This window comes from Hyperolius riggenbachi, chromosome 8 (assembly GCF_040937935.1).
Source record: "Hyperolius riggenbachi isolate aHypRig1 chromosome 8, aHypRig1.pri, whole genome shotgun sequence".
NCBI lineage: Eukaryota > Metazoa > Chordata > Amphibia > Anura > Hyperoliidae > Hyperolius > Hyperolius riggenbachi.
The window spans coordinates 227,791,866-227,936,044 of NC_090653.1; the positions used below are offsets into that span (position 1 = coordinate 227,791,866).

The 144,179-nt window shown below is 44.3% G+C and overlaps 3 protein-coding genes across 7 annotated transcripts in view; 1 reads left to right on the forward strand and 2 right to left on the reverse strand.

Annotated features, from left to right (window-relative positions):
- Positions 1-3,008: 3,008 nt before the first annotated feature.
- TMEM187 (transmembrane protein 187) lies at positions 3,009-41,441 on the reverse strand. Of its 4 annotated transcripts, XM_068248245.1 has the most exons (3): positions 41,348-41,421; positions 27,775-27,980; positions 3,009-5,117 (listed from the first exon to the last, which is right to left on the reverse strand). In XM_068248245.1, exon 3 carries the CDS (start codon positions 4,696-4,698, stop codon positions 3,901-3,903), a length of 798 nt encoding a protein of 265 aa, XP_068104346.1. In that variant the 5' UTR covers positions 4,699-5,117; positions 27,775-27,980; positions 41,348-41,421; the 3' UTR covers positions 3,009-3,900. The 4 variants fall into 4 exon arrangements, with proteins under 4 accessions (XP_068104346.1, XP_068104349.1, XP_068104348.1 ...); XM_068248248.1 differs by lacking the exon at positions 27,775-27,980 and having other exon boundaries at positions 41,348-41,441; XM_068248247.1 differs by lacking the exon at positions 27,775-27,980 and having other exon boundaries at positions 3,009-5,120; positions 41,348-41,419.
- Positions 41,442-46,859: 5,418 nt separating this feature from the next.
- Positions 46,860-111,986, forward strand: HCFC1 (host cell factor C1). Its single transcript, XM_068248250.1, has 26 exons — positions 46,860-48,004; positions 74,326-74,474; positions 75,235-75,395; positions 75,506-75,714; positions 78,809-78,893; positions 79,125-79,231; positions 79,341-79,520; positions 81,961-82,314; positions 82,404-82,561; positions 84,294-84,491; positions 85,174-85,398; positions 85,480-85,584; positions 85,714-85,933; positions 87,260-87,402; positions 87,540-87,678; positions 88,259-88,476; positions 88,818-90,579; positions 93,147-93,370; positions 94,255-94,693; positions 99,268-99,651; positions 99,746-99,855; positions 101,619-101,753; positions 105,680-105,865; positions 109,808-110,105; positions 110,568-110,631; positions 111,283-111,986. Exons 1-26 carry the CDS (start codon positions 47,818-47,820, stop codon positions 111,320-111,322), a joined length of 6,480 nt encoding a protein of 2,159 aa, XP_068104351.1. The 5' UTR covers positions 46,860-47,817; the 3' UTR covers positions 111,323-111,986.
- A 21,049-nt stretch (positions 111,987-133,035) lies between these two features.
- LOC137528473 (ras-related protein Rab-7a-like) overlaps positions 133,036-144,179 on the reverse strand; it is a 56,519-nt gene continuing 45,375 nt past the window's right edge. For both annotated transcript variants that reach the window (XM_068249762.1, XM_068249763.1), the window contains exon 6: positions 133,036-133,421. In XM_068249762.1, the coding sequence (XP_068105863.1) occupies positions 133,332-133,421 (90 nt within the window). In that variant the 3' untranslated portion in view covers positions 133,036-133,331. The remainder of the gene's footprint in view (positions 133,422-144,179) is intronic.

Here is a 144,179-nt window from a genome sequence, read left to right on the forward strand (position 1 = left end):
GGCAGTCTAAAAAAAAAAATGCACATGTAAAGGGAAGTTAGGGCTGCCTCTTTTATTGTAATGCTGTCTCTGCAGGAGAAAATGTATCAACTCAGGCAGCTTCTCATGTTACTGCCAGCCTAATTCGGGAAATCCCCGAACTTCTATCGCAACTGTAAACTTTTTTATGAATTAGCACACAGAAGTCTAAAATACCGAATGTGGTATTTTCCCTCCAAGATTTTTTTCCCCGCATAGCCTTTTATGAATAGAGCCCATTGTCTGCATTTCCTCATACAATCACTGGCTACTGTAAAAAAAAAAAAAAAAAATGCACATATCAGCGGCAAACGCTTTCAGGGAATCGTCTGATTCCCGCAGACACAAGTGTGATCCCTCCCTAGACCCCGAACAAGCATGCAAATCAGGTGCTGTGACTGAAGTCTGACAAGATTAGCTGCATGCTGGATTCAGATACTGCTGCAGCCAAACAAATCAACAGGACTGCCAGGCAACGGGTACTGAGTGGGATATGGAGGTGGCCATATTTATTTCCTTTTAAACAATACCAGTTGCCTGGCAGTCATCCTGATCTCTTTGGTTGCACAAGTGTCTGAATCCCACAACTTCCTTTAAATAAGTCACAGTTTTACTTTAATCCTGGTACACACAACCCACTTTGATTGGCCAATTGTACCACCTACATGTATTGTAGTAGGAGAGCTTACCTACACAATGGGCATAATTCACAGAGCTTTTTCACCTGTTTTCCTTGTTTTTCACCTTATCTATTTTACATTTTTAAGCTTACAAAGAGCAAAAATATAATATAAATAAGGTAGGAAAAGTAATAATAAAATTAAGTTACCGGTAATCAGGAACAACTTACTTGATTGATTATATTGCTTGTAAATGTGCTGAATGGTTATTTTTTTTTATCAATTAGGTGATAAATAAGACATTTATGAGAAGTTTTGTGAATAGAGCCCGTGAAAAAACATTACCCATTCCTGTCATTGGGGCAGGTATAAATATATAAGGAAGGCACTGACTGGCTGCAAGAAGAAGAGATGAAAACCCAGCTGAAGATATGATGACGGTAATAACATGGGGAGCACTGCATGTTAGTAAACACATTGCTTCAATTTTCATTCCTCTTTCCCTTTATAGCATCTTGTGGCTGCATAGGTTGCTATGATAAGTCTGACCGAAGTGCTGGTAGTCCACAGTAATAACAATCTGCTGCCTTCCTTGCTGAGGTAACATGAAACTGTTCTGGGAATCCATGTTTCCACACCAGGCTTTGTTTTGGGGTCAAAGCGATGAACCCATACGGTAATTTGGGAACAGACATTCTTTGGGGCTTTCTGAAAGGTAGTCAAATCTGTTTCCAACAACCCCTCCCCTTTACTTTTCTCTACACATTCTTGGGACCCATCAAATTCTGACTTTCCTTCTCTTTAAGAATCGGCCAGAAATGAGTCAATGCTGCTGCAGGGGCGTAGCAATAGGGGTTGCAGCGGTAGCGACCGCATCGGGGCCCTTGGGCCAGAGGGGCCCCAAAGGGCCCTCCCTCAAATGCAGTATTAGCTCTCTATTGGTCCTGTGCTGGTAATAATCACTTCTATAGACACTTTGAATAGTGGTAATCATTAACAAGCTGTTCCCCATCCCCTTCTTGCACCTCTGACACTGTAGTTGTCCTTGGCAGGTTTTGGTGCGCCGTATCAATTGTTATGTATAGAGTGCTTGGGGGGCCCCAATGTAAAACTTGCATCGGGGCCCACAGCTCCAAAGCTACGCCACTGCTGCTGATGTGTAAAGATTCCACATTACAGTGTGCCGTAACTGGTTTGTCCTTCAGGACTATTGAGTGGACACAGTTGACAATTTTCTCTGTGATGGAAGTATGCTCAGAAAATTCTCCATCTTTACAGCACACTCGGCTATAATGAAACTCCCTGTACCCCCTCACTGCAGTGGAAAAAACTGTGGAGTCATAACCCAATGTCTGCATCATAAGAATGAATCCCCTTAAGGCACAGGTGACAAACACCAGGTCTGTGGGCCGCATGTGGTCCTCCTTGCCATTTTATGTGGCCCTCAATAGCTTCAAATGTGCATGATTGTAATCAGTAAAAGAACACCACACTGCCTTCCCATTCAGAGGCGCAACAAAATTACTATGGGGCCCTCTCTTGTGAACAAACGCCCTCGTGTGGTTCGTAACCCCTCCCCCTTCCTCAGCTTAAAGGGACACTGTAGGGGAGTCGGGGAAAATGAGTTGAACTTACCCGGTGCTTCTAATGGTCCCCCACAGACATCCTGTGCCCATGCAGCCACTCACCGATACTCTGGCCCTGCCTCCGGTTCCCTTCTGGAATTTAAGACTTTAAAGTCTGAAAACTACTGCACCTGCGTTGCCGTGTCCTCGATCCAATTGATGACAGCAGGCACATACTGCGCAGGCCCAGTATAGTCTGTGTCTGCGCAGTACGCTCCTGGTGACATCAGCAGGATTGAGGACATGGCAACGCAGGCGCAGTGGTTTTCAGACTTTAGAGTCTGAAATTTCAGAAGTGTACCAGAGGCGGGGCCGGAGCATCAGTGAGTGGCTGTGCAAGTACAGGATGTCTGCGGGGGACCGTTAGAAGCCCTGGGTAAGTTCAACTCATTTTCCCCTGACCCCCCCTACAGTATCCCTTTAAGAAAGACTATAGGGAAGTGAGGGCTAGCATCTTGCCTTGGGCCACATTTCATCTCAATCTTTTTCTACCAAAGCAGCACTGATGCAGGTAAATATGAAAGTGTACCCGAGGTGACATGAGATAAACGTGTATGTACAGTGCAAACCTATTAATAACCAGCCTGTTTTACTTGTTTTATTTTGGTGCCTCAAAGAGTTAATTTTGGTACCTTGGGACTATAGCAATCATCACTGATAAGCTAATTACAGCCAGAAAAGTTTTCCTGATAAAAGTTTTTGACCTGATAACATAACCAAAATGGCTTGATGTACAAAAAGTACATGCTGTTGTTGTTTTTATTACATACAGTATTTTTGTTAAATGTTTCAGTATTGTATAAACTGTTATAAGTAGTTTAAAACACTTTAAAAACACATTGAAAACAACCAAAAAAACAATTTAAAGTATATGTCCAAATCCAGAGTTTTCCAAAAGTAAATGATCTATCCATGTTTCACCATGTATAACCATTTCCCAACCGCCCATGAATGGATGAGCTAACACATGGCAGTGAGGATCTGTACACTGGCACAAATGTCCAGGCCCACAGGCTCAGGGCTGGGAAGTGGTTGCCCAAGGAGAAGCAGCTGGACATGGAAGAGGGGGCTGCAATGAGGAGCAATGCATGGAAGAGGGGAGAGTCTACCCAAAGGAGCTGTACATGGAGGCTACACAGCAGGGCAGCCACATGAAAACTGGCCTAGAAAAATTACAAATCCAGCCTTGCAAGTGTCACATGTAATGTTCAGGTAGACTCCCCACCACACACAATCTGCCATCAGGGCCCTGTATAGATGTGTCTAGTGAAGGAGAAATCAGGAAAAATGAACATCTGCAGAAACCAGAAACATGGAACATAAACTAAAGAAATCATAAGAATAAATCATTTTCAAACTCTTCTAGAAATTGTTGAACTGTATTTGCTATTTTTTGTCTTTCATTATGCACTATATGGACCCAACTTTAAACGGCCAATTGGTCATAGAATTAGTACAAACAAAAGACTGCACTTTAACACCAAAAATATAGTGTGGGATATGAACAAAACAGAGCTTAACCTGCAAAATAAGGTCTTGTAGTCTAAGGATTTAAAGAAACCAAGTTTAACACCAAAAATAAGGCCTCGTAATCTGGGAATTTAAAGAAACAGAGCTTAGAAAGTCTTTTGATTGATTTATCCTTTCCTTTTGAATCTTCGATGGCGGTCTAGGTGAACTAAAAAGCAGAAGGCATAGTGAAACTGAAGGATGTCGCACACTTTGGACCAGAAATGACCAGTGAGTCTCTGAAACAGGAACCACCTGGCCAACCAGTGATCGAGGAGCTTCAATCCAACAAACCCAAGGCAGAAGATGAGAGCAAGGATTAAGTTCTTCTTTGAGGAAGGATCTCCGTACCGGCTCTGTAATACCACTCCTGAAACAACAGCCCCTAGGATATGAATGGCCAGGGCCAGTTCAAACCCTTGTGGGTGGAATATGCTCAGGAAATAACTGCTTATGGAGAGGCACTCGATCAACAGGAAGAGCTGCTTGTTCCAGTTTCTTAGTATGGCGTTGCACCAGGTGAATGCCCATGCAAATATCGGTAGTGTAAACCACTGATCAAGAACGGCTGACCAGTGTGTCTGAGTACATATCCGCATCCATTGAACTGGGCCGTACATTATTGCCATCCAGGAAAATACATTCTTCAGATAACATCCAGTCCTGTCATGTTTTCCAATAGTCCTCTCATCTTGCATGAGCCAGTATATACCCAGAAATACGTAGCCAAGGTTAATGAGGGAGTTGAAAGGCATAGACAGAATATGCGGAAGTGCAGAAACTGGCTTCTCAGCATAGTGACTATGTCCTAGTTCTGTAGTGACAGCGTCCAACACACCTGTACTCACAATCAGCACGCACACTGTAACACTTCCTGCCACATGCCAGAAGGAGCTGTCTCGCTCTAGAATATGTGCTACTTTCATGTCTTGATATGATAATTCTTGTTTCACATTGACAGTGAGAATAAAATTGCTGAACAATGCAGGTCCTGCTCATAAGCTGCAAGCAGGCTAGGATTCCTTTAACATGCTAACCTCCACCCCCATTTGCTTTTCAGCAGCTTAAGCACTTCCTGAATGTGGCTAGGCAGAGAGGCGTCCCAGGGCTGCTAACGTCTGGATTGGCTGCTACTCTCATGCGTTCCCTTGCACTTTGTACAGCCCCCAGGCAAACAAGCTGAAGTTGAACACTCTCTGCCAGCAAACTTGGAAAGGGCATCTTCTGCTCTGAGATTCGGTTTTGAATGAGCTGTCCAGCTGCTCTTCAAATACGCTGCATTATATGTTATAAGCATGTCATCACTGGGCAGAAAAGCATACTGATTTAAAGTGGGTCTCCATTTCTGCTGAGAACAAAAATAACACTCATTAGGTCAGATTTATACATTACACGAGAATTTTAGCAAATATTTCAAGTGTTTTCTGTTTCTTGAGCATATATTAAAGGACAACTGAAGTGAGAGATATGTGGAGGCTGCCATATTTATTTCCTTTTAAAGTGACACTGACACGAAAAAGTATACAGATAATTTATTACATAGCTCAATTTTACATTACATTACAACAGCTCAAAGCAGCTCTTTTGCATAGATAACAACTGAAGTTCCTTAACTCTTCCTGTACTGGAAACAATATGAGACTCAGAGGCGCTGAGCTTTGCACCAGACTTTTGTGTTCTATGCTCCGTTTCTATTGCCTGATGAAGTGGGATATGCCCGCGAAACGCCTTGCACTTTCTGGAGTATATAAATACATTTTTGTTGTTTTGAATATACACAACACTCGTGTGTGTCTGCTTGGAGGAAGTAAGTCCACCTCAGCCTCCTCATTTTAAAATATTTTATCCTTTTGGCACCTCTGTCTGCTTATACATTATATCATAGGTTTATTTTTACGTCAGATTTCCTTTAAGTGATAGCAGTTGCCTGGCTAGCCTGCAGCAGATCAGGTGTTTCTGACATTGTCAGATCTAATAAAGTTAGCTGCATTCTTGTTCCTGGTGTTATTCAGGCACTACTGCAGCCAAATAGATCAGCAGGGTTGCCAGGCAACTGGTATTGCTTAAAAGGAAATAAATATTGCAGCCTCTGTATACTTCTCACTTCAACTGCAATGCCTCCGATTTGAATTACAACATGGACAAATCAGTCTGCATAAGGTGCTGAGGAGCTCATTGTGTGTATGGGTGAAATTGGGCATCTATTTAAACCAGGGGTCTCAAACTCGCGGCCCGCGGGCCATTTGCGGCCCTTGGTACAATATTTTGTGGCCCGCGCCGGCAAAAGCAAAATAGACACTGAAGCGAACTATTTTTGCCTATTTTACCTTATATGTCGCTTCAGTGCTCCCAAGTAATCTGCCGCATCCCCGCCGCTAAACGAGGGATGCAGAGCCCCCAAATCCCCCGGGCAAACATCCACGACCAACTTGGTCGTGGATTTTGCTGCACTGAGGGGCAGAGCTTCCAGCTGTAGCTCTGCCCCTCTTGACGTCAATCGCCGCCTCTCCCCGCCCCTCTCTGTGAAGGAAGAATGAGAGGGGCGGGGAGAGGCGGCGATCCGCCGCGATTGACATCAGGAGGGGCAGAGCTGAAGCTGAAAGCTCTGCCCCTTCCCGGAAATGCCGGCGGATTGCCCCCCGGGGGATTTGGGGCTCTGTAGCCCTCGTTTTGCGGCGGGGACACGGCGGATTACTTGTAAAGGGAGCACTGAAGCGAACTGTAAGGTAAAATAGGAAATCCCTTATGCGGACCAGCCTCATCCTGACTTTGCCTCCTGCGGCCCCCAGGTAAATTGAGTTTGAGACCCCTGATTTAAACTCTTTCATGAGCTCTCCAAGTTTCTCATGGGATGCTTAAATACATTTTCTGGTTAGAGGTGTGCATAGGGATGTGGAGAAGATGGAACAATTTAGTGCTTTTTACTATGGTAGAGGCCAAGTATGTAGATGCCTTGCAAGGTAGTCCTATTACTTGCTTCTGTGAGTGAGACAGCTAATTTCGGTGCAATGCTGTGCCGATTTGAGTGCCACCATAGGCTGTAATGTGAATAACTGCCGTAGCAGCGCTCAGTAACTAATTTGGGTGCTGGAGCTCAAATTAGAAAAAAAGAGAGGCAATTCAGCTAGAAATGACAGGGAATAATACAATGATGTGGTATTGTTGAAGAGTTGAAGTATTGTTTGAGGCTGACTAAAGTATTTATGGCTGGTTCACAATGGGCTAAAACCACTCCTATTCAGTGGGATGGAAGTGAATGTGTAAATGAATACTGTGGTAAGCATGGCATCCATTTACTCTTGCCACTTAAAGAACGTAATGTAGTGAGAGAGGAACATACTTGCCCAACCAGCATGAATTTTCCTGAGACTGAAGATACTGCCAATTAGGCCTGAAAGATAAATCAAATTTAAATCGAAATCGCGATCACCAACATCACAATTTCGGGATCATCAAAGCGGCAATTATCGCGATCCCGTCATTTCCACATGGGGGAAGTTTGAAGAAGTGGCTTCAAACTTCCCCAAAGTCCCAGCACGTGCGGACCGCAGCATTGGATATACTTTCCGCAGAAGTCCAGTGCTGTCCGTCGTCTATAGCTGGACATCGCTGGACTCGTGCTTGAAGCTATGTCCAGAACTGATGCAGCTTGGGGAACAGAGGAGGCACAGAGAGAAAAAGCGGGCACAGAGAGAGACACAAAGTGGGCAAGAGAGAGACCCAGAGGAGGCATACAGAGGCAAAAGGGGCACAAAGAGAGACAGGGGGACAGAGGGGGAACAAACAGGCAAAGAGGGGGAACAAAGCTTGATTTGAAGGAAATCGTGAATCAAATCGAAATCGCAATTTCAGACAGAAATCGCTCAATTCAATTTTTTTCTAAAATCGTTCAGGCCTACTGCCAATGCTCACTGAATCCATGCAAGCCTGTGAGAATGGACAGCGGCCATCCTAACTAGGCTTTTTCACCCTCTACTCACCTGTCTTCTGTGTCTGCAGTCATCTAGGGTTTTCCACTGCTGCTGCCACTGCACTGCAGGGACAAGAGCCGGTTCATAGGTTGCAGCCCCGTCAGAAGCATCAGGCTCCCATTGAATTGCAATAGACCAATGGTAATTCTCCCTAGCACCAGAGAGGATTCTCATTGGTTCACTGAATGGTAGACCAGGGAGGTTTCCTATTGGCGCTTATCCCGCCCATGGCAGTAAAGGACCTGAATGGTGGCAACTACCACTACTTCAGCAGAGGACTGCATACATGCCGGTGGTGAGTGTGACTATATAGCCGGACATGGCGATGGGGCACAGCGTATCTGCTCAAGATTTGCTGTGGACGCACTGTTGTGCATCCAGCGTAGTAGTGTGGACCTAGCTTTACAGTATTAGGCCTATATGCAATTCACTTTTTCTTCTGAGCTTTCTCCTAGGTGATATTTTCATATTTTGTCACACAATACCCTTTTCACCACTAGCAAGCAAGAAAATTCTCAAAATAATTTTGATAGTACTTTTTCACTAACATTTAGGTACTTTTTCAATTGTAAGATGCTGAAAAGTTATGTTAAACAGACGATGAAAATTATATCCTAGGAGATAACTCAGGTGAAAAGGTTAATTGCATATGGACCTTAGTTTTCACATTATAAGGCCTAGAATAAACTACAAGTCTTAAAAAGCGGGCATAAAATATATGCTTGTTTGCAACTAAAGTTGTATTTTTTCCAGTAAACTTTTACTGAACAAGCTGAACAATTTTTTTGCGAAAATCTGAATGCTTTTGGGTTGGCTCTATGTATTGCAATGATTATTAGTAAACATGATTTCAACAAATACTTTGTTTTTACATGCCCATAAAACTGTCATTCTGTAACAGTGTCAAAGTTTGCTGCCAGTCAATGGATTAGTCTGGGCGTTAAAATGAATAACAAAGACTCCTGCCTTGTGCAGCTAATTAGACCTGCTGCAAAGTGGGAGACTCTGGGCCTTCTCATGGCAACAGTATTCAAAACAGTGTACTTGGCGTACTCCTGCCAAGGTTGCAATGAACAGCATACTGATCGTGCTGTCAGTTTAGGAATTTCCTAGCTGGCTGCAGATCAAGACTTGAGCAGCACCAGCCTATGTTTATTTTCATTTTATAATGGCTATGACATGTTCCTTTTAAAAAAATGGCATAACTAATGCAAGACAAAAAAAGAAGACAGATTAAGACTTTGACTGCCACTGGGTCTTCTGCTCATGGCAGTTTAAAGGGACCTGAGCACCACATATTACCGGTAACTAAAATAAACCTCTCCCAAGGGGAGGTTTGTAAATCCTATGGGCTTAGGGTTGGGCAGCGTGCATTTACTTACCTATGGGGTCCGTAGCTCCCCCCTTCTATATGATGGCCTCCATCTTGCTGCTTCCCGTGTCCTACAAGCATTTATGAACCTCTTTTAATGGAGGGGTGTTTTATATATTTATTTAACTTAGGAGAACCCAAGTGCTCAAATTCCTTTAAGGGCTGAAAATAAGCATCTGACAGTGCTGGCAGATAAAACCTGGTTTTCATTTTGTTCTGCCAGCTTTTCTCTGTAAAAATTATTGTGGTTGCTGCAAAACCACCTAACCATGTTTAGAACATGACTGTCCATCCCCCACCATCATCGTACATTTCCTCTTTTGCACCCCATTACTGCTGGATTGTTGGACTTCTAGCGAACGGCCCCTTGCATCCTACCTCTTCTGTCCCTGCAGCCATCGCTTCTGCTTCACATCAGACATATAAATGATAACTTGGGTTTCTTCTGGTACCAGTGTCCCTATCTGCCACAAGATGCTGCAGGGAAAGCAATATCAGAAAGCAACATCAGAAATCCCATCATGCTTTGCACAGCATCAGGGAAAAATGCCCCAGGCATTTTTCTTTGATGGGGCGGAGCTTGGCTTCTGTGCTGCTAAAAAGGAGGCTTTTGTAAGAAAAACAAAGTTCTGATGCTGTGAAACTGTTAAAGAAACACCAAGCCTTTTCAGTGCTGCTAAGTAGATTTTTAGTCTGGAGGTTCACTTTCAGGTCTCACCTATTTAATTTAATGACATTTTTTTAGGATTATGCTGTATTTATACTGTATGTTTATTGAAACCAATATCTGTGCAGGTATGGTACAACATTAGTGGTGTTTTTGTTTTTTCTTAAATTGTAGGTCAGAGAACAGGCAGATAAAGTTTGGGTAGGATGCTAAACATATTCTAAAATGTGTTACTATGCAGCTGAGAATCAAAGTAGGACCATGGGCTCGATTCACAAAGCGGTGCTAACCCAGTTAGAGACTTTAGGCGTGATAACCATTGCACCACGCTGGTGAAAAGCCAGTTTAGGCGTGATAAGTTTAGGTGTGATAAGTTTAGGCATGCTAAGTTTAGATAAGTGTAGAAAGCGTGCAAAGTCCCGCACGCAAAGCAGCGCCATTAAACTCTATGCAAAGTGCACCAGACTTTGCTAGCGCAAAACTTTTGATCAGCTGTGCACTGCGGTGCTAACGCAGTTGGTGCTTAAACTTATCATGCCTAAACTTATCACATCTAAACTTATCACACCTAAACTTATCACACCTAAACTGAGTTTAGGCGTGATAAAGGGCTTTTCACCAGCGTGCTAACTATTAGCACCGCTTTGTGAATCAGGCCCCATATGTTAAAAATACTCTCAAACCTATAATAATGTTAACCGCCTACTCTAAGTGTAGCAACATAGAGAAAAAGTACAGTAGTGTATATTCTATTTCAATCTGAGTGAAATGTACTTTAGTCATGATCGTAATCGGTTACGCAAAATTTTGTGTACTTTTTTGCAATTAAGCAAACACGTAATTGCGATTTGGACATTTAATAGATTTTGCGTAATCCATTTGTAATTGCATGTGTGGGTTCCGGGATAGGCATACCCAGTGCATATGTGCTTTTTAATGGCATCAGGCGCTTCTGGTAAATGGTTCCCAGTCAGAAGTCTGAAGGCTGGGAGAACAAGCGACACTGTAGCCTGGAGACTGCTAACAAATGTTCATATCCACATAAAAACCATAGGTCAGGCTTAATATTACATTTTCTATTCTTTATTCCCCATACTTATCCAATTTGTTGTCCGTAAGTCATGTCATCTGTGAAAACAAATCACAAGCCCCCCCCCCCCCCCCCCCCCCCCCCACTCCCAGAAAATCCCTGGTCTGTTTTGTTTAACCTTATCAACTACAATTTGAGTTTAAAACTCTACTTCTACTGCACTAGGTATAAAACTGATAAACTGCAATAACACAGTGAAACCCATTCAATTAACTTTTTTTCTGCTGAATTTTCTTCTAGGTGATATGTTCACACCTTGGGCTTGATTCAGAAAGCGGTGCTAACTGTTAGCACGCTTGTGAAAAGCCACTTATCATGCCTAAAATTCCTTTGCGCATGCTAATTAGCAAAGTACTGCGCGCAAAACTTTGTGCGCGCAAAGGCCGGTGCGTGCGAAACGTTGCATCGGGTGCGACGAAAGCAGCGCATCGATGCGCCTATAAAGACGCATCCAATGCGTCGTTATAGGCGCATCGGGTGCACAGTTTTTGTTGCACCCGATGCGACGTTTCGCGCGCACCGGCCTTTGCGCACGGTACTTTGCGCGCAATCTGATTTACTTTGGTGTGTGCTAAGTACTTAGCACCCTAGTTAGCACGCCCAAAGTCTTTAGGCATGCTAACTACGTTAACAGCGCTTTATGAATCAGGCCCCTTGTCAATAAAATGCCTTCCAAGCCCCCAGCAAGTAAAAAAAATACTAAATAATTTTGACAGTACTTTTTCACCTACTTTTTGATACTTTTTCAATTGCAAAGTGTTAACTTATTTTAATGAGAAGTTTAAAAATTATCTCCTAGGAGAAACGCTTTACAAAACAGACAGGGAACATAGGTACAACCAAAAAATATACAGCAGAGTCTCAATCGGCACAGATATTGCAACAAAAACAGTAAACATTAGGAAGATGACCCTGCCCTTGCAAGCTTACAATCTAAAGGGTAGTGGGAGACACACTAGGTAAGGAGACGTGTCGGGGAATGGATGAGGCAGTGAGCCTTTGCCTCTGATTACACTGTGAACAGATAAGTAAACGGGCTAAAAAATGTTATAAGATTGTCTGAAAAGATGTGTTTTAAGAGTGCGTTTGAAAATGACCAGGTTTGGAGCATGACGTACAGGCTGTGGAAGAGCATTCCAAATGAGGGGTGATGCTCGTGTAAAGTCCTGCATGTGAGCATGAGAGGAGTTGATCAGCTTAGAGGCCAGGAGAATTTCCTGGGAGGAGCGAAGGTTGCAGGAGGGACAATATCTAGAGATTAGTGAGGAGATGTATGGAGGGGACAACTAGTGAAGGGCTTTGTATGTTAGAGTCAGGAGTTTGAACTGGATCCTCTGGGTAATGGGTAGCCAGTGGAGGGAACGGCACAGTGGGGCTGCATCAGAGGAGCGTGTGGAAAGGTGAATGAGGTGGGCAGCTGAATTTAGAAGGGATTGGAGAGGTGCTAGCCTGTTTGGTAGACCACAGATCAGGGTGTTGCAGTAGTCTAGACGGGAGATGATTAAGGCGTGTACAAGCATTTTGGTGGCTTCTTGTGTGAGGAAGGGACGGATACGCGGATACGGTATATATTTTTGAACTGGAAATAGCAGGCGGTGGTTAATGAGGCAATGTGAGGTTTAAAGGAGAGCTCTGAGTCAAGTATAACCCCCAAGCAGCAGGCCCTAGAGGTCGAGGTTATTGGGGTGTTGTCTACAGTTATGGTTGCAATTGATGGGGGTGTAGATTGTGATGGTGGAAAAATTACAATTTCTGCTTTACTCATGTTGAGTTTGAGGAAGCGGGAGGACATGAATGCAGAAACGGCACGTAGACAGTCTGGGACTCTGGATAGTAGTGAGGAAAGGTCAGGGACTGAGAGATAGATTTGGGTATCATCCGCATAGAGGTGATACTGGAAACCAAGAGTGAATTAGTTGTCCCAGGCCACAAGTGTAGATTGAGAAAAAAGTGGCCCAAGAACCGAGCCTTAAGGTACACCAATAGACTGTGGGCGTGGGGAGGAGTTAGTGTTAGAGAAAGAGACAGTGTAAGAGCGTCCAGTGAGATGAGAGGAAATCCAGGAATGTGCTTGGCCCTTGATTCCTAAAGATTACAGCGTCTGGAGAAGCAGAGCATGATCAACCGTGTCAAAGGCACAGGAAAGGTCAAGGAGTATTAGAATGGAGAGCTGGCCTTTGGATCTAGCTACCAGTAGGTCATTAGCAACTTTAGTGAGGACAGTTTCAGTGGAGTGGTGTGTGCGGAATCCAGATTGAAAGGGGTCAAGTAAGTAGTTGGTAGAGACAAAAGCAGACAATTCTGAATTGATGTGACGTTCCAGCAGTTTAGAAGCAGAGGGGAGGAGCGAGACAGGACGGTAATTAGATAGAGAAGTTGGATCAAGAGAGGGTTTTTTTGATGTGGTGTGATGATGGCTTGTTTGAATGAGGAAGGGAAAGTGCCAGTGGAGATAGAAAGGTTGAATAGAGTTGTTAGAGCGAGATTAAAGGAGTAGGAAAGCTGGGGGATTAGATGAGAGGGAATGGGGTCCAGGCCACAGGTAGTGAGATGTGTTTTGGAGATTAGCGAGGAAAGACGCTGTTCAGTGAGTGTGGTGAAAGATGTTAGAGTGGTAGAGTGGTCTTGTGGAGTGGGGGATAGGCAATTAGAAGTGAGTGAGGGTGCAGGCGAACAGAAGGAATTTACAGGTGATAGTTAAACTGGTAAAGAGGGCTGTGTGTTGAAACCATTACATATTGCATCAATCTTGCTTGTGAAGTATGATGCAAGTCGTCGGCTGACAGACATGTGGTAGGGGGAGGAGGTGGAGGACAAAGTAGGGAATTAAAGGTGTTGAACTCTAAAGAAAAAGTTATTAGAATAAGGGCCTGATCCAAGCTGTAGCCATAGACCCTGAACAAGCATGCAGAACAGGTGCTCTGACTGGATTAGTTGCATGCTAGTTTCAGGTGTGTAATTCAGATACTACTGATGCATTAAAGATCAGCAGGACTGGCAGGCAATCTGGCAAGAAAATATGCCTCTCAGTTCAGGGATATTTTAAGTGCTATGTCATATCAGAAACTTAGTACCTGTAAAGAGATTTATATTTAACTACAATTTAAATCACTGCAAGTCTGTCACCTAGTAAAATGAATGGCAACTACAGCTCAAGATTTAGCCACTGCAAGTCTCCAATACACACTGCCCAATGGACAGAATAGTCCTCAATCATCTGCAAGCTTGGAACTGCCTGGTTTATGACAGTACGTGTAGTTTGTGTTTTGTCATGGAAATGTATCAGACAAAACATAGGCGTGGTAAAGTTTATTTTGGGATTAAAATAAACTCATGAACTGTTTACAGAGTGCAGTACATTAATATCGCCAGTGCTCAGCTGCATGGTCTAAGAATGGATTGGCACCAGACTGGAGATTCAGAACTACCGGTGTACAAATGTTTCATTATGATATTCATTCTTTCACCGTAACAGAAAGCATGAATAATAAATATATGTCTATGAGTAATCATATTTAAAGTGGGAACCTAAGATATGTGTAGGACAGTTACATAAAGTACGTTTTTAGTCAGTGCACTGCTGACAGTCTCTTGCAGACTTCATTAGTTGCCATTAAACTAAAAGCATAGCAGCCAAAGAGACTGGGCAGATTGCAAATAATTACTCCTGGCGTCCTCGCAACAGTCAGATCTGGTAACCAGATGACCTACAAGTATGTGTTCCACCAAATGTAAACTGTCATTATGCTCCTAACAAAACCTTGCTTCCCTCTAACTTAGGCATGTCCAAAGTCTGGCCCTGGGGCCAAATGCGACCCGTTGAGTCATTTCTGGTGGCACACTTTACAGTTGTTAATTCCATGCAGCCCACAAGCTATAACTGCGGTCCTGTATGCCGGGGGAAGCAGCAGTAACAGACACAGATTAGCAGCTGCCACTGTGCTAACTGCACACGGTACATGGGTTATTTCCCATGGAAATGTCTAATTAACAACATGTCACAGGCAAAGTGTACCTAATGGCAATCATCAAAAACTGTTTTCTACATTTCTGTACATAGCTTATGTCGATGGTTCCTGTGATAGTAACAACCCCAGGTTTATCTAAAAGACAAAAGGAGACCAGGAGCCCAATGGTGCAGGATCGTGTTTGATTCAGAAAAGCAGATGGCTAAGGATGTATGTCACGGAAGAGCCGTGAGAAAAGAGAATGCAATCGGTTTGCTACACCGATTCCCGTTGACGTGCCAGATCAGAATCTGATGTTTAAGGCTTAGCAAGCAGCCAAGCCTGAGGGTCTCGGTTTTCTTCATAGCCGTTAGCAGAACTTTCTTTTCATGAGACAAGTTGACTCTCTGATAAGACCGGTTTGTGTATTTAACTCGTTCAAAAGGAGTTCCTTCACTTGACCAGGGACACCTAGGTGTGAAGGCTTCCCAGCAGTAAGCCCCAAATGGCAAAGTGTTGATATTTTCCTGTAAGGGCAGGACAGGATACACTCAGCAGGAGATCAGACTGCTCAACTCCGTTGGAAGCAGAGAGAAAATAAATGCTGTATATGATTTTTAGCCTGTTTAAGGAATACCATGCCCAGGACGGTTATGGGAGTTATATCATTGGATTTGCTGTGTTTTGATGGACATTTTGATACCAGTCTTGGGGGGTCAGGGATAAGCCAAGACAAAGTATTAAACATCTCAGGAATTACACATAATATGGTAATCAAAGTTGATGTCATATGTACTGTCATATTCTGAGGAATATGAATCTGTGATTGTGATGGGTGTGCGGGAAGCGTAAGCTGAGTTATGAAATATGTCATATTTGGTGGATGGGAAATGTCCCACCCAGGAGGGTAACTGCCTCTGTCCAGCTCCTGGGCTGAACTAGAGACCCCACCCAAAAATGTGGGTCATTCAAAAGAACTTGCCAGGGACTCCTCCCTTAGTCCTCCCTTGTGTACCATCACCTGATCAAGCCAGCCAGCCAGCCAGGAGACCATGTGGCTGGCGGCCATTTCCTGAACTGAAACAAAGGACATTTTCCATGTGCTCAGATTTCCCAGAAAGGACATATTTTCACCTGACCTTAACCCATTCAGGTTCCGTCGTTTTCACGTGAGAAATGTTCACCTCCCATTCATTAGCCTATAACTTTATCACTACTTATCACAATGAACTGATCTGATTGTTTTTTCCGCCACCAATTAGGCTTTCTTTGGGGGGTACATTTTGCTAAGAGCCATTTTACTGTAAATGCGTTTTAACAGGAAGAATAAGAAAAAAATGGAAAAATTCATTATTTCTCAGTTTTCAGCCATTATAGTTTTAAAATACATGCCGCCATAATTAAAACTCACGTATTGTATTTGCCCATATGTTCCGGTTATTACACCGTTAAAATTATGTCCCTATCACAATGTATGGCGACAATATTTTATTTGGAAATAAAGGTACATTTTTTCCGTTTTGCATCTATCACTATTTACAAGTTTAAAATAAAAAAAAAGAAATATTTCATCTTTACATTGATATTTAAAAAGTTTAGACCCTTAGGTAAATAAATATTTACATTTTTTTTTATTGTAATGTTTTTTTGTTTTTTTTTATAGTAAACATTTTATTTGGGTAGTTTTGGGAGGGTGGGAGGTAAACAATAGGTTTGTAATGTAAATGTGTGTTGATTTTCATTTTTTTTTATTTTCAGTTGTAGTATTACTTTTTGGGCACAAGATGGCGGCCATGAGTTTGTTTACATGACGTCACTCTAAGCGTAACACACGCTTAGAGTGATGCATCGGGGAGGGAACAGCCAGAAAAGGCACAGCTTCCGAGAGAAGCTGTCGCTTTTTCAGCGGGGGAGAGGAATCAGTGATCGGGCACCGTAGCCTGATTCACTGATTGCCTGGCTAACGAACCGCGGGCCGGGAGCGCGCGGTAGCGCGCATGGTTCCTGGACGTAGTTTCTACGTCCAGGAACCAAAATAGGTTAAGTATACATATTTTCTTCCCTTTTAATTTTTATACTGCGCTATTATTGCCTCTATAATTGTTAATTTTAATGATTTTCTGTATATATTATTTTATTGCATTTATAATAAAAGACTTCTAAAAGTCGTTTATTTATTCAGCTACCCCTTCTATTGAGCCTCACAAACGAATCCTAGCTTCTGAAGTCATTACTACTGTTGATAGCTAGATAAAAGTGTGTTTAACCGTTTTATTTGCAGGTATTCGTATCAGTGCAGTTAGGTCTACCCTTCTGTAGGAGTGGTGGCAGTTATACCCTGAAATAGTGTGTAATGTGTGTTACTGTCACAAGCTCCCTTCTAGCCTGTCTGCTGCCAAAATTCCAGTGGTTTCTGCGCACCGATTGCAACCACAGATTGCATGGTCTGTGTGCTGAAACCGATTGGAAGGCATTGTGCGGTCTGGCCACCAGGGGGTGAGTGACAATGTATATACTCACAAAGGTGGGTTGCAAATCCTTGTAACCACCGTCAGAATAGGCGGGAAATTAACTGTCCCTACTCGGTTTTCCAGGTCTGTGACAGGAACTGGGTGGTTGCACTCTGGAAGTTCTTTAGGACAACTAAAAATCTATCACCTCTAAAAGAGGTATGACTAGACACTTAAAACAAGGGTGGAGGCACCCAATGCATAAAAAATAGGCTAATAAGCTGTTAACCTTATAAACAGAGAGGTAATCTTAACTGTCTTGAAGAATTTGGAGCAGTTCATTGAAAAAGGTTTTTATACGAGCGCATAAAATTAACACGTTTCGCGGGCGCTTGCCTGCTTCCTCAGATCAGTAAAAAAAAAAAAAATGTGCCTTAACTGCTATGGCTGTGTAGCAAGCATGAGCGCCTCATGCTTGCTACACAGCCATAGCAGTTAAAGCACCTGGTTTTTCACTGACCTGAGGAAGCGAGCAAGCACCCGCGAAACGTGTTAATTTTATGTGCTCGAATAAACCTCTCTGTTTATAAGGTTAACCGCTTATTCGCCTATTTTTTATGCATTGGGCGCCTCCACCCTTGTTTTAAATTTCTGTAGTTCGACTCCTTAGCATTCTCAAGAACACCGATATAGCGCTTGGCCTAAAAATTTTGGACACCCCTGCTCTAGCTGCTGGTTTTGTGTTTACTCTATGGAGTGGTCTCTATGGATTATGTCATTCGAACATTGCACACACAAATAGAAGTGATATTTTACACTACATGTGCATGCATGCTCTGGAACTATGTCCTTTGAACAACAATGTATACAACAGCCAATTGTCGTCAGTAATTGATCTGCTGATTGGATCATCATAATACGCAATATCGGTTACTTGTTGTCATTTAACACCATATTTACACCAATCTTGTTGTCCAATACAGTAAAATCTGCAATCTGTCAGAAGTTTCAAACGGCTTTCATCCAATGTGTGCACAAGGCTTTATGAATAAAGGAAGTACGGAGAATCCCCCATGAGGAAATGAGTAGTCCAAAACCCTCAGATTTTTACTTCCTACTGTAAGCTATAAAAGTCATTTATAGTGCATTTTACTCCACGAGAAATGTACATTGTATACATATACATGCATTTTAAATTCACCAATTTTTCGTGATACTGGTCCTTTAAAGAGACTCCGTAACAAAAATTGCATCCTGTTTTTTATCATCCTACAAGTTCCAAAAGCTATTCTAATGTGTTCTAGCTTACTGCAGCACTTTCTGCTATCACAGTCTCTGTAATAAATCAATAAATTTCCCCTGTCAGCCTTGTCGGCCTGTGTCTGGAAGGCTGCCAAATTCAGTGTTGTGGTTCTGCTATGAACTCCCCCTTCCAGGCCCCTCTCTGCACACTGCCTGTGTGGTATTTAGATTAGAGCAGCTTCTCTCTTATCTTTTAGGGCTCTTTACCACTATCGCGAATCTGCATGCGTCCAACGCATGCAGATTCGCACATGTAATGCAAGTGAATTGACCTGTTTCCACTGTAGCATTTGCGTGGTGCGTTTTTATGAGCGGTGAAAAAACGCACAAAAGAGCCAACGAATTCGCCTGCTAGTGGAATGCATGCGAATCGCCGCTAATGTATTTAATAGGGAAATCGCATGCATTTTTTTACGCATTATTTTACGCGATTACGCATGCGATTCCGCATAGGAACCAATGTAAATTAACACAGGCAGTGACATGGTTAAAAACGCACATAGCCTAACCTATGCGAAATCGCATGCGTAATCGCGTAAAAAAACGCACCTGCATGAGATTTCTTCTGCGGTGGAATCCAGGCGATTCCGCACCGCTACAGTGGAAACGAGCCCTCACAAGCTGGATAAAGCGTCCTCTGAGCTGGCTGGGCTTTCACATACTGAGGAAATTCAGACAAGGGCAAAGCTGTTTGCAGGAAGAAAAGAGCAGCCTGAAACTTCAGTGCATGAGAGATGCAGGGGGAAAGAAACACACAATGATCTCTTGAGATTCAAAAGGAAGGGTGTATACAGCCTGCTTGTGTATGAATGTATTTTCTATGTGTGGACATACTGTACATCAACCTACTTACTGTTTTGGTGGCCATTTTGTTTGTTTAGAAACAAACTTTTTAAAACTGTTTTTAACCACTTTTAATGCGGCGAGGAGCGGCGAAATTGTGACAGAGGGTTATAGGAGATGTCCCCTAACGCACTGGTATGTTTACTTTTGTGCAATTTTAACAATACAGATTCTTTTTAACCTTGTAAACACCAAACCACAAGCTGATAAAGGTTAGTCAAAAGAATGAATGTTCTGATGCACCACAATAACAATAAATACAGTACAACCCGTCACAGTATCAAGAACTCAGTTAACCAGAAGTCTCAAAAAACCAGAAAAAAAATATGGCCTTGCGGAATGCCATTTTCTACTTTTACACTTCTTTATTCAGCAATAAACCTTTGTTACATTACGTTAGAGCTGTCCTTTGTCCTAATTTGTTTTTAATTACTGTATTTCAACGTTTAATACAGAGTTTATGGTAAGTATACATTTGTTGGGTATAGTACTGTTTTTAGCTAGACCTATTTTTAACATTAATTCTTAAGTAACCAGAAACTACACTTATTCAGCATCAGCCAATCCCTGTTGGTGCCAGATAATGGGGGCTTTACTTTTCATATTTACATTATGACATTTACACTAACTTCCATTTAGCAGTGAAGTGCTGGCAGTCAATGATTCCAAGCTACCTGTGTTTAAATACACATGAAGTGAGAAAGAGGTGGAGAATCACCACGAGAAGATGGACTAGTCCAAGATTTTCACTACTTTCTGTAAATCAGGGCTGTGGAGTCGGAATCTAGGAGTTGGAGCAATTTTGGGTACCTGGAGTCGGAGTTGGTACTTTGGAAAACTGAGGAGTCTGAGTCGGATGATTTGTGTACCAAATCCTTAGTTCTAGTAAGTATTAGACTAAGGAGTCGGAGCCATTTTGGGTACCTGGAGTTGGAGTCAGTGGTTTCAAAGACTGAGGAATCGGAGTTGGATGATTTTTGTACCGACTCCACAGCCCTGCTGTAAATAACAGCTACATAGGAAAAAAGTAATTGATACTGTATTTTACTCTGGGAGAAATGTACATTTATATGTAAGTATTTTCAATTTTAGTGTTTTTCGCAATAGATGTCCTTTAAAGAAAACCCGAGGTGGGTTCTAAGAATCTTATTAGCACACAGAGGCTAGGTCTGCATATAATACCCAGCCTCTGTTGCTATACTGCTCCCCCCAGCCCCCCTCTGCTATGCCCCCATAAATCAAACGCTGTGTTGGTGACACGCAGCGTGTTGCCAGCCGGCTATTTACCTCTGTACTTGTCAGTCTCTCCCCGCTGATTGGAGGGAAGGGACGCGGGCGGGGAACTGCGAGACTGACAAGTACAGAGGTAAATAGCCGGCTGGCGACACGTAGCGTGTCGCCAGCACTGCGTATGATTTATGGGGGCATAGCAGAGCGCAGAGGGGGGCTGGGGGGAGCAGTATAGCAACAGAGGCTGGGCATTATATGCAGACCCAGCCTCTGTGTGCTAATAAGATTCTTAGAACACACCTCGGGTTCTCTTTAAGCTTACTGTCAGTTTTGGCAACCCATAGCTGCTTGCAGGTTCAAATACTGTAGATGTGTAGAAAGATAATTCGAAATAATATTGAATTGCAAAAAGACTTGTGCAGCACCAATCTATTATGGCATTATTTTTGTATTCAATCATTTTTGTTAATGGAACACTATCGATTAACATGTTTTTTTTTCAACTGAGATAGGAAATGTTTGGGAAGTGCTGCTAAGAACTGTGTATACATTTGAATCCTTATCTCTTTGTTTACTGGGTTCACATATAACATTGCGTGAAAAAGTTGCGTTTTATATTAATGTTATTTGGGGTTTTTTGCATTTTTGCTGTGTTTGTGTTTTTTAATGCAGATGGGTTTTTCATGTGTTTTGCATGCATTCTGTATGCGTTTTTATATTTAAATTTATGCAACTCCCTAGGAAGACAACAGGAAGCGGAAATACTTCAGAATTTTTTTTTTAATAAAACGCATAAAAAAAACCTCATACAAAACGCAATCCCGTTTCCATTTACTTTCATTATGTGTGTTTTGGCACCAATCCTGCATAATATACAACAAAACCAGCATTTGCGAAACGCATACTGTAAATCGCAGGTCTCAGCGTTTTTTTTCTGTGTCCCATTGACTAACATTGCTGCATAAAACGCATGCGTTTTACGCAACGCTAGCGTTTCTGCTATGTGTGCACCAGGCCTCACACTTTTCTGACAGCAGTCTTCTCTAATCTAACACCAGAGTGAGCCATAAGGGGAATTCCCTCACAGTGCATCTGTTAACTCTGTGTGTGCCGAGAGCTGAGTCAGAGACAGGCAGAGCTTCCTCTCAGAAAAATGTATCTTATGTGTAACATAAATGTGTGTGTGTGTCCTGGTTATTACACTGTTTTTAGCATGTCAGACTGCAGAGATTCACCCATGCAAATGAGAAACGAGACATATGAATAACAGCTTTTGCCTCTGATATTTAACATCAAAAGTAGGAAAATGTTTACATAGCTTCATGGACAGTTATTTTAAAGAGAAACTCTGACCAAGAATTGAACTTTATCCCAATCAGTAGCTGATACCCCCTTAAAATGACAAATCTATTGCATTTCAAAAACAGACCATCAGGGGGCGCTGTATGACTGATTTTGTGATGAAACCCCTCCCACAAGAAACTCTGGTACCGCGGTACTCTGGGCAAACTGCCACAATGTAACAATGTTCACAGACAGGAAATGGCTGTTTACAGCTGTCTGTAACAGCCGAAACAGCTAGGAGCAGCTACATAACCTGCCCACAGTAAAAATGTCACCATGTGATAAATGTCCGAATGTAAATCTGGGAGAGGAAAGATTTTACAATGAGCAAACACTGACTAAATCATTTATACATAATTATTGTAAAAATTAAGCACTTTTTTTATTACATTATTTTAACTGGAGTTCCTCTTTAAGGATTGAAGCGTTAACTTAAAGACAGAAGAGTTAACTTTAGGTTTGCCTGAGGTAAAATGTTTCCTGAATACTACATGTCTTGTCACCATGGCGATAACTCTAGAAACGTTATTAAAGACAAGAGATAAGCTTAGTGAATTGAGGCCATTATTTGTACATTGGCCTCAATTCACTAAGATCATGCTGGAGATAATAAGGCAAGAGAACACTTACCACCACACAGCATAGCGGAGATGCCGCCGCAACAGGGAGCGGCATGGCGGCTATCTCCGCGTCTCAGCTGGCGGTTTCCGCCGCGCGGGTACATGATGGAGTTGTACCTGGGACTATGGTGAATGCGGGGGAGGCCGCCGCAGCGCTGAGCAGCATGGCGGCTGTCCCTGCGTCTCAGACAGCGGCCTCCGCCGCGCTGTTACATGGTGGATGTCAGGAATATAGCCGCTAGTTATGAGGCTGATAATGTTAAAGATAATAACAGAACATATTTCTGTCCTGTTTCTGTCTACTGGGTAAAACCTCAGATGTGTAGTGGGCTTGGGAGTAATTAGTCACCTGGCCAGAGTAAACTGAAGTCTAATGTAATTCTGTATGTAGATGTCCATTACCTCTGCCCCATTGTCCAGCAGGGGAAACTGTGTGGACTGCTAATTAGCTGCCAATTGAGGAAGAATAGGCTGGTCGGCATGGCTTTTGAGTCTGGTGTCAGCCATTGTCCCATTATACAAGGCAAGCCTGATAGTCTTGAGGAAAGGGGGAAGCTGACACCTGAATGTTTGAAATGTATTTGACAGCCTACTGGAAATTATTGAAGGGGTGAAGTCCTTTTGATACCATTTTCTACCTGTGGAAATTGAATTATTGGTGGAGTTGAGAAGGCCTCACTTAACAATCTCTTGATGTATAGACATTGTAACCTGGGGAAATTGGGCTAAGGTAGTCTTTTGTTGGGTGCGTGTACTATAGTGGATATGGATCTCTGGAAATCCCATTTATGTCTGAGATTTAATTAAAAACTAGTTCCTCCCCTCCCCAAGGAAGTTGCAGCCTCCAGGCGTATTTCATAGTATAAAACCGCAGCTAGGATAGCCACAACTTGTAGTTCTTGGAGGTAGCTCACACGGCTAGAACTAACCTGGTTCCTGACCAGAAGTGCGTACCCCCTCGTAACAACGCCAGATCGATACGCTGGTACGTTTATTTCCCGTTTATTTTGGTAAGCAAAATCGCTTTTGTGTTGTATCTTTGTAACTCTTAATTTTGTAACTTTTTTTACTTTGTTTTTCGTAATCTTTTGTATATATTCTGTTCTGCAATGTTCCATGTTTTTCTGGAATATTAAATTATTATTTAATAAGCTTGACTTCTGCTGTACTAAACTAACACTCATAGCCTAGAAGAGACTGCAGTGTAGCTGTGTATAAGTCCATGCCTAATTTGTATGCTTGAGCAACACTACCATATGAAATTGTAATTGCATTGTGTGTGGGGGCGTTTGTCATACGTTGGCCTAAAGCGCGCAGCTGACCCAACGTACGAAAAACGCCAGTGCGAGTAGCGACAGCAGAGTGGCTAACAGTATTGTTTGGAACGACTGTTAGTGGTTTTGCTTCATTACAGTGTAAGATTGCAACTGTGTGTGGGTGCATGGCGTTCTCGTTTTCGGCCTAAGCGCAAAGCTGACCCAAATACGAAAACGCAGATTGCGTGTTTAGCCCTCGACAGCTGAGGGGACGTGTCTAGCGAACCGCTAGTGGTGGCAGTGAGAAGTGTTCTGGGGGGTCACAGCCTTGTTTGTAGCTTAAATAAGGCTGCTCCCTGCTTGATCTGGTCAAACCCGCAGTCGGGAACCGCATACGCAGGTGTGCCGCGGGTCGGTTCCTGACAGTGGAACTTTGCCTGGTCCCTCAGTCGCACATAGCCTGAGGTCTACGCGCGCGCGTACAGACAGGACCTTTATGCAAGCAGAAGGGGAGTCAGCTGATCAGCCGGTCAGCTGACTCCAACACTGATCCTGATTGGCTGAGTGACTGGGGCGGCGCTAAGGAGCGCTCCCAGTATATATAGGGTCTGCCTGTCAGTTGTTCCTTGTCTGCTGTTGCATATGCTACGTGTTAGCACTCAGACCCTTAGTCAGATCCGAAAGTGTGCTAGAACCAGCAGGAGCTGGGGATCCACACTTAGGCCTCTTGCACACTGCAAGCAAATCAGATTCAGATTTTTAATCTGTTTTTACATCCGATTCCGATTTTTAATCTTAACTGCATGCTGCGTTTTTTGATCCGTTTTTCTGTTGAATGTATTCAAGGAAAATCGGAAACGGAATCGGAATCGGAAACGGAATCGGAAAACGGATTTGCAGTGTGCAGGGAGCCTTAGCCAGATTCTGTTGATAGCTTAAAGTACTAATTGAATTGTATTATTTGTTATGACCCTCTGCTAGCCTTGACTACTCTTCTGTCTTTTGATTCTGTGCCTTTGCCTATCTGATCTAGTTGCTGACTTAGCTTATACCTCACTCTGATTCAGTCTTCTGCCTTTGTACTGTATCTGTCCGTGTGTTGCCAAACCTGCTTGTCTGACTCTTCTGGCCTCACTAGTGAGCTTAGTGCTGGTGAGGGATTCTCAGTCTTAATCACCTGCTCCTCAGGTTGATAGCTGCAGTATAGTCTGAATCACCTGCTCCTCAGGTTGATAGCTGCAGTACAGTCTGAATTACCTGCTCCTCAGGAAGATAGCTGCAGTACAGTCTGAATTACCTGCTCCTCAGGTAGATAGCTGCAGTAGTCTTAATCACCTGCTCCTCAGGTAGATAGCTGCAATACAGTCTTAATCTCCTGCTCCTCAGGTGACTAGCTACTACGGTACTGTCTGGATCTCCTGCCCCTCAGGTGACCACCTGCTGCAGTACAGTCTGAATCACTCGCTCCACGAGTGATCAGTATTCATTGTCTTACTGTGCATCACCCGCTCCTCGGGTGAACCTATCACTAACTCATCTGTGTCTCCAGCTTGCTGGAGTACTGATTACGGTGGTCTTTAGAGATACCCCCTTCTACCAGCTCCTCTGGGATAGTGGGTATCGATATCTATATTTACTGTTGCACCAAACACTTATCGTACACCTGGGTGTCCTGTGTCTTGCTATACTTGCATTATTGGTGATTCTGCAGATCACCACATAATCAGGTATAACATCTGTATTATTGGTGATACTGCAGATCACCAATAATCAGAAAATCTGTTCTTGCTGACACCGATCGTTACAGTGAGCAAGTTATCTTATCTCTTCATTCCTTAACCTTCCTGGCGGTTCTTTAATTCTGCCAAATAGGCAGAAATACATTTTTATTTTTTTTGTTTTTGTTTCATGTAACGCTACCAGAGTGGTAGCTACATGAAACACTAGAGGGCGCATGTGTCCCTCTAGTGCGATCGTCGCCGGCATCAATAGCAAACAGGGGAATGCGTATATAACGCGTTCCCCTGTTTGGCTTTTCCTGTCGCCATGGCGACGATCGGAATGACGTCAGACACCTCCGATCCAGCCCATAGCGCTGCCTGGAAGTCATTGGTCCGGGCAGTGCAGGGCTCTGGGGGGGCCCTCTTCCGCCGCTGCGTGCAGACGATCGCCGCAGAGCGGCGGCGATCAAGCTGGACGCGCGGCTAGCAAAGTGCTAGCTGCGCGTACAGCACTTTAAATGAAGCTAATCGCCCCACCAGGGGCTGAGATATCCTCTGCGGTGGCTGAGCTCGGGGTTACCGCTAAGAGGGTTAAAGAGACACTGAAGCGACAAAACAAATATGATATAGTGAATTGGTTGTGTACTATGAATAATTACTAGAAGATTAGCAGCAAAGAAAATATTCTCATACTTTTATTTTCAGGTATATAGTGTTTTTTCTAACATTGCATCATTCTATAATATGTGCAGATTACACAACACTCAGCATTCAAAATGAGTCTTTCAGAGCAGTCTGTGAAGTAATGACCTCTCCTCTAGCAGAGGAAAAGTAAATAGTCCAGGAACAGTTGAGATAATAAAAGTCAGATAACAGCCCTCTTCACGACTAAAGGTGCCCATACACTCGTCAGATTGGCAGCAGATAGATAAGAAATGCATCTGATGATCTATCTGATGCGTTTTTAGAACATTTTTTACCAAGATAGAATTCCAATAAATTTCAGTTTGAAATCTATTGAAATTCGATCTGATGGCATTTTTTTGCCATCAGATTTCCATTAAGGCCAATGCAAACTGATAAGCAATCTCATCAGATCGACCTAAATTTTCCACCCTGCCAGTTCGATGGAAATCCATCGAAATCGATCGATTGGCCAACCGATTTGCAAACGATCAATAGATCGATTGATCGGGATCGATCGGCCAGAAAATCGGCTGAGTGTATGGGCCCCTTAACTTAGTCAGAGAGCTTAATGGCTTGTTTGCATAGAGATAACAACTGGAGTTTCTCAACTCTTCCTGTACTGGAAACAATTACACTGATGTATCTGATCTTAATGTTTTATTTCTTAGCTGTGCTACACATACAAATCATAATATCATCATTTTTTTTCGCTTCAGTGACTCTTTAAGTTACCTCCTCTGTAGTAAAGTTACCTCCTCTGTAATTTTCACAGCAATTAACAGCCTGTCTAACGTTAGAATTCTGGAGTTATTTTAAAGAGGAACTGTAACGACAAAACGGCCCCTGGGGGGTACTCACCTCGGGTGGGGGAAGCCTCAGGATCCTAATGAGGCTTCCCACGCCGTCCTGCGTCCCTCGGGGGTCTCGCTGTAGCCCTCCGTACAGCCGTGACGCAATATTCACCTTCCTGGCTCCTGCGCAGGCGCTCTGATGCCTCTCGGCGCCGAAGTAGGCGGAAATACCCGATCACCGTCGGGTCTGCTCTACTGCGCAGGCGCAAGTTTCTGGCGCCTGCGCAGTAGAGCGGACCCGACGGAGATCGGGTATTTCTGTGCAGAAAGTCGCCACAGCGCCCCCGCTGGAGCCAGCAAAGGTAAATATTGAACTGACAGTCGGCACAGTCGCCGGCTGTTCGGAGGGCTGCGGCGAGACCCCCGTGGGACAAAGGACGGCGTGGGAAGCCTCATTAGGATCCGGAGGCTTCCCCCACCCGAGGTGAGTACCCCCCAGGGAATCTTTTTAATGTTACAGAGTCTCTTTAAGGATTGAAGAGTTAACTTAAAGACAGAAGTGTTAACTTTAGGTTTGCCTGAGGAAAAATGTTTCCTGAATACTACCTGCCTCATCACTATGTGTATAGTACCTCAGCGCAAAAAGGGGTGTGGAACTTGCCCCGGGCTATGCAAGCCCACTCGAGATGTAAGCAGATGACAGTACAGTACCTTAATAGAGGTTACATCTAGCTGCCCAAATACTTGCTGTAATCCCGATCTCTGTATTTCAAGTAATCCCGATATCACAGCGGCGGGGGATAAGAGCTAGCTCGCTCTACCACTTCCTGTTTCCGGTCCGTCAAGCCCTACTGCCAGTAGGGTGCGTGCTGCACTGCAATGTAGTTCCGTGCGCCAATAAAATCACACCGGACAGCCTAAAAAAGAGATAGGCAACATATAGTGCAGAGAGTAGCGAAATGAGTGGCCACCGCTTAGGAATCACTTACTAGAAGCAGAGCTTGTTTATTGCACGTAATAAAACACGTAGACTCCTCTCCCGACTCGAGTTTCGGCTGTATGCCTTCCTCAGGGGGTGGAGCTACGTGGACAAAGTAGGTGTATATATGACACAGCAAAGTAACTCCCCGTAATCCAGTTAACCCTCGGCGGGGAGAAAACCGAGTGCTGAACAACATCAAATACAAATTTATGCATATTATACATTTCTCACAGAGCAATTTCTAAGCAGCAGTGCAATTTATCCAATAAAGATCACAATGCACTTTCTTGTAAAGGCACAACATAATGGAACATTGTCACTAGTAAAAATTGATAAGCTGCAGCAAATGCAATTCTATGCAATTTATACATTTCTCACCAAACAATTTCTCTACAACAGTGCAGTTTCCAATAAAGATCACAATACGCTTTCTTATAGGAGCACAACATGATAAAACGTTGTCACTAGTAAAAATTGATAAAAATAATAAAAATCTGCAAAATTGATAAGCATCAGCAAATAAACAAAAACATATAAAAATTATAAAAATATACAACGTAGACACTTCTTGAGATAGGAGGCAAATATATTCTGCTAGTGACCACTAGCCCCTCAATGTTAGCAGTCTGGGGAGAAGATTTTGCAAAGTAGTTCACTCGTCCTTGATAAAGCCGTTAAAGGACAATAATTGGCTCCAATCAAATGTAGTAAAATAAAAATACTTGGAAGGGAAAAACCCTAAAACTTTATCATTAATACATTAAATTTAAAAGCAACTTAGTTTTTAATAAGCACCAGCAAAAAGATAAGCACCAGCAAATAAAATGAAAACAATTTTTCATTCAATTCTCCAGAAATGAAGTGCAAATTTAATCAATTGATGGCCATTATTCCTTTGATATCAACATTGCAAAGAGATATCATCGGATATGGTTTATTCATCCCTAATAAAGCAGTTTAAATCGATGTTGGCATTTAGGCCCTGTGGTGACAATGTCTGTAATTGAAATATCCATCTGGTTTCTAATTGGGACAGTGTCTTTATAACTGAACCCCCTCGCCAGTGGGGTTTTATAGTGTCAATACCAATGCATCTCACACCAGTGGGGTCGCTCAGATGGAATTTACGGAAATGATCAGGTACGCTATGCGCTTTTTTGTCAGGTTTGGTGATATTATATATATGTTCTGAGCAACGTTTCTTCATTTTCCTTCCCGTTCGTCCCACATACTGCAGGCCACAAGGGCACTGCAGTAGGTAGACAACATTCAGTGTGTTACACGTGATAAATTGTTCGATATTGAAGGTTCTACCATTTGATGTGGATATAAAAGAAGTGACCCTTCTTTTGTCACCAAACTCACAAATTCTACAAACATTAGGCTTCTTACAAGGGTAGAAGCCCTTCAGTGATGGAAACATTGGTGGTCTCTCAGTCTTAATGCAGTTTTTCACTAATTTTGTGCCCAAATTCCGTGGTCTTCTATAGACTATTCTCGGTTTTTCCGGTAACATTGGTCCAATCACAGAATTTTCCCCACCTTTCTATGATCCCTTGAATACGTGGTAATGAATGCGCAATCCATTTCCCCGTTTTGTTTTTGTTCTCTGGCCTTCTTCTGCATCCTCACTTCCCTTCCTTCCTTGAATACTTTCATTCTTTCACCGTGGATGAGGTCCCTATCGTACCCCTTTTCCAAAAAACGTTCTTCCAAAATACCCGATTGCGTCCAGTAGTCAACGTCCTTTGAACAATTTCTCCGCACTCTGCAGAATTGGCCTCTTGGCACATTACGTAACCACGGCTCATGGTGACAACTATTCGAATCTATATAAGAGTTCCTGTCACTTTCTTTGAAGAAACATTTAGTTAGTAATTCGCCATTTTCAATAAAGATATTCAAATCTAGAAAGTTGACAGATGTCTTACTGTACTCCACGGTGAATTGCAGGTTCCACTCATTTTCATTTATGAAGGATATGAATGACAGAAGTGATTTTTCGTCTCCTTTCCACACAAACAAGCAATCATCAATAAAACGTCTCCAAAAACATAAAGGTATCTGAAAAAAACTGGTGAGGAAAGATTCTTCCCATGCAGCCATGTAGAGGTTGGCGATGCTGGGTGCCTGCTTAGCTCCCATGGCCACACCCCTCTGTTGCACATAATAACTTTGATCGAACCAAAAGTAATTGCAACTGGTGGAAAAATTAAAAAGTTCACATAAATATTCTAATTGTGTATTGGGTAGATCTTTTATTGCAAGGAGGGAGGATTTGATAACTTCACTAGCTCTTGGGATAGGGATTGATGTGTATAGGGATTTAACGTCCGCTGTACAGATGTAACAATCGTCCCAGGTCCAACCTTCAGCACTGGTGAGTGTCTGTAGGCTGAGTAATACATCCAGAGTGTCCTTTAGAAAGGATGGAGTCTGTTGGACTAATGGTTGTAGGAAGTGTTCAATGTATTCCCCCACCCGGGAGGTGATGGAATGAATGCCTGAAACTATCGGTCTCCCGGGTGGGGCCACTGGGTCTTTGTGTACCTTTGGAAGAACATAAATCACTGGTTTTCTAGGATGCACAATGTTCAGGTAATCATATTCAGATTTGTTTAAAATCCCACTTTCAAGGCCTTTGTTTAACAGGCCTTCCAGTCTATCTTTAAATTCTTTTGTAGGGTCATAATTGAGCTTCAAATATGTATCTGTGTCCTCTAACTGGCTATAGATCTCTTTTAAATATAAGTCAGCTTCCCAGGCAACAATTCCGCCTCCTTTATCTGCAGGTTTTAACACCCACGAGCTCTCCTTTTCCATTTGTTTTAATACTTTGCGTTCTGCTATACTGAAATTAGACTGGGCTTGATGGGTGGGCTTCGTTTTGACTTCTTGTAGTTGCTCACACATCGATTTTTTGAAGACTTCAATATATCTATTGTTAGGCAAATTTGGGTTGAAAGTGGAAGGTTTTTTCAAGTTTGTGTGATGGTAAATGTCACTTTGTAAACTTTCGTTTTTTAGAGAGGCTGTATTCTGTATAAAGTTTTTCTTAATGTTCAATTTCCTAACGAATTTATGAATATCGATATAGGTGTTAAATTTGTCCAGACCTGTATCGGGGATGAACTTGAGACCTTTGTCTAAAATGCCTTTTGCTGGTGCAGACAGTTCAGTGGTGCCTATTTCATAAATCCCCTGATTTGGCCTGATTACTTCGCTCTCTTTTGGCCTGGCGTGTAATCTTCTTCCTCCTCGCTTTCCTCTTCTTCTCTGTGTCTTTTTTTGTCTATCCATACCTGTTCCCCATATTGGTCGGTCTCCCTCTCGATTGGTCGCGGGTCCCGGGTTGGGGGCGTTTCTATTTTCTCGTCCTGTCGATAATGGGGTTTTGGTTTGTAAAGGCGGGGATTGGGGTTTTGGAAGCCCATGTGGGGTTTCCTCCGAGGTGGTCTTTGTGGTCTCCATTCCCGAAAACCCGAGGGTGATTGGTGGTTTAATGTCTCATATCGATTGTAAAGGGGCACTGGTTTTGCCTCATATCGATTATAGACGGGTGCTGGTTTTGGGTATCTGGGATATCTGGGGTCCCTTCCTTTTGGTGTTTCTTGATAAATGGGATTGGGGGGTCGGTGCGGTTTGGGGAGTTGGGCCGGTGGTGCTGGTTTGACCGGTACCTTTGGCTGGGTTTTCTTTTTTTGCCATTTGTACATGTTATTGTTCTTACAGTCAAATTTATCTCTCTGATACTTTTTTTGTTTCCTATTTTTAACAATGATCTCATTCTGAATTACAGCATGTTTGCAATTTTTTGATAAAGCCACATACTCGTCCATTTCTTTAAATGGTACCAGTTGGTCTTTAATGGTATCTATATTGCTGCTAATACCCTTCAGTTTTGCCGAGCGTCTCGAGATGATAATCTCCATGGCTCCTATGGCGCAATTTTCTAGGAAGGTGAGCCACTCCGTGTCTTCACCCTCCTTTCTGATGTCTTCATGGAGTTGGAGATTCCATCTAAGGGTGGGGGGAATAATCCTCTCACTCTTATATTGTTCCAACATTCCAACATCCCATTTAAGGGAGTTTTCTTTTACTAACAATTTTTCTAATTGTGCAAATGTGCTCTCTAAATCATTACTCGCTAATGTGGGTGAATCTACAACCTCCACAATATCAATCACATGATTGCTCCGGAACTCAAATATATCCATCAACATGCTGCAAACTCTGGAGCCAGCCAGGGGATAAAAAAGGAAAAAGTTTGCGCTTGTGTGGATGAATGTGTTGCTGCTAGAGGTGGGGTCGGCTCAGACCCAATGATGAAGGAGAAAATGTGTATAGTACCTCAGCGCAAAAAGGGGTGTGGAACTTGCCCCGGGCTATGCAAGCCCACTCGAGATGTAAGCAGATGACAGTACAGTACCTTAATAGAGGTTACATCTAGCTGCCCAAATACTTGCTGTAATCCCGATCTCTGTATTTCAAGTAATCCCGATATCACAGCGGCGGGGGATAAGAGCTAGCTCGCTCTACCAAATTTAATTTGCAAATTTAATCAATTGATGGCCATTATTCCTTTGATATCAACATTGCAAAGAGATATCATCGGATATGGTTTATTCATCCCTAATAAAGCAGTTTAAATCGATGTTGGCATTTAGGCCCTGTGGTGACAATGTCTGTAATTGAAATATCCATCTGGTTTCTAATTGGGACAGTGTCTTTATAACTGAACCCCCTCGCCAGTGGGGTTTTATAGTGTCTACGTGTTTTATTACGTGCAATAAACAAGCTCTGCTTCTAGTAAGTGATTCCTAAGCGGTGGCCACTCATTTCGCTACTCTCTGCACTATATGTTGCCTATCTCTTTTTTAGGCTGTCCGGTGTGATTTTATTGGCGCACGGAACTACATTGCAGTGCAGCACGCACCCTACTGGCAGTAGGGCTTGACGGACCGGAAACAGGAAGTGGTAGAGCGAGCTAGCTCTTATCCCCCGCCGCTGTGATATCGGGATTACTTGAAATACAGAGATCGGGATTACAGCAAGTATTTGGGCAGCTAGATGTAACCTCTATTAAGGTACTGTACTGTCATCTGCTTACATCTCGAGTGGGCTTGCATAGCCCGGGGCAAGTTCCACACCCCTTTTTGCGCTGAGGTACTATACACATTTTCTCCTTCATCATTGGGTCTGAGCCGACCCCACCTCTAGCAGCAACACATTCATCCACACAAGCGCAAACTTTTTCCTTTTTTGCCTCATCACTATGGTGATAATTCTAGAAGTGTTATTAAAGAGAATCTATACTCTAAAATTCTTACAATAAAAAGGATACCATTCTATTCATTATGTTCTCCTGGGCCCCTCTGTGCTGTTTCTGCCACTCCCTGTTGCAATCCTGGCTTGTAATTGCCAGTTATAAGCATTGTTTACAAACAAAAGACATGGCTGCTAACCGGCTTGTGATAGGCTCAGAGAAGCTCAGTCTGTGGCTCATACAGAGCCTGCAGGGGGCGTGGAGAGGGTGTGTATAGCTTCTCCCTATCACAAGCAGAGCAGCACATTCTTGCCTGAGCAGACAAAGCTGACAAAGGAAAGAAGATTAGATAAGAGATAATACAGCCACTGTGCAACTAGGAAAGGCTGCAGTAAGACAGACCACATTAGAACAGGTATAGGAACTTATAGGATAGAAGAAATAAGGCTGAAAATGTTACAGATTCTCTTTAAAGACAGGAGATAAGCTTAGTGAATTGAGGCTATTGTCATTTTAAAACACTTAGGTATTGATAGTGTTTCTTTAAGTTTTCAAAAAGAAAAAGACAACAGTACAATATTTAATCGTGAACAGAATGTATACAGTCAATGCAGGTAACATGTTGATGGATCCATACCAGAAAGGGGTATTAACAAGGGGGTATGGTATTGCATATGTAAGTACATTCTATCAATACAACATATGTGTAACTCAGATTTATCGATAAAGATGGTCTATAAACATAACACAATATGTAATGAGTAGATAACTGGGTTTTGAATAGGCTGGGGGGTAGCAGGGATAGCTTGTAAATAGAAGCAGTAGGACATGTCTACCATATTAAGTGACCATACTCGGTTGGGTGGCTTTCTACTTGGATAGCATATGTGGCCTTGCATTATATATTTATTTACACAAAAGTGACATTTCCCTTCAAATCTTTAAGAATTCTAAAGCATATGTATAGCAAAACAAGCACTACTTGTGTATGCCACACATCGTAATGCAGCAAAGCTTTGGATGCAGTAATATGCAGATGGAAGCATTCTTATTATTGTCTATAATAACTCCTAGCTACAAATTACTTTTAAGTAGCAGTCTGCAGCTGATAATAGAAAATAAGAGGCAGCACCTGCTGCCAGTGACTGTCACCAACACAAAACACTGAAAAATGTCTTGTGACTCAGCTGATAATTATTATCAAAGCTGAAAAAAAGTGATTCAGCCAAACTTATGTTGCAATGGAATCTCACTGATTTGTTTGGAATAAATACCACAACCGGCGAAATATCTCATAGGCTAGATGGGAAACACATATCAGCAAAATACAGACAGTGCTTCCAATGAACCCACTTCCCTGAGGCTGGTTTTACACCTGGCCAGAGTGTTACGGAGCGTACTCCACCACGTTGCATCGCAAAGGCAAAAACAACATTTATATGACCCTGCAGCAGAGTGCGCTGACAGGGTCATATGCAGCCCGCGGAAGTCCGACGGTAACATCATGCTATTGACTACAGCGCATCGGCGGAGATTCAGAAACTTTCAGCACGTTGTGACGCGGTTAGTGTGCGAGGCCCCATACACTTTACATGCTGTTGTGTTACCCTGAGTGCAGACAGGGTAAAGCAATGCAAAAAAGTGCCCTAGTGTAAAAGGGGCATAAAAGAAATCTGAGACTTTGAACTGAGCAGCATTTATACTTACTTGGGGCTTCCTCCTACAGTGCTACTGCAAATAAAACCATTATACTCTAGATTGTAAGCTCACAAGGACGGTGTCCTCCCCCTTATGTTTCCTGTTTCTGTTATCAAATGAACATGTACCAGGAAAGTTAAATCCCGTTATGGTAAATTCGAATGTCCTAGCCAAGTAAGGGCTCTTTCCCACTAAGGCGTTGCGTTAGATGCAACGTTAAGGTCGCATAACGTGCCCCTAACGCAACGCATGTGAGCTTTAAAGTTGGACGTTATATAGAGCCGCGTTATGTGTCTCTTGATGCGTCCGTGATGCGTACTTTTTGATGCATACTGTCGGACGAAACCGACGCATGAGGCAAATTAAAAAACAAAAACAGTACTGAGCATGTGCAAACATCTGAACGCAGCCACATACGAGTATAACGCACAGCACGCTGCACTTTCATTTACTGTGCAGCGTTATACTCAAACGCAACGTGGGCACTGTGAACAGCCCATTGATTTTTCAGTGCTGTGAGTTGGGCTGCGTTACAGGCGCTCTAACGTTAGCCTGTAACGTCTCACTGTGGAAGCAGCCTAAATCAGAAGTTTATTTACTATATCAGAATTGGTCATACATTGTATATTCTTTTACTAAAGCCAGAGGTTTTCTATATCAGAGTTTACTACAGTATAAGGAGATTCTACTGTATTGTCAATGTTTCAAACTAAACATTACTTGTATATATATTTGTTCTTGTGTCACCGGATATCCTGATTGTACTGTGTGTTATATGTATCTATGCTCCTCTATACTGTCTGTTTTGTATTATGCACAGCGCTATGGAAAATGTAGGTGGTATATGAATAAAAAAAATATGAATTATGAAACAAAGGTATATATTTTCTGCATTGTGTACATTTTATACCTGTTCTGTACCTCAAAAATATTTTAATCTTTAAAATGGGGAAGAAACAGTCAATAGGGAGAATAAATGGCTATTAGATTATGTGCAGTGGCATTGTCTTCAAAGTGGGTGAGGTTATAGGTGGCAAAACTATATTTTCATTGTGATAACCCTGATGTTTTGTCCTCATTACATCTCCTCTATTATGGTGCCTCTATTACTTGTCCCAATTTGTGTGGCCATTTTTACTGTCAGATATTTTAGTGCCTCATTATATAGTGGCCCCCCATTTATAATATGCCCTGTGGTGCCTTCATGTATAATGCCTGCCTCCAGATATTGTAGATATGGTGCTACCCTTCATGGTGGCCGCCTTATATTGTCCCCAATTTAAAGTGCACCCGAGGCATAAATAACTTCAAAAAATACAGATCCAAAGGCTAACCTCACCTTAGATATGTGATTTTTATTACGACTAGGGTTCTCTTCAGGGCCCGAGCCCACTAACGCAGTTGTGTCCGCTTTTCAGCATCTGTAACAATGATGTGTTGCTGAAAAGCGGACACAACTGCACACAACTGCGTTAGTGGGCTCAGGCCCTTAGGGCGGGTTTCCACTAGCACCAGCAGTCAATCCGACAAGAGAATGGGCTCTATTCACTAAGGGCAGTTGGATAAAATCATTTTGGTCGGCAAAATACCTAATTCGATATTTTAGACTTTTTTTTTTTCCAAATTCACTAAAGATTTTCTGCATGAGGCAGAAGTTCAGTATTTTATCGAACAAACATGCCTCAATTCACTAAGCCCTGCTCGGGAAGTGTCACTTGCCTGCCATGTAGCAGGTCAGCGGTGAGGCAGGGGGCTGTGTGTACGAGTCGGTGGATTTCTGTACAGTGGATTTCTGTACAGTGTATCATGACTCCGTGAAAGACCCACTGGAATCTGTTGCATCAAAACAGTGAGAAGCAGGCTGTGTGGCTCTTATTAGCTGCCTGGCTCTCCCTAAAGGCTTTCAGTCAAATCTACCGCACAGAGACAGCATGGAGAGAACGAGTTATCAGCTGCTGTGAGATGGAGAAAAACATTGAACACTATAGCCTGGTAAACCGAATGTGGAAATCTTTGTGAATTCCAATTTCTTGACATTTCTTGAGACAATTACTGCGCAAGTCGGTAATTTACCTCACTAGTAGGTAACATTTGTTTTCAGTGCAGTAGGTTTAGTGAATTGTAATTTTGGAAGGTGATCGGTAAAATCAGCTTTACCGCCAAAATAGTGCATGAAGAGGAGCACAGACTGGATCGTCATGAGGGTCCCAGGCAGCAAGCGACAGAAATGGGAAGGAGGACAAAGGAAGCCGCCTACAAAGTGCAGATGCTGCACTCTTCTTCAGTAAGTATTCTGACCAGGGATGCTCGGATAGTACTTTTTAAAATCCGGATATCCAGATATTCGGATCTGGTTCGGATATCCGAATCCGACCTGTTAGATATCCACGTGAACGCGGATATCCAAACGCATTATCCGCGGATATGCGACCTATTCGGATATCCGGATAAAGAAACCGGAAGTGCCTTTTAAAATGCTTTAAAAACGTTTCTAACCTTAAAAAACACTTTCTATCCTCTTTCCCCCTCCCCCTCTCTCTCCCTCTCCCTCCAATTTTGTCTTCCAGGGATTTGTAGGCTGTCAAAAGCAAGCTCACATACATTGGCCAGGAATCAAACCCAGGTCAACTGCTTAGAAGGCAGCTCTCTCGCCGCTATACCACCATTGGCCGGGAATTGAACCCAGGTCAACTAACATTACAGGCTGAAGCCAGCCATTTCACTCATCTCTTCAACTACAAGAAAGACAAGACAAATACCATTTATATTGCGCTTTTCTTCTGGCGGACTCAAAGCGCCAGAGCAGCAGCCACTAGGGTGCGCTCTACAAGCAGTAGCAGTGTTAAGGAGACTTGCCCAAGGTCTCCTACTGAATAGGTGCTGGCTTACTAACCAGGCAGAGCAGAGATTTGAACCCAGGTCTCCTGTGTCAGAGGCAGAGCCCTTAACCATTAAACCACCCAGCCAAGAAAGGTCCAGGAGTAATCTTAGCTACCGTAATATCTATGTTACGGCAGGGCCCTTATTACACTTTCTCTTACAGGGCTATGGAAACCGTTTTGCCCATGCGATAAAGCGAGGTGCAAAAATGAAATCATGCCTAGCAGAGGATGATTTCAATCCATCAACCTCTGGGTTATGGGCCCAGCACACTTCTGCTGCACCACTCTGCAGTCTGCTTACATTTGTATACAATCAAGTTTAAGAAGGGTACATTAGTTCCCTTCACAAAACACAAGGCTGGGCTTGAACCACCAACCTTTCGGTTAACAGCCAAATGCACTAACCAATTGTGCCACAAGGACTGTGTGTATGTAACAAAAAAGAGTTCATAAACGCTCCGAACCCCCAGGCTTCATACCAGTCGGTTCAGGATCAGGTAAGCCAAGCCACAGATTGAACAAAAAAGGAGGATCCGCAGGCCAGACCAGGTTGAAGTAAAAAAAGGCTATAGTTTTTTTGAAAAATCCACAGACATGGCAATAAAATCACAGGATCAACTCACGCGTATCGGGCCTACCATCTGCCCTTAATCGTAGTGTGTATGTAGTTGCTGCTAAATGGCTATCTGGGGTTTTCTTCGGACAACTGTTGAACACAAAAGGCAAGGCCATCCCTGGGTGGGCTTGAACCACCAACCTGTCAGTTAACAGCAAAATGCACTAACCAATTGTGCCACAAGGACTGTGTGTATGTAGTTGCTGCTAAATGGCTATCTGGGGTTCTCTTTGGACAACTGTTGAACACAAAAGGCAAGGCCATCCCTAGCTTTTCATCCTTCCCACCCTTGCCCTGGAATCTTCCAGACTTCAAATTGCTGTCCTTTACTGTGTGTGTTACACCAGCATCATCCAGGGGGGCACATGATCTTTCTGATTCTGAAGTCTTGAATTGAATCTTGTAAGCAGTTTCACCATGTGTCCCACTGCTTTCATCTAGCTAATTAGGCAAATAAGCAAGCTCATCTTTCTCTTGGGTATATCACAATGGAACATGTTAGGCTGGCTTCAGCATGTAGTGCTGTCGGTAGTATAGTGGTGAGCTTAGCTGCCTTCCAAGCAGTGGACCTGGGTTTAATTCCTGGCCAATGTATGTGAGCTTACTTTTGACAGCCTACAAATCCCTGGAAGGCAAGATCAGAGAGAGGGAGGAGGGTGCGCGCGCTTTGGGACTTTTTACCACCAAACTTGTTATCCGGATTCGGATATATGAGAGAAATCCGCAGATACAGTGTTCTCCCCAGACTCTTTTAGCCGGGTGCTCCACCCGGCTAGATTTGGTGACCACCCGGCTGTCATCGGCTCACCTCCTCCTATGCTGTAAGCATAGTTGCCCCGCATATTCATCTCTCCCCACCCGGCTACTTTTTCATGCCACCCGGCTACTACTTCATGCCACCCGGCTGGAAAAAAATTCTGGGGAGAACACTGGGATATCCGGGTTGGCTGTCAAACTATCCGCAGACAGTTATCCGGATCGTGTAAAAGCGGTCGGATATCCGGGTTACACCCGGATATCCGAAATCCGGATGAGCATCCCTGATTCTGACCCGAGGTCCCCCTCAGATTCACTTTAACCACTTAAAGACCAGCCAATGCCGATAGGCGGCGGCTGGTCGCAGTGGTATTTCCATAAAAACTGTTTCCTGTCAGTTCACGGAGGGAGTCTCCGTGAACAGCCTGCGAGCCTCCGATCGCGGCTCACAGGCGAAATGTAAACACCCGGGGAAGAAATCCCTGGTGTTTACGTCGCTGCTGTCACAGCAACGGCGTAAAGGAAATCGGGAATCCCCGGCCTTTAATTGGCCGGGGATCGCCGCCGTCTGATAGGCTAAAGCCTATCAGAGGCAGTACAGGACGGATCGCCGTCCTGTGCTGCCCATAGTGAGAAGAGGGAGGGGGGAATAGCACTGCAGAGGCCCCCCCCCGGGCACAACAAGCCGGCAGCGATCAAACCACCCCAGCAGGACATCCCCTAGTGGGGAAAAAGGGGGGGGGAGGAGTCTGATCGCCCTGCCTGCCACACGATCTGTGCTGGGGGCTGAAGAGCCCACACAGCACAGATAATAGAAAATTCCCTGCGGTCCTTAAGTGGTTAACCTGTGACAAATGTAATCACTTTTTCAGACAGTTGTTGGAAGGTATAATTAAGAATAAGAATGTGAATATTGCTTCCTTTTTTAATGTACAGTATGCATTGCACCACAGGCATAACATGCAACAGCACCATGGAATATGTTGGCAGTTTAAGCAATATGACACTTTAATCCAGTTTTGCCAGGAACCGCAAAGCAACACAACCCCACAGTGTGAATGCAGCTTTAGACATTAGCTTATCTGAACCTAATTCCTAGCAGAACATACATCATCTCTGCTTATCTATACTGTGCAGAATCCTCATGCCACCACAGTATTGTTCAATGATCATAGCATTTACTCTAAATTGATTGAACAATAACATTTACTTCAGAACCACATTACATTTCAGGCAGCTCATTCCTGGCCAACATGTGCTAAGTGATGGGATTCATTTCGTATAACTATTCAATTTACACGTAGGATTGAATCAGAACAGGCTTTTTAGAAGAAGAATTTCGCCTTTTCTTTCCACAGACAAATTGCAGCCATGCCTCCCATCAGCCACTGGCTCTCGCGCATCTTGCTTAGCTTATCTGTTTGGCAGCTCATCTGGAAACACCCGCCTCCTACAGCAAGGGGAAAAAAGTTATGCAAATAAGCCGCCATGTTTCCCGCCTCGCGCTGGGGAAATGGGGCGGAGGTGGACACACCAAAATGGCGACACCCTCTACCTCGTGCCAGTGGGCCTTAGCTACGGTTGCTAGGTACGGAGTCTAAAATGGCGGCCGCGCCTAGCGAGCAGACGCCATGACAGTTACTGGGAGAACGACGACAACTCCGAAAAACTCGATATGCCGTCGCTAAACATTCCCGATAAACTCACTCAATGAGAAAATCAAGCCGTCCTGTGCGCTCTTTTGTCTCTTCAGACTAGTATTTGGCCTTTCAGGACAGCTCTTCCTTTGTAGTCCTAGTAACATCCGGGCATTCAGGAAGAAGCCGCCGCCATTTCTGTCTGCCTCTTCCTCCCTTTCTGTAAGGGAGGAGTGGTCAACAAAATGGCGCTTGACAGCCGTTATCACGACATAATAGCCATCCACATCCCCCTGTCTTTGTCACCTATGGCGCAGATTGCTCTGCTACGGCAAACAGACGCCTCAGCATGGCTGAACGGGGTCTGAAGGCTGTGAATGGGCAGTGAGCCCGCCAGCCGTACGCCTCCTGCATACATGGCTATGGAGGCAGTGCTTTTCCACCTACATCTTGTGTTTGTGTTCCAGACGTGGAGGGTGCGGCTACGTCCCAACATGGCGGCTCCCACACAGACAGGAAAGCTTCTTCGGCGTCTCCCTGCCAACGTCTCGTCACCAACACCCAATCCGTGTGGCGGAACAGGAGCAATAGAGGAATGAAATAACCATTGTCACACTCCACAAATAATAGTTACAGTATGTTTGTAAATATATATATATCCTCAGGTGGCAAATAAAATAATTTACGTAACAGCAAAAGCAATAACTGTATGCAATAAACTATTATTTATATCATATTATACATTTATTTTCAGCAGCGCTTTACAACATATGGGGAATTCATGATTAGTTCTGGCTACACATTTAAAATGGCTGCTAATACAATTCTAATGAACATTCTCTCATCTATTCCATAAAATTGAATGAACAAACTGCAATAAAGCACACAGGGCTTTTTTTTTTCTTTTTTGCATACCCTTTTAGGTCTTGTTCACATCTAAAATCAAAATCGCAAGTGTATCGCGATTTTGTACACTTTTTATAGTGCCTCCCCGCGCTCCACTGCGCGCTGCGTTTTTATTAAAAGTGCTTTTCCAGAGTGTTTTTTTTTTCATTCACTCCCTGACACAGGTCAGGAAGTGAACTCTTTGACTCTGAAAAAAATAAATACAACGTATTTATTCTTAAAAACGTAAACGCAATCGATGCACAAAGCGATTTTGTGGGCATTTTGAGTTTTTCCTATACCTTAGATTAGAGCAAAAACGCCCCAAAAATGGTACAGGCACCGCTTTTTCTGGACCGGAAAGAGGACGCAACGCACAGATATGAACCTTCTCAGTGCACAAGCGTTTTGTGGACGATTTTGAAAACCGACGGCGCTTGAAAAAGGGCAAAACCGCCCTTAGTGTGAACGAGCACTAAAAATGGGATTGTAACAGAGGAAAGCATTGTATGATGCTAAACGTGTAATGTGATGCATGCAGTGAAGTTCATGAAAAGTATACTTTACTGCAACTGTACATGCGCCCCTTTTCCAGTTACACACAGTAAGCCTTGTGTTATGCCAATGGATTCCGTCGCACAGCACTGGCTGCAATCCGCTTCAAAAATCGCATCACAGCCGGTTTTACGATCGCTAGAGCACCGCAATTTACATATAAATTGTGATGCTCAATTCCCACTACTGCGTGTCGTTTTCTCCCCCACACCCAAATGTAGGCCTCTTGCACACTGCAAGCGATTCCGATTCAGATTCTGCTTTTTAATCAGTTTTTACATCCGATTCAGATTCCGATTTGCAGTTTGCTCCCTGCACACTGCAAATCGGAATCGGATGTAAAAACTGATTAAAAAGCGGAATCTGAATTGGAATCGCTTGCAGTGTGCAAGAGGCTGTAGGGCTGTGCGTTTCTCACGATTGGTTCCCGACGGGTAAACGGTGCAATTGTGGCTAGTGGAAGTTGCTGCTTGCGGCTGTGCAGGCAGCAGGGGAAAAGGACCCTAAACGTACAATATAACTGCATCATGTTAGCAATGGGATGATATTGTCCAAAACACCTCTGCATTGTTGATAAGTTGATAAGTCCTACATATACAGTTTCATTATATTACATGCAATTATTGTATTTATTCATTTGTTGTATAATCACAATCTTAACACGCGGTCAGTGGCCTCAATTCACGGAGCATTATCAAACATTTATCAAACACTTTATCTAACGTTTGATAATTTACCTCATGGGTAAAATCTCATTTTAAATTCACTAAGGTGTTCTATATTTATCGAATGTTTTACCGATAAAACGTTCAACAAATATATAACACCTTAGTGAATTCAAAATGAGATTTTACCCATGAGGTAAATTATCAAACGTTTGATAAAGTGTTTGATAAATGTTTGATAATGCCCTGTGAGTTGAGGACAGTGGCCTCAATTCACAGAGCTTTATCAAACACTTTATCAAACGTTTGATAATTTACCTCATGGGTAAAATCTAATTTTGAATTCACTAAGGTGTTATAGATTTATCGAATGTTTTATCGATGAAATGATCAATAAATCTATAACACCTTAGTGAATTCAAAATCAGATTTTACCCATGAGGTAAATTATCAAACGTTTGATAAAGTGTTTGATAAAGCTCTGTGAATTGAGGCCACTGTCACTATCCCACAGTGGTTACGCAAAGCATGCCTTGTGTTATTCCAATGGATTTCCAGCACTGTGCCGCTAACGTGCTGATGTGAACGCACCAATACAATATAATTGCATCGCCAAACAATGCAATTATATTGTGTGTTACAACACGAAGTCCCAGTGCGCAAGTAGCCCTGTGCAATTGTCAGCATACAGACAACCAATTATTGCTTGCGACTGCTTCAGCCAACAAGTCAACTAATAGCCAGTGCTAATTTTTCTAGCCAATAGCTTTCTGCTTCTTTTCCCCCAACCCTCTTCATTGACCAATATATGCAGCACAGAAGAGTTTAGTCTGCATAGTCTGCATTTTGGTACTTTCGTTAGAATCCGTGATTTTTATTAAATGTAACTTCTAAACTATTAAAAGCTTCACAGCATATGGTGGCCCTTAGAGCTCAGATGTTGTGAACAAGATTCCCCTATTACATATTGCCACTTAACCTGAACTAAAAAAGATAAGTTAAAATAAACATACACACGTCACACTTGCGTTTTGGCAAGTAAACGGACCGGATCCTGACCTGATCCTGATCAGAACCGTACGGTTTCCGATCCGGATCCGGTACGTTTGTATCAGGCATGCATCAGGCTGCCATCCGGATCCGTGGGCAAAAAATAGCGAAATTAAAAAAAAAAAAAATGCTGGGGTCAGCAGAAGGTGCACCTGTAGAATCAGGTTCCTCCGCTGTAGGCCTCACCTCCACCTCCGACATTCTGCCAAACAGCTCCAGCACGTCTGTCACTGCTGCTCCACTTCAGACATGCTTGGCCCATGTGTCCCCATCCGAAATGGCCGCTTGGATACGCATAGGAAGTGGGGTAGAACGTCAGGTTTTTGTAGGCAGTGTGTTCTGTGCCTTCCGTTCCCCATTGGTTTCTGTGTTCCTGATGGTGCTGTCAGGCTCAGGTCCGTCTCCGGTCCGGGTGCGTGGGCCGGAAAGCCGGACCCAAAAAATAGCGCATGTTGGAAAAGAGTCCGGATCCGATCCGGCTCCGTACTGTACGGAACGGACACGTGTGAACGTCCGCATAGCCTTTACATTGCTATGCGGAACGTACGTTCCGTTTGTACAGTATGCGGTCCGGATCAGATCCGGAAAATCCGGATAGCGAACGCTAATGTGAACCAGGCCTTACTCTCTTTCTCTTCTGCTTCTGATTGTCAATAGACCAATGGAATTCTTAAATGACCCCCCTCTTCTGGGTCAGCAACTTGTTAACCAGTAATATCGCCTGAGCTGTAGGGAAACATGGACATTACCTTGCACATCAGTTGTCCTTTCAGTTATAAATAACATTAACTGATATAGTGAAAAAGGGCTCTAAAGAATGCCATACACTGGTCGATTGCCACCAGATTGACCAACAGATAGATCTCTCTCTGATCAGAGAAGGATCTAATGGCTACCCATGCACTGCACACAGATTGTGAGTCTATTTCAGCATGAAATCGATTCACATAGACATATGCCTTTATACATAGACGTATGACTATTGTAGGGATTAGATTGTGAGCTCCTCTGAGGGACAATTAGTGACAAGACAATATATTCTGTACAGCGCTGTGGAAGATATAGGCGCTATATAAATACTAAATAATAATAATGGTGTGTACCAGGCGTAAGGCTTCCAGCTTCCTGAGAGATAAGTCTGACACAATGGGCTCTATTCTCAAAGAGCCAAAAGTACCGCAAAATTTTACCGGTAAATTCCCGCCAGCGGTAAACTCCGCATTTTTTTAGCATTCACTAACATTTTCCGCATGTTTGCCGCATGCGGGAAAAAAGATGCGGAAACAGCCATTATTCATGCGGGAATCATGCGGTAAAAAGGTCGCATGAAAAAGTGTTTAAAAAAAAAAAGTTAAAGTCCACCAAGCACAGCCCTTAAGCCTCCACACTTCATTACAGTCAATGGGATGCGGAATATATCACCTACTACTTGTAGGTGATAAAAATTCGGTAATTAACGAAGAAATGATGCGCCTGAACATCTTTGAGAATTGATCTTTTATTGCGGAAAATACCGACTTTTGCGGAAATTTTACCGCATGAATCCCGCACTTTTATCACACTTTTTCCGCATGCGGAAAAAACATGCGGAACATTTTGAGAATCCCAACTTGCCGGTATTTTGGGTGCAAACTTCCCGCATGTACTTAACCGCATGCAGGAAGTCTTTGAGAATAGAGCCCAATCTTGTCAGAACTGGAAGGACCACCAACTCAGACTCCAGGTACCCAAAAATTGCTGTGACTCCTTGGTTACAAATCCACAGCCCTATCAGGGCTATGGAATCGGTACAAAAATCATCTAACTCCAACATTGGTTTATAAAACCACCAGCTACTCGCCTCCACAGCCCTGTGGCAGTAAGTAATTAGTATTCATTTGCAGATACATCATGTGTTTATTTTAAATAACTTTACTTGGTTCAGGTTCATCAACACCAGGGTATGAGTCTCTTTTGAGGGACTGATAGTGATGTTCTCAGTAAAGTGTGCAGCATTGTAGCAAGTTGGTAACTGTTTCACTTTCCAGTGTTTAAATTCCACCTTTGAACCAGAGCAAATCTACATGCCAATAATGTTCCCATATTTGTGTGGGTTTCCCTGAGCACTCGAGGTTCCTTCAGTATCCCTGAAAACTGGCCTAGTTTGATTGTGAATATTCCTGAGATTGTGAGTTTTCCTGAGGGACAGTTATTGAGTGACATGACTGTTCCCTGTAAAGTACTTAGAACATGTCAGGGCTACAGTTGCATTGCCAGTTGGCCTCATGGAAGTCAAAAGAGATATCTACTCAACATTGACACAGACCAAAACAAATACACATACCCAATTTGATCTTTTTTTTTTTTTTTTTTTTTTTTACTAAGGTCCATAGCCCAGATGGTGATATTTACCTAAATCTTTGTCAAACTAGTATGTTCACAGGAAACAAAAGGAAAGACAAAACGGAAAATGTGAGGTATCTTCCCATATGTAATATAATATATGTTTAATTTCCTCAAAATAGCAAATCAAAATCTAAACACTTTGTTTATAAAAAAAATAATTGAACGTTGATAGGGAAATTATTTCTGTGAACCAGCAAACACCTATAGCATATAAGAGGCATTAGCTGTGTTTCCAAGGACCTGGCAGGGATGGGAACAATTATCTCCAGTTATTTGATGTATCACTGTAACAATTCTATTCTTTATCATGATCATTGGCTATAATTTCCTGTAGTTACAGTGCAACAGGAAGTGCTGAGTGACATCACGAGCTATGGTTAGTTACAGAAAAGTTAATGTTTAGTCACTAGATAGATGATAGTTTCTCTTCTAGTTTTCCTGTGCTGGATTTTAGGCATTTGGCTGATCTCCCCCACTAGTTCTGTCAGCAAGGTGATTTTGCACACAGGCCGCAGCTCCCCCTCCTCCCATCGCGCGGTCTCCGCCTCCATCTTATTGTCTCCGGAGGAGGAGGAAGACGGGAGGCGGTCGCTGACAAGATGGCGGCTCCCAGGGAGGCGTGAAAAGAGGCTCCGGTGCTTTATCCCGTCTCTGCACAGCGATACTTCCGGCTGGCTGCGGGCTTTCAGCTGCTTGTACCCGTGCAGTGCTGCAGCCTTGCCCGGTTTGCTCGTTTTCCCCTCCCGTCGGTGGAGTTTGTGGAGATAAGCGGTGTCGGCGGGGGCGGAGCCTCCACTTTACCTCCTCCTCCAGCGGGCCGCCGTGTGCTCGGTGCTGGGGTCGCTCCGCACCTCCACCGCCGGTCACTCGCTCTGACTCTCTGAGGAATAGGAGGCGGGATTTTTTTTTTTTATCTGGTCGGTGTGTCGTCGCCCCGCTCGCCGCCATCTTTGGTTCTCCTGGCAGCTCTTCTTTATTGGTTTGTTTGGACGGCACAAGATGGCGGCTCCCATGGACACCCTCAGCTTCGCCGCTCCAGGGCGGCTTTGACGGGAGAGGCGAGCCCGGGGGGACGCAGCGGCGGGCGGCCCGTGGAGACAAGGCGGAGAGACCCCGTGTTCTCCACACGGCTGGTGACGGGGGAGCGGCGGACGCGGGAAGCGACTTGTTTTCTCTCCGGCCGCCGTCATAAAATGGCGGCTCCCATGGACGCCTCAGCACCACAGTGACAGCCGGCTAGGCCCCAGCCCGCTCTTTCCTGCCTGTAACCCGGTTACCCCGAGAACTGCCTCCAGCACCCCCGTCCCCATCACATCCGCCCCGAGAGGACTGTTCACATTTGCCGCGTCTGTGCCGGGAAGACTCCCCGCCCCCAGCATGGCTTCCTCCCCGGCAGTGACCGGTGCGGCCGCCCTGCAGCCCCGATGGAAGCGGGTGGTCGGCTGGTCGGGCCCCGTCCCCAGGCCTCGCCATGGACACCGGGCTGTGGCTATCAAGGAGCTCATTGTGGTCTTCGGCGGAGGGAACGAGGGCATCGTGGACGAGCTGCACGTATACAACACCGGTGAGTGTCTGTCACCTGGCGGCGGACCACAAGTCCCAGCAAGCTTTGTGTCATGTGAGCAGAAGACGGGCCGCTAGATGTGGTAGCTGGGCTTTTCTGCTGCTGCTGGATGAACTACAGCTCCCAGCGTGCTTTGCACTCACTAGGCCATGTGCAGCCTTTCTGGAGGTGCCCTGAGGCCCAGCGGGTTCTGCCTGCTGCAGATGTTTCTTCCTGCCTACTAAGCCATATGCATGTATTCTGCAGGAGCAATAGACGTCTTATTGTGCTTATACACATCCAATTTTGATTGGCCAATGTTAGCACTTTTAGTAGTTATAGAATTAGATCTATAAAATATCTACACAGTATTCATAATCTGTTGGACTTCGTACTACATGGTTGTGGTACAGTTGGTCAGTGGTTGGGCAATTTAAATTGTATGTCAATGCACCCTTATTAGGTTCTGTGTGCATCCTATTAGCGGAGTTGTGTATTTCCATAGAGAACTACAAGTCCCAGCATGCACCAATGTTAGAACTGCTGTGGGTCGTGATGCTTGGGCTGTTGTGGGACTACAAATCCCATGGTGCATTGGTAGCTTAGATACTGGAGCAGATGGCGAGAGAATCTGAATACTTTTTATACTGTAACCAATCAGAGTTCTTGTTTCATTTACCAGCTGAAACCCTATTGGTTGTGTTTTGCAAGCACCCCACTGCTACTGCAGATAAATCTGCTCGTGTGGGTCATCCACTTTGCACCGATAGCCAGCTGCTTTGGGCTGATGGCTGTAGGGGGTGGCTTGTAGTTGGCATCTTATATGCTGAGAAGACATAAACAGTAGCCATGTGTTTTGTATAACAGCTGTGTGCCTACATAAACTTTCAGCATGTCGGCCCTTCATCCTATATCGGCTGGTCGGTGGAGAGGAGATGGGCATTGTAGAATCGGCACGGCCCCTTCTTCAGCCATAGTGCGCCCCCCAGCAGCCAGCGCTGCACTTCTCCTCTCCCTTCTGTGCTTTCAAAATCCACAAAGAAAAATGGCGGGTTCACCCAGCAGGAGGATCAGAGACAGACAGGAGGGGGCGGGGCTATGCTGCTCCACCTAGTGGCCATTCTCTGCATGTCAGTTGCTGTGCACTTGTCTCTGGCGAGAGAGAGAGAGGTAGTTGCTATTGGACAGATCAGACCTGTACCATTTTTCCCAAATGTTGTATGATGCATTTTATTTAACACGTTCAGGGTCAGCATTGTTGATCGGTAATTTCCTTTTGCTTGTGAACTTGCTTCCTTTTAATGTTTGTGTGTAGGTTGACATTTGCCCAGTCTTTTTATATCTGTGGGAAAGGGTTTTATTTATTGTCAAAGGGAACACTACTCAGTTTGTTTTGATTTTCCACAGATATATTTCTCTGCATGAAACCGAACTAGTAGGGGGTAAACCTAAAACCTTGCTTATGGCAAATGGGATATGACAAGCCTCAATGTAATTAATTTCCTGCATCCCATTAGCACTTTGCAAACTAACAGTTCAGTTCTTGCCAATTCTGACTTGCGGAGTTAAATATTCTAGATAGATAGAGAGAGATATATATTTGTATTTTATATAATATTTATATATTTTATTATTATTTTTATTATTCCCCCCCCCCCCCCCCCCCCGTCTGTTTCAAATTGCTCACTGCTATTTACTTCAGCTGTGAGATGCAGGGTTGTAGTTACTACATATCTAATAATGTTATACCTGATAGTGGTGCTTAGGTAATACTTTATCTAGGGGCTATTAACTGACACATTCAAGCTTTTTACTTTGCATTTTTTTCACTGCTTCTTATGGTAGTATTAACAAACATTCCTATCTATCTGATTACCATTTGTATCTTGTTTGGAGTGTACTTATATCTCTGTCAGTTGGCATTGCAGGGTTAATGTGATTAATTAAACTTTTCCTCTTTATTTATCTCTGCTGGTAGCCTGTTCCTGAAATCCTCATATTTGCATGGATGGACTTGAAAAGATAAAGCAGTTGTAGTTTGCACAGTGTAGATAATGGTCTAGTTTCAAAGCATAGCTGAGCTGTCAGTAGTGTCTTGCCCCTTGGGCATTGTGGAATTTGCATAGCATCTCCACCTTGTTGCATATAGTTCAAGCACTGGCTATTGGTTTCTTGAAAAGCCAATCCGCTTGAAGCTGCTTAATTCATAGCTTTCACAGCTGAGAATGCAGGCGCCAATTTCTAGTTTCAAATGGCTGTACCTTTCTCTCATCAGCAATCTGAATTCTTGCACAGCTCCTATGCATTGTATTTCCTAGTACAGGGGTCTGCAACCTTTAAGAATTAAAGAGCCACTTGGGCCCATTTCCGAAAAGAGAAAAAAAACTGGGAGCCGCAAAACCATTATAAAACAGATATGACCCCAATATGCACAAATCGTTACCAGATATGACCCCAATATGCAGATATGACCCCAATATGCACAAATCGTTAGCAGATATGACCCCAATATGCACAAATCGTTAGCAGATATGACCCCAATATGCACAAATCGTTAGCAGATATGACCCCAATATGCACAAATCGTTAGCAGATATGTCCCCAATATGCACAAATCGTTAGCAGATATGTCCCCAATATGCACAAATCGTTAGCAGATATGTCCCCAATATGCACAAATCGTTAGCAGATATGTCCCCAATATGCACAAATCGTTAGCAGATATGTCCCCAATATGCACAAATCGTTAGCAGATATGTCCCCAATATGCACAAATCGTTAGCAGATATGACCCCAATATGCACAAATCGTTAGCAGATATGACCCCAATATGCATAAATCGTTAGCAGATAGGACCCCAATATGCAGCTATGACCCCAATATGCACAAATCGTTAGCAGATATGACCCCAATATGCACAAATCGTTAGCAGATATGACCCCAATATGCACAAATCCTTAAGCAGATCTGAAAAGAAAAACCCATTTACTCACCTAGTCAGAAGAACTCCTGTCACGATCTCCTCCTGTCCCGACCTCCGGTCCCGACCTCCTTGTGGCGCGCAACTCCCTCGGCTCCTCTTCCTTCCTTCCCGACGTCACGTCCTGTCTGCACTACACTGCAGGGCTACGGGAAAATGGCCGCCCGAAGCCCTGCACTGGTCCGGTGGCCTCTCTGATAGGCTGCCGGCCAGCTGGCAGCACACGTCACACGCGCACATGTAACAAGCGCGCCGCAGCCACTGACACTCGCTACCGGTGTAGTGTCAGAATGGGCAGCCCTGCAGCACCGGAGCCGCGACTGAGCCGCAGCCCAGGAGCCGCGGCAAAGGTGAAAAAGAGCCGCTTGCGGCTCCGGAGCCGCGGGTTGCCGACCCCTGTCCTAGTAGAAAGTGTTTGTTTCTAATACAGTATGCTCTGTTCAGAACAGTTACATTTGTTAAATGCTGGCAGGTTGTATTAAAATAAACCTTGATCCTAATTACTGATCTTTTGTATTGAAATCATTGTGCTGTGTGCTTCTTTCTTTTGCATACTTCAGTGAAGTCTACCTAAAATCTGATGTAAGCAAAATACATCAACTTCTAAAGCCCAGAATGTACTTCAGAAGGTGTCTAATTTTAGTCCCATTGTAAAGCGTTCTTACTCTAGGATACATTTAAAGTGTAATATGACTAAAAGTGACCATACACTATTCGATCAGATACATGATGAACAGGTCTAGATTACGTGCATGCTGAATTTTTTTGTGTGTGTACTGAACGCCTGTGGCTTAGGGGTCGGGAGGGGGGGGGGGGGGGGGGGCTGCTGGCTTGGGTAGACCGAGAGCTGTGTGCCTCAAGATGCCGTCTACAGTGACATCTACTGCTCCACTGAAAGTTGGTGCTACGTGGGGGGAAAAGTCCACAGGGAGGAGTAGGGTAGCACTGGGGAGTGGCAGGAAGAAGCTGGGGGTTGTTAGGGGCTTAAAGGTGCAGGACTTTACTGAATGGAAAAGCAGGAAGCTGTGGGAGATGACCTGAGAACCAGGGCAAAGGGGAGCAGTTCTGTGCTAGGTGTGTTTGGCAGGTTCCTCAGTGTGGGTGGGGGGCAAAAGGTCTTTGGATGGGGGGGCACACTGGACAGCGGGATAGCAGACAGGGGGTTAGTGTTATGGTACGTTCTTCACAGGGCTGTGGAGTCGGCAATTTTGGGTGCCTGGAGTCTGGAAAAAATGCACAGACTCCGACTCCTAATGAATTTAAACTGTAATTAAAATAGAAAATATGATAAAATGTATTTCTCAGATAATAATCATCATAAATAATGTATACATACAGTAATAGCTGTGCGTAGTCCACAAAAATGAAATAAACCAATCAAAATTAGTTACTTGTGCTGCTTCAATAAAGCAGTCCCTGTATTTTTAAGGTCAGATATACACATTTGATTGTGACTGTATATATGATGTGTACACAGGAATCTCTTCTATATACTAAATTAACATCTATGCTGTAAGAATAAAGCCTGATGTGTAGCCGTGTCACTAATTGAGATGGTCAATGAGATGGTAATAATTCTGCGTTGATTCTGATTTATGTAAATGTACGCACTCTCTTTGCTCATGAAATCAAATAATTTGATATGTTAAAATTTGGTTTGGTGACTATGAATTAAATGGTACCTGAGGATGAAAAGAAAAGTTTTATACATATCTGGGGCTTCTTCCAGCCCCCTTCAGGCCAATCAGTCCCTCGCTGTCCACCTCCACCACCTGGATCTTCTACTATGAGTCCCGGTAATTCAGCCAGTCAGCACAGTCCGTCCGCATGCCGCTTCCACAGCCAGGAGCGTTCTGCACCTGCGCAATAGTGCTGCGCAGGTGTAGTACGCTCCCGGCGGCGGAGTGTGTGCATGCGCACTACACCAGACTGGCTCAAGTACCTGGACTCATAGCAGAAGATCCAGGTGGTGGAGGAGGACAACGAGGGACTGATTAGCCTGAAAGGGGCTGGAGGAAGCCCCAGGTATGTATAAAACTTTAATTTCATCTGTCTCAGGTTTACTTTGTTACACAGTAGTACTATACTCTACATATGCACTCCCCACAGAGCTGCAGGGAATCCACTGAGAATGTTGTGCACATTGAACACAGAGGTGTTGTCTATCACCCATAAACCTGGTTCAGATTGTGCATGAAGAATGTGTAATAGAGGAAGAATCCCCATATTCCCCTGCAGAGTACCTGCACATCACTCTTACATGTACCCACAGTTACATTGCCTAGGTCCTGATAATGTTCTTTGTTCCGGTCTGTACCTTTTACAAGTACTCTTACCAAGGACTAGTTTTAAGGCCCATACACACGTCGGATTTTTCCGAACGACGGGTCGTTTGAACGTCCCGTCGTTCAGTCGTCCGCATGCTAAATTGGGCGTGTGTACAGACTGTCGTTCGGGTGATAAGACTGGTCTTGAGCCATCCGCCCGGCGGATCGCTCAAAACCAGTCTTATCACCCGAACGACAGTCTGTACACACGCCCGATTTAGCGTGCGGACGACTGAACGACGGGACGTTCAAACGACCCGTCCGGAAAAATCCGACGTGTGTATGGGCCTTTAGTCTATGATTAAAGGGAATAAATATGGCAGTCTCCATATCCTTCTCACTTCAGTTGTCTTTTAAAATTCCTAAGCATTGGCAGTTAAGAGACGAATTTCATGTTACATACTTTCAATCAACAGCAGTGTTCTCCCCAGATATTTTTTTCCAGCCGGGTGGCATGAAATAAATAGTAGCCGGGTGGCATGAAATAGTAGCCGGGTGGCATGAAATAGTAGCCGGGTGGCATGAAATAGTAGCCGGGTGGCATGAAATAGTAGCCGGGTGGGGCAAGAAGAGAATGCAGGGCCGGTGCTTCTGTGTGCAACTCTGCTTACAGAATAGGACAGCCGGGTGGTCACCAAAACTAGCCAGGTGGAGTACCCAGCTAAAACAGCCTGGGTAGAACACTGAACAGGATTGTAATATGCAAATTAGAGGAGTCAGAGTCGGTGGAATCCTAAACTGAGGAGTCAGTGGATTTTTGTACCGACTCCACAGCCCTGGTTCTTCACTAGAAACATGCAACTGGCATGTCTGTGCAAAATCCGCGCGTGGATTTGCATACGCATGTATGTGATTTTTGATGCACATTTACATTTTTTTTTTTTTTTATTTCCATTTTTCTATGAGTTTCACTGACATTACTATAATAAACGCAAATGCAAGAACTGCATGTGACATACAAAAACTAGTAACTTTTTTTTTTTTTTTCTTCTTCCTCTCTGGATGCATCTTTGGGAACAGGTCCATAGGAAATCATTGCTGTGTGAATTGCACTTGTAAAAGGACTGTAGCGCACCTGGTAAAAATAGCATCCCGGGCAGCATTGGTGTGGTTGAGGAGGACATTGGAAGCAGGAGTAGGGAACTTATGGCTCGGGAACCAGATGTGGCTCTTTTGACGGCTGCATCTGGCTCGCAGACACCTCAGTAGGGATTGATTTGCTAAGATGCGCTGCTCAAGCAGCGTGGCTTATTATAATTATGGATTTATAAAGTGCCAACTCTGTGGCCCTGTAGAAAGCTTAGTGTAGCTGCACGAGAATTTTTAGCTTACTTGCGCTTTCCCCAGAATTAATGGCTGGTCCATCTGATCTACATTTTTCAGATGTTTTCACTGCTCTGCCCTTGTTCTCCTGGCCCTTGTTTTCTTTTTAAGATTGCGCGTGTATATGTATATTGATGTATTTGATTTCTGTAGATGCATCTAATTGCAGCAGTGGTGCAGCAGGCAAAGCGTCACTGATGTGCATCTCATCATGCTGGGATTTTCAGATTCATACAGACTTGTACAATAGCCTTCTCTGTATCTCTGGGGTGGGACAAATTCCAGGTAGCCAAAAACTGTTAAAAATTACAGCTGGTGCCTACATTTCCTGCTGACTTCTGAATTCAATAACAACTTGTCCATACCTGATGTGTCCCATACCCACATGCACTTCCAGCTAGGGCTGAACGATTTCGCGGTTTTAAACCGAAACCGCGGTTCCTGTTAAGATGATCTCGGGATCGTCAATAGCTGCGGTTTTCCCCTTTCCCTGCTATGGTGGTCCGTCCGGCTCCACCTACCGCTGCGCAGTCATACCACATAGTTCCGGCTATTGGCAAAGTTGTGCCACTCTGGTTCTGCCCCCCCCCCCCCCCCGCCCTCATACGTGATGAGAAGATCCAGGGAATGGGAGGAGCTGGGCTGCTCTCGATAGCTCTGCCTGCCACCGCCGTCACACTAACTAGATCCAATGATTGGTGAAGCCGCTCTGGATCCACCCCCCGCCGCCTCTCCTACCCGATGAGACTCTCATTCCACCACAGTCCGCAAAATGTCACCGTTCACTGTCCCAGCATCATTACAGAATCCGAGCAGCGAAATCACAGAAGGCTTCACAGCCTTCATACATGCATTGCTCTGTGAAGCTCCGCTGTCTCGCACAGAGCACACATACCCCGCTACCACTAGGCTCCGTCCCCCACCCTTATACACTCCAGGTCCAGTCCAGAGTGTTTAGCCCCCTGCCAGCAAGATCACAAACCCCACCCCCATACACTATCTCCGTTTGCCATGCAATTAATATAACATCACACTGAAGGTGAAACTGTATTAAAATTACATGCATTAAAATAAATGGTGGGGCCGGAGGACAGCGCAGTGCCTATGTATACTAAAGGGGTGATCTGGCTATATACACTAAAGGCGGGTGGGGGGCATCTGGCTATAAATACAGTACCTATACTGGAGGCACCTACCTAAATAACCTATACTGGAGGCGCCTACCTGGCTAAACTATACTGGGGGCATTGTGAATTAAGTGCTAAAGCTCGATTTGAAAAAAAATTGTGAAAAAATCAAAATTGCAATTTTTGAGAGAAAAATCGCAATTTCAATTTTTTCCTAAAATCGTGCAGCCCTACTTCCAGCTGTTTTGTCATTTGGCAATGGGTGGAGTACTTGGCAAACCTAAACTGAAAATAAACTTGACAGCTGTATGTGTAGTGCTAGTTTTAAATGGAGCTTTCCTGAAGTCTCATATTGCTGTCTTTAAATTTAAGGGCTCAAATTCTGAGACTGAATTCTACACATTAGTGTCACTTAAAATCTGCTTCATTCAGCTGTGGAACAAAAGAAATAGTAGCCTTTTTGATCTTTGGGCTATGTTGTGTGTATTTATATAGCGCCGACCTCTTACACAGTGCTGTACAGTAGTATATATTGTATTGTCACTTAACTGTCCCTCAGAGGGCTCACAATCTAATCCCTACCATAGTTATGTCTATGTATTGTGTAGTGTATGTATTGTAGTCTATGGCCAATTAACTTATCTGTATGTTTTTGGGAGTGCCCGGAGGAAACCCACGCAGACACAGGGAGGACATACAAACTCCTTGCAGATGTTGACCTGGCTGGGATTTGAACCGGGGACCCAGCGCTGCAAGGCGAGAGCGGTAAACACACTGCCACCATGCTGCCCAAAAATGCTCCCATTGACTTGCATTAAAATTGCGGTGCAGTGCGATTTATTCGCTTTAAAACTGAAACTAATGCATGACAAAGGAATTTCCATTGAATGCAATTTGCAATTATGGTGCAATGCAGAAAAAATCTGGATTGCATGCTACAAATTTCTGCAAACATCCGTTTCTCATAACGATAGCTGCATACAGATTTCCACGTTTGTGGAAAAACACAAATCTAAATCCTGTGTGCGTAATGCAACAATATGCTAGTAGAAATAGACACCCTCCCCCAAAACATCCTTTTGTACCATCCTACAGTTTTTGAAGATCTTCAGACAGACTTCTGGCACAGCTAAAGGAGATAAAGGAGTGCCTTGAGTGTTTTGTACACACAAGCCATTGTCAGAAAATCACTTTCTAGTTACAGCAGTCCTTATTATCTGGTACCGGCAGGGATCACGTGTGCTTCGTGTGCTTGCCGGTTGTTTGAGCAACCAGCTAAAAAAGCACAAACCTCTCCTTGCAAATACTTAGCCTCCAGCGATGTCTGCCAGTCTCCCCATACCTCTTTGCAGGCTCTTTGTAAAACACGACTTAGGGCTAAAGTGGTTAATCTTCAAGCACAGTATTGCATACCTGTTACCAGTCCACCTCTTTCCACCAGCCTCACCCTCACAGCAATGCACTCACTGTAAATGTACTTTATACACCAATAAACCAGCAAGTGTGATTTATCCCTAATGCTGGGGATACACGGTACGTTTCTGTACCGTGTATCGACCAGCTGATCCGGCCAGCTGATAATATTCAGCTGGCCTGATCATGATGCCGCTCGACCCTCGCCCACTCGATTCCTGCCGGTGGACAATGGCAGGGAATCGAGCGTTGATAAGGAAGCGCTGGCGGAGGACGAGCGGCAATTGATCCGTGCGGACGAGCAGGGATGCGGCTGGGGTCGATCCGGCGGCTAATCGAGCCGCCGGTCGACCCGTGTATCCCCAGCATAAGGGCTCATTTCCGTCTGCAACGCAGAGCCTCACTGTTTTTGTGTTGCATGTGTCTCCCCCGGGGGCGGTGCTTGCGATCCCATTAATTATAATAGGATCGTGTGCGCAATCGCCCCAAAATGCAGGCAACTGTGCGCTGTGATTCAGTGGTGAATTGCAGCGCATGTATGGAAACATCAGAGTGCAGTGTATGCATTCTCTGATGTCCCTGTGAAAGCATGCATATGGAAACTAAGGCCTCCTTCACACTGGAGTGTTTTTTTGCTGGCGATCGTATGGGATTACTCTCACTGCAGCAACTGTGGCATATTTGCGATCTCTGATCATTGCATTGCGATTTTTCATTCACTGGAATGAGAATCGAAAATGCCATTGCTGAAAAATCGCCAAAAATTACAATGCAAAATCTCAATTGACTAGTAATCACAATTTGCAATTCCCAGTGTAAAGGAAGTCTAAGTGCATGAGGGGTTATTTACTAAGCTTGGCCACATACGTGATCCAGCAAAACTGGACTGGATATTTAAAGGGAACCTGAAGGGAGAGGTAAACGGAGGAGGCCATATTTATTTCCTTTTAGGCAATACCAGTTGCCTGGCTGTTCTGGTGATCTTCTGCCTCTAACATTTTAAGCCATAGACCCTGAACAAGCATACAGCAGATCAGGGTGTTTCTGACATCTGTCAAATCTGACGTAAGCATGCGGTTAGTTTCTGGTGTGATTCAGACACTACTGCAGCTAAATGGATCAGCAGGGCTGCCAGGAAGCTCATATTGTTGAAAATCTAATTTGGCAGCCTCTCAATACTTCTCACAAAGGCTGTGAAGTTTTTGGGCAAGGCCTGTGAAGTTGGTGGTTTTATAAACTGAGTCGGATGATTTTTGTACCGACTCCACAGCCCTGCCTTGCTTCATGATCCCTTTAAGTCTCTTATCATGTGACAAGTTTTGAAGTACTACAGCGGTGAAAAAAAACTAGTAAATCGGCCATGGGACAGCAGTGTTGGGTGCTACCAACAGTGAGAACCTTTAATAAATCCGTGTTCTGGATTTAATTTAGTATTAGTTGTATGTATGTATGTATGTATGTATGTATGTATATGCAGTACTAAAAGTCGCCTTTCAACAATTTTCTGTCTGTTACCCATAAGTGATTTGCAGGCTTTTGTCACCTAATATACAGAAAATTCTGTTCCAAGTTTGGTGGATCAGTCATGTTTTCATCCTTGGTAAATCAACCCCACAACCTCTGTCCTAATATTCCTGCTACCCGTCTCCACAATGGAAGTTTCCCATAATCCCTTACCTGGGAACTTAATGTCAGGACAGCCTCTGCTGAGAATATAGCCAAACTTGTGTATGCATATTGGATGTGTAGCACTTAAAGGAACCCTGTAACTCAGAACTTCCTCTCTGCTCTAAGATACGCAACAGTATAATAACCTTTTTAAAGAAAACATTTTTGTTACAGCTGATACAAATCCTGAAATAAAAATCTGCACTGTTTCTACTTCCTGCTTTCATGGAAGCAGACATGTTAACATCCTGTGCTTTTGAATGGGCTTGTCTGCCATGGCAGTCAGGTGACACGGGAAAGATTAAAGTACATCTTGTGATAAGACACAAATGAGGGAGAATTTGACAGGCTGAACTCTCTAAATACATACAGGGTGCATTTCTCTGTTTTCATTCTGTGCTGTGCAAGAGTTCAGGTCCACTTTAAAGGATACCTTAACACTTTTAAAAATTCAAAAATGGAGAGCAGGCATGGGTATTAGGGTCTCCTCATGCTATCACCCCCACTGGCACCCCCCCCCCCTTCTACTTCCAAGTCCAGTGCACACTGCACGTCCTTGATCGCGTGGCCAGGTGCGCTCTGTCAATGGGCACTCACTACATCACAACTTCATAAACTGCGTTGCTGGGCAGCACGTGCGCGTAGGTTCAGCGGACATTATGCCTTAACGGAGGAGAATGGGGGGGGGGGGGGGGAGCTGCGGGCATAAGGAGAGCCACATGCCTACTCGCGCGTGCCCCCCTTCTTTTTGGAAGTTTTAAAAGGGCTAAGGTTTCTTTTAAGCAAAAGTATTGATTGATTGAATATAAAAAGAGTAAACTACAGAATATGCATTATATGAGAATAAACACGTCTAATAGATAGGACTAAAACAAATCGGGAAACATCACGGGGTTCATGTTGGCAGGGGGTAGAGAGATGTCACGATGATTAAAATGACACACAGGAAAAATATACAGGTTGAAGATTGAGTATACTACAGTGTCTCAAGTATGAGAGTTGTCAAACCATCAGAATCTATGCTGCCGACCTCCAGACGTTTGAGAGGTAGCATTTGAGTGATTCTAGTTTGGACCCTGTGATTTACCACAATCAGTTGGCCCCAGGTAGAGGAATAAAGTAATTGCTGTGTGCAAGACATCTTGTGCCAGTACACATTTCTGTTAGTGTTGTGATGGCATGCCCTCTGGTAATCTGTACTTCTGTCGTAATTGGCAGGTTGAAAGGAACAGATCTAGACACAATGTCAGCCTTTTCCTCCAGAGTGACATTAACCCAACCCCCTATTTTTAAATAGCTGTTCAATTCCAGGATAGCAATCAATTTTTCTTACTAACAATTCACAAAATTGACCAATGTACCACACACGTTTAACCCTCCTGGCGGTTTGCTAAAAAATCGCCAGGGGGCAGCAAATCTTTTTTTTTTTTTTTTTTTTTTTTTTTATTTCATGTAGCGAGACAGTCTTGCTACATGATAGCCGCTGCTCAGCGGCATCCCCCCAGCCTCCCCCCCCCCCCCCCCCCGATCGCCATCGGCGATCAGGAGATCCCGTTCAAAGAACGGGATCTCCTGGAGGGCTTCCCCCGTCGCCATGGCGACGGGGCGGGATGACGTCACCGACGTCGTGACGTCAAAGGGGATTCCGATCCACCCCATAGAGCTGCCTGGCACTGATTGGCCAGGCAGCGCACGGGGTCTGGGGGGGGGGGGGGGGGGCGGCTGCGGCGCGACGGATATCGGCGGGTAGAGGCGGCGATCAGGCACTGCACGCAGCTAGCAAAGTGCTAGCTGCGTGCAGCAAAAAAAAATTATGCAAATCGGCCCAGCGGGGCCTGAGCGGTGCCTTCCGGCGGCATAGCCCGAGCTCAGCTCGGGCTTACCGCCAGGAAGGTTAATTTTTCCCAAATCCTGAATAAAATGAAAGCTCAGAAGAAAATTGATTGGAACTGTACATCAAGTAATTCCATCACACACTATACAATTCTTGATAAAGTAGGTCTGAAATTTCCAACTTGTCCAATCTCCAAAAATTGGAAAAAAAAAAACCAAACAGGCAATTCAATTGAATGTATCCATCAAAAAACAAAAGAAAAGCGCTTAATTTTTCCGATTATCGAATTTGGGAAAATTGGATCTTTTTTAATTGAATGGTGTGTGGCCACCTTTAGTCGATTTTTGTACAGACTCCACAGCTCTTATTTAAACTGAAAAATGTCATACCTCTAGCATGCTATTTATTTTGCCTTTTTAAAGGACAACTGTAGCTAGATAGATAGAGAGAGATAGATAGATAGATAGATAGATCTATCTATCGCCATATTTATTCCCCCTTAAGCAATACCAGTTGCCTGGCAGCCCCGCCGATCCATTTAGATGCAGTAGTTTCTGAATAACACCAGAAACAAGCATGCAGCTAATCTTGTCAGTTCCGACATTGGCTATCATATGCGGAAATGCTTAAAACGGCGGACTTTACCGACCACGAAGCTAAATCTGCATTCATAAAGGCTCTTTCCGCATGAAAAGCTGACCTTACCGAGCAGAGCGATACATCACCGCCTTGTGGGGTGATTATCGTAAAAAATGTAACAAAATGTTAATTCATAACGATTAGAGCAAGCTGTGTGAGGTTGGGAAATACCGCTCCCTCTGATGTGGCGATAACAATGTTAAGTGAATGGAGACACAGACCTCCCAGGCAGCTGCAGTAGAGCGGAACACAGAGAAATGTATCAACTCGGCAGCTTAATATGCTTCCGCAAGCCTACCGACAGCCTAGTTCGGGGAATCTCCACACTGCTATCGCAACTGGATACATTTTTATGAATGAGCAGCCAGAAGTCTAAAATTCCGCCAGCTGTGTTTTCCCGCATGGATTTACTTTACCGACAACCCTTTTATGAATGATAGCCATTGTCGGAAACCCCTGATCTGGTGCATGCTTGTTCAGGGTATGTGGCTAAAAGTATTAGAGAGGATCAGCAGGACAGCCAGACAACTGGTATTGCACAAAAGGAAAAAAAACATGGCAGCCTCCCTACAGTTGTCCTTTAAATGTTATGCTTGGGGTTTCAAATACAGGTAGTCCCGGTTAACAAACGAGATGGGAACTGTAGGTTCATTTCTAATGTGATTCTGTTCTTAAAGGGGAACTTCAGCCTAAACAAACATACTGTCATTCAGTTACATTAGTTATGTTAATTAAAATAGATAGGTAATATAATTTTTTACCCACCCTGTTTTAAAATAACAGGCAAATGTTTGTGATTCATGGGGGCTGCCATCTTTGTCATGGGGGCAGCCATCTTTTTGGTTGAAAGGAGGTGACAAGGAGCAGGAGACACAGTTCCAACTGTCCTGTGTCCTGATAACCCCTCCCAGCTGCACACGCTAGGCTTCAAATGTCAAATTCAAAATGTCAACAACAAAAAAAATTTGCACCTAAACAGCAGAACGAGAGCAACAACATCAGAAATCCCATCATGCTTTGCACAGCATAAGGGGAAAACTGCCCGGGCAGTTTTCTTCTGTGCAGCTAAAAATGAGGCTTGGATAAGAGAAACAAAGTTCTGATGCTGTGAAACTGTTAAAGAAACACCAGGCCTTTTCAGTGCTGCTGAGTCGATTTTTAGTCCGGAGGTTCACTTTAAGTCGGAACACTGTGCCTTCTCTCTTGCCTGTGTCCCCCTCTGTGTACCTGCTTATACAAGTTTTTTTTTAAAAGCAAGCTTTTCTTTACATTTTTTAAAAATCGATTTTCTCAAACTACAGGTCCAATTTTTTAAAAATATTTTTGTTTTTACTTTTTCCCATGGAAACAGCGAATCCATGCCGTTTGGATCGGCGGGTCGTTCATAAGTCAGGGACTACCTGTAGTATGCCCATTGTCAGGAATATATTGGGGTGCTGATGCTGTTAAGGATAATACAGTAATATATTTTCATTTTCCCATTTTTATATCTGCTGTGGTATGTCAAAGGTGTAGATATGCAGGCTAGATTCATGGACTGTTCATGTATTTGTGTGGGTGGGTCACTAGACCTACATTTGCATCTAAAGAGGACTTCAGTGAATAGAGCTTGGGTAATCAGACAATGGCAGAAGTGAAGTGTTGGAAGTCCTTGACACTTGAAACATTTACACTTCTGTTGAAGTGAAGAACTCTAGACTAAGTCAGGAAGAGTCGCTGCACCAAAAGTTGACGTGTGTTAAACACTATTTCATTGTGAGGAAATTGAATTATTGGTGGAGGTGCAAAACTATACCCTGTAAATCACATCTGTGGGAAGGGGGTGGAAATCTCTGCAGACTTTAAAAAACGGAGACAGGAAAAAGCCTTAATCACGGTTCCACCTGGAGTTGAAAGCCTCACTTCACAATCTTTTGATGTATAGACTTTTACCTGAAAATGGAATATGTCTGAGATTTAATTAAAAACTAGTTCCTCCCCAAGGAAGTTGCAGCCTCCAGGCGTATCTCACAGTATAAAACAGCAGCTAGGATAACCTCAACTTGTAGTTCTTGGAGGTAGCTCACACGGCTAGAACTAACCTGGTTCCTGACCAGAAGTGCGTACTCCCGCAACAACGCCAGATTGATACGCTGGTACGTTTATTTCCCCGTTTATTTTGGTAAGCAAAATCGCTTTGTGTGTATTTTTGTAACTTTTATCTTTGTAACTTTTTTTATTTTGTTTTTGTAATCATTTGTATATATTCTGTTCTGCATTGTTCCACTTCCATTTTTCCTGGAATATTAAATTATTATTTAATAAGCTTGACTTCTGCAGTACTAAACTAACACTCATAGCCTAGAAGAGATTGAAGTGTGTGTAAGTCCGTGCCTGATTGTATGATTGGGCGACACTACCATATGAAATTGTAATTGCATTGTGTGTGGGGGCGTTTGTCCTACGTTGGCCTAAAGCGCGCAGCTGACCCAATGTACGAAAAACGCCAGTGCGAGTAGCGACAGCAGAGTGGCTAACCGTATCGTTCGGAACGACTGTTGTTGTTTTTTTGCTTCACTACAGTGTAAGATTACAACTGTGTGGGTGCATGGCGTTCCCGTATTCGGCCTAAGCGCAAAGCTGACCCGAATACGAAAACGCGGAGTGCGCGCTGAGGACTCGACAGCAGAGTGGAAGTGTCTAGCTAACCGCTAATGGTGGCAGTGAGAGGTGTTCTGAGGGGTCCCAGCCTTGTTTTAGCTTGACTAAGGCGGCTTCCCCTCTCGATCTGGTCAAACCCGCAGTCGGGAACCATATACGCAGGCGTGCCGCGGGCCGGTTCCTGACACCCATGTACATGGATTATATTGCCAGTGAAAGCTGCTTGCATCGCAATAATGCTTAAAGGGAAGGAACAAGCAAAATAGAAAAATGAGTTTCATTTACCTGGGGCTTCTACCAGCCCCATGCAGCCATCCTGTGCCCTCGTAGTCACTCACTGCTGCTCCAGTCCCCTGCTGGCAGCATGCCGACCTCGGAGGTCGGCGGGCCGCATTGCGTACATTTTTACGCATTCCCGCTAGTGCAGAAACATTAACACATACATTTTTATGCATTAGTGGTTCAATGCGTAAATTTTTACTGGCAGACTTTCTCTTGATGTGCCCAAAAAGAGAGACCCTACTGAACTGAGAGGGAGCTATTGCTGCTACACACTGTACATCAATTAGTACATTTCAGCATGAAATCTAGTAACAATCATGTCACTGCGCTCCCTGGGGCTCCTGCAAAGTAGAATTGCAGCAAAGTCACACTAGCCTCTCCTGCGGGTGCACTCCTTTGTCCTGTTTTCCTCATCTCCTGCTGCCCGTACCCAGTGACAGAGTATGGGCACTAGAACACAGGAGGGACCATGCTGGTCGGATAGGTGGGCGGGACTTAACTATACTACCACTCTGCATGGGGGGGGGGGGGGGCGGCTATCACTGGCTTTAGCTGTGCCAACACTCACCCCCTTGCGACCAGGGCTGTGGAGTCGGAGCAATTTTGGGTACCTGGAGTCTGTTTGTATTATAAACTGAGGAGTCGAGAGTTGGAGGCTGATGATTTTTATACCAACCCCACAGCCCTGGTAAGTATTAGACTGAGGCGTCAGAGCAATTTTGGGTACCTGGAGTCGGTTTCATAAACTGAGTCGGAGATTTTTTTTTTCTTTTTTTTGTACCGACTTCGTATCCCTGCTTATGGCCACAAAAAGCGTACGGTTCAATCCATAATGTTTGAGTTCGTTCAGAAATTGAAATTACGATTGGTCAATCGGTTGGAGTGTCTATTTTGCATAGTATGTGGGCACCAATCTAACAAATCAAAAATATAAAGTGGTGTGTACTGATCAGTACAGTGATCGATCTATTCCAGAAGGCTGCTGTTCTCTCCCATTTCAGACTTTGAAGATATTTTGCCAGAAACAATTGTTTAAGACCTTTTTATGTTGACCGTACAATGTCCTGGCCTCACAACCCACACTCCTTCTTCTCATCTTCATCTAAGTTTCTATGGTAGTGGAATATACATTTGCTATGTTTGATTGTTCTGTTGGATTGCTATTGTGTTCTCTCACAACAGGAAGATTTTCTGCTCCTCTCCATGCTCCCTCACTGCTTGTCGTTCATTAGAGAATTAGAGTGAGGATACCTCTGTATAGAGATCACTTTGTGTATGGCAGATAATTGCGCCAAATTGCCTCAAATCTGTACGCAGTCCAGGAATACTTATTTGGTCTTGCTGTGCAGACTAAACTTGCAATATGTGAACGTTTATTCACTGCTTGTACTTTTTATGACTGACATTCTGTAATCTTATTGTGGTACCTGTACTATAAACAATGACCTGAGTATTTGTAGTCTACTGCGGTTATAAAAGGACAGCAACAGATGCGCCATTTACAATAGGCGTCCTTAGTTGACATTTCTGTAGCCAGCCAGCTGGGATTCACAAGTCCTTTAACTTTGGACAGCTCTGGCACAGCCCAGTGGGTTCATTTTTGTTTCCTAGTATGTGGTTTTAGTTTCTCTTTAAGGAGAAACTGTCCTCTATTCACTTAATGTCGTCTTTTGTCTCAACTGGTAATGGATGCCATTTTAAAGCAATCCTATAACACAAACCTTAGAGTTAGATTAGCAAGTGTTTGGAGTCTGTGATTTCAATAAACTGAGTCGGATGATTTTTATACCGACTCCACAGCCCTGCATTTAACCTCCTTGCCGGTTATTCCGAGCTCAGCTCGGGATAACCTGCGTAGGAGGATTTCTCAGGCCCCGCTGGGCCGAATTTTATTTATTTATTTATTCCCCCACAAATTTTTCCTGCACTTTGCTAGCTGCGTGCAGTTTCCGCTCGCCGCCGCTACCCGCCGTGCCCCCCCCCTCAAGACCCCTTGCGCAGCCTGGCCAATAAGTGCCAGGCAGCGCTGAGGGGTGGATCGGGATTCCCTCTGACGTCCCCCCGCCCGGTCGCCATGGCGACCGGGGAAGCCCAGCAGGAAATCCCCGTTCTGAACAGGATTTCCTGCTTACTCTGATCGCCGAAGGTGGATAGGGAGATGCCGCTTATCAGCGGCTATCATGTAGCGAGCCCTTGGCTCGCTACATGATTTAAAAATAAATAAATAAATAAAGTGCTGCATGCACTGCCCCCTTGCCGCCAGAATTGTAACGGCAAGGGGGTTAAGATAGCCATACATCTAGCAATTTTATTTAATTGACAAAACTATTTACTTTATTGGGCAATCGACTTCAGTGTGGTTGATTGAAAATTGATCCAATAGTGGCCCACACACTGCAACTGATACCCTATGCGATTCACCTTCACTAATTGATCTGACCAATGTTTTGCCGTTCTGTTTTGAATGCAAAAATTGATTATCAAATGAGATGTGAATGGTCTCTGATACCTGTCCAACCCATATCTTCCATTCAGCTCGGTCAACAAAGCTGGGCAATTGGCCACTTTTCATTGATCGGGCATACTGGAGCACACTCTATTTCTCTCTGTTAGATAAAATGATTGAATCGAATGGTCGATTGTACGGCCAAAATTGCTAGATGTATGGCTACCTTGATATCTGGGTCAGAGTGCTCCCAACAGATCGTCAGATGCCGCTGGTCCCCAGCATGCCATAAAAATGGAGCAGACAAGGGACGAGTCACGTAAATCTAGGGAGTGGAGATCAATGTAAGGATGCCAGGTAGACATAGTCAGTGCACTGTACAAGCCTCAAATACGCTCTTCCATCCAAATAATCGCAGACATTTATAAAGGGTGTACATAGTTTGTATCAGTGCAGTCCTATTGCTTTTGCACTACACTGTCTTAACTTATTGCAGCCACTGGAAACTGATGTGCAGAAAAAGAGTAGATGCACGATAATATACTGACAATGTTAAATGCCTGGAGGGCAATATAGAAATCGAAAACCAATGTGGTCTGTAGTGATTGTCATGACCAGGACAACGTGTGGAGAAGCATGTGATCAGTTTGGTCAGGTGGATGAAGGTTGGGGGTGATTAAAAAAAATAAAATGCACCCTACAGGAGGAAAAACACAAACAGGAGCCCAGATTGTGCAGTATGTCACAGTAGTGGGAAAATATTGTAAGAGTGAAGGGTAGATTATACTCGCTCACAAATGTGGGTTGCAGAAGGGCAATCAACCACTGTTGGCAGGTGGAGATGTACAAACCTGACTCCACTCAGGTGCCAGGCAGAGCTGTTTGGTGGTTGTCTTGATAAAAAAACCACCACCTCAAGTGACCTGTAAATGGTCCAAGAGGGATGTTTTACCCTCCAAAAGCAGGATGACGGCACAAGATATAGGGGAAAGGGGTGCAGAGAAATAAAATACTTTTTAAAAAGAAAAACAATGAAAAGGTGAGATGGCTTACCTCAAGGATGACAAACTTGCCTGCAGCTACTGCTTGGCACTGCTGTTTGGCCTGAGGAAGTTGGAAAGTACACACAATGCATTGCCAGTGCAATAAACTCTTCTATTAAATGAGTTTGTCTTCCTTGAGGTAAGCCACCTTACCTTTTTTCAGTTTTTGTTTTTAAAGCATTGTATTACTCCTAGGCGCATTTTTCCCCTATATCTAGTTTGGTCAGGATATATATCATACACTTATAGATTTGCAGCAGATTTAACCGTCAGATTTCTGTCAGATGCCTGTAAAGTTGAATCTGACCAGAATCTGATGTGCCACACACCAGGAACAGATTTCCAATAGATTTCTGAATTTAAATCTATTGGAAATCGATCTAAATGCATTATTGGATCATTAGATCCAATGCAACTCTATAGGCCACCGATCTGCTGCCAGCAGCAGATCGACCTAGATTTTCCATCCTGTCAGATCGAAATCGGCCGCAGGTCGATCAATAGATTTGATAGAATCGATGATTGATTCTATAGAATCAATCGATGGCTGAAATCCAACCAGTGGGCCCCTTTAGTCTTTGATTTGCTGCTCATGATCATGCAGGATGTGTTCACAGTGAATTGGAGCTTTGCAAACCATCGCCAAGGATCAGCAAAGAGCTGCTACTAATGTATCCCTATGGATACATTTGCACTGCGGCATTTGTGATGGCATTGCAGCATCTTTGGGGTGGTTGCGCTGTGATTATCATTCTATTGACTGGGTTTACAAGCGCAAATCGCGAAACTTGGCAGCCAAATCGCAATTACAGACCCGGCCGTGGTCGTCGGGAAGAGGCTGGCAAGCACCCAGTGTGAACCGGTCCTTAAAGAAAAACTCAAGGCAAAATGGAAGACCTGAAATTACCTTGTATGTGTAAAGTTAAAAATATTATTGTGGGTTTTCCTTGTGACTATGAGTGCACTTCCTGTTTAAGATGAGAAATATAAAAAATACTGCGATTATACTGATTGTCACATGATGGCCAGCAGAGCTACACCCTGGCACTAACTATTAATGTTCAGTTTTGTCAGCTGGGTTTTAGCAATTAGCAGTCACTTTTGGGGGAATCATAGGAAGCGTATTTAGTTTTTATTCTGCTAAGGACAACCATAGAAAGAGATTGGTTTGCTCTGTCCAAATTTCACAGGCCACCTCTTTTCACTGTAAATTATCAATTTTATTTCTTTGTGTTTAATCTGATGTGCTGGGAGGTATTTGAACAAAAAAGTGATGAATCCTTAGTCAAAACACCTGACAGGTGCTCAAACTTCTCCACACTATCCAAAATAAAGTATTCTAGCTGGAGCTTAGTTCAGTTCTAAGGATGGTCAATGAGATGCAAATGATTTAGGCAGCAAAGGTAGTTTTCAAGCCAGCAATGGCATTTTCCTTAAAGGGGAACTGAAGTGAGAAAAATATGGAGGCTGTCATATTTATTTCCTTTTTAACAATACACATTACCTGGCAGTCCTGCTGATCTATTTGGATGCTGAAGTGTCTGAATCGCACCAGAAACAAGCATGCAGCTAATCTTGTCAGATCTGACAATGTCAGTAACACCTGATCTGCTGCATGCTTGTTCAGGGGCTATGGCTAAAAGTATTAAGCCTCATCTACACGTGTAGATGAGGCTCCGATCCGGCGGCTCAATTAGCCGCCTGATCGCCTCTTCGCGTCCCAGATTCGATTCCCCGCCGGCGCCGCTTATCTTCCGCTCGATTCCCTGCCATTGTCCCCTCGCGGGGAACGAGCAGGGAATCGGCGATGGGGAGATCCGTCCTGTCGGATATTAATGCGGCTCGATTGATAAGCCACGTCGCCGCCTCCTCTACCCGTGTAGATGAGGCTTTAGAAGCAGAGGATCAGCAGGACAGCCAGGCAATGTGCATTGTTAAAAAGGAAATCTGTCAGCCTCCATATCCCTCTTGCTTCAGTTGCCCTTTAGGCTGCTTTCACAGTGAGACGTTACAGGCGCACGTTAGTGCAGCCTATAACGCAGCCCCACCGCATAGCAATGAAAAATCAATGGGCTGTTCGCAGTGCCCACGTTGCGTTACATTGTAACGCAGCACATCCGTTGAGTGCTGCATGCTGTCGTTATGCGCAGCTAAGCAGCATTAGACTGTGCGCACATGCTCACTAGTGTTGGGGAGGAGTGGAGAGCGGCCAGGCACATGGCTAATTAATAATCACTGCACGGTGTGACGTGCAGTGTTTACTTCCTGGAGCGGCCGCTCTGTGCGGCGATTGGCCAGGTGGGACCACGTGATGCCGCATGCGTCCAAGAGTACGCATCACGGACGCCAGAGTGAGTTGCACAACGCGGCTCACTCTGACGTCCACATCAGAGAGCACCAGGCGTTGCATTAGGGGCACGTTATGTGCCCTATAACGTCCCCTAAACGCAACGTCCTGGTGTGTAAGTAGCCTTAACCACTTGAGGACCTTGGGCTTTACCCCCCTTAAGGACCGGCCACTTTTTTTCCATTCAGACCACTGCAGCTTTCACGGTTTATTACTCGCTCATACAACCTACCACCTAAATGAATTTTGGCTTTTTTTCTTGTCACTAATAAAGCTTTCTTTTGGTGCTATCTGATTGCTCCTGCGATTTTTACTTTTTATTATATTCATCAAAAAAGGCATGAATTTTGGCAAAAAAATGATTTTTTTTACTTTCTGTGCTGACATTTTTCAAATAAAGTAAAAGTTCTGTATACATGCAGCGCGAAAAATGTGGACAAACATGTTTTTGATTAAAAAAAAAAAACATTCAGTGTATATTTATTGGTTTGGGTAAAAGTTATAGCGTTTACAAACTATGGTGCAAAAAGTGAATTTTCCCATTTTCAAGCATCTGACATTTCTGACCACCTGACATGTTTCATGAGGGGTTAGAATTCCAGGATAGTATAAATACCCCCCAAATGACCCCATTTTGGAAAGAAGACATCCCAAAGTATTCACTGAGAGGTATAGTGAGTTCATAGAAGATATTAATTTTTGTCACAAGTAAGCGGAAAATGACACTTTGTGACAAAAAAAAAAAGTTTCCATTTCTTCTAACTTGCGACAAAAAAAAAAAATGAAATCTGCCACGGACTCACCATGCCCCTCTCTGAATACCTTGAAGTGTCTACTTTCCAAAATGGGGTCATTTGTGGTGTGTTTACTGTCCTCGCATTTTGGGGGGTGCTAATTTGTAAGCACCCCTGTAAAAGCCTAAAGGTGCTCATTGGACTTTGGGCCCCTTAGCGCAGTTAGGCTGCAAAAAAGTGCCACACATGTGGTATTGCCGTACTCAGGAGAAGTAGTATAATGTGTTTTGGGGTGTATTTTTACACATACCGATGCTGGGTGGGAGAAATCTATCAATTTTTAATTTATTTTTTTTTTACACACAATTTACAGAGATCTTTCTCCCACCCAGCATGGGTATGTGTACAAATACACCCCAAAACGCATTATACTACTTCTCCTGAGTACGGCGATACCACATGTGTGGCACTTTTTTGCACCCTAACTGCGCTAAGGGGCCCAAAGTCCAATGAGTACCTTTAGGATTTCACAGGTCATTTTGAGAAATTTCGTTTCAAGACTACTCCTCACGGTTTAGGGCCCCTAAAATGCCAGGACAGTATAGGAACCCCACAAATGACCCCATTTTAGAAAGAAGACACCCCAAGGTATTCCGTTAGTAGTACGGTGAGTTCATAGAAGATTTTATTTTTTGTCACAAGTTAGCGGAAAATGACACTTTGTGAAAAAACAATAAAAATCAATTTCCGCTAACTTGTGACAAAAAATAAAATCTTCTATGAACTCACCGTACTACTAACGGAATACCTTGGGGTGTCTTCTTTCTAAAATGGGGTCATTTGTGGGGTTCCTATACTGTCCTGGCATTTTAGGGGCCCTAAACCGTGAGGAGTAGTCTTGAACCCAAATGTCTCAAAATGACCTGTGAAATCCTAAAGGTACTCATTGGACTTTTGTTTTGGGGTGTATTTTTACACATACCCATGCTAAGTGGGAGAAATATCTCTGTAAATGACAATTGTTTGTTTGTTTGTTTTTTTTTGTTTTGTTTTTTTTTTACACACAATTGTCTATTTACATAGAAATTTCTCCCACCCAGCATGGGTATGTGTAAAAATACACCCCAAAACACATTATACTACTTTTCCTGAGTACGGCGGTACCACATGTGCGACACTTTTTTGCAGCCTAGGTGCGCTAAGGGGCCCAACGTCCTATTCACAGGTCATTTTGAGACATTTGTTTTCTAGACTACTCCTTGCTGTTTAGGGCCCCTAAAATGCCAGGGCAGTATAGGAACCCCACAAGTGACCCCATTTTATAAAGACACCCCAAGGTATTCCGTTAGGTCTATGGCGAGTTCATAGAAGATTTTATTTTTTGTCACAAGTTAGTGAAAAATGACACTTTGTGAAAAAAAACCCAATAAAAATCAATTTCCGCTAACTTTTGACAAAAAATAAAATCTTCTATGAACTCGTCATACACCTAACAGAATACCTTGGGGTGTCTTTTTTTCTAAAATGGGGTCACTTGTGGGGTTCCTATACCGCCCTGGCATTTTACGGGCCCAAAACCGTGAGTAGTCTGGAAACCAAATGTCTCAAAATGACTGTTCAGGGGTATAAGCATCTGCAAATTTTGATGACAGGTGGTCTATGAGGGGGCGAATTTTATGGAACCGGTCATAAGCAGGGTGGCCTTTTTAGATGACAGGTTGTATTGGGCCTGATCTGATGGATAGGAGTGCTAGGGGGGTGACAGGAGGTGATTGATGGGTGTCTCAGGGGGTGGTTAGAGGGGAAAATAGATGCAATCAATGCACTGGGGAGGTGATTGGAAGGGGGTCTGAGGGGGATCTGAGGGTTTGGCCGAGTGATCAGGAGCCCACACAGGGCAAATTAGGGCCTGATCTGATGGGTAGGTGTGCTAGGGGGTGACAGGAGGTGATTGATGGGTGTCTCAAGGTGTGATTAGAGGGGGGAATAGATGCAAGCAATGCACTGGCGAGGTGATCAGGGCTGAGGTCTGAGGGTGTGGGCGGGTGATTGAGTGCCCTAGGGGCAGATAGGGGTCTAATCTGATAGGTAGCAGTGACAGGGGGTGATTGATGAGTAATTAGTGGGTGTTTAGGGTAGAGAACAGATGTAAACACTGCACTTGGGAGGTGATCCGACGTCGTATCTGCGGGCGATCTATTGGTGTGGGTGGGTGATCAGATTGCCCGCAAGGGGCAGGTTAGGGGCTGATTGATGGGTGGCAGTGACAGGGGGTGATTGATGGGTGATTGACAGGTGATCAGGGGGGATAGATGCATACAGTACATGGGGGGGGGGGTGTCTGGGGAGAATCTGAGGGGTGGAGGTGATCAGGAGGGAGTAGGGGGCAAGGGGGGGGGGGGTAAAAAAAAAAGCGGTGACAGGGAGTGATTGATGGGTGATTAGGGGGGTGATTGGGTGCAAACAGGGGTCTGGGGGGTGGGCATAGGGGGGTCTGATGGGTGCTGTGGGCGATCTGGGGCAGGGGGGTGGGGGAAATCAGTGTGCTTGGTGCAGACTAGGGTGGCTGCAGCCTGCCCTGGTGGTCCCTCGGACACTGGGACCACCAGGGCAGGAGGCAGCCTGTATAATACACTTTGTAAACATTACAAAGTGTATTATACACTTTGTATGCGGCGATCGTCGGGTTAACATCCCGCCGGCGCTTCCGTATGGCCGGCGGGATGTTGCGGCGGTGAGCGAAGCCAGGCGGCGGCGGAGGATCGCGTCACGGATGACGCGATCGCTCCGCTCATGCCCCTACAAGGACCGCCGCCATATACGGCGGTCCTTGCGGGGTCCACTTCCCGGCCGCCAATTGTCAATACGGCGGTCGGGAAGTGGTTAACGTGAACCTAAAGTCACTAAAAATAAACGAGATTAACTCACCTGGGGCTTCCCTCAGCCCCCTGCAGACGATCGGTGCCCTCGCAGCTGCGCTCCGATGTCCCAGGACCCGCCGGCGAGCACTTCCGGTTTGGCCGTCACCGGCCGACAGGGATGGGAACGCGAGTGATTGTTCGCGTTCCCAGCCTGTATATCGCCCCCTATGCTGCTATTGCGACCTCCTGCCATGCCAAATAAGCCAGAGCTTCCACATTAGACCCTGAAGGCTGAAGCCATCCACCACAATTAAAATGACCACTAGTCGGGCTTTACCTTTCAAGAAGAACTTCACATTCTTTGACCCACCTTAGATTTTCCATGCCCAAAGTGACTTGACTGTCATGGCTTTAGGATGGATGTTTATTGGGAGTAAAACGGGGTCTCTTTTAAATGAGAATCTTGTATTCTGGAAGACAACTGTGTCTTGAAGGTTGTGTGTGTTTTATTTTTTCATTCCTGGACCTGATTCCTGTCTGGTTAAGCAGTTTACAGGACAGTTGGTGCTGTTCAGTCATCCAGCAGATCAATGTATAGGACATGTACTTTGCATATCTAATCAAAGTAAATGTTGGTATTGTGGAAATTGTCTTCATGCATGTTTTTCTATTTTCCAGCTACCAACCAGTGGTTCATTCCAGCAGTGAGAGGAGACATCCCTCCTGGCTGTGCTGCATATGGATTTGTCTGTGATGGAACTCGCTTACTTGTCTTCGGAGGAATGGTGGAATATGGCAAATACAGCAACGACCTGTATGAGCTACAGGTACATAACGTTATTTTGTACTTTGGCGTACTAAAGGACTGCACAAATCCCTGGAGCAAAGTAGCTAGGGCTGCATAAAGGACAACTATAGTCAACATTTGTAAAATATACGTGTATTTACCTCCTTGGTGATAACCCCGAATTAGGCTTGTGATGGAGCTGAAAATGGTAATACCGAGTTGGATCCATGGAAGGTTTATGTGCATGGCTGCCACAGATCTATCTAGCAGTATGAGTTTTAGGGGCTGAAAGCTTATGACAAAATGTCAACGTTTTTAAACAATAAAATCTGGAAGTAAATGAGACAGCTGTGGCCACAGGAGGGGGTTAACATACTCATGCCGCTGTCTGATCGAATGCGTCTCACGTCGTGTTCCACGTCGCTCCCGCGCTTTCTTTCCTCCTTCAACCCGGAAGAAGAAAGTGTAGGAGTGACATGGAATGCGACGCATCGGATGGCGCATGGGTATTATGTATTACCTCAGCAAAAAGTTAAAATTGGCCTCGCCATTTCTCCCTATTTTGGGTACAAAAAGAAAACAGATGCTCGGTGCATTCCCCCCTGCCCCCCCCCCCCTGTAAAGCAGTTTTCCAACTCTGTTCTCAAGGCCAACAAACCATATACGTATTACAGAAAACCAAACCTTTACAGGTGTGGTATCCTAAATCTCTGAAACTCATTCCTAGATGCTTTGCTTCTGTTCTCAGTGTTGGTGAAAACTTTGCATTAAATCTGTTTTTTTTGTTTGTTTTTCTCCAGGCTAGTAGATGGGAATGGAAGAGATTGAAAGCCAAAGCACCCAAAAATGGTCCGCCCCCATGTCCCAGACTTGGGCATAGCTTTTCATTGGTCGGAAGTAAATGCTACCTATTTGGTGGGTTGGCCAATGACAGTGAGGACCCAAAGAATAATATTCCCAGGTAAGCCATGTTGCTTGCTATACAAACACCTAAGCATTCCATAGTTGTTCATATTCTGATCATGGCATACATTGTGCATTTTATTTCATTTCTCTGTTTGCTTTATGAAGGTACTTGAATGATCTGTACATCTTGGAGCTGCGGCCTGGCTCAGGTGTTGTAGCCTGGGACATACCCATAACCTATGGTATATTGCCTCCACCACGGGAGTCTCACACCGCCGTGGTGTACACAGAAAAAGAAAGCAAGAAATCCAGATTGGTGATATATGGGGGCATGAGCGGATGCCGACTTGGGGATCTCTGGATATTAGATATAGGTAAGATGATTAACCACTTCTATACCATGAAATTTTGTGCTGATCTGTGCTGCGTGGGCTCTCCAGCCCACAGCACAGATCAGCTAGCAGCCAGGCCGATCAGACTTCCCCCCCCCCCCCCTTTTTTTCCCCACTAGGGGGACGTCCTGCTGGGGGGGTCTGATCGCCGCCGGCTGCTTGCGCTTGTGTGTGGGGGGGGTGGGGGGGGGGCTCTTAAAAGCCACCCTCCGCAGCACTTCCTGGCCTCCTTCCCCTTCCCTCCCTCTCCCTCCCCCTGTGAGCGGCGCAGGACGGATTTCCGTTCTGCGCCTGATGGGATAGGCTTTAGCCTATCAGATGCCGGTGATCCCCGGCCAATCAGAGGCCGGGGATCACTGATCTCCTCTACAGCGCTGCTGCGCAGCAGCTCCGTATACATGTAAACACCGGGGAAGGTCTTCCCCCTGTGTTTACATTTACCCTGCGAGCCGCCGACCGGCTCGCAGGGTGTTCACGGAGACACCCTCCGTGAACTGACATGGAACGGCCGCTCGTACGAGCGGCCGTTTCCATGGTATACACTTCAGGATTCAGGGGCGTATATATACGCACCGAGAATCCGGAAGTGGTTAAATGATACTTTGGCTTTAAATTGTTAGGTCTATACATTTACAGAACACAATTTGCCATTTATCAGCATTGTTTAATGTAGCGATTTTTTTTAATAGTTTCTATATTTCTACACTAGACTATTAGGCCCATTTCATTAACCTTCTTGGCGGTATGGACGAGCTCAGCTCCCTGCGCCGCTCAGGCCCTGCTGGGCCGAGTTAAAAAAACAAACACACAGCTAGCACTTTGCTAGCTGCGTGTGGGGGACGAACGCCGCCGATGCGCCGCTACCCGGCGCGTAAGGGCCCCTCCCGAGACCCCTGCGCAGCTTGGCCAATCAGTGCCAGGCAGCGCTGTGGTGTGGATCATGACTCCCGATGACGTCTGATGTTATCACGATCGTTTCCATGACGGGGGCTCCAAGAAATCCCGTTCAGAACGGGATTTCCGGATGGGCTAATGCGCCGGAAGCGATTGGAAAGGTGAGTAAGACGCTGCCGGGAGGGGTGAATCATGTAGCTAGCGCAAGGCTAGCTACATGGTTTAAAAAAAATAAAAAAAAACTGCTGCGCCGCCACCCTGGCGATCTTAATAGAACGCCAGGGTGGTTAACGGATGCTAGAACGTGGTGCACATGTGCAGGGCTGCAGCTGCTCAGCTATACAGTGTGCATTGCACCTCACACTCACTCATACAGTTCCTTCCTTTCTGCCGTACTGCGCATGGACCCACATGTTGCCATGGTTGCAGCCATGCGCAGTATGCCGGTACACACGGATGCAGAATCCTGGGCCTTTTATTAGGTAGGAACTGGCTATTTGTCTATTGGTTAGTGAAAGCGTTCCTACCTAATAAGCTGGTTGGAACTTCTAGCACTTGCCTAATGCTGGGCATACACAGCTCGATAATGCGCCGGTGCGTCAGTTTGTGCGCGCGGATCGGTCCCCGCGGGCGCTTCTAATCAGCCTTTCGTTTGCTCCCATTGTTCTCCCTGCCGGTATCAAGTGCGGAATCGATCCGGCGGGTTATCGGACAGGTCGGAAATTATCGAGCCATCAGCGGCTCGATAATTTCAAACGAACCGTGTATGCCCAGCATAAAACTCAAATGTTTTACAGATCCTGAACCCTTTTTTAAAAGCTGACTTTAAGAATACATTTCAAAACCGCTTTGGTCCCTTAATGAGGAGCTGTTAGGTATAAGGTCTCAGAGAAAATAAACACATATATCAGTAGCTAAATATAGGCTGTACTTACATTACATATGTATTTCACTGTCCACGTTTAGATTTCACAGAAGTTTTATATAGTATTTGCAGAGAATGATGCTCCTGACAGCTTATGGCAGGTTCCATGTTTGTCTGTCTCCTATGAAGCCAAATGTGTCGTCATGTCCTGCCTGCTTCCTGATCACAGAAAAGCTCATACTGAATAACACTAGTGTGCAGTGAATATTAATTAGCCATGTGGCTAGGAACAATAGCGGACTCCTGCAGTGTACTCTGCCGGGAGATTTATCAGTGCTGTGCGCTGGACTGAGTTACATGCTATTGTTACTTGACCCTGTAACTTCTCATTAGCAGCCGAGGGGAGAGCCCCAGAATGCTTTGCAGTATGGTATGCGGCTTGCGTCTGCTTGGGAATAACAGCTTTGCTGATAAGCACACATCAAATGTAAGAGAGATTTTTATCTTCACTAATGCCTTTTTGGCTTCCTTCTAAACTGTTTAACACAGGAGAATAGAGGTTTAAATTAGCTTTTGTAGCCTGACAGTTACTCTTTAAGTTTTAGTAAAGCGTACCTGAAGTTCCCCAATATACTTACCTCAGTAGAAGGAAGCCTCTTGCATTCCTCTGTTTCAGCGCTAGCTCCTTCTAAACATAATTGACAAATATGATGTTCGTGGCCGCTATCCTGTCAAGAGTGGCCGTACTGCGCAGGCACCAGTAGCACTGCATTGCTAATCTCATTACTCTTTGCCACCCTTTCCTTCGTGTAATACTATGTGTGCCCTCCTTGCTTCTGGGACATAACTATTTTCTTGTTTGACTTGCATTTTGCTTTAAACTGGGCCTAAAGTGGGGAGAGAAAGTGCTCATAGGAAGTACATGCCTTGGGAGGGGGAAGCCTCTGGATCCGAAAGAGTTATCCCCGGTCCTCCTCAGAAGTGATCCAGTGGTGGGATCTCCAAAAGTCTGCTTAGCTGTTTACCACTCAGGCTCTGGCAGAAATGGCCGAACCCGATTGGGTCTGCTCTGCTGCACAGACGTGAGCCATGTGCACAGACAGACCAATGTTAATAGTTTGAGGGTGCAATTGCTGGATCAGGCCTGCAGGAGAAGACAGGGTAGCCTCATTAGGATCCAGAAGCTTGCCCTTCCTGAGGTATCGTGTTTTTTTTTTATTATTATTTTATTCACAGATTCTCTTTAAATGTCCAAATTGATCTTATTTTAATGTAATGGTCTTTTTGGTCTAAACTGTATTGCTCTGGTTTCTTTAGACACTCTGACCTGGAGTAAGCCCAGCCTCAATGGTGTTGCACCTCTTCCTCGAAGCCTGCATTCAGCCACTACTATAAGCAACAAGTAAGCTATGGTCTCTTTAGCCTTCTTGCCATGGACCACCAATATTTTATAAAAGTTTTTAAGGAATTTATAGCAAATTATTGTTTAAAAAGGACTTATTTGTTTGGTTATAAGCGTACTCTTTACATCTTTAAAATCAACCAATAAATGGTATCCTACTTAAAACTGTCTGCTTTAACTGATAACACAATACAATCCTGCTAAAATGTTAATCTTCTCCTTTTATGACAGGATGTATGTGTTTGGTGGCTGGGTGCCCTTAGTTATGGATGATGTTAAAGTTGCCACCCATGAGAAGGAGTGGAAATGTACAAATACCCTTGCTTGTCTCAATCTTGGTAAGCAGTGCATTTTATATGTTAAAATTCAGTGATCTGTGAGTTCTACATACTGTGGGGCTAACCTGTAATACATTTGTGCATACCAAATGATCTGCTTACATTGCAGATTCCATGTCTTGGGAACATATTGTCATGGATACTCTGGAGGATAATATTCCACGGGCTCGTGCTGGCCACTGTGCTGTGGCAATCAATACACGTTTGTACATATGGAGTGGTCGTGATGGCTACCGTAAAGCCTGGAATAACCAGGTGTGCTGCAAGGATCTCTGGTACTTGGAAACAGGTGAGTGGCTCCTTCTTGGCCTTGTGACATACTGACTGCTGAGTTAAAGAGAGTCTGAAGCGAGAATAAATCTCGCTTCAGACCTCATAAATAGCAGGGGCACGTGTGCCCCTGCTAAAACGCCGCTATAGCGCGGCTTAACGGGGGACCCTTCACCCCCAAATCCCCCTCGATACACCCGGGGAGCGCTTCCTGGTTGGGGCAGGGCTAACCGCCGCAGCCCTGCCCCACGCGCGTCTGTCAGCGCGTATCTCCGCCCATCCCCCGCCCCTCTCAGTCTTCCTTCACTGAGAGGGGCGTGGGAGAGGCGGCGATGCGCCGCTGACAGACGCGACTGGAGGCAGGGCTGCAGCCGTTAGCCCTGCCTCCAGGAAGGGAAATTCTGCGACCTTTTTACGACACACTTTTGCGGGGGGTGGGTTGGGGGTGAAGGGACCCCCGTTTAGCCGCGGGATAGCGGCGTTTTAGCAGGGGCACACGTGCCCCTGCTATTTATGAGCTCTGAAGCGAGATTTATTCTCGCTTCAGAGTCTCTTTAAGTGCTGGTTTATGAAACCTGTAGCCTATTTTCTTGATTTTGGTGCTTTAAAATTATGGGACCTTATGCCGCAGCCCATTTTGGGATTCGTATTTCGGGGTAGCATTGTGCACTGCCTTTTATTTAAGACAGAAGTAGGGATGTTAGTTTGTGTTTTTCAAGATAACTATGCAGGATAAGAATCGGAAGAAGGTATTAATAACTTGCCTTTGTCCTGAGTGAGTTGTAAATTATTCTAAACTTTGTTAAAATGGACCTGAACTCTTGCACCGGACAGAAGGAAAACCTAGAGAAATGCACCCTGTATGTATTTAGAGAGTTTAGTCTGTCTAATGGTGCCAATACATGGTACAATTTTTTTCATCCAATCTTACCATTTCTATGTAGTATAAGGGTAAATTAAGTGATTATACTGAGAGGATAATTTAGGCAGTTTCCTTATATTACATATAAATGGTATGATTGGATTAAAAAGTGTACCATGTATGGGCACCATAATTCCCCTTCATCTGTGACTTACCACAACTTTAATTTGATATGTCAGCTTACTGCCTCAGGAGGACAGCTAATTTATAAACACGGGATATTAACCCTATGTCTTCTTCCATGAAAACAGAAGGTAGACACTGCAGATTAATTGCAGGTTTTGTATCAGCTGTAACCAGGGCTTTGGAGTCAGTACAACAATCAGATACCCCAAATTACTTTGACTCCAACTCAGACCACAACCCTGGCTGTAACAAATGTTTTTCTTTAAAGGTTCTGTTAAAGTGGACCCAAATTAAAAATACAAGATTTCAGAAATAAAATCTATTTTCTAAATTATAATAGCAGACTTTTTTCAGCTGCATGATGACAAATATAAAATATTTTACATTTATTGGAGGAACCCCTCCCTTCCTTTCAAATTGCCGGGATTTTTCCGGCAAACTGGTGTAGTAGATGGTGTCTGGCAATGGAGGAATTGCTAATGGCTGCCCCCAGTATAACCCTAGCTATGAAAAGAGAAGGGTGAAAAGCATGCACTGAAATGATCATAGGTTTGAAGGAGTGTTTATTTATCTTTGTATGTGTCAGAGTGGTGCAACTAAATATTTTTAATTAAAAAAATGTTTGGTTTGGGTCCGCTTTAAGAGCAGAGAGGAAGTTTTGAGTTCAGGTCCGCTTTAAGGAAACCTATGCAGGGCTGTGGAGTTGGTACAAAAAATATGACTCCAACTCAGACTTCTCAGTTTATGATTTCACGGACTACTCTAATTTCTTGTTGATTGAAAGGAACATAAAAATGTTATCACTGCCAAAGCTATAGTAATTTTACAGCTAAACTAAGATGGCATCTGCTTTTGGGAACAAAAAGCTCCTGGCCTTTGTATGCGGTCTTTGGTCTCCTTTTTCTGGCAGCCCTGAGCTCTATGCTTACATCCTGCGGCTTCTGACCACATTTTGCATCAGGAGCCAGAGAATGTCGGCATACAGTGCAGGGGAGGCGTGGACCCCTCTAGCACGCAGCGGCTATTGTTACGCCACTTTCTGCCACTAAATGTCCCTATGTGTTTTTATTTTGTGCTTTGTCAGGTTAGACTTTGTCGGTTTGACCAATCAAAATATTATTACCTCAGTTGGTTTTGACTGAATTCTTAATCAAAAATTGGAAAAATGTATTGATCCCTAGCTGGGATAGCAAGTTTCTGCTGAAATCTGATCAAAATAATGTAGTGCGAAATGGTACAACAGTTCTCGACTTCCAATCTGGGACTAATGGATTGTTGAATTGGGCCACTGTCACATGGCTGCAAGCTTGAAATTTTTTTATTTTTTTTTCTATAGGGGGGATACTCGGGCAGCATGAAGTTTCAAATGTTCTCATTTGAGATATTGACTTACCGATTCTCTTTGTTACAGAGAAACCACCGGCACCTGCACGTGTCCAGTTAGTAAGAGCAAATACCAATTCTCTGGAAGTCAGCTGGGGAGCCGTATCCACTGCAGACAGTTATTTGTTACAGCTGCAGAAGTATGACATACCAGCTGCTGCAGCAGCCATGTCTCCAGCCAATCCAGTTCCGTCAGTGCCAGTTAATCCGCCCAAAAGTCCAGCGCCTGCAGCTGCTGCTCCTATAGTTCAGCCTGTTGCTCACACAGGCATCACCCTGGTTCCACAGGCTGCTTCCATACCTCCTTCAACAGCCACTATACAGGTCTTGCCTTCAATCCCTGGGAGCCCAATTGCAGTGTCTGCAGCTCCACGTGCTCAGAGTAAGTACAATGTTTTTTTGTTGTTGTTTTTTTTCCTTTCTTTCCTCTCCAACCTTTTTATACATTTGAATTCTAATTTCTTCCTGCAGTTCCGGCTGTCCTGAAAGTCCAAGCACCTCAATCCACAGTAAATACGCCACTTGTTACTGTTCGGCCAGCTGCCCAGGTTGCAAAAGCTCCATTAACTGTTACCTCTCTTCCGCCTGGTGTGCGCATGGTAGTGCCTGCTCAAAGTGTTCAAGGAACAGTAAGTGTTTCATTTTGAAAGTGCTTCCTCCTAAACAGTGTCTGTGTTAAAGGGACATAGTCCTGAGAAAATGGAGGAATTGCTCTTGGTTTTTTTTTTTTTTTTCTTCAAAAGGTGTTAGTTCCAGGATTATCATCCTTATCTTTGCGTTACTGTACAAACTAATTTGTGATTAGTGATGCAATGTAAACATCTAATGAAATCTATTAGAAAATATAGGGGTGTCTAATTATTTTTCTCAAACTACTGATTTGACATGTGTTAAAACAAGAAAAATTGACTTACCATATCTACCACAAATTGTATGGTGTATGCACGGCTTTGCCCAGAACAAACCTGCAGCCAGTGAGTGTCGGGCAGTTGCTTACTGCATGCTTGTATATCAACAGCTCCTACTGGAAAATAGTTGCCTTGAAGTTTACAACCTAAAAAGAAATCCTCCATCTTTGTTTCCTCATCCTTTTTTACATTTGAACTCGTGGCTCTCAGACCACATGCCCATCCCCGATTCCTGCTGCCTTATATATTTTTTTTTTTTTTAAAGGACACCTGAAATGAGGACTATGGAGGCTGGCATATTCATTTCCTTTTAAACCATACTAGTTGCCTGATGGTCCCACTGATCTTTTGGCTTCATTAGTATCTAGATTACACACCTGAAACAAGCATGTGGTTAAAGGGGCACTATGGCGAAAAATTTTAAAATTTACAATATGTGCAAACCTAGACAAATGAGAAGTGTGTTTTTTCCAGAATAAAATGAGCCATAAATTTTCTCCTATGTTGCTGTCCCTTACAGTAGGTAGTAGAAATCTGACATAAGTGACAGGTTTTGGACTAGTCCATCTCTTCATAGTGCATTCTCAGCAAGGTTTTTATTCTTTATAAAGATATTCCCTAAAAAGGATTTAAACAATGATGCTGGCCAGCTTCCCTGCTCGCTGCAGTTTTTGGCAGTTGGACAGAGCAACTGCCATTTACGAAGTGCTTTTGAAAATAAAAAAATCCTTTAGAATCCCCCTATGAAGAGATGGACTAGTCCAAAACCTGTCGCTTCTGTCAGATTTCTACTACTTACTGTAAGTGACAGCAACATAGGAGAAAAGTAATTTATGGCTCATTTTACTCTGGAAAAAACATACTTCTCATTTGTCTGTTTGCACAGATTTTAAATTTTACAATTTTTCGCCATAGTGCCCCTTTAATCTAGTCAGACTTCAGTCAGAAACATCTGATCTGCATGCTTGTTCAGTGTCCTCTATGGCTAAAAGCGTTAGTTAGGATCAGCAGGACAGCCAGGCAACAGATTTTGTTTGAGGAAATAAATATGGCAGCCTTAATACCACTTTCAGATCAGGTGTACGTTAAAGGGTATCTGAGATGGGTGTGTATTTACACTTGCCTTCAGCCCCATGAGGTGCGTGGGCTTCCTCTCTGGCCGCTTCGTTTTTATTTTTTATACCCCTCTGTAATCTGGGCAGCTGCTGAAGAGGGTGTTACCGGGAAGAGAACGGAGCGGCCTGAGAGAACAGAGGGCTTCTCCGCACCTCATGGTGCTGGAGCAAGCTCCAGGTAAGTATAAATACATCAATGCATCCCATCTTCGGTTTCCTTTAAAGTAAACGTGCCTAAAAATCTGGGCTTGACAACCAACAGCAGTAGTTGGGCAGGTACTCTTGGTTCAGAGCTCACATGCTATTACTGTCTTTTGATAGTAGGATTTGCCTTGCAGGCTATTGGCAGTAGTCAGCCAATGAGTGGCATGGCGGCTCTTGCAGCAGCTGCTGCTGCTACACAGAAGATCCCTCCTTCCTCCGTACCCACAATGCTGAGTATGCCCGCTGGAGCCACCATGGTGAAATCTGTTGCGATGTCAACCACCACTCCCACTCTCCCTACATCTGTGAAAATGGCAACCTCTCCAATAATGGTAAGGAACTGAGGTGTTGGTGGCTTAAAACATTTTGATTGGCTTGTGAAACCAGCCATATGTAGCAGACCTGTTTGGGTTCTCCGTGTTGCATGCGGATATTGAAGCTTAAAGGGAAGGTCCGAGGTGATTAAAAAAACAAAAATCTACTTACCTGGGGCTTCCTCCAGCACCTGACAGCCATCCTGTGCCCTCGCTGCAGCTCCGGTGGCTCCTGGTCCCCTCCGGTGCAGATGCCGACCTCGCCAGGTCGATGTCTACTGTGCTTCAGCGTGCGGCTCACAGAGTCACACTGCCATCATCTGGACTGTACTGCGCAGGCGCAGAACTACTGCGCCTGCGCAGTACAGTCTGGATGATGTCAGTGTGACTCCGACTTGGCAGTTGAAGTACTCTTGCTTCGTGTTTTTGAACTATGGGAAAAGGCTGAGCAAATCGCCAAGTCTAAAGACAAGATGGGCTCTATAGGATAACTAGAAAGGATATGGAGTAAAACAAAGGTAATCGCGTACCTTCAGTTAAGCAGCTATGCCACTTCTCAGAGAATTGACAATTTGGCAAGTGCTCTCTAACACTTCTAGTATTCTTAATGATGTACTACATTTCACTGGCATAGTACTACTAGCAGAAATTAGACTTTTTAATCTAAACTGTGACTTTATACTTTCCATTCTCTTTACAGGTCAGTAACCCAGCCACTCGCATGCTGAAAACGGCAGCAGCACAAGTGGGCACCTCACCTGCTTCTGCTGCCAACACACAAACTCGTCCCATTATTACTGTGCATAAATCGGGGACTGTCACCGTTGCCCAGCAAGCCCAAGTTGTAACTACAGTGGTTGGAGGTGTCACAAAAACAATTACTCTGGTCAAAAGTCCAATTTCTGTGCCTGGTGGAAGTGCTCTGGTAGGTTTCTGCCTAAATGTAGATTCTGTTTTGTTGTTGGAAGTTTTGGTACTTATGATGGCATTTTATTTATTTTTTTAGCTTTCAAATATTGGTAAAATGGTGTCTGTTGTGCAGACAAAACCAGTTCAGACATCTGCAATAACAGGACAGGCGTCTACGGGGCCCTTAACACAAATTATCCAGGTAAGTTTTGTGTATGAAAGACTGTAGACAACATTTTTTTCCCTTAATTTTCTTTCATATGTGTTGAACATATTTGAAACGTGTGATTTTTTTTTTTTTTTTTTTTTCCCCCTCTTGTCCCATGTTCAGACAAAAGGAGGTCTTCCTGCTGGAACAATACTGAAATTGGTCACCTCAGCAGACGGCAAACCCACAACTATTATCACCACCTCGCAAGCTGGAGGAACAGGCACCAAGCCAACCATCTTGGGAATCAGTAGCGTCTCGCCAAATACCACCAAGCCTGGGACCACTACTATTATCAAAACTATTCCTATGTCTGCCATTATCACCCAGGCAGGAGCCACAGGTATGTTTATACAGATCTGTCTAGGGAGACAATTGGGAACAAACTTTTATTTACAGAGTGCCCTACCCCAAGGACCCCCCCACCTTTTATATATAGGCATTTATAGACCTTGACAGGAAAACTGGAGATGGGTATATTTTGCTGAAGTCGGCCTGTGCAGTCTTGCCGAGCTGATAAAAGGCAGTTTTATATATGAAATGCTAAGCGCCTTGTTCAGGATAAGGGCTCTTTTCTACTTGGAAATGAAACCACACCATAATGTGTTCGCCTTACTTCCTAATTTCCACAATAGGTTAATTGCGCTGAAAACGCAGCAGGACGACTTGCGCGCAGGAGAAAATTGTGCCACAAACAGATCTCTCCCATAGCAATCTGATCACAAATCACTGGTAGTGAAAAAGGGCCCTCTGTACAATCCCTGTGACTGGACTTGGGCAATCCTCTATTTAATGCTAGGCTTCACTTGTAGGCAGTCTGGCTGTCCAGAGTGTGAATAAATGAAAATGTCACCTTCCCCCACCCACCCCAGGTGAGTGATAAAGTTGGTCATGCCTGTTTTCATGAAGGTGCTGCCAACCGGAAAGTTAAACATCAGAATAGTTTTCTCTAGTGATGGTCATGTCTAGGAGAACTCAAAGAAAAGCATGTGATCAGTTTGGTCAGGTGATAGATATGCAAGCCTCTGATTTGCTAGTCATGGTCCTGTGCCAAGGCAGGATGTAATCACAGCAAATCAAAGCTTTGCAAATCATGTCAGCTGATCAGTCTAATCACATGCTTCTCCATGAGTTCTGCTAGAAGTGACCATCACTAGTTGTCTCTACTCAGGTGCTGCACAGGTGAAGGGACACTAGTAGGGTATGTCCTCAGAAATGTAAAGGAGTGATCCCCAGGTATTGATATAACCTCATTCACTTTCTAGCCGGATGAAGTACTGAGTTTTGCTAAATTTGTTTCTCTGCCTGAAGTTCATTTTCTATAAAATTCCCTGAATAATCACCTGTGTGTAGTGAATTCCTCACATGGATATAAAGAGATTTACATTTTAGGCAGTGCAAAAAAAAGGTTGTTTGGATCACTACTCAAACTTACAGCAGCTGCAACTCTTCCACTGTTTTCTACTGTTGCTTTTCTCTCATCTCTGGGGAAAGTTAAGAATACATTTCATGTCTTCAGTGTGATTTCGCCCCCCCCCCCCCCTTCTTTTCCCAGTGTAGTATGAGATGCTGTGATGTATCAGAAGTCCCTTTGCAATTGCAAGCTTGCATTAGACCTATGCAATCATGTTTTAATTACACATTGCTTTTGTGCTTCTTTTTATAACAGGCGTAACCAACACTGCAGGGATTAAGTCTCCAATTACTATCCTCACAACAAAAATGGTGACTTCAGGCACAGGAACACCAGCCAAAATAATAACTGCAGTTCCTAAGCTTACAACCAGCCACGGGCAGCAGGGTTTAACACAGGTCAGTATGCATTGAATCTTTCAAAAAGCAGCATAGTACTTCTTTTTTTTTTGTTTGTTTTTTTTCTTTTTCTTTTCCTTTTTTTTTTTTTTGTTTGTTTTTTTAATTTCCACTTCTATGTTCTTGCATTATGATAGGTGGTCCTAAAAGGAGCTCCTGGCCAGCCTGGCACATTTCTGCGGACTGTACCAATGGGTGGTATGAGACTTGTTACACCTGTGACTGTTTCTGCTGTGAAACCCACAGTCACTACACTAGTGGTGAAGGGGACCACAGGTAAGCAGTGTTTGCAAACGGATATAATTAGAATATTTCTTTTTTTCATGGTTTCATTCAAAAAGCCTCTATTATTAACACCTATTGCACCTTGTGACTAAATTTACATGGAAGAACTTCCCTGTCATAGCCTGGGGTCTGTTTTGCTTCACATATTCTCGGTATGTCTCACTCTGGCAAGGTTCTATTGCATTAAGACACTGTTACGACCAGGATTCCCATTTCTTGTAAGTCATTTCATACTACCGCAAGAAATTGAAATTAAGATTTACACCATGTTTTAAAGTTGCGTTTAATCCGGTGTCTCGGTTACTGACCTGTAGTTCACGATAAAATTACTTTGTTTTAAGACAATTTGCATTGAGCTGCCCACTCCAGTCAGTACCTCCTAGGTACATGACCGTCTTCATACAGAGACAATCTGAGTGGGCTTAGTTTTATTATACACTTATATAATGCTGCCATTTTTATGGAAGCCCTTTATAGAGAACAAGTGAGACATGACCAACCGTTACTCCATAGACTAACCTTATGGAAAATGAGATCCGTTTTCTATTGTAATTTGTTGTTTTTATTGTAGGAGTAACCACTCTTGGCACAGTCACTGGAACCGTTTCAACAAGCCTTGCAGGAGCAGGTGTGCACAACACTGCTTCACTTGCAACACCAATTAACACCTTGGGCACCATCGCTACCCTCTCCAGTCAAGTGATCAATCCGGGTACTATTACCATGTCCGCAGCTCAAACTTCTCTTACTTCAGCCTCTGGACTTAGCACTCCTACAATTACTATGCAGGTAAAAGTCAAACTAGGTGTGGTCATCTTGGTAACCTTCTACAGCATCTGAATCTCACACTGAGGTATTTAGAGGCAGCATTGGGTTCCATGGCATCTTTCTGCTATACAACCCCGATTGTGCAACGGAATCACTTGTTCTAACAAGTTAAAATTGATTAGCTGCTCTAGTTGATGATTCTGTGCAGTTTGTTAGCCTATAGCGTCCTGTGATGCTTTTGCTTATACAGAGAAGTCCTTTTTGGCTCGTGCAGAGAAGTTGCTTTACTAATCGGTGTAGCAGAATTGTATTATGTGGTGATCCAGCTTTTGACTTTAATTTTTTTGTTTCTTTTTATATAGCCAATATCGCAGCCAACCCAAGTGACATTGATAACCACTCCCAGTGGTGTAGAAGCTCAACCTGTCCATGACCTTCCTGTCTCCATCCTGGCATCCCCCACTACTGACCATCCCACAACAACAGTAGCAATAGCAGACTCTGGCCAGGGAGACCAAGCACCTGGCACAGTCACCCTTGTGTGCTCCAATCCTCCCTGTGAAACCCATGAAACGGGAACCACAAATACTGCTACCACCACACTTGTAAACCTTGTTCAGCAGCCAGGAGGAACGCTTCAGTTTTTGTGTGAAGGACAAGAGCCTGGAACCTTTGTGGCCACTGCCTTGGGTCAGGCCAATGGAAACATAGTCAGAGTTTGCTCTAATCCTCCGTGCGAAACTCATGAGACTGGAACTACACAAACTGCAACAACTGCAATGGCAAACATTGGTCAGAGTGGCTTAGTAACAAGAGTTTGCTCCAACCCTCCATGTGAGACTCATGAAACTGGAACCACACAGACTCCAACCACAGCAATGGCCAATATTCACACTGGGCAGCCTGGCACTGTAGTGAGAATATGTTCAAACCCTCCTTGTGAGACCCATGATACTGGGACTACACAGACCTCAACCACTGCCATGTCAAATATTGGCAGTGAACAAGTAGGAAATGGTCAAGTATGTTCTAATCCACCATGTGAGACTCATGATACTGGTACAACTCAGACTTGCACAACAGCCAAGGCAAACAATGGCAGAAATGAGCAGCAGGAGAGCGTGCAGAGGCCACAAAATCCACCATGTGAGACTTTACAAACTGTATCCACGCATACAGTAATGACTGTGCCTAGTATTATCAGTGGAAAGTCTGAAAAGGTACAGCAGGTTTGCTCTAATCCACCCTTTGAAACACATGAAACTAGCACAACCAACACTGCAACTGTGGCAACATCAAATCTGGGAACAGAACAGCCAGTCGATGGCCAAGCGTCATCTAACCCACAATCAGAAAACAATGAAACTGGCACCACTCACACGCCAACCACTGCAAGAACAAACAACCCACCATGTGAAACCCATCAAACCATTTCAACAAAAACTACCATGTCTGTACATCCAGAATTCGGCTCTGGCTCCAAGGGACTTATCGAGGTAGTAGGTGATTCTGTGTCCGACAAAGAAACTAAACCATCTAGCTCTGGCCAAGCCAAGGCAACATCTTCCAAAATGCCATGTGAAACGCTGACTACTGGCACTACTCAAACAGCAACCACAGCCAAGTCTGATATCAATACTTCTGAGAACAGCCATAGGTCTGTGGGTGACTCCTGTGAGACCCATCAAGCAAATTCCACACAAACCACCATGACTGTTTCAGAAGGCAATAAGGCTGAAAATCCTGACAGTTCTAACCCACCATGTGAGACTCATGAGCCGGAAGCAACCAACACACCAAGCACTGTGCAGTGTAACCTTGGGTCGGGGAAGGGTGAAAATGCTCAGCAGTCCGCTGAATCCTGCCAAGCAACCTCTACAGCATCCAATACAACAGGACCACCATCCAACGTTTTAGAACAGCGTGTGTGCTCTAACCCACCTTGTGAAACGCATGAGACCAATACCACCAATACAGCAACCACATCTACATCAAATATGGGAGCCAATCAAGCTCCTGCTCTTCCTGCACAGCAAATCTGTTCAAACCCACCATGTGAAACGCATGAAACAGGAACTACCCATACAGCAACAGTAGCCACAGCCAGTATGGGGGCTAATCAAGGTGAGGTTCTTTTTATTTAATGCACATTCATTCTTGCTGTCATACAACTTGGGAGTCATTCACACACGTTCCACAAACTCTATTTCCTGTACTTGCTCTGGACGTTCCAGCAGGCACTTGTTTTCATTGGTCTTTTTCCAGCTCCACTTTTGAACATTTGTTTTTACTGTACATATCCTTAAAGGAGTTGTCAGGCAATCTATAGTAAAATGAGTGGTACTTACCGGGGACTTCCTCCAGCTCCAAGCCCAGCTCTGCCTGCAGCCGTTCGCCGCAGATCTGTCCCAGGCGATAATGTCAGAGCGACCTCCAGGGTCGCTCTGTACTGTGCCTGCGTGAGCGGCGCTGTTAATCACCGCCACGTGGGCCGGAGCGGACTGTGCAAACGCAGAACTACTGTGCTTGCGCAGTCCGCTCCTGCCCACGTGGCGTTGATTGACAGCGCGCCGCTCACGTCTACCCTGGAGGTCGCCCTGACGTCATCCCCGGGGACTGGGACGGACCCGCGGCGAGCGGCTGCGGGCAGAGCTGCGGCGAGGGACATTCTGGGAGCTTGGAGCTGGAGGAAGCACCCGGGAAGAACCACTCATTTTATTAGATTGCCTGATGAGTCCTTTAGAGGTAACTGAGCACTAATAAAATAAAATGTCTAAAACTCCTTCCCCCAAAGGTGGAGGGTGTTTATGGTAATCTGTACTTTTGGTGTTTCGAGGGTACTTACCCTAGCCCTGTTCCAGAGGTTCCCAACCTTTTTGAAGTGTTGACACATCACACCATTCACTCAGAACTTGTGCATTATCCTGAATACAAATGAAAATGAAGCCTAGAATATTTCAGGAATATCAATAACAATAAGTGGGACTGGAGGAAGCCCAGGTTAAGTAGTTCTCTGGGTACTATTACTTTGTTGATGACTTTTTTTTTTTTTTTTTTTTTTTTTAAAGCACACTTACTTGGGCAGGGATGCACAAATCCCGTAAGCCAGGTAGCCAGAACTTAAAGTAAACCAGAGATCTTCTAAAGATTTGATACTTATCTGGGGCTTCCTCCCGCTCATAAACTAGTCCCACGCCGTCCTCCCGTGGTCCTGTTCAGCCGTGATCAGCCTCAGTAATGGGCTCAGTTGTGTCAGTCTGGGTCTAAAGCACAGGAGGTTGCAAGAAGGGCAACCAATAGTTTCGGGCAGGTGGAGATGCACAAAACAGTCTCCACTCTGTTATCCCAGGCATACTGGGTGTGGTCACTTTAAAATTCTGATACTGACTATGGCTGGGCCACAGTAGACCAACGCCCCTCCACAGGGAGGGTAAGATCAACAACAGGGTTAAGCGGTGCCCAGAGATGTTTAAAAGTAATGCCTGGTGCACACCATGCAATTTCCCATCAGATATACGGGTCAAATCGTTCATTTCCGACAGGTCGATCTGATTTCTGATTGTTTTTTGTATAGAAGTTATCAGAAAAATAATCGGAAATCAGGTTGGCCCTGTCTGATATAATCGATTAGACCTATCTAATTGAAAAATTGCACGGTGTGTACCAGGCATTAACGGCTGCAGAGTAAATTAAAGAGGTGGCTTAACTCTATGATGACATTGCAGTGTTATCCCCAGAAATTATTTCCAGCCGGGTGGCATGAAAAAGTAGCCGGGTGGGGCGATATGAGGGAATGCAGGGCGGGTGGTTCTTTGCGCAACTTTGCTCACAGCATAGGAGGTGGTGAGCTGATAACAGCCGGGTGCTCTCCAAAACTAGCCGGGTGGAGCACCCGGCTAAAACAGCCTGGGGAGAACACTGCATTGGATTTGTGCAAGAAAATATATTCTGCACTGTTCTTTAGGAGGTAGAAGCTACCATCAGTATCCACAGAGCTATGGTGCCAAAAAGCAACCCTGAAATCATTCTCCTCTTTGCATATGGAGTCTTAAGAACCTGTGTACCAGAAAGTGCCAGTTGCACACAGCAGCTTATTATGTAGGTGATCCAGTCCCTGTATGTTCCAAACTCTATTAGAGCGCTTCTTTAGGGCTAATTCACACTACAAGAGCTTTTCTAAGCGCTTAGTGATTTTAAAAGCTCTTGCTAATTTTATCAACACAGAACACTTATATCGCGCTTTTCTCCTGGCGGACTCAAAGGATGCGCTCTATAGGCAGTAGCAGTGTTGGGGAGACTTGCCAAAGGTCTCCTACTGAAATAGGTGCTGGCTTACTGAACAGGCAGAGCCGAGGTTCGAACCCTGGTCTCCTGTGTCAGAGGCAGAGCCCTTAACCATTACACCATCCAGCCACTGTGAGTAATCTCATTGGAGTGATGTGATTTTGTAAAAATCTCCCATAGCATTGCATTAGCAGGAGCTTGTAGTGTGAACGGAGCAAACCTGTTCCTGCCATTATAAAAGTGGTAATCAGGATTTCAAAAGTAAGGTTAAGGGTGTTTTTTTTTTTTTTTTGTCTAATTTTTTTGTTAATGACTCTGCCCCTTAGAAGCTGCCTATTCCAGGATGCACTCTTGTGATTTTTATTTCACTTGCTGTTAATGTTTTATAATGTGTTATTTTTTGGTAGATCAACCACCAGCAGCAAATGGCCAAGGTGAGCAAGAGACAACCACCCCTCCTGAGGAAGAAGCCTCCAGCAGCACCACCACTGCAGCAGCCTCTGCATCCCCAGTGACTATTGTAGCTGTAGCAGCGTCTTCTTCCTCTCCGGTACATACAGTCCAGCCTGTGGTTTCTAGGGCTGTAACAACTGTGACTCAGTCCGTACCGATCCCTGGACCATCAGTTCCAGTAAGTTATTTGGAAGCACAAAATCTTGCTGTCTTACCGATACAATTAAAAGGTGGCCATTCATTTAGTGATTTGGCTGTACTATCGACCATTCGATTAGATCATTTTATTGAATGGAGTGTGTTCCAGTATGCCCAATCGATGAAAAGTGGCCAATATGTTGAATTGACTAGCTTAGTCGTTTGAACAAGCTGGAAGATCTCGGTTGATCGCACAGGAATTGGCTACTGTTTACATATCTTTCGATCGACACAATTTATTTTTGCATTAAATACAGAGGCACAGCAACGGTCAGATCGATTAGTGAAGGTGACTCGCATAGGATATTGCTCGTAGTGTGTGGGCCACTAGGCTATCGACTTGATCAACCGCTCTAAAGTTGATTGCCCAATAAAAGCGAATGCTTAGTTAATTTATTCAGATTCACTAGATGTTTGGCTACCTTTAGTGTTCAGTGCACTGAAGTGCGTTTTTAACCTGAGATGTGATGAATTATGCCAGGTTAAGTGTGTTGCCGATTTTATCTCTGCTTTACAACCTAAGCATGTTGCTGCCACTGTTCTCTAAGCCCCCCCCCCATGTCTCATTTCTTCATACTCCATATTTGCCCCCATAGCTCAGGCAAGGTTTTGTCAGCTTTTGTTCAAATCCTTCTTCCACAAACCTTTGCGAAAAAACGGACCTCAAACCTCTGCATTCCCATTTGATAAGTTGGTTTTTTTTGTTTTTTTTTACAAATTGGCACATGAATATTTGCAATGTTTTTTGTTAAATACAAATGAACACACTGCCTGCGTTTGGGGACTTCAGTTTGGTGTAGGCATTAGTCACCCTAGTTTTGGAATGGAATAACTATACCCTTCTTATCCCTCTCCGTTTTGCAGAATATTTCCTCCTTGACGGATCCGGCCCCTGAGGATACTGCACAGAGTTCAGAGGCGGTCCCCTGCACTGACCAAGCTGAAGCCCAACTGACCACTGATATGCTTCAGCCTCCTGAGGATGCTCAGGCGGAGCCAGAAGCACAGACTATGGACACTGCTGTTGCTGAGCACTCTGCAGCCCAGTTACAAGCAGCTATGGAGGCAGAACGGGCTCAGGAGGCAGCTGCTGCTGCTGAACAGCAGGGCGTAGAACACCTGTCCCTTCCTCAGGAACTTATGGCGGAGGGACAGACAACTACACTTATGGTCACCGGATTAACTCCAGAAGAACTGGCTGTGACTGCTGCAGCTGAAGCTGCCGCACAAGCTGCTGCAACGGAAGAAGCCCAGGCTTTGGCAATACAAGCTGTTTTACAAGCTGCACAACAGGCAGTGATGGGTAAGTATCTAGATGGGTTTTATGTTATGAACTGGTGTTGCGGATATGTGCAAAACATGTAAAAGTCATGGTATATCCTTAACACGAAATGTGGCCAGTTAGTGCTGTGGTACAAGAACCTCTGATGTACTTGTTACATTTTGGTTAGACCTGTTCCTACCATTTAATGCCTCTTCTAACAGTAACACCCCTGACACGATCATGTTATTAGCTGGGCCTTAAAGAGAAACTGAGGTGGGGGATCTTAGAATGAAATCTATACACAGGCTTAGTCTGGCTATAGTGCCCAGCCTCTGTTGCTATTTGAATCCCCCCTAAGTCCCCCCTGTGCTCCGTTCTAGCCCATAAATTACAGCTGCGCTGTCTGGCAATGTTTACCTAGCGAATGTCACTGGCGCCGCTCCCCCCGCCTCCTGCTGAGCGCCGGTTCCTCCCCGCATCCCTTCCCTCCAATCAGCGGCAAGGGGAAGGGATGTGGGCGGGGACCGGCGCTGTGCAGTAGGCGGGGGAGCGGCGTGAGTGACACTAGGGAGGTATATACAGCTCGCTGCGACATGCTGCTTGTCGCCAGCGCGGCTGTAATTTATGGGGGAGAGCGGAGCGCAGGGGGGGGACTAAGGGAGGATTCAAATAGCAACAGAGGCTGGGCACTATAGCCAGACCCAGCCTCCGTGTATAGATTTCGTTCTAAGATCCCCACCTCGGGTTCTCTTTAAAGCAAGCTTGTAATTTAAAGAGTAGCCTCTGGAGAGTTCATAGGCTTCCCAATCAATAAGCCCACCATTCCTGCACAGGCTCCCTTTGAGCATATCTGACGAGCCTGTCAGATATGTTCTCCACGGTCGCGTGCCCCTCCGTGTACAAGCAGTACGGCCATGTTTGTACCCTACCCTAATTCAATAAGCCAGTAAGGAGTTCAGGCAAAGCCTCCAACACTGCTACTGCCTACTGAGTGCACTCTTGTGGTTGCCTCGCAAGCGCTTTGACAGGAGAAAATCGCTAAACAAATACTGGAATTAATATTGTAAATGGGTAAAAGAACAGCACACTGCATTCCCATCCAGAGGAGCACACTATTGCCAGTGTTTCTTGTTAAAAACCTTGTCAGTTTAAGACCGGATGCATTAACAACCCGCAGCATCCCACAGAAAAATCAGATGGGGTCATCTCTTGTGAACCAACTATCTCCCCACTGCATGCCAGGTAAAGATCACACATACACCTTTTCCCCATGTAGCAGAGGTGCAGTGTGATAATTACCTGCTCCAGCGATGCATCATCCTCCTGTTCTTCCCGTCTGTTACTTGCTCTATGCTTGCATAGCTCCAGCTTCGCTTCTGATCACGTGATATGCAATTAGAGCCAGAGATATCAGTATAGAGCATGTGGCTGTCAAGAAGTTCAGAAGAGACCAGAAGTGGCACTGGAGCAGGTAAATATTAACCACTTGACGACCGCAGTGCTAACTCCCCCCCCCCCCCCCCCCCCCCCCCCCCCAGGCTCATGTCTCATGTTTGTTATGCTTGGCTGTGCAGGCTTTTCAGCCTCCTGCACAGCCGAGCTATGGAGGCCAGCAATCTGACTCACCTTTTTTGTCGCCGGAGGGGTCCGATCGCTGTGGCAGTCTTCCCCAACCTCCAAATCTCCCCCCAGCCTCTCCCTCCCCTCCGTAATCTTTATGGAACAGGACGGTGATCCGTCCTGATCTGCCTCTCATAGGCATCAGCTTATGAGAGGACGGCGCTCCCCGGCCAATCAGAGGCCGGGGGTCGCCGATTTCGTGCAGTGCTGTACAGTTGTAAACAAATCAGATTTATTTCCCCTTTCGCTTACAAACTCCGTTTCGTGAAGTGGCAGGGAACGATTGCGCATGTGCACGGCCGTTCCCTGGAAAACTGCAGCCCCAGGACTTGACGCCAATCGGTGTTAGGCGGTCCTGGGGCTGCCGCCGTGGCCACGCCCATCGGCGTTAGGTGGTCCCCAGAAGGTTAAACTGCTCCAATGCCCTATTCTGCAGAAGGAGGAGGAGCCACTTCTTGTGACTGTTCAATAAATGTTAAACCTTAAAAATGGCCAGTGACTTAGACCATCTTTTAGATTTTGGCCCCTTATGTGATTGAGTTTGACACCCCTGGTCTCGAGTGTCCACGTGTTTTTCCCACATCTGCAGGCTCCCTTCAGTTAAAGGGAACCAGAGATGAACCTGAACCTTGAAAATGAAAAGTATGTTATACATGCCTTGGGCTTCCTCCAGCCCCATACACTCTGATCGATCCCACGCCGGCGTCCTCCGCTGCCTGCATCTATGAGAACCGGGTCCCGTCACTGACGTCATCGGAGCCAGCTACACAGGAGAAGTGCGCCCTCTACGTATCTCTCCAGCGGCTGCTGCAGAGATACACAAACAGCGCACTTCCCTTACGCTTAGACTGGCTCCGACTGGAGCAGCGGGGACCCGGTTCTCGTAGATGCAGGCAGCGGAGGATGGCGGTGTTGGATCGATCAGAGCGTATGGGGCTGAAGGAACCCCCAGGTATGTATACAATCTTTTTTTTCTTTTTCATTTATGGTTCCCTTTAATCTGTGGGATCTCTAATTGCTGCTGTGCATCCAGTGGCCTATGCCTAGTGTCCAGAAGCAGATTGTACGCTGTCTGTAACTAGTCCTATATTTTTCAGGAACAGTTTTTTTCTTTATTTTGAGTGACCATGATCCAAGTGTATCTTATCCATGCCACAAATGTTGACACAGACACTGTTTCTTTGTTTATACTTAACCCTTTCGGGACCGGCTGCCTACCACCCCCCCCCTTTAGGACCAGGCAATTTTGCAGAAGGGGGGGGGGGGTGGTGGGCACGTTTGGTGGGTCAGGCAGCCGGATCCCTGCAGGGTCTGGCTGGGCTGTCTTCCCACCAACACCCCCCCCTCCCCATCAGCAATCACTCACCTTCCAGGCTCCAGCGACGAGCTGCTTGATTACAGCTTTTTCTGATTTGTAATTCTTGCCAGTCGTTTATCTACCTAGTGCTACTTGTAGCAGCTGGATAATGTACTGGATTAAGGGCACCACCTTTGAAGATGACACATGTTTGAATTCTGTCTGGAGCCAGCTCTTGACCAAGTCAGTAAGCCAACAAGAGCATTAAGTAGTCTTAATGCCCAAGGACTCCTGAGTGGCTTCAGCAGAAAAGCTGCCAGCAGGCACACAAATTAATCCAGAAGTTTAATAAAATTACAAAGAATCCATAATTCCAGATCCCTAATATGAAAAACTGGATCCTTTGTAAATATAGTTTATTGAATTTGTGGATTAATTGGTGTGCTGGCTGGCGTCTCCTCTACTTTGGAGCTATTAAAGGAACACTACTGCAAAATTTATAAAAACTAAAATCATTTATACTGAAAAGAAAGCTAGTAAACTTGTATAGTAAAAGGTTAAGAATTGCTTAAAACATAAATTGCACTGCTGTTTACAAATTCATGAACGGTTGCAAGAGAAGGACTCTTACCAACGGAGGCTGCGTGTACCCCCCCCCCCCAAAAAAAAAGAGATTTATACATACCTGGGGCTTTCTCCAGCCCCATCAGCTTGGGTTGCTCCCACGAAGCTGTCCTCCGATGTCTGCAGCGCTGGTACCGGGTCCCCGCACTTCAGCCAGTTGCAGCTAGTCTGAGGTAAGGGAAGTGCTCCCTCTACACATCTCTCCAGCAACTGCTGGAGAGATACGCAGAGACCGCACTTCTGCGTAGACTGGAGCCAGTGTTGGTGCAGCCCATGTTCCTCATGAAAATATACATCCATTCACATGTTGGTTTCCAATGTCTGGTCATGACTAGTTTTATGTGGAGTTGTTCAGGACATGTTTTTGTAATGATTGTTTTTGCACTTGCTTGTGAATTCTTAGTGCAAGACAATGGCCTCAATTCACTAAGCTTATCTCTTGTCTTTAATAACTCTTCTAGAGTTGTTACCATGGTGATAAGGCATGTAGTATTCAGGAAACATTTTACCTCAGGCAAACCTAAAGTTAACTCTTCTGTCTTGAAGTTAACTCTTTAATCCTTTAAAATAACTCCAGAGCTAAAGACACGCTGTTCATTAACTGCATGTGAAAATAACTACAGAGGAGGTAAATTAACTACAGAAGAGGTAACGTAAGGAATGAAGAGATAAGATAACTCTCTCTGTGTGGAGGTAAGTTTTCTCTTGCCTTATTATCTTCAGCATGATCTTAGTGAATTAAGGCCAATATGTTTTAGACCAGAGTTTCCCCAACCCTGTCCTCAAGGCCCACCAACAGTACATGTTTTGTAGGAAACCATAAGCATTTACAGGTGAGGTCATTTGTTCTTTAGCATTGCTGATTAACCACCTCTCTGGATTTCCACAAAACATGCACAGTCGGTGGGCCTTGAGGACCGGTTTGGCGAACATGGTTTTAGAAAATATAGCTCTAATTTTCACAGGGAAATGTTATAGCTGGTATTGGAGAGAAATGTTTAGAGTCTGATGTTCTGTCAACAATCACTACAAGTAAATTCTATTGTTTTTTTCCCTATGGGATTCCGAGCAGCAGCCGGTGAGCCGATGGATACCACTGAAATGGCGCATGCTGAGCTGCGTCACTTATCTGAAGGCCCTACCACCACAATCCCGATAGTGCTTACCCAACAGGAACTGGCAGCTCTTGTTCAACAGCAGCAGCAACTGCAAGAAGCACAGCATCAGCAACAGTTACAGCAGCTTCAACAGCAACAATTGCAACAGCAGCAGCAACTTCAACAGCAGCAGTTACAGCAGCTGCAACAGCTTCAGCAGCTTCACCACCATTTGCCTACAGAGGCCCTCGCACCAGCTGACAGTTTGAATGATCCTGCCAGCGAAAGTAATGGGCTCAATGAGCTTCCGAGTGCAGTGACCAGTTCAGTGGCACTTCTTCCTGCTACAGCCACAGATAGTGAGCATGCACTTTTTATAATCTACTGCTTCTTCTAGCTGTCTGTTTTTGTAGCATTGGATATGTTAACACTATATATATATATATTTGGCAGGTTTGGCTCCAACAAACACCTTCACAGCTCCTCAGCCAGTGGTAATTGCCAGTCCAGCTAAATTGCAAGCTGCAGCAGCCCTTACTGAAGTGGCAAATGGAATTGAATCGGTATGTAATGTCAGTGCAGCCCTATGCGTTATAAAAGCAGGGTATTTTTTTAGTATTGTTACTGTGCAAAACTTAATCAGTGTATTGTGTTCTGGGTTAGCATGTTGTTCCAAGCTTCTGTCTTGAGCAACATTTTTATAATTTTTTAACCACTTTTATCCACCATTACAGTATATCTACATCCTCTGTGACTTCATCTAAGCCACGAGTCAGTAGATCTACGTCTTCTAGCAGAAGCAGTGCTGTGCAGGATTGGGCTTGCTCCTGTGCACATTTCTGGCACGATCTGATGCAGCACTAATTGGTGAACGGGAATATGTTCCCTGGGCTAATGAGATTGATTTTTTTTTTTTCCGTTAAAAATACGTTTATTTTCTCAGTTCATAGTGAAAAGTACTCTGTAGCATTATTTCAGCATCAAATATCTTCTCCATAAATTGTGACAGGAACATTTAAGTTTTGTGATAAGTGGTAAGACTAGCCAAACAAAATGTTTTTTATCTACAGTAGCCCTTTTTTATTTTTAAACTGGAATTTGTAAAACTGAGAAATGATCCCCCCCCCCCCCCTTTTTTTTCCCCTTGTTTCCCCATTAAAAGTCATAGAAAACAAAATTGTTGAAGGGGAAAAAATGGCATATGGCGAAAGCCTAGTTTTTGTCTTGAAGAAAACAATATGTATTTCATTTCTGTGTCATATGTAGGGATAAAGTTATTTCTGATTAACCATTTCAGCCCACGGGTATTTTTCACCTTATGCATCAGAGCAATTTTCACCTCCCATTCATTCGCCAATAACTAATTATCACAATGAATTGATCTATATCGTTTTTTCCTTCATCAATTAGGCTTTTTTTGGATGGTACATTTGCTAAGAATTATTTTTTTTCTAAATGCATTTTAAAAGGAATATTAAATTTTTTTTTTAAATTTTCTCAGTTTTCGGCCATTGTAGCTTTAAAATAATACAGAAGTTTTAATTATGGTACCATGTATTTTATTTGCCTATATGTCCCGGTTATTACACTATTTAAATTATTTCCCTATCGCAATGTATAGAGCCAATATTTTATTTGGAAATAAAGGTGCATTTTTTCAGCTTTGCGTCCATCACTATTTACAAGGTTACAATTTAAAAAAATGTTTGTAATATACCCTCTTCACATGCATATTAAAGTTCAGACCCTCAGGTAACTGTTTTTTTTATTTATTTATTTTTTGCGATTAAAAAATGTATTTGGGTAATTTTTTTTTTTTTTTTTGTGGGAGGTAAACCGTTACGTTTAATGTGGGTTTATTTTATAAAAAAAGTATGTAGCTGTAGTTTTACTATTTGGCCACAAGATGGCCACAGTGAGAATTTGGTTTTGGTTTTTTTAGACCTGGAAACAAGTGCTCGCTTCCAGGAAGTACAAGGACTGGAAACCATTTTTAAATCAGAAATGCTGCAGCCTCTGATAAGAAGCCGTTGGTTTTTCTGTGGGGGACTTGGACCAATGAATGGGAACTATATACCCATTCACTGATCTCTGGGCTAATGGGGGGCGGCGGGCGCATGCACAAGAGGACAGCAGCAGCCGCCTGGACGTGACAATCACGTCCAGGCAGCAGTAATGGTTAAATAAGGACATGGCTAAACTGTCAAAATTGCTCTGGTCCATAAGTGGGAAAACAGGTCTGGATGCGAAGTGTTTAAGTACCAACCAAATAGTGTATATCAAAAATATTTTCATGAGTAAAACATTTTTTTCCCCCTCTTTACAGAAACAAGACTCTCACCCGCAACAACCCAAAACTCTGCTAAAGAAAGAAAACCAGTGGTTTGACGTAGGTGTAATAAAGGCCACAAATATGATGGTGACGCATTACTACCTTCCAGCAGATGACTCTACCAATGAGGTACGTATGGCTATCTTTAGATAGATAGATAGATAGATAGATAGATAGATAGATAGATAGATAGATAGATAGATAGATAGATATAGTGCTTAACCTTTACAGCACTTTACACAGTATATTCTCTCCAATATCTGACCCTCAGACACATTAGACACGTTGCAAGCCTCACTACACGCACTCCCTCCTTGAAGGAGGAAGTGCGTGATGGTGAGGCTTGCAACGCATCCAATAGGACGCATGCAAGCTGTTGGAGTGCACACTATATGATGGACTTATGGGTAAATAGCCTATTCAGATCCAGCCGCACACATGAGGTAAATAAGCCTCATTTAAATCAGGTATTTGAGTGCTTAAGCCTCATTTAAATCAGGTATTTGAGTGCTTAGTCACTCGTAACAACTAGTGAGCCCATTCCTGGCTATTACCTGGAGGAAACCCATGCAAATATGGGGAGAACGTATAAATTCCATGCTGATGGTGTCATAGCCCAGATTCGAATAGGAAGCTGTAAAGTGAGACTGCTATCCACTACACCACTGTGTTGCCCTTATATTACTGTTTTTTTTTGTTTTGTTTAATCCAGTATAGCATGTACAAGTTAATTTTTGTGAATGTTTCATTCTAAGTTTGTTAAACTGGATATAGAGCTCAACTGCGGCGGTCCAGAAGTGGTTAAATCTTGTAGTACAATAGATTGGAGGGGCACATTGAAGTCTTCCCCTTGGCCAGCTGGGTAGCGTGTATTGTAAGGATCCTGACTCAGCTTCACTTGCCTCACTGAGGGCCCATTCTCACCTACAATGACTAACCACTAGCAATTTGCGTTGGCGTTTTCTGTTGGTGATTTTTCTGCGTTTTAACGCAGAAATATCACTGTACAAATGTGTTTTTGGAGCAATCGCAATTAGCGTTTCTATATACAGGTAGTCCTCGGTTAACGAACAAGATACGGACTGCCCACTCGTTCTTAACCTGAATCTGTCCGTAAGTCGGGACTACCAGTTCTGGCCCGCTGAAAAAGAAGAATATGGGCAGCGGAAGGTAAATAGAGGCCTACTCGCCTGATCCTCGGCGGTAGAAGGTGCCCTCGTGGTGCCCGGAAGGTCCGCAGCCCGTCCTCTCGCTTCCTCAATTGTTCCCCGGCGGCTCCTGGCTTCACATGCGGCGCATAATGACGCAATTAGGAAGCGCCGCCACTAGGGGGCTCTTCCTGATTACGTCATTATGCGCCGCATGTGAAGCCAGGAGCTGCCGGGGAACAATGGAGGAAGCGAGGACGGGCTGCGGACCTTCCGGGCACCACGAGGCCACATTCTACCGCCGACGATCAGGTGAGTAGGCCTCCATTTACCCTCCGCTGTCCATATTCTTCCTTTACAGCGGGGCAGAACAGGTAGTCCCCGACGAGCGTGACGTCATGCGACGGGGCGGAGCTATGGTCGCGGCGTTCGTATCGGCGGGTCGTTTGTAAGTCGGGCGTTCGTAACCCGAGGACTACCTGTATACTAATGGCGATCGCTCCTAAATTGCCGGAAAAATGCATGCAACAAGTTTGCAATTAGCGATAATCGCTCAAGTGTGAACACTGCCATAGACTAATATAGCACTAGCGTTTTAAAAAACTTCTAGCGCTTTAGCGATTAGCAGGAATCGCACGATTCCTGCTTAGGTGTGAAAAGGCCCTGAAGTTTGGAGCAGGTGGCAGTGCTTCTATTGCTTCCTTCAGCAGCTGATTGCAACCTCAAGTGTAAAGAACCTACTGGAGGAGGCTTTAGCCGTAATGCCCATTTTACTTGGTTACACTAGTGACATTTTACTTGGTTACACTAGTGACAGGATTTCTTGTGGTTCCTTCTTCTTTTTTTTTTTTTTTTTTTTTCCTAACTACAAAAAGTCCTTTATTGTGAATATAAGAAAGCAACCAGCTGCAACTCTAAAATATTTAAAAACTTAGAGTTTTAAAAATTCTGGGCTGCATGCCCCCGCCGCATGAACTGAAAGCGCTATGGAGGCTACCATATTTATTTCCTCTTAACCATACCAGTTGACTGGCTGTTCTGCTTTTTCTCTGCCTCTGCTTTCACCAATAGACACTAAACGTTCATTCCTCTGCCTCCTCTGCGCTACGTGTGCGCTCCATTACACTTAGCGTCACATGATTAGCATGTGACGCTAAGTGTAATGGAGCGCAGAGGAGGCAGAGGAATGAATGTGCTTCTGAGCCGATCGCTATGCGCTGGCCAGAAGCGAAGAGGACATACTGTGCGCACAGGGCGCAGTATGTCCGGGTGGGGAGTCAATCAAGTCGCCGGGCACCGGGACTTATAGGAGACTAACGGCGGCAGACGGAGGGGGCAGGACTGGCTAACGGTATGTAATTTTAACCCCCCACACACTGCTGCAAACTTTTTTTTTTTTTTTTCCGACTGTGGTATCCTTTAAAGAGACTCTGTAACATTAAAAATCTCCCCTGGGGGGTACTCACCTCGGGTGGGGGAAGCCTCCGGATCCTAATGAGGCTTCCCACGCCGTCCTCTGTACCACGGGGGTCTCGCCGCAGCCCTCCGAACAGCCGGCGACTGTGCCGACTGTCAGTTCAATATTTACCTTTGCTGGCTCCAGCGGGGGCGCTGTGGCGACTTTCTGCACGGAAATAGACGGAAATACCCGATCTCCGTCGGGTCCGCTCTACTGCGCAGGCGCCGGAAACTTGCGCCTGCGCAGTAGAGCAGACCCGACGGTGATCGGGTATTTCCACCTACTTCGGCGCCGAGAGGCATCAGAGCGCCTGCGCAGGAGCCAGGAAGGTAAATATTGCGTCACAGCTGTACGGAGGGCTACAGCGAGACCCCCGAGGGACGCAGGACGGCGTGGGAAGCCTCATTAGGATCCTGAGGCTTCCCCCCCACCCGAGGTGAGTACCCCCCAGGGGCCGTTTTGTCGTTACAGTTCCTCTTTAAGGCAAATGACAAACGAAGTGCAGAACTGAACTGCATGTTTGCTTGTGAAATAAACTCTGAGGCTGGGTGCACACATAACAGAAATGCTAGCGTTGCATTAAACAGTTTTTGCCGCTAATGGAAGTTTATGGGCCGCCGCGAAAACTGCATATGCGTTTTCAAAACACTGGTGGTTTTGTTGCACATTATGCAGAAAAGCTGCGAAAACGCACATTATTATTATTATTTAGTATTTATATAGCGCCGACATATTACGCAGCGCTGTACAATGTATATATATATCTTGTCACTAACTGTCCCTCAAAGGAGCTCACAATCTAATCCCTACCATTGCCATATGTCTATATTATGTAGTGTAAGTACTGTAGTCTAGGGCCAATTTTTAGGGGGAGCCAATTAACTTATCCGTATGTTTTTTGGAATGTGGGAGGAAACCGGAGTGCCCGGAGGAAACCCACACAGACACGGAGAGAACATACAAACTCTTTGCAGATAGTGCCCTGGCTGGGATTCGAACCTGGGACCCAGCGCTGCAAGGCGAGAGAGCTAACCACTACGCCACCGTGCTGCCCAATAATGAAAGTCAATGGGAACGCAGCGGTATCCGGTTTAATGCATTTTCCATTCAGTTTTGTCTTTTTTTTTTTCTCTTCTTTTTTTTGCTGCATTTTGCATTCTGTTGTCTTCCTAGTGATTTGCATAAATTGAAATATAAAAAATGCATAGAAAACGCATACAAAACACATGCGTTTTGTATGTGCAAAACGCAAACACATTAAAACGCATGGCAAACACGCACAAGAAAACGCACACATTAACATAAACCGCAGCTTTTCACGCTATATCATATGTGAACCCAGCCTGAATGTTGAACACTTGCACCTTTTTAGCTGTAATGATCTGGCTTGCTTTTGTTTGGCCTTGTCCCTTTTGGTAATTATAAATGTTGCATATGTTTGTTTGCAGGATGATTCTGGTGTCCTCCCAGATTACAGTCTATTAAAGAAGCAGGAGCTGCAGCCAGGCACTGCCTATAAGTTCCGTGTTGCAGGGATAAACGCTTGTGGTCGTGGACCGTTCAGTGAAATCTCGGCCTTCAAGACCTGCCTACCTGGCTTCCCAGGAGCACCGTGTGCCATAAAAATTAGCAAGGTTAGTAAGGAACCAGTGGCCTTGTTTATAGGCTAATATCCTGTTAAACCTTGGGAAAGTATAATAGCAGCCAAATATTGGAGAGCAAATACTGATGTGACTTATGGATTTGAATCCTTGGGACTCATTCTCTGCTTTATCCAGCTTTCAGCTACTACCCCTACTAGATTATCAATTTGTGCTGTGATGGTCTCGTGATTTGGCTGTACGATCAACCATTTGATTAGATCATTTTATTGATTCAAGAATGAATAGTGTCTTCCACTATGCCCAGTCGATGAAAAGTGTCTGAAATGTGGAATTGAGCAGGATGGAACATCGCACAGGAATCATCTGCTGCTGTTCACATCTTATTCGATACTCTGAATCGAGTTTTGCATTCAGGCTAGATTCACAGTGGGACGTTGCGTTTTGATGCCACGTTAAAGTCGCACCGCAAGCTTACAACGCAACGCGCCCAAAAAGTGGCAACGCAGCGTTACCGTCGCATACAGCAGATACAGTAAAAAATACAGGCAATGAAAAGTATGCTTCTAAGTCATTACTGAGCATGTGCAAACAGTCTAACGCAGCTAATAAAGTGTATAACGCACTGCATGCAGTACTTTTACTTAACGTGCAGCGTTAGACACCAACGCAACGTGTGCACTGTGAACAGAGCATTGATTTTTCATTGCAGTGAGTTATTCTGCGTTAAATGCTGGTTTAACGCGTGACTTTAACGTCCCACTGTGAACTTAGCCTCAGAGCATGGAGACGCATCGGGCAGATTGATTAGTGACTGTTAATTACATAGGATATTGCTTGTAGTGTGTGGGCAACAAGTTGACTACGGTTTTGATCAACTATACTGAAGTCTATCGATAAAGTCAATCGCTTTGTCGGTTGACTCAGAATCGCCAGATGTATGGCTTAAAGGAAATCTGAAGTGAAAATAAACTTATGATAATGAATTGTAAACAAATAGAACATTAGTAGCAAAAAGATGTCTCATTGTTTCCAGTACAGGAAAGAGTTAAAGGAATACTATCGAATAAAACAACTTTTTTTTTTTTTTTAATACTAAAGAACTTTATTTGTTCACCCAGTTCTATCTAGATCTCTCCCTGCTTGAAAATCATTCTTCATTCCTCACACAGCTCACAAATATACGTCACTGTGTCACAGCATGCAGGAGAGTCTGAGGCCTGGAGCCCACTGCAAAACGCAATCGCTAGCGTTTCGTATGAGCAGTTTGTAAGTGATTCCTTGAGCGTTTTAGGGAGTGATTTTTAAAAAAGTGTATCAATTTGCCAGCGGCTGTGTAGCGATTAGAGCTTTTAAAGTCCAATTGGTCCTTTCTATTAATTTTGTTACAGTGTACATTAACTTCAAAACGCTAGCAAAATCACTCCGTGCAAGTTTTGATGAGCGATTACCCCAGCGATTATATACTTTTCATTGAAGCGCAAACTCTTAACAAAATGCTCCTTGTCCTGCGTTTGCGATTTTGCTAATTGCAATCGCTTCTGTGGAATTTGCACCATCCATTTACATTGGCAGAGCGTTTAGGGAAATTGCTAGCGATTTCTCACGCTCCCTAAACGCTCAAAAAATTGCTCTAGAGGGTTCCAGCTCTCAGGGGGAGGCTGATCGGAGGAGGTAACAGGTAAGAGATGTGCTGTAATGCTGAAGGAGGGAGATGTGTTTACACGTCCTGACTGGCTTGTGGTGATGATGCACTCCAGGCTGCAGCTACTTCCTAGGCTGCTGAGAGAGAGATGCTGATTACGAAGGCATTATCAGGATCTTTATCAGTCAGAGAAAGGAAGACAAGGAACACACATTGCTGGAATCTTTAACCCCATACCACCATCTGAATAAGATTGTTTCAGCAAAGGGATAAACTATACACTGAGGAGTTGATAGGAACCCCCCTTTGCAGGGACATGGTCTAGCCAACATGTGTCGAACTCCAGGCCTGGAGGGCCAGATCCATGCCAGAGTTTAGGATGAACTGAGAAAGAGGAGAATGTGTTCTACCTGATGGACCACACCTATCCTGATTCAAACCAATCAATTCATTTGAGCTGTGTCAAAAATGTGTGAGGACCTCAGCCCTCGTAGGACCGGTTTGACATCCCTGGTCTAGCCCTTTAAGAGCCCTCACTTTTGTATCTAAAAACTGACTGAGGATTTTACAGCAGAGAGGCAGAGCTGTGTGAGGAAGGAAACTGCTCCTAGTACTTGTGGTAATGTGTGCCCTAACATACAGCATTAGTTACGATAGTATTCCTTTAAGAAACTTCACTTATCTATGCAAAAGAGCTTCTCTGAGCTCTCTTTACTAATGTAGTAGGCTACAGTGCTATATTCTGAAGCACTTGTACATCAAATAAACCGTAAAAGACAACTTCGGAGAAGACTTTACTGCAGGGAAGTTGAAAGGGCCATTAGCTCTGCTCTGTTTCATAGTTTTAAAATGCAGAGTGTAGTTTGTAAACTGCAAATATTAGAGAATGATGCAATTTTATAAATGAAGTTATAGAACTGAACTGAAAATAGAAATGAGACTCTTTTCTTTGCTACTAATGTTCTATTAATTATCCGTACTACACATACAATTCATTATATCATAAGCATTTTTTTTTCTTGCTTCAGTGTCATTTAAAGGAGAACTGTAGTGAGAGGTATATGGAGGCTGCCATATGTATTTCCTTTTAAGCAATACCAGTTGCCTGGCAGCCCTGCTGATCTATTTGGCTGAAGTAGTGGCGGAATATCACCAGAAACAAGCATGCAGCTAATCTTGTCATATCCGTCAAAATTGTCAGAAAAACCTGATCTGCTTGTTCAGGGTCTGTGGCTGAAAGTATTAGAGGCAGAGGTTTAGCAGGATAGCCAGGTAACTGGTATTGCTTAAATGGAAATAAATATGGCCGCCTCCATACACCTCTCCCTACAGTCCTCCTTTAATGGTTGTATGCAGAGGTATGTGTCATTGATCTAGATATCGCATACACCGCATGGGCTGTACTATCAGATGGAGGCAGGCTGAGTTGTGCGACGTTTCCTATAGCTCTGTACTACTTTGTTCTGCTCCAAGCAGTACAAAGCTACCGGGGGGCAACGGTTTAATAGATTTTCTCTCCAGTGTTATGTTCAAGGACCAAATGTGCTTGCCATTGCTTTATTTAGAATTTATACAGGTAGGTTAAATTTTAGTGGCGCTTTAAACTTACTCATTTTATTCATTAAACGGAACCTAAACTGAGAAGGATATGGATTTTTCCTTTTAAAATAATACCTGTGTCTCTAATACTTTTAGCCACAGCCCCTGAATAAGCATGCAGATCAGGTTCTCTGACTGAAGTCAGACTGGATTAGCTGCATGCTTGTTTCAGGTGTGTGATTCAGCCACTGCTGCAGCCAAAGAGATCAGCAGGACTGCCAGGCAACTGGTCTTGTTTAAAAGGAAACCCTCCATATCCCTCTGAGGTTCCCTTTAAAGAGGACCCAAACTTGCACAGCATACAATGGAAACGGGTATAGTTTCCTAAGACATTCACTCTGTGTATTTGGGGAGATCAGCCTGTCTTGGGGCTGCTGCACAGACCTATCTAGGAGAACTGATAATTCCTCTACCTGTAAGGCCAACTTGCAACACTGCCACAATTGGCTTACATCTACCAGTCAGGTGTCATCTAATGAAAGTATGCTGATTGGCTGCTATTATCAGTGATGCCATAGTTTTATTTGCAGCCTCCTTAGTAAATCATCCCATTGTGAAATATGAATAAATCACTGCCTCTAAAGATTCTGGAATGCTGTCCAACTGCTGAGTCATCATTTATTAGAGAGCAATGTACCTGTTTTAGACTGCTTTTTTCTGCTTCTGTGGGACTGGTTTGTATCTAGGAAATTTGACACAACTAACTGCTTTACTTCTTTGTATTCCTGCAGAGTCCTGATGGTGCTCACCTCACATGGGAACCTCCTTCTGTCACCTCTGGGAAGATTGTGGAGTATTCTGTCTACCTAGCTATCCAGAGCAACCAGAGCACTGAACAGAAAGCAACAACACCTGCTCAGCTAGCATTCATGCGGGTGTATTGTGGCCCAAATCCATCCTGCCTTGTGCAGTCCTCCAGCCTGTCCAATGCTCACATAGACTACACCACGAAACCAGCAATCATCTTCCGCATTGCTGCACGGAATGAGAAGGGCTATGGACCTGCCACACAAGTCAGGTGGTTGCAAGGTATGAACACTATTTTATACGGTCTCTGACTTGTGATAAATCTTAAGGTAGCCAAAAGATGTGGCAAGACACAGTACATTTATATCACACTTTCTCCAAAGCACCAGAGCTGCAGCCAATAGAGTGCGCACTATAGGCAGTAGCAGTGTTAGGGAGTGTTGCCCAAGGTCTCCTCACTAAATAGGTGCAGGCTTACTAAACTGGGAGATTGATCCCTCAGAGAGTCCTACCTCGCACTGCATATTGATTTTCATCGTGAAGTGTATTGAAAATCACACTGAAGCATTGCACAGCTTAATGCAGAGCTAGTCTATGGTCAGTCTATCTAGCGCTGTTTCTGCCCCAAGAAGAACAGTCTTAATTATGCAAGCCCACCCCCTTTCCCATTTGTGACCTGAAAGGTTGTGTATATATTGTATCTTTATGACCTTTTACCTTGCATTGTTACTTCTGCTTTTTTAGAATCCAACAAAGATGGTTCAGCTGGCAAGCCTGGAAATAAGCGCCCAGTATCTTCCCCAGACATGTAAGTACCACACAAGCATTTTCCCACATTTTCTTTAGACTATGTACAGGTAGGTTCAGTATTCCCAGTTGAGGCGTGAGTTAATAACAAATCGGGAGTTTAAAAAGTCTGAAAGACTGTTCCCGCATTAGACCACCATAGGTTTCTTCAAATCATAAAGTCCTTAACATTCCCTGGTTTTATATCTAGCTTTATAGGAGGAATACTGGTTACCTGATGCGACACTGATGCTCTGACAGCTATTCATACAGCACCACTATTCTACTGTATAAATATGCGGCGCGACGGATATCGGCGGCGATCGGATTGCACACGCAGCTAGCAAAGTGCAGCAAAAAAAAATTATGCAAATCAGCCCAGCGGGGCCTGAGCGGTGCCTTCCGGCGGCATAGCCCGAGCTTACTGCCAGGAAGGTTAATTGTTCACAAAGTCAATTTTGTTGATCAGAAAATCTGCATTTATAATTGGTTGTGATGGATAAGTACAGATTCGTTGTTTGGTGAAATTATCAATGTGACATACATGTATTTCTGATCGTATTCATCTAATCACTGAACCGATTGTTCGCTAAAATATTTGGACTGTTAAGGTGCCCATACATCTAGCGATTTTGCAGTACAATCGACCATTTGTGTTTGCATTTTGTTTCAGGAAATCTGCTCCAAAGAAGGCGAAGCCTGACCACCCATGATCACAACTCAAGTTCACACCCAGCCTAGGAAACTACACACAGCAAACTACTTGATCTTCCTCTGAATCCTCATCCTCAACTTTATTTCCTACCTACCACCAGTTGCTTGGAAATTGGATGATCTAGTATTTTTCCATAAATGGAAGAATATTACATTGAAAGCACATTTAACAGTTTTTTTTTTGTTGTTTTTTTTTCTTTCCTCCGCCTCAGATCCTATGAGAATTTTCAGCCTCTCCTAATGACCTTATTTTTTTTTTCCTACACCCCCCCTTTGCTTGTCCTATGAGGGGAAGTGTTTGCTTGAGCTGGGAAAAGGAGTTGCTGCACAATTTGGACCCTCAGCGAACAGTTGTCAACTGAACACAAGCAGACAGGCCCAGTGACGCAAGCTTTAATGAACTGCTTTGAAAAGTTGTCCAGGCCTTTTTGCTTGTTTGACTTGTTATATGTTTTTTTTTTTTTTCTTTTTTCGTTTTTTTTTTTTTACAAGGAAGAGGGAGACCTTTTTTTGAGGGGTGGGAGAACAGATTTTGTTTCAACAGAAGCACTTGGACATTATCCGTGGTGTAAAGGTTTTAAAGACTTAAGAAATGGGGTGTTGTGAATAAAATACTCTTGCTAGCTCCGTGTTTGTTTTAAATAAAGTCTCCTCTGGACAGCATGGCTGCGCTGAGAATGGGCATTGTTACATCTGGACATGGTTATGTGACTTAGATGCCCAGCAAGCACCCACCCCTTCATTTTGTTGAAGGGTGCAGGTATTTCCACACTTTGGGGGGGATGTATACGCAGGACTTGTTACTCTGTAGAGCATCAGAAGTTACCCAGGCACAGCTCCATCATGGCTGGATGCACAAGGGATTCTTTTGGAACCTAACAACTTTAAAATGGATCTTTAAGCGAACGCAGAAAGTTCAAAAAATGCACCGGCATAAGTTTCACATTTTATGTATAATATATATATATATATTGCAACAGAGTTTGTTTTGAATGAATTTTTCCCCCTCCAAATTTGTGTTATCTATTTTTTTTTTTCTCTCCATTTTATGCCGTCTAATTTTTATTTTGTTTGTCCTGCTTCTTTTTGAGGAGTTTTGAAAGGGGGAAGAACTACCTACCTAACCTTTAACACTTTAAGTTAAAGCGCCTTGCCGTTTCACTCTCGGTTGAAGATCTATAAAGTTTAGTCAATACAGGTGCACCCCTGGCTGGCTGTTTAGATGACCATACTGTTGCATGGCATAACTTCCTGGCATTGCAATGGGCAAATTGCTTTTATATTGTAAAAATACACTGCTTCTTTAAGGCTATTCCTTATTTAAACCCCCTCCTGTTTTTACTGTGTAAAGCGTGCATCCCCCAACTCTGCCCCGGCTGATTTTCCAAATCAATATAGATTTTCAGCAAACCATCTTTCTCTCTACCGTGTGTTGGTATCAGTCCCTGCTGACAGCTGAAAATGGTTTAACTCGTAGAAATGCGTTATCCTTCCCAACTTGGTTTGTTCCAGATAATACTATCAACCGAGGTCCCCTTTAACCACTCAATTTCCTGCCGGACACAACCAGCACCACGTCCTGCAAAGCAGGAAGGCCATGCATCAGCACCGGCCATTTCTATTCATATACATAAATATACATATATAAATATATACAGGCAGTTTGAGCTGTTTTGTAACGGAGGTTGCAAACTGTTCACTTTTTTCTTTTTTTTTTTTTTATTTGTAAAAACTCAAAAAAATTTATAAGAAAAAACAAAACAAAAAAAAAATCTGCAGTAGCTAAAAGCATGATGATTTTGTACAAAAGCAAAAAATAAATCATCCTAGGAGTTACATTATCTCGAGTAATGTTTAATTTTAATGCAACCCATCCTTGTGTTGATTGATTGTACATAATATATATATACATATACTTTTTTGCTCTGTATTTTTATTATCTCCAACTGGTTTCAATTTTATTTTCATTTTTTCCCCCTCCATTTTTGCCTCGTTCCTCACTCACGGAGAAACCATTTATTTCCTGTACAGAAGTTGCATCAGAAGTCTGCCCATGTTTTTTTGTTTTCTCCCTCGCTTTGTAATAGGGGTCTTTATTTTTGTCAGTGGTGGTTTTTATGGATAGAGTACAGCAGGGGTCTCTGATATCCTTGTATCTTGAAAGCAGACCCCGTCACCTAAACAAGATAGGTGGCTGCATGATTGAGACATTCAAGGAGAAAAGTGTGAAGTTATGAAAGGTTTCTGACAATTCTATGAATTGCCAGCTTACTTGTTCCCAGATTGAGTGAGATTTTTCAAATGTAATTTGCATCCTACGATATGGGCAGCAAGGCAGCAGTGTATTGCGAAGTGTAACATCTATGTGGTAGAGTAAGGTCTCTGAGATAATATAGTTTTTTTTCTCTCTCCTGGTTTCCTTTTTTTTTTTTTCCCCCCTCGTCTTTCCTCCCCTTCTTACTAATACTTCACCTCTCTACGTTTTTTTTTTTTTTTTTTTTTTTTTTTAAACGTGCGATTATCTTAAACTAGTTTTCTGGCCTCCTGAAGCAACTGTGGCTTTGTTTAAACTGCTTTATGATTTTTTTCATTTGCTAGCTTTGATGGAAGAGAGTGGAGAGCGCACCCACAGCTCCCGCATAAAATGACTGCTGCCACTTCTCGTTTTGTATTATAGTGTTACTGTGTTACCGCCTAGACTCTCCTGCTAAACAAAAAATAAACCTCACCTGCCTTTTTTTCTTTGAGAAGAAAAGCTATTACTTCCATTGTAGAGGAGTTCTCCAAGTGAACCAATATTACTATAGTGCTATCTGTTGTTTTTGTGCTATTTTGAACAATTAAAGACCTTTTTTGAAACATGGTGTTTTTGACTTATTTCTGTTCTGTTTATTTTGTGGTGTTTTTACATGAGGGATCCATAACGGGCTGTTCACACTCACCCTTACCCCACCCACTAGTAACCGCTCAATCATGTGCCCACACCATCCCCAGCAACCAGGATAGGTTGTGCTGGTCTCTAGTATCAATACTGCATGTAAGGAGTGCGGTCACAGGCAGGATCCAGCTCAACCAGATGACAAAAATAGGACATGTGTAGACATCTTAGGACTTAGTATAAAACACACAGAAGTCCAAAAGTAAGAACATTTGCAAATATAGATAAAATCATTTCCTATGGCGTGTATGAGTAACATCCTGCAGGAGTTGGGTGAATGTTTTTGGCAGTTAATTTGCTTAGGCCAAATTTCAATATGCATACAAAACTGAAACAAACGTTACTTTAACCCATCTTTTTGGTCCTCTCTAACTGAAGAGAATTATAAAATTGTACGGTGTGTGGACCATCTTTACAGAATTAATACATTTTTCTCATTGTAAAATTTGAAAAATCTGCGCAATGTACCACAGATGTGTGTTCAGGTTTCCCCAATTATGAAATTGAAATCTATACAATAAAGTCAATGTGAACCTAAAAAAAAATCAACCAGATACTTATGGAGTGGAGGGAAGGTCCTGGAGTCCTATAGAGCCTTCCCACTCCTATCTCGGTCCCCGGTAGCAGTATTTGACCAGATTGCTCAAATACCGCTCTCTGCCGCCAAAGTGGTGTTTGGGAGCCACAGTGCTCCCGAAGACTGGATGCTCCATACTGCGCTAGTGCGCTCTGTTGTGCGCTCACACGTGCAGTATGTAGCTGCCCATCTTCGGGGGCACTCAGTCTCCTGGCGAGGGATTCAAATGGGGGGAGCCATCGCTTACGAGAGAAGCAGGAAGGCTTAATAGGACCCAGAGCGGTCCCTCTCCTTAAAGGGACTCTGAGCAGTGCAGAAACTATGGAAAGATGCATATCATTTTAAAGCTCTCTTTCCAATGATATATATATCGCCGCCTTACGCCTTTTAGTTTTCGGTATTTTCGCGATTGAAATTGCAGCGGCCTCGGTTTCAATCGCGAAAATAAAGAAAACTAAAAGGCGTAGAGCGACGATTTAGGGGTCGCCAGAAAGAGGAGAAAGAGAGCTTTAAAATGATATCCATCTTTCCATAGTTACTTGTATTACACAGGATGACACTTTCCCCAGTGTCAGCAGCTCCATTCAGCAGAAAAAGTCGGCCTGTGTAATACAATGTAACTATGGAAAGATGGATATCATTTTAAAGCTCTCTTTCTTGCGACACCTAACTCGTTGCCCTACGCCTTTTAGTTTTCTTTATTTTTGCGATTGAAATCGCGGCGGTGGCAATTTCAATAGCGAAAACTAAAAGACGTAGGGCAGCGTTTTATATATCATTGGAAAGAGGAGAAAGAGCTTTAAAATGATATGCATCTTTCCATAGTTTCTGCACTGCTCGGAGTCCCTTTAACCACTTCACCACTGAGGGGTTTTACCCCCTGACCACCAGAGCAATTTTCACCTTTCAGCGCTCCTTCCATTCATTCGTCTATAACTTTATTATTACTTATCCCAATGAAATGAACTATATCTTGTTTTTTTTGCCAATTAGGCTTTCTTTAGGTGGGACATTATGCCAAGAATTATTTTATTCTAAATGTGTTTTAATGGAGAAATAGGAAAAAATGTGGGAAAAAAATATTATTTTTCAGTTTTCGGCCATTATAGTTTTTAAATAAAGCATGCTACTGTAATTAAAACCCATGAAATGTATTAACCCATATGTCCCGGTTATAAAACCATTTAAATTATGTCCCTATCACAATGTTTGGCGACAATATTTTATTTGGAAATAAAGGTGCATTTTTTTCAGTTTTGCATCCATCCCTAATTACAAGCCCGCAGTTTATAAAGTAACAGTGTTATACCCTCTTGACATAAATATTTAAAAAGTTCAGTCCCTAAGGTAACTATTTATGTTTTTTTTTTATTGTATTTTTTTTTTTTTTAATTACAAAAAAAAAAAAAAATTGGGGAGTGTGGGAGGTAATGAGTTAATTTATTGTGTAAATGTAATGTTTGTATGTGTAAAATGCTTTTAGGGTGTAGTTTACTATTTGGCCACAAGATGGCCACAGAGTGTTTGTTTACATGCGACCTGTAAGCGTCCGGAAGGACGCTTACAGGAAGCAGTAGGAGGCTGGGAGACGCACAATGATCTCGCTGTTTCTGAAAGAAGCAGCAGATCATTGCGGGGGCTAGATCAACGAACGGGAATGGATTTTCCCATTCATTGATCTCCGGGCGAGCGGGCGGCGACGTGCACGAGCGGCGGGTGCGCGCGCACGAGCGGCGGGAGCGCGGACAGCGGCAGTAGCGCGGAAGGTACGGATTTCTCCGTCCCTGGTTTTTTAGGAGGGGAAAAAAGGGGCGGAGAAATTCGTACCGCTGGGGGTAAAGTGGTTAAGTAGTTAAGTATCTGTTTTTTTTTTTTTTTTTTTAAGTTCCCATTAGCTTTACAGAGGAGCTGTCAGCCATACTATCTCAGGGAAAAAAAAACAAATATATAAGTAGATAAATACTTGCTCTACTTACATAACATATGTATTGCACTCTCCACGTTATGATTCCTGTGAATTTTATAAAGGAAAAGTAGAGAATCCTATTCTAGACAGTTTCCATATTTACTGTGGCTATTTTGAAGCTAGTCATGATGTAATATCCGCCCTTAGGCCCGGTTCACATTAGCGGTGGTTATCCGGAATAGCCGTGCCGGAGCCGCACCGCATGCTGGCCGGACGAAACGGACGCACGGCATAGCAATGTAAGTCTATGCCAGGGTTCACATGTGTCCGTTTCGTCCGGACCGGAGCCGGACCGGATCCGGTGTCCGGTCCAACATGCGCTATTTTTTAGTCCGGCTCCTCCGGCAGCCGTATCCGGGGCGGAGCCGGACTGCACCATCCGGCCAATGGAAACCAATGAGAACCGGAGAGCGCACAACACACTGGCAAAAAATCCGGATGTTCTACCCCACTTCCTATGAGGATTGTTGCGGCGATATTGTATCGGGGACACATGGGCAACCATTTTGGAGTGGAGCAGCACGAGCTGGAGATGTTGGCAGCATGTTGGAGGTGGAGGTGAGTGCTAAACAGCGGAGGGCCTGATTCCACAGGTCCCCCTTCTGCTGACCTCCCAGACCCCAACATTTTTTTTGTTTTATACAGGTTATCTCTTTAAGAATCCGGATCCGGACCGCAACCGTGTTCATACCGCACGGAAACCGTATGCAACCAGACCGGATCCGGACAGGAACCGTACGGTTCAGGTCCGATCCGGCTCCGGTGCGGTCCGGACATCCGGTGCGGTTTTTGCAAAACCGCAAGTGTGAACCGGGCCTTAGTCTCCTCTGCCTGATTTGCCTGCCCTTCACTATAGAAAATGCATTGTTTCAGCCTGAGAAATTTTTGGCCAATCAGAGAGGAACAGATGTGGGAGGGGAAAACAGGAGCGAAAGAGGCTTCAGCCAATCAGGCCGCATTAGTGTTAAGTCTGAGGGGAAGTAGAGAGGCAAAAAGACAACCCAGCATGCCCTGCAACTTCTCTTTTGTGTACTAAATTTTCTGTGTACCAAATAAGTCATATAAACTAGGGAATGATAATTTATCAACAAGAAAAGTAATCGTGATTTTAACTTCTGGATTGCCCGATTAGCATCCTTATTACTGGTTTTCCAGATAAAAATAAAATTGATTTTTGATTTTTTTTTTTTTTTTGCCCGACAGTTAAGCCTAGTACACACTAGCAATTTTGATGGATCAATCATTGGTCAATTTTACCACCTCCATGTAGTATGAGGGCCAAACAGATTTTCATTTCTATTCAGATTATATAGGTAAATGGTCATACTACATGGAGGTGGTAAAATTGACCAATGATCCATCAAAATTGCTAGTGTGTACTAGGCATTACTCTTTAGGAAATTGGCAATCAACCCTACGCCGTTTGATTTTTTTTTTTTTTAATAAAAAGTGATCAGAAAAAAAATGCACCACTCCCGATCGGCTTGGAAATTCCATCAGATTCCTCGAACACATTGAAAAAAGGTTAATTTTACTAAGTGGACAGGGGATTTACCTGAGTTTTCTACTAAGTATTCTGTTGGTCCTTTGCTGTGGAAATATGAGGTCGTTGGTTTGGAAAGTCAAGTGCCACAGGAGCAGATTTGAATTTGCTCTCAAGGATTCCCATTAGTCTAAAACAATGGAATATAAAATATGCCAATGCTGGTGCCTCTCTGGTCACATACATTCGCTTTTGCCTCCCAGTCTTTTTGGTGCTGGGTAAGCCGAATGATGGCTTACCATGCTGCCGCTGAAGTTCCAGGCAGCATTAATTACTATTCTCCCCCTTCCCGAATTGTAGCAGCTCTGAGAGAAGCATTTTGGGATCCGGCAATCACCAAATCACCTGTACGTGGTGTGCAGACTATAATAGTTGTGCTGAACTCCGGTGCTACGCAGCGTGCAGAGGAGCTCTGCCTTGTCCTGGTCAGTGTTGGGAAAGAGATGCAAATGTGAGGTGTGGTGTTCTTCAAGCAAAATAGCGTTAGATGAAGACTATTGAAAAACTTTTTTTTTTTAAACCAGCAGGTTAGCGTAGCCAAATGCTCCCAGGCAGAGCAATTACATATACTGCAAGGTTTTTCTTTTTTGATAGTTTTGGAAATTTCCAGGTGGCTGCAAACTAAAATGGAAAGAAATTTTTCCATAACATTAAAATATGCAGCTCTGATGTGTTTGAGGGTATGTCCTGCCGGGGCCCAACATATGCCGATACAAGAGGCTAGTATTGGTACCAGTAAGCGCAGGACCAGTACTGCAGGAACCAGGAGGTCAAGACACCCAGTCAGGCTTCCAGCTTGCTGCTGATCTCAGCTGGGGTGTTACACCCGGGATAGTGCTCCCTTGCTACCTGCTGTGATGAGCATAAGATTGCTCTTCTATGGACTTGCACTGAATCAGTTTGATTTTTTTTTTAAGACTTGTTGCTGAAATTAATTGATCCCTGTATAATTAAAATCTGATTGGAGAGATTCCTACCTCACAACCACTTGTGTGGTATGGCAACCAATCACGCACAGGGGAAAAGCATGGAAGGCACTGCCATCAACACATATACAACACTTGGATGAGTATCTTTTGACTTTTTTTTGCCTATATACAAGTTGATGTGGAAACGGAATGTGTACCTGCAAGGAATGGTTTTGGATAAAGCAAGAACTGATCTATTATTAAGTGATCTGTCATATGCCAATCTGCTATAATTTGCATGGAGGTGGATCCACACTACTGTGTATAATTCTACAGGGAAATATAGCTAGGATCTTGGGACTATACTGCATAAGGTTGTTAACCTGGCGGAATATATATATATATATATATATATATATATATATATATATATATATATATATATACATACATACTTTGCCCAAACCTAGGCTGTTGATGTTTCCTCAAATACGAATTTTCACCAGTGATAAAAGCACCCATGCAACTTGCAAACTCATTCAAAATAGGGACAACTCTGCATAAGGATTCTATCCTTGCGGACTCTAACTGTCCTGGAGTTTACATCAGAAGATAACTCTGCATAAGACCTGTTCATGCTAGCGGACTTAGCTCACCTGCTATGGTGATATCCGGATAAATATATTAACCAATACTACCATTTCCACAGGGAGCAATAAGTACACATCTGAACCCTATCTACCTTTTTAGGAATTTGTTTCAAATGCCCTTTTTTTTTGCGCATACAAAGAACTAGATAACTGGCCAGTTTATCCAATGAGTTTGATATCATATTGGCGCTTTGAGATTGCAATACCTTACTACATGCTAACCCCATATGTGCATTTGTATTTGGTATATATGTATATATGTATATTTTCTTTTTGGTTATTAATTTATTAGACTGAAGAGTGAAAACCAGTCCACAAATCAATCTTGCCAGACCTGTGATAAAATGTAACACTAAATATCACCACACAATTAGCGACCACTGTACTAATGACATGCAACACAGCACTGTAAGGCCTGGAACCCACTAGGAGCGCTTATCGATTTGAAAAGCTGTTGCTAATGGAATGCTGGGTGTGATCCCACTCGGGTGATGTGATTTTATAAAAACTCCCCATAGCATTGCATTAGCTCTTAGAAAAGGCTGCTAGTGGGTTTGAGCCCTTATGGTTGCCACACATTACAATTTTTCAGTTCGATTTTACCACAATTTGATCAAAACAATTGAACTAATTTTAGGTTTACATTCAAGCATTAACCTCTTGACGACCAGCTAACGCCGATTGGCGTAAACTGGTCATCTGCGGGTTATCATGGAAACGGCCGCTCGAGCGGCCTTTCCATGTCAGTTCACGGAGGGTGTCTCCGCGAACAGCCAGAGAGCCGGCAAAATGTAAACAGGCGGGGAAGAAATCCCTGCTGTTTACATCATACGACGATTGGCCGGGGATTGCCGGCATATGATAGGCTGAAGCCTATCCTTCAATGCTCAGGACGGAAATCTGTCCTGCGCAGCTCACGGGGAGGGAGAGGGAGGCAGCGGCGAGACGGTGGAGAACGCTGCGGAGGGGGGCTTTGAAGAGCCCACCCCGCTAAGCAATTGCAGCCGGCGGCGATCAGACCCCCCCAGCAGGACATCCCCCTAGTGGGGAAAAAAGGGGGGTAGTCTGATCGCCCTGCTGCACTCCTGATCGGTGCTGCGGGCTGTAGAGCCCACGCAGCACCGATCATTGAATAATCCCCTGGTCGGCAAGTGGTTAAGAAACTTTATTATCACATCTAATTTATCTTTTACTTGTTTTTTTTGTCAAAAATCAAACATACTGTATGTGTGTGGTACATCGGTTACAAGAGAGTAGTTTTTCATTTGAGCAGAAAAAAAAATCAAAATTGTCAAATCGGAAAAAAAATGTAATGTGTGTGGCCACCATTAGTCTAATCACAGGTGGAATGAATAAGGGGTGTCACATGGAACCCTCTCACACAGAGATCTTTTAGGCCTCTTGCACACTGCAAGTGATTCCGATTCAGATTCCGTTTTTTAATCAGTTTTTACATCCGATTCAGATTCCGATTTGCAGTTTGCTCCCTGCACACTGCAAATCGGAATCTGAAACGGATGTAAAAACAGATTAAAAAGCGGAATTAGAATCGGAATAGCGTGCAGTGTGCAAGAGGCCTTATACTGATGAATCAGGTGCATAGATTACCTGAGCAATATTTATCAGTATTCAGGTACCGTATTTTCCACCATATAAGACAGACTTTTTTCCACAAAAAAAAATGGGGAGGAAAAAAGTCCCTGCTCCTTATACAGTGAATGCAGGTAATCCCAGACTTACGATCGACCGCCTGCCCGCAGCACCGTTGGGGATTCCCTGCTTAGTCTGGGATCGACGACATCCTGACTTCCTCCTTTAGTGACCAGCGTTTGTGTAGATGATGACATCATCTACACAAGCACCGGTCACTAGAGGCAGAATTCAGGATGTCGACAATCCCGGGTGGCATAGATTCAGCAAGACACAGTGGCTGCCACTTTATTTAATATGCACAGGTAGTGGAGACGGGAGTGGGACAGAGCATCCACATGGGACTGAAGTGGGGACATCAATACATGGAGACAGACTAGTGAAAGTGACCACACAGGGGGCATGTAATACATTGGGAGCAGAGACACATACTAGGGGGCTGGACAGAGCAGCTACACAGGAGTTTTTTTTTCAGATACCTGAGGACAGAAGAGGGCACAAGAGGACACCAGTAGGAGTGAACATTAGAAGACGCTCCTTGAATATGGACACACCATGTATAGTACCGTGTTTCCCTCAAAAATAAGACATTCTCTGAGAACAAGACCTAGCAGGAATTTCAAGAATGCTTGAAATATAAGACCTCCCCCGAATGTAAGCCCTAGCAGCAGCCCACATGAGCTCTAGCAGCAAGTCACGCTCAATACAAAGCCTGGATACAGGAGAGCAGCAGTATGTGTGTTCTACAGTCCTGTTGTGTCAGGCAATTTGTGTTTTTATTGGAGCCAACCCTCCTGATCTGTTGTAAAGTGGTAAACATCAGCAGCACTTCACCTCTTCCCAGGACACACAGATTACCCTAGCATAGCTCTGGGGAGCCTAATCTGCCTGCAAGAAAGACTCTTCCCCACATGAGCAGCAGAATCAGTTTCTTGTAAGAGCCAATATCTGCAAACTACAAGCTCTGTGCATGCTGCTTGTGTTTCAGCATGGCATGCAGTATATACATTTTGTATAGGAAAATTACCAGGGTTTCCCCCCAAAATAAGACATCCCCTGGAAACGAGCCCTAGCACATATTTTAGAGCAAAAATTCATATAAGAGTGTCTTATTTACAGGGAAACAGTATATATTTTTTCCCCTGGTTTTTGCCTTCTAAACCTAGGTGCGTCTTATATTCCAGAGCATCTTATACGCCAGCAAATACAGTATTTGAAGTATCTTTTATCAGGTGTCATCTGTAATCAGTAGGTTATGCAGCAGTGCCTTTATTCATAGCCCTGGAAGCCTCCGTAGAAGCGCACTTTTGTGCAAAACGCCCGTCAGGCAGCTGTGCCCTGCACCCACCATCCACTGACTGCCCACCTGGACCAGTATGTGCACCTACTTGATTATCTACTGAACTAGATAGCACCTTTTGATACTGCTGTATGCATTTTACATGGAATAAATAGTATTGCTTGCAGTGCAGACTTCTGCCCTTTTTATCCTACCTACTGAAAACAATGAAAATCGCTTGAAAAAAAAAAACACGCAAAAAAGCGCTCAGCGCTTGCGATGTATAATGTGAACAAGACCTTAAAGGGACTCCGAGCAGTGCAGAAACTATGGAAAGATGCATATCATTTTAAAGCTCTCTTTCTCCTCTTTCCAATGATATATAAACCGCTGCCCTATGCCTTTTAGTTTTCGCTATTTTCGCAATTGAAATTGCCGCGGCTGCGATTTCAATCGCGAAAATAAAGAAAACTAAAAGGCGTAGGGCAACGATTTAGGTGTCGCCAGAAAGAGAGCTTTAAAATGATATCCATCTTTCCATAGTTGCATTGTATTACACAGGCCGACTTTTTCTGTTCAATGGAGCTGCTGACACTGGGGAAAGTGTCGTCCTGTGTAATACAAGTAACTATGGAAAGATGGATATCATTTTAAAGCTCTCTTTCTCCTCTTTCTGGCGACACCTAAATCGTCGCTCTACGCCTTTTAGTTTTCTTTATTTTCGCGATTGAAATCGCGGCCGCGGCAATTTCAATCGCGAAAATAGCGAAAACTAAAAGGTGTAGGGCAGCGGTTTATATATCATTGGAAAGAGGAGAAAGAGAGCTTTAAAATGATATGCATCTTTCCATAGTTTCTGCACTGCTCGGAGTCCCTTTAAGGCGAGTATCTGTTTTTGATCCCGAGCTTTGGCTCAGAATCGCTTATCATTACAGGTTTGTTAATCATAATACCTCTAGGATGGCTGGAGGTGCTTTTGTGAAATGTGTCAACTGGCCACCAAGTTGTAGTAGGCTTACACCAACTTGTAGTAGTACTCAAAACAGCTGGTGCACAGAGTGCGATACCTGAAGGGGCGATCACAACTGGGTACTACTTTTGTATTTCTTAACCACTTCAGGACTCAGCCTGCTACTGTTAGCACAGATCTGTCCTGTGCAGCCTCTAACAGGCTCCTGCCTGTCATGTGACAATCAGCGGTCGGGGATCTCTGATCTAGTACAACACTGCTACTGTTAGCAGCGTTGTAAAAATGTAAACAAAGCGGATTATTTCCGCTTGTGTTTACATTTAGCCTGCGAGCCGCGATCGGCGGCCCACAGGCTATTCACAGAGCCCCCCGCTGTGAATTGACAGGAAGCAGCCGCTCGCGCGAGCGGCTGTTACCTGATTAATAAGCCTGCGTCACTGGTCCTGCAGCTACCACTTTGCCGACGCACGTTATGAGTGCGCGGTCGGCAAGTGGTTAAAGGGCATCGAAGGTGACATGGTGAGATAGACATGTGTATGTACAGTGCCAAGCACACAAATGACCACACTATGTTCCATTTTTCTTTCCCTGCCTGAAAGAACTAAACAATAGGAATGCAAGTGACAGTTTATGCCCAGACTATAAAGGTGGCCATACACTGGCCCGATTCGCGGCCGTTTCGACAGCAGATTCGATCCTGAGATCGAATCTGCTGCCAATCATTCGCGGTAAACGCACCTGCCGATCCGATTTCCTCCCGAAATCGGATCGGTCCGTCGATCGCGCCGTGCGTAAAATTACCCTCGATCGCCCGCGGGTAGGGAGCGCGTCGCTAGCGGCGGCCGATCCGATCAGGTATACGTTACCTGATGCTGGCTCCCGGGTATCTTCTCCGCGCTGCACGGCTCTGTTCCGGCTCCATCCTGGCGCTTCCTGTGTCACTGCGGTGACCAGGAAGTTCAAATAGAGGGCGCTTTATTTGAACTTCCTGGTCACGGAGTGACACAGGAAGCGCCAGGATGGAGCCGGAACAGAGCCGTGCAGCGCGGAGAAGATGCCCCGGAGCCAGCATCAGGTAATGTATACGGGGGGGGGGGGGGGGGGGGCAGGCGGCAGGAGCAGCTCAACAGATTGTGATTGGTTTCAGGCTGAAATCGATTCACAATCTGTTTGCAGTAAAGGCAGCCATACGATCCCTCTCTGATCAGATTCGATCAGATAGGGATCTGTCAGCTGGTCGATCTAATGGCTAATCGACCAGTGTATGGCCACCTTAAGTAACCCTCCCTGATAAGGAATGACAGCCATGAAACATTTTCATGGCAGATAATGGCTTTTGAAAGCAAGAGCGATAAAAGGGTCAATGGTTCATAGATTTTTAGCTCTGGCAGGAGGAGGAGGGATGATAGATACAATTATTTATCTCAGTTTATTTTCACCTCTGTATTCCTTTAAGGTCAATTTCCCAAATAATTGACCTCCGATGGGTCGGAGGGGAAAATGATAAGCAATCCAATCAGAGTAAATAAAATTCAGTTTAACCACTTGCCGACCGCACGCTTATACCGTGCCTCGGCAAAATGGCAGCTGCAGGACCAGCGACGCAGTACTGCGTCGCCAGCTGCAGGCTGATTAATTAGGAAGCAGCCGCTCACGCGAGCGGCTGCTTCCTGTCAAATCACGGCGGGGGGCTCCGTGAATAGCAGCGGCTCGCAGGCTAAATGTAAACACAAGCGGAAATAATCCGCTTTGTTTACATTGTACGGCGCTGCCGCGCAGCAGCGCCGTAAGGCAGATCGGCGATCCCCGGCCAATCAGCGCTCGGGGATCACCGCCATGTGACTGGCTGCACAGGACGGATAGCGTCCTGTGCAGCCTCGATCGCCGGGGGGGCCAGGTAGGAAAGGGAGGGGGAGGATTTCGCCGCGGAGGGGGGCTTTGAGGTGCCCCCCCCCCCCCCGCAACACCCAGGCAGGCAGGAGAGATCAGACCCCCCTGCACATCATCCCCATAGGGGGGAAAAAAGGGGGGCAATCTGATCTCTCTGCCTGCAACCTGATCTGTGCTGGGGGCTGCACAGCCCACCCAGCACAGATCACGCAAAACAGCGCTGGTCCTTAAGGGGGGGTAAAGGGTGGGTCATCAAGTGGTTAAGAATGTGGTGTTAAACCCCCCTAAAGACCAGGCCATTTTTTACAATTCATACCACTGCAGCTATAAGGCCTAGTGCACACCAGAGCGGTTCGGCTGCGGTTTGCAATCCGCTTGCGGGTGCGGATCCGCTAGAGTAATGTATTTCAATGGGTTGGTGCACACCAGAGCGGGAGGCGTTTTTGTAGAAACTGCAGAATTTGGATTGCGGATGCGTTTCTGCCTCAATGTTAAAGAGAACCTGTACTGACTAAAATTATTTAAAATAAACACACGAGGTAACTTCAAATGAACATTACATAGTTACCTCGCCGCCAGTTACATTCAGAAGCTCATCATTTTCTTCTTACAGTGATCCCTTCCAGTTCTGACAACATTTTGTCAGAACTGAAATATATCAGTTGCTGTCAGTTGCAGCTGAGAGGAGAACTGATGTGTCCATGTTTCCCTATGGCTCAAGTGGGCGATGTTACAGTTTAACAGTGTGCTGACCAGGAAGCTGTTATGGGGTAGTGGCTATTTTCAAAATGGAGGACGGAGAATTCCATTGATCACAGTGGACAAACAGGATGCAGTAGAGGAAAAATAGATTGAGGAGTAGACTATACAGGAGGTAAGTATGACCTGTGTATGTTTATTTTTACTTTTAATGTTCAGTTCAGGTTTTCTTTAAGTACTTACATTAGTTAACGGCACTTCAGAGCGGTTTGCCAGGCAGTTTTTGTTATAGTAGCTGTTCAGTAATAACTTTACTGTAACAATACATGAAATCTACTACACCAAAACGCTTCGCAAAATGCTAGCTAAAACGCTACAGAAAAATAAGAAAACGTTTCAAAATCTGCTGGCATTTTGCGGATCTGCTAGCGTTTTTTGGTGTGCACCAGGCCTACCTGTTTATTGCTCAGTCATACAAACTTACCACCCAAACAAATTTTACCCCTCTTTCTTTTCACTAATACAGCTTTCTGTTGGCACCATTTGATTGCTGCTGTGATTTTTGGTTTGTACTATATTCATAAAAAAAAACAGGAATTTTTCAAAGTAAAATTTCTATGCAAGTTTTTGTCCAAATTTATTGTGCTACAGGTCTTTGATGAAAAAAAAAACCCATTCAGTGTATATTTATTGGTTTGGGTAAAAGTTATAGCGTTTACAAACTATGGTACAAAAAAGTGAATTTGCGCAGTTTGAAGCAGCTCTGACTTTTCTGAGCACCTATCATGTTTCTTGAGGTGCTAGAATGCTAGGATAGTATAAACACCCCCCAAATTACCCCATTTTGTAAAGAAGACACCCCAAGGTATTTGCTGAGGGCCATGGCGAGTTCATAAAAGATTTTATTTTTTGTTACAAGTTCACAGAAAATGACACTTTGTGACAAAAAAAAAAGCGTTTCCCTTTCTCCTAACTTGACAATTTTTTTTTTTTAAATCTGCCACGGACTCACCATGCCCCTCCAGTGTTCTCCCCAGAAATATTTTCCAGCCGGGTGGCATGAAAAAGTAGCCGGGTGGGGAAGTAAGGTCACGCTGGGTGCTGCTGGGTGAGAAAGTAAGGAAACGCTGAACGGAGAGGGAGGGTCACACTGGGTGGGGTGGGAGTGGATCACGCTGGGTGGGGAGAGGTTGGCATAATGCTGGGTGCTGGTGGGGGGAGCAAGGTAACTTGTTCAAGAAACAAAAATCGCATTGCAAACGATCCCAAAATGCTGTATGCAGTGCATTTGATTTTACATACATCACAATTATAGTGTGAATGCTTCCTGAGGGAAACTTTGTCATAGTGCTGCTCTGTTCGCTGGCATTCAGCAAAGCTCTGTAAATTCCTGGAAAAGTATCTTAGTGTGAATGGGGCCTTAGTGCCATAGCCCCATCATCACATATATGACCTGACATTCAACACTCTCTGCATGCAATGTATTGTGACTCCTGCTGCTGGACATACACTAGGAGCAGCGGAGTACTGACTTAACCTCCTTGCCGGTTATCCCGAACACAGTTCGGGGTAACCTGCGCAGGAGGATTTCTCAGGCCCCGCTGGGCCGATTTGCATAATTTTTTTTTTTGTTACAAGCAGCTAGCACTTTGCTAGCTGCTTGTAACTTGCGATCGCCGCCGATTCGCCGCTACCCGCCGCGCCGAGCCGCCCCCGCCCCCTGCGCAGCCTGGCCAATCAGTGCCAGGCAGCGCTAAGGGGCGGATCGGGGTTCCCTCTGACGTCACGACGTCCATGACGTCGGTGACGTCATCCCGCCCGGTCGCCATGGCGACCGGGGAAGCCCTGCAAGAAATCCCGTTCTCAACGGGATTTCTTGCATACTCTGATCGCCGAAGGCGATCGGAGTAGGTAGGGGGATGCCGCCGCTCAGCGGCTATCATGTAGCGAGCCCTTGGCTCGCTACATGATTTAAAAAAAAAAAAAAAAAAAAAGAAAGTGCGGCGCTGCCTCCTTGCCGGATTTTTTAGACCGGCAAGGAGGTTAAAGAAAACCTGTAATGGAAAAAAAACCTCCCCTGGGGGGTACTCGCCTCGGGTGAGTGAAGCCTCCGGATCCTATTGAGGCTTCCCCCATCCTCCTCTGTCCCACGGCAGTGGCGATAACACTCCCCTAACAGCGAGGATGTGAATATTTACCTTCCCGGCTCCAGCGCAGGCGCAGTATCGGCTCTCCGCTCGGAGATAGGCGGAAATAGCCAATCGCTGTCGGGCCGCTCTACTGCGCAGGCGCAAGTCTCCTGCGCAGTAGAGCGGACCTGACAGAGATTGGCTATTTTTGCCTATCTTCGTGCGGAGAACCGCAACAGCGCCTCCGCTGGAGGTAGGAAAGGTAAATCAATGCTTGTCGAGGGAGGATTCCGGGACACTTCAGGGGATCCAGCGCTGGACTGCCTGTAGCTACAAGGGAGGGGGAAGCCTCATTGGGACCCTGAGGCTTCCCCCACCTACTGAGGTGAGTACCCCCCAGGGGAACTTTTTTTTGTTAGCTGATCACACAGGCAGGCAACAGAGTGGTGAGGATTCCAGAAGAGACTTTGCAAAAAACATGCTAGTTCAAAGCACAGCGATATGAGACATACAAGTATTCTGGCTGAACTTAATGGACTTATGGCTTTTTTTCCACCTAAACTACTGTAACTGCTGAGATAAGACAGGCTGAACTGAACTTTTTGCCATTCATATTTGCCCATACTAAAAACTGGATATCACAGTGATTTTACAATCACTGACACAAAAGATGTCAGTCTGGCATGAAGTGCAAGGACACAGGGGACAGAGTGAATGCTGCACTAGGTTCATATTACAGCCCTGTAAACCACTCAGATCTCTCTTCACACTGAATGACCAGCGTGGTGATATGTTAATGAGCCACACTTATCTGAGTATTCCGACATTCCTGTGAATGGAAGGAGCTGGGAAGGGGCTTTGTATCTGCTGCACAGATAGAGGAGGAGGAGAGCTTCTGTGTCCACTGCTGGGAAAGATCGGGTGACCACCAAAAGGAATAGCAATAGAGCCGTACACTCTATTCTATGGTCGGCTCCAGCAAAGTTCCCGAGGTCTGACTCATCTGTGCTAGGAGCTTCCCCCGCCCCTCGCTGCGGATAGGAAGGAGAAGCTGAGGAGGAGGGCGGAGATGTGTCTCTGCACTCAGCGCTGCCTGAATTAAAACTACGAGCAGAGGAAAGTGTCTCTGCTTTAGACTCGGAGGCTAATCAAATCAGCCGGGCGGGAACAGAGACCCAGGTGGGCGCTCCGCCCGGGTAATAGGCTCTGGGGAGAACACTGCCCCTCAGTGAATACCTTGGGGTGTCTATTTTCCAAAATGGAGTCACTTGTGGGGTACTAGTACTGCCCCTGGCATTTTGTTTGGGGGGGGGGGCTAGATTGTGAGCACCCTGTAAAGCCTAAAGGTGGTCATTGGACTTTGGGCCCCTTTGCGCAGCTAGGCAGCAAAAAAAAAAAAAAAGTGTGTCACACGTGGAATCGCCGTACTCAGAAGTAGTATTATGTGTTTTGGGGGGGGGGGGGGGTTGTTTTCTTTACACCAAATTGTCCATTTACAGGGATAGTTCTCCCACCCAGCATGGGTATGTGTAAAAATACACCCCAAAACACATTATACTACTTCTCCTGAGTACGGCGATACCACGTGACACTTTTTTGCAGCCTAGCTGAGGTCGATTCGCAGCGTCCCGCTCGATCGGCTCCCCACGACCAACAGCTAAGCTGCACTTCCGTGTTGTGCGTCAGGCGTACTGGCTCCGCCTAGCTGTTGGTCGTGGAGAGCCGATCGAGCGGGACGCCGCGAAGGGACCTCATACCGAGAGGGTGAGACCTGACAGCCCAGCCACTGTGATACGCTAATGTATCCATCCTGGAGCTTGTAAGTGCATTGAGAGCGCGAGAGGCGCAGTGTAGTTTTATATGTAGTATATATGTTGCGCAATGAAGGTTTTATTGAGAAATTAAAGCCTATTTTACTATATCTTGGATGTGGATTACTGATGAACCGTGGGTACCACATATTGAGCCGGAGTTCCACCTGTGAATTGGTGGATATAATTCAGTGAGCCGTCCTGATACTAGAGGTGGTGGGGATCACAAGTGGACATCTGTGTGAGCACTAGCACGGTTGATGTGGGTTTGATGTTAAAGATTAATATGAGTGAAGCAGGTTACACTATGTGAGATTGTTTTCTACAGATGTAGTAGCACGCAGTGGATATATATTGATTCAAGGATTCATCTAGAGGATCCAACACAGCGTACTACATTTGGTTGCTTTGGACTTAAGAACTCTATTGATTTTGATCTCGTGGTGATATTTATGCAGTGACTGCTAAAGTTGTTCATTCTTCAAGTAGGTGGCGCAGCAGTGTTCAATCGATTACGGTTTTTAGATCACTAGGATAGTGACTGGGGGGTGATCAGAGGATAATCAGATACAATTGGAGGCAATCAGATCGAAATCAGAAAGCAATTGAAAAAATCAAATGCAATTAGAGGCAATCAAATGCAATCAGATGCAAATGAACGCAATCAAATGCAATTAGAAACAGACAGAGGTCAATCAGAGCAAATCACAGGGCAATCAAGAGGCCGATCAGTTGCCAATCAGAGTTTAAACAGGCGATCAGATGTCAATCAACAGTGCACAGACAATCAGATGTGAATCAGACGACAATAAGAGCTGATTACAGGTGATCAGATGTCAATCACTGCAGCGGTCAGATGCCAAACAATGTAAACAGCAGTCAATCGGTGGTGATCAGCGGGCAATTGGAAACGATCAGATGCCAATCAGAGTGAAATAGCAGGCGATCAGATGTCAATCAACAGTGCACAGACGATCAGATGTCAGACCTCAATCAGATGCCAATCAGAGCTGATTACAGGCGACCAAATGTCAATCACACTGCAGCTGTCAGATGCCAAACAATGTAAACAGCAGGCAATCACTGGGCAATCAGACGATCAGATGCCAATCAGAGTGAAATAACAGGCGTCCAGATGTCAATCAACAGTGCACAGACAATCAGATGTCACTCAGACCTCATTCAGATGCCAATCAGACCTGATGACAGGCGACCAGATGTCAATCAGGCCTCAGTCAGACACCTATCAGGAGCCAGTGAGGAGTGATCAGCGGCAATCATGGGGCAATGTGCAGCGATGTGGTGCAGGGCTGCCGTCCTCTCTGCTGGTCGATCTGGGGGCAATGTGACCACCAGATGAGGAGGCAGCCTGTATAATACACATGGTTTCCAAAACAACGTGTATTATACACTTCTAATCGGCAGATCGTAGGCGTATAGCTCGCCGGCGCTGTTAATTGGTCGGCGGGTTGATGACAGAGGGGGGCCCCGCAAAGGATCGCCCGCAATACAGCGCTCCAGGACCTGATGCCAATTGGCGTTAGGCGGTCCTGGGGCTGCCGCCGCGGTCACGCCCATTGGCATGATGTGGTTGTTGTGTGGCCTTAATTTATCACTTTCCGGAGAAGCCAATTAGTTAGAATTTTTTGTGTTTACCACTTAAAGGACAACTGTAGTGAGAAGAATATGGAGGCTGCCATATTTATTTCCTGTTATACAATACCAGTTGCTTGGCAGTCCTACTGGTCTACTTGGCTGCAGTAGTGTCTGAATCACACCAGAGACAAGCATGCAGCTAATCTTGTCAGTTCTGACAATGTCAGAAACAACTGATCTGCTGTATGCTTGTTATTATTATTATTATTATTATTATTTATTGTATTTATAAAGCGCCAACATATTACGCAGCGCTTGTTCAGGGTTTGTGGCTAAAAGTATTAGAGGCAGAGGATCAGCAGGACAGCCAGGCAAGTGATATTGTCTATTAAAAACCGCCAGGGGGCAGCGCAGCAGTTTTTTTTTTTTTTTTTTTTTTAAATCATGTATGATAGCCGATGTGCAGCGGCATCCCTCCACCTGCTTGCGATCAGGAAGGCTTCCCCCTCTAGGGGTCTAGGGGGGGGGGGGGTTTGGGGCGGCGGATGGCGGCGAATCGGCTCTGAGCGGCGGCGGTCGGTGTACTCACGCAGCTAGCAAAGTGCTAACTGCATGCAGCAAAAAATAAAAGTAAAAAAAAAAAATAATTATGCAAATCGGCCTAGCAGGGCCTGAGACATCCTCCTGCGCGGCTGGTTACTGCCAGGAAGGTTAAAAGAAAATAAATATGGCAACCTCCGTATCCCTCGTTACAGTTATCCTTTAAGGGTCCTTTTACACCTTCCATGTTTCAACATCACGGTATTCTCCCCCACCACAGCTCGTCACAGTGGCCATTACAGTCAATGGAACACACTGCCTGCAGTGCAATGCAATGGAAGTGTTCTGGGTCACGCACAAGCTGAAGCGGAAGTGCCATGTCTTTTCTCTTTGGGTCACACTGCAGCTATCATGTGCAGTGCGTATTGTCAGCTCTGATGCGTTGCAATTGTTCAAAACTGCACCACATTGCACCTCGTGTAAAAGGACCCTGAACGACTTCCCAGAGCAGAAAGCAGAGGAAAACAGTAACCAAAGTACTTGTAGCCCTTTAACAAATGACCAGCTACATTTTGCAATAGTTTATATTGACCAAAATAAATACACATTTCAGTTACTGAGAGAAGCACAGCAAGTGAATTCACCACTCCCCAAGTATAAAACCATAAATAGAATCATTGGCTGTGAAATGGAGCGCAGGAAGAGGCAGGATCTTCACAGAAAGTCATGCTGGAGGCAGGAAGTCACGCCCATTTCACACAGCAGACATTGTTCATACTGAACAGTTCCATAATCAGGCAATGCCAGTCTAGTGCATAATGCAGAGTCCTTATCCTCCTTCTCCAAGTAATGTGGCAAAAAGTTAACAGTTACATTTATTTTTGTGAGAATCTTCGTGATTTCCAGACAGGCAGATAGAATCTCCATTGACGTTCTCTGCAGGGGCTTCATGCTGTAAAACAAAGCAGGGGAATAGAAGGTAAAATGACTACCAATGCATTCATGTAAAAGGCAGACAAGGCTGTGTTCTCTATAAAAAAAAATCTTATACAATATGTAGTAAAATTCACACCGCTCCATATATTTCTCCTGGGTTTAAAGGCAGAGCAATGCCTGCTGGGAGGGAAGGCGTGGCCAAGCTTCTGCTCATAACCGTCGCAAATCAGGATGTAGGAGGGGGCGTGCTTCCACTTTTCCCCTCCTAGAATGACCAATGAAGTGGAATGCCACGGTTTGAGCAGCAGGCTCTGCAAAGAACCTTCTAATTGTTAGAAAAGACAAAAGAATTCACATAAAAACAAAACAGTGGTTTATCACAGTTACAGAAATGCTCGATGATATGTAAATAACCGTAAGTTCATTCAGCTTTTATGGTAATTCTATGCATATTCATGAAGCTCAAATAGACTGGGACTGCAGTGCTAAACCCCCCTAGTGACCAGGCCATTTTAAGCAAAATGTGCCACTGCAGCTTTAAGGCTAAGCTGCAGATCTGCACAACACAGCACACACGTGATTTCCCCCCCCCTTTTCTCCCCACCAACAGAGCTCTCTGTTGGTGGGGTCTGATCGCCCCCAGATTGTTTTTATTTTTGTTTACAAATATTTTTGTTTCTTTTTTTATTAAAAAAAAGCGTGTTCTTTTAAATCTATTCCCTCCCTCCCTCCCTCCTTCCCCACAGCCAGCCAATTGTGGCGATCGGCTGTCATAGGCTTCTGCCTATGAGAGCCGATCGCTCTCCAGTATCCCAGGGGGACAGCCGTGTCACATGGCTGTCCCCAGTACAGCGCTGCTGCCGATCGCAGCGCTGTACGGGTAAATAGACGGCGATCACGCCGTCTATCAGTCTCCCGATCGGCAATAGCCGCTCGGAGACTGAAGAGGGGGCGGAGCTCCGCCCTCCGAGAATGAGATGCGCGCGCAGCGTGCGCGCGATCTCATTCAAAACAGAGCCCCAGGACTTTACGCCAATTGGCGTTAGGCGGTCCTGGGGCTGCCGCCGCGGCCACGCCTACCGGCGTGACGTGGTCGGCAAGAGGTTAAATGCAGCCACTGATGTATCCAATTGGTCCATTTCCGAGCTGCATAAAATTAGCATAATATTTACATAAATTTAAAATTATTAGAATGTCATTGACCATCTCTAGTTTCAATGTGAGGTCACATGGGTATATACAGGGATGAGAATTCCCAGTTAACTGATATATATTATTGACTAACTAAACTTACCGACTTGTGAGGTGAATACCCCATAAACATCAATTCACAAAGAACAGAGCATGTGGTAAACCAAGTGAGATGTTGGAGCTGCCGGTAACTAACAAATAATGCATTCTTTATTACATCTTTCCCCATTTCCCATGCACTGCAATAATCCAGTAAAATGCCAAATGAAATACTGCATGATTGTTTAAAATTAAATACCACACAAGGTAAAATCTTTGGAAAATTTACAGAAAAACTGCATAACAATTCACAAACTATTACCGCATGTGTGAAAAGCTTAAATACTGTACTCAACTTTTTTTTCACCGCATAAGGTAAATTTACCTATCGTGACATTTTTACCAAGCAGGTCTTAGTGAACTGAGACCAATGTGTTTATTCCTAATCACAAGCAAAGCTTACTAATCATTTGATTACACTATTAATACATGTCAGCACCACAGAATATGTTGGCGCTTTATAAATCAATAATAATAATTATGTTTCCCCATTTAGTCTATGAACTGTATTACTGCAGAAGACCATTAGAGGGCATTTCCCCCTCACATCTATTCCTACCGTACACACAAAGCACACAGCTAAGAACACAATTCTTAGGGCAGTGAAGTGAGAGGGATATGGAGGCCGATATATATTTCTTTTTAACCAGGACTGTGGAGTCGGTACAAAAATCCTCTGACTCCCCGACGACTCTAATTTGCATATTACAATTCGGTTGATTGAAAGTATGTAACATGAAATTTGTCTCTTAACTGCCAACGCTTAGGAATTTTAAAAGACAACTGAAGTGAGAAGGATATGGAGACTGCCATATTTATTCCCTTTTAGCCTCCTTGCCGGTTATCCCGAGCTCAGCTCGCGGTAACCTGCGCAGGAGGATTTCCCAGGCCCCGCTGGGCCGATTTGCATAATTTTTTTATTGCACGCAGCACTTTGCTAGCTGCGTGCATATTTAGATCGCCGCCGATTTGCGGCTACCCACCGCGCCGCCCCCCCCCCTCCAGACCCCTTGCGCAGCCTAGCCAATCAGTGCCAGGCAGCGCTGAGGGGTGGATCGGGATTCCCTCTGATGTCCCGACGTCGGTGACGTCATCCTGCCCCGTCGCCATGGCCCTGGGCTCGCTACATGATTAAAAAAAAACAAAGAGATTCCTGTGTACACATCATACATACTGTACAGTCACAATCAGATATGTATATCTGACTTTAAAAATACGAGGACTGCTTTATTGAAGCAGCACAAGTGACTATGTTTTGATTGGTTTATTTCATTTTTGTGGACTAAGCACAGCTATTACTGTATGTATAAATTATTTATGATGACTATTATCTGAGAAATAGAACATTTTATCATATTTTCTATTTTAAATTACAGTTTAAATTCATTAGGAGTCGGTGCATTTTCTCTCGACTCCAGGTTGCCTGGCGTCCCGCTGATCTATTTTGGCTGCAGTAGTATTTGGACACCTGAAACAAACATGCAGCTAATCCAGTCAGAACACCTGATCAGCATGCTTGTTCACGGGCTATGGCTAAGGCCACATACACACATCAGACCATAGTCTTTTGAAAATGAAAGATCACAGACCAATCTTACCACCCTTCATGTAGTATGAGAGCCATACTCTACACAGTCTTTTTCTATGGAGCTGAACTCCCCATCAGAAAAATATCTTTGCAAGATGCTACACACAGATGCTGTACAGACACAAAAGATCAGTATCTGCAAAAGATCTGTTCCTGCCAAAGATCCGTTCCTGCCAATTGCATTCATAGTCTATGAGATCTGCAGATCATCATACACACCTTGTACTGCGCATGCGCAGAACTACTGCGCATGCGCAGTACAGCCCGGCGGACGTCCGATGACGTCAGAGCACCGGCGTGGGACGCAGAAGTACCAGGACTTGGAGCGCAGAAGAGCCCGACCTGGCAGCCGGCCTGGCCAGGTCGGGTCGGCCACCGGAGACCACCGGGAGCCTGCGGAGCGGCGGCGAGGGCACCTCCTGCCTGCCACGGGCTGGAGGAAGCCCCAGGTAAGTGGAAATTGATTTTTATTTTTCCTCCACCCTCCCTGAACCTTTCCTTTAAGGTTGCATTCACAGTGGGACGCTGCGGTTTAATGCGTCGTTAAAGTCGCAATGGCGTCAATTCACCAGAGATTACCAACCTATTTATCTCTTGGGAGGTAATTTACCTCCTGTGATATCTCCAAATAGCAATTCTCCAGAAGTATAGGGGAAAATATCGACAGAGAGAAATGCAAGAGATAAATGTGAGATAAGTATGAGATAAATAAGTGATAGTTAGTAGTTAGTTTTTCTCCAAATCACAATTCACCAGGGAAGAAAGGGGGTGTGGCCATTCATTATTTTTTCATCTCTTTATCCCCTGAATGAACCTGGAGATATCGTGGTTTTCACACAGCAGCTGCTGCTGTGGAAGATGGAGCCTTTTGAGCTTACTCTGTTAGGCCTGGTGCACACCAAAAACCGCTAGCAGATCCGCAAAATGCTAGCAGATTTTGAAACGCTTTTTCTTCTTTTTCTGTAGCGTTTCAGCTAGCATTTTGCGGTTTTGTGAAGCATTTTTGGTGTAGTAGATTTCATGTATTGTTACAGTAAAGCTGTTGCTGAACAGCTACTGTAACAAAAACCGCCTGGCAAACCGCTCTGAAGTGCCGTTTTTCAGAGCGGTTTGCGTTTTTCCTATACTTAACATTGAGGCAGAAACGCCTCCGCAATCCAAAATCTGCAGCAGCCCGGGAGTATGCGTTTCTGCAAAACGCCTCCCGCTCTGGTGTGCACCAGCCCATTGAAATACATCACACGCAGCCGCAAGCGGATCGCAAAACGCAGCCGAACCGCTCTGGTGTGCACTAGGCCTTAGAGCTTGCTTCTATTATGAGGAGACGAAGGCGCAGGAGGAGGGTCTGTTTAATCGCCCCTCGTATTTTTACTGAGACAGAGGTGGTGAAGAAGTTCAGACTCACTCGTGATATGATTTATGATATGATCCGGCAGTAAAAGGCGGGAATACTCTGGTCACGTAGTGGTAAAACTCCGCCTCCTACCCACAATGCTTCACTTTCAAGCTTACAGAGAGGAAAAGTATCCCATGTAAATCATTAATACCGATTACCTAACTCTCTGCTTTCTCACACTTTCCTCATGCATATCTCTCCATTATCCCCTGCTATCGAACATTTTTCTCTCTGTCCTCTCACACTGGTGAATTGACTCCAGAGAGTTAAAATACCTCATGAGATAAACTACCTACCTTTTTTCTCTTAGTAAATCCTCTCTGGTGAATTGACGCCAACGTGTCTGCATTAAGAGGTAACGCACTGCAAGTAGTCAGTTCCCACAATGCAACATTTTTCAACGCGACTTTAATGTCACACTGAACAGCCCATAGGATTAGCATTGCAGTGCGCCAAGCTGCGTTATAAGACTTTATAACGCAGCTCCGCAACGTGGCACTGTGAATGAGATATAGTTTCATTTTAACATAGGGGTCCTGTCCAAGTTGCCACCCCTCCTTGATCTGCATATATGGTATAACCCTTCAAAAAAAACCTTAAACGTTAATGTCCCCTCCATGTTGCTGCTGAAAATGGCCAAGGGCGGCCGATCAGTTTCAGGGTCAGCTATGCTTCGCACACGTTCCTGGATCCTCTCCCTCAGGGGACACATTGGTGTCAATTCACCAGAGAGGATTTACTAAGAGAAAAAAGGTAGGTAGTTTATCTCATGAGGTATTTTAACACTCTGGAGTCAATTCACCGGTGTGAGAGGACAGAAAGAAAGGTGTTGGATAGCAGGGGATAATGGAGAGATATGCATGAGGAAAGTGTGAGAAAGCAGAGAGTTAGGTAATCGGTATTAATGATTTACATGGGATACTTCTCCTCTCTGTAAGCTTGAAAGTGAAGCATTTTGGGTAGGAGGCGGAGTTTTACCACTACCTGACCAGAGTATTCCCGCCTTTTACTGCCGGATCGTATCATTAATCATATCACGAGTGATTCTGAACAGTAAAATTATCAAGAACTGTTCTCTCACGAAAAATACGAGGGGAGATTAAACAGACCCTCCTCCTGCGCCTTCGTCTCCTCATAATAGAAGCAAGCTCTAAGGCTTAGTGCACACCAGAGCGGTTCGGCTGCGTTTTGCGATCCGCTTGCGGCTGCGGATATGCTTGGGTAATGTATTTCAATGGGCTGGTGCACACCAGAGCGGGAGGCGTTTTGCAGAAACGCATACTCCCGGGCTGCTGCAGATTTTGGATTGCGGAGGGGTTTCTGCCTCAATGTTAAGTATAGGAAAAATGCAAACCGCTCTGAAAAACGGCACTTCAGAGCGGTTTGCCAGGCGGTTTTTGTTACAGTAGCTGTTTAGTAACAGCTTTACTGTAACAATACATGAAATCTACTACACCAAAATCGCTTCACAAAACCGCAAAATGCTAGCTGAAAAGCTACAGAAAAATAAGAAAAAGCGTTTTAAAATCTGCTAGCATTTTGCGGATCTGCTAGCGATTTTTGGTGTGCACCAGGCCTAACAGAATAAGCTCAAAAGGCTCCATCTTCCACAGCAGCAGCTGCTGTGTGAAAACCACGATATCTCCAGGTTCATTCAGGGGATAAAGAGATGAAAAAATAACGAATGGCCACACCCCCTTTCTTCCCTGGTGAATTGTGATTTGTAGAAAAACTAACTACTAACTATCACTTATTTATCTCATACTTATCTCACATTTATCTCTTGCATTTCTCTCGGTCGATATTATCCCCTATACTTCTGGAGAATTGCTATTTGGAGATATCACAGGAGGTAAATTACCTCCCAAGAGATAAATAGGTTGGTAATCTCTGGTGAATTGACGCCATTGGCCTCAATTCACTAAAAACTTATCTCCTGTCTTTAATAACTCTTCTAGAGTTGTTACCATGGTGATAAGGCATGTAGTATTCAGGAAACATTTTACCTCAGGCAAGCCTAAAGTTAACTCTTCTGTCTTTAAATTAACTCTCCAATCCTTAAAATAACTCCAGAGTTAAAGACAGGCTGTTAATTAGCTGCATGTGAAAATAACTACAGAGGAGGTAAACTAACTACAGGAGGTGGTAAACTAACTACAGGAGGTGGTAAACTAACTACAGGAGGTGGTAAACTAACTACAGAGGAGGTAAACTAACTACAGAGGAGGTAAACTAACTACAGAGGAGGTAAACTAACTACAGAGGAGGTAAACTAACTACAGAGGAGGTAAACTAACTACAGAGGAGGTAAACTAACTACAGAGGAGGTAAACTAACTACAGAGGAGGTAAACTAACTACAGAGGAGGTAAACTAACTACAGAGGAGGTAAACTAACTACAGAGGAGGTAAACTAACTACAGAGGAGGTAAACTAACTACAGAGGAGGTAAACTAACTACAGAGGAGGTAAACTAACTACAGAGGAGGTAAATTAACTACAGAGGAGGTAAATTAACTACAGAGGAGGTAAATTAACTACAGAGGAGGTAAATTAACTACAGAGGAGGTAAATTAACTACAGAGGAGGTAACTTAAGGAATGAAGAGGTAAGATAACTCTCACGTGTGGATGTAAGTTTTCTCTTGCCTTATTATCTCTAGCATGATCTTAGTGAATTGAGGCCATAGTCTTACCAACATACATCATTTTTTCATGTTTTGGAGACACGCACACTTTGAAACATATCACTTTTCTCCACAAATTTGCATACATTGCATCCACCGCACCTGTACACTTTAATGGGCTTGGGTGGTAACCTGAAGAGACCTGAATTGGCCACACTAAAGCAAGAAAGGCTTTTCACCTCCGCTCGCGCGAGATGGTCTCCAAGGGTGGTCGCCCTCCTGCCATCGGGGGGGGGGGGAATGGACCCACCACTCTTGCCAACTAGGGATCAGCTGTCAGCATAACCTGGTGCTTCTGAAGGGACCTTAGTCGCGAAAATCTCAAACTTTAAAATATATGTAAACATATACAATTAAGTACGTTTCTTCCAGAGTAAAATGAGCCATAAACTACTTGTCTCCTATGTTGCGGTCACTTACAGTAGATAGTAGAAATCTGACAGAAGTGACAGGTTTTGGACTAGCCCATCTCTTCACGGTGAGTGGGGGTTCACAGGGATTTCTTTATTCTCAAAATGCACTTAGTGACAACTGCCAAAAAAAAGGTGTCGGCAAGCAGGAAGGCTGGTCAGCATCTTTGTATAAATCTTTTTCAGGGAATGTCTTTATAAAGAATAAAGGCCATGCTGAGAATCCCCTATGGAGAGATGGACTAGCCCAAAACCTGTCGGTAATGTCAGATTTCTACTACTTACTGTAAATGCCAGCAAAATAGGAGAGAAGTATTTTAAGGCTTATTTTACTCAGGAAGAAATGTACTTATTTGTATGCGTATTAAAATTTACAATTTTTGAGACAATTCTTCTGGAAGGTCATACTTCAATGGTTCCATTGTGTCCCATATTTAGAAAGATCACTGAAAGCCTGGGACTGATCGCTTAAAGAGAATCTGTATTGTTAAAATCGCACAAAAGTAAACATACCAGTGCGTTAGGGCAGTGTTTCTCAACATTTTTTTGGTATGTACCCCTTTTAAAACCTTGTACTCACCAAGTACCCCCTAGCATAGTAAACATTATCACAAGTACCCCTTGACAAATATATATTTAATTGTAGTACATGATAATTGGTTCTAAACAATTTCCAAGCATTTACCATTGCTTTTAATTAGCCCAAAAACACTAATTTGGTGTTTAAATAAGATTTTATCATTTTCTAAGACTCTTAATTTGTTATTCTTGGTGAAGTATATCAAGTCCGAGTACCCCCTGGCACCATCAGAAGTACCCCCTGGGGTACGCGTACCACACATTGAGAACCTAGGCGTTAGGGGACATCTATTACCCTCTGTCACAATTTCGCCGCTCCTCGCCGCATTAAAAGTGGTTAAAAACTGTTTTAAAAAGTTTGTTTATAAACAAACAAAATGGCCACCAAAACAGGAAGTAGGTTGATGTACAGTATGTCCACACATAGAAAATACATCCATACACAAGCAGGCTGTATACACCCTTCCTTTTGAATCTCAAGAGATCATTTATGTGTTTCTTTCCCCCTGCAGCTATCGTCCACTGAAGTGTCAGGCTGTTTCTTCCTGCAGAGTGCAGACAGCTCTGCCTGTATGTAATTCCTCAGTATGTGAAAGCCCAGCCAGGTCAGAGGAGGATTTATCCAGCTTGTAAAAAGATAAGAGATAAGCTTCCCTAATCTAAATAATACACAGGCAGTGTGCAGAGAGGGGCCTGGAGTGGGGAGATGCATAACAGAACCACAACACTGAAAAACTTGGCAGCCTTCCAGACACAGGCTGACAAGTCTGACAAGAGAGATAGGTTGATTTATTACAGAGATGGTGATAGTAGAACGTGCTGCAGTAAGCCAGAGCACATTAGAATAGCTTTTGGAACTTGTAGGATGATAAAAAACAGGATGCAATTTTTGTTACGGAGTCTCTTTAAGGGCCCGTTCAGACTGCATGCGTTTCCAACAGAGTTTTGGAAATGCGTGCAGGAGGTCGACACGCACATCAGACAGTGCATAGAGTGCACTGTCTGATGTTCACACTGCATGCGTTCCGGACCTGTGCGGTCCGGGAACGCATGCTGCACGCAGATTTTGTCTAAACGCGTGGCTGTCCCATTCACTTTTCAGTGATTTGATCAGCCACGCAACGCACACAAACGCGGATGGCGTGCATTAGTACGCGTTGCGGTCCGCACGTGTTCTTAATAGTATTGATAGTGGAGCACTCCTCTTAAAGCCAGGTGGATGTGCCTTGGTGTGACCAGCTGCACTCCAGTCACTCAATTGTAGAATCCACAGAGACCGGCACCATCCAAGTTTAACGAAGCTCTTTTATTTATCAATAGATCAGCATTACAGCAATAAGATGCGACGTTTCAAGGCAGCCGCCCCTTTATCAAGCTATGCTGTGTAAATGACAATGTCCTGAAACGTCGCATCTTATTGCTGTAATGCTGATCTATTGATAAATAAAAGAGCTTCGTTAAACTTGGATGGTGCCGGTCTCTGTGGGTCCGCACGCGTTACGCACGCATGGCCATCCGCATTTGTGATCTGAACGGGCCCTAAGGCTTTTCTTCAGGATCTCGACGGAGTAACATCTACAAATTCTTTGTTCCTATCCAAGATCCTCTGTAGCCTCTTTCTCTGAATCTATCCAGCATATTGTCTATCTCTGTGTAAAGAATCATCGCTGTATCATTTTTACACAAACCAGCTGCCCGAGAGAGATGAGCCCCGTATGAGTGACAGAGAGTGGAAGAAACTGCCAGCACGAAGCAAGGAATTCCCAGCATTTGCTTTACGAAAGGTCACACTCAACCGTCCCATCACCCTTGTGCAGCCACAAATCAAGAAAAGATACTGTATACAAGATCTATCCCAGGTATCAGTGAGCCTGACATTATAATCATTTTTGTTAAAGTGGACCTGAACTCTTGCACAGGACAGAAGGAAAAACGAGAGAAAAGCAACCTGTATGTAGTTAGAGAGTTTAGCCTGTCTGATCCCCCTCATCTGTAACTAAACACCACTGTAATTTGATCTCTTCAGCTGTGTCAGTTCAGGAATCTCCTCTGCCACGGCAGAGCTGCTAATTTGTAAATGCAGGATGTTAACAATATGCCTGCTTCCACGAAAGCAGAAAGTAGACACACTGCAGATTAATTGCAGTATTTGTATAAACTGTAACAAAAATGTTTTTCTGTAAAGGTTATTATGCAGTTGTGTATCGTTTAGAGCTGAGAGGAAGTTCTGAGTTCAGGTCCGCTTTAAAGTGGATCAGAGATGAAAAACTAACTATAACAAGTAACTTGCCTATATATCTTATCTAAAGTTTAGATGGTTTACACAGCAAATCTAGCTGCAAACAGCTTCACTGGATTATTAATATATCTTCCTGTGATACAGTGACAGCAGCCATGTTTGTAAACATTACACAGAGGCAGGCTTATCTGCATCTTTTGTGGAAAAAAAAAAACCTAATCCCCCCTCCTCCTCCCTCCGAAATCTCTGGCTAGTAATACCTCCCCCTCCTCCTGCCCAGACTGAGCTCCCATGAGCCCTTGCTACTGCCTGAAAGTGCCAAGGCTCTCTGAAAAACTGTGGGCGAGGCTTGTTTAGTTTATAGGGAATGAGAGTATTAAAACAAAAAAAAAAGTATTTGGCTTGAGGAATGCCCTATAAACAATAGGAAAGGAAAAAATTATGCAATGAGTAAAAGTTCATCTCGGATCCACTTTAAGTTCTTCAATGAACTCAGTGGAAACAGCCCATTGGTTTTATATTGACAGTTCTAATGTGTTTGTTTGTGTGCAGCATGGTGGAAATTCAGCCCATCTGAAGCCTGCATT

Bases quoted from the DNA above. Each gene is read 5' to 3' on its own strand.
- HCFC1 (XM_068248250.1), top strand. From the start codon at position 47,818: ATGGCTTCCTCCCCGGCAGTGACCGGTGCGGCCGCCCTGCAGCCCCGA. The intron at 85,399-85,479 runs GTAGGTTTCTGC...TTATTTTTTTAG, and splicing joins TGCCTGGTGGAAGTGCTCTG to CTTTCAAATATTGGTAAAAT. The intron at 99,652-99,745 runs GTGAGCATGCAC...TATATTTGGCAG, and splicing joins TCCTGCTACAGCCACAGATA to GTTTGGCTCCAACAAACACC.
- TMEM187 (XM_068248248.1), bottom strand. From the start codon at position 4,698: ATGAAAGTAGCACATATTCTAGAGCGAGACAGCTCCTTCTGGCATGTG.